This window comes from Lithobates pipiens, unplaced genomic scaffold, assembly GCF_037356315.1.
Source record: "Lithobates pipiens isolate NorthernLeopardFrog02 unplaced genomic scaffold, aLitPip1_a1.2 Scaffold_3, whole genome shotgun sequence".
Lineage (NCBI taxonomy): Eukaryota > Metazoa > Chordata > Amphibia > Anura > Ranidae > Lithobates > Lithobates pipiens.
Genome location: NW_027507790.1, coordinates 272,024,895 through 272,169,073, shown reverse-complemented (window position 1 = coordinate 272,169,073; position 144,179 = coordinate 272,024,895). Strand labels below are relative to the sequence as shown.

General features: G+C 43.4%; 1 protein-coding gene across 1 annotated transcript; it reads right to left on the bottom strand.

The window, feature by feature from the left end:
* Positions 1 to 43,135: 43,135 nt before the first annotated feature.
* LOC143940042 (vomeronasal type-2 receptor 116-like) lies at positions 43,136 to 91,967 on the bottom strand. The gene is made up of 4 exons (XM_077461090.1): positions 91,191 to 91,967; positions 60,548 to 60,769; positions 50,300 to 50,423; positions 43,136 to 44,154 (listed from the first exon to the last, which is right to left on the bottom strand). The coding sequence occupies exons 1-4, from the start codon at positions 91,932 to 91,934 to the stop codon at positions 43,262 to 43,264; spliced, it is 1,983 nt and encodes a 660-aa protein (XP_077317216.1). The 5' UTR covers positions 91,935 to 91,967; the 3' UTR covers positions 43,136 to 43,261.
* Positions 91,968 to 144,179: the final 52,212 nt, after the last annotated feature.

Sequence of the window (144,179 nt, the reverse complement as noted above, 5' to 3'; positions counted from 1 at the left end):
ACTGGTGGGCACTGATAGGCATAATTAAAGCGGCACTAATAGGCACAGATAAGGCAGCATTGATGGGCACAGATAAGGCGGCACTGATGGGCAAAGATGGGCACAGATAAGATGGCACGGATGGGTGGCACAGATGGGTGGCACGGATGGGTGGCACTAAGGGGCACTGATAGGTACCACTGATACAGTGGTGTGAAAAAGTGTTTGCCCCCTTCCTCATTTTCTGTTCCTTTGCATGTTTGTCACACTTAAGTGTTTCGGAACATCAAACCAATTTAAACAATAGTCAAGGACAACACAAGTAAACACAAAATGCAATTTGTAAATGAAGGTGTTTATTATTAAAGGTGAAAAAAAAATCCAAACCATCATGGCCCTGTGTGAAAAAGTGATTGCCCCCTTGTTAAAACATACTATAACTGTGGTTGTCCACACCTGAGTTCAATTTCTCTAGCCACACCCAGGCCTGATTATTGCCACACCTGTTCACAATCAAGGCATCACTTAAATAGGAGCTGCTTGACACAGTAAGGTCCACCAGAAGATCCTTAAAAGCTACACATCATGCCGAGACCCAAAGAAATTCAGGAACAACTGAGAAAGAAAGTAATTGAGATCTATCAGTCTGGAAAGGGTTATAAAGCCATTTCCAAAGCTTTGGGAATCCAGCGAACCACAGTGAGAGCCATTATCCACAAATGGCGAAGACATGGAACAGTGGTGAACCTTCCCAGGAGTGGGCGGCCGCCCAAAATTACCCCAAGAGCGCAGCGACGACTCATCCAAGAGGTCACAAAAGACCCCACAACAACGTCCAAGGAACTGCAGGCCTCACTTGCCTCAGTTAAGGTCAGCGTTCATGCCTCCACCATCAGGAAAAGACTGGGCAAAAATGGCCTGCATGGCAGAGTTCCAAGGAGAAAACCACTGCTGAGCAAAAAGAACATCAAAGCTCGTCTCAATTTCTCCACAACACATCTTGATGATCCCCAAGACTTTTGGGACAACATTCTGTGGACCGATGAGACAAAAGTGGAACTCTTTGGAAGGTGTGTGTCCAAGTATATCTGGCGTAGAAGGAACACTGCATTTCATAAAAAGAACATTATACCAACAGTAAAATATGGTGGTGGTAGTGTGATGGTCTGGGGCTGTTTTGCTGCTTCAGGACCTGGAAGACTTGCCGTGATAAAAGGAACTATGAATTCTGCTGTCTACCAAGAGATCCTGAAGGAGAATGTCCGACCATCTGTTCGTGTACTCAAGCTGAAACGAACTTGGGTTCTGCAGCAGGACAATGATCCTAAACACACCAGCAAGTCCACCACCGAATGGCTGAAGAAAAACAAAATGAAGACTTTGGAGTGGCCTAGCCAAAGTCCTGACCTGAATCCTGAGATGTTGTGGTATGACCTTAAAAAGGCCGTTCATGCTCGAAAACCCTCTAATGTAACTGAATTAGGACAATTCTGCAAAGATGAGTGGGCCAAAATTCCTCCAGGACGCTGTAAAAGCCTCATTGCACGATATCGCAAAAGCTTGGTTGCAGTTGTTGCTGCTAAGGGTGGCCCAACCAGTTATTAGGTTTAGGGGGCAATCACTTTTTCACACAGGGCCATGATGGTTTGGATTTTTTTCACCTTTAATAATAAACACCTTCATTTACAAACTGCATTTTGTGTTTACTTGTGTTGTCCTTGACTATTGTTTAAATTGGTTTGATGTTCCGAAACACTTAAGTGTGACAAACATGCAAAGGAACAGGAAATGAGGAAGGGGGCAAACACTTTTTCACACCACTGTAGATGGGACTGATGGGCACTGATAGGTGGCACTGATAGGTGGCTCTGATAGGTGGCACTGCTGGGCGGCACTGCTGGGCACTGGTAGATGACACTGATGGGCACGGATATGTGGCACTGGGGTGCAGCACCTTTGTTGAGGCAGATTGTGGGCACTTCTGGGTGGCACTGTGGGCACTGCTGGGTGGCACTGCTGGGTGGCACTGTGGGCACTGCTGGGTGGCACTATGAGCACTGCTGGGTGGCACTGACGGGGGGCACTTATTTTTTAATTGTGTTTAGTGATGAGGGAGCAGGTGGGCACTGGCAAGGGGCAGGTGGGCAGGGCTGGCCGTGATTGGGACTGATGTCCCGATCATGGCCGCCGGTGATCGGCTCTTTTTTTTTCTGCTCGCGCTGTCAGCGCGAGGAGGAATAATAGCCGATTACCGGCTCCGTTATATCACATGATCAGCTGTCATTGGCTGACAGCTGATCACGTGATAAGGGGTCGGGATCGATCCCTTGCTCGGATCGGTGATCAGGCGAGTCTCATAGATTCGCCGATCACAAAGAGCGCCGTGCGCGCCCCTCAGGGGGCGAGCAGGCCGCTCGTGCACGGGACTACGTCAATAGACGTAGTCCCGGCAAAGGAGATCCGCGTTGTAGCCGTCATTCGGCTATAGCGCGGGTCTCAAGTGGTTAAAGTCCCACTTGCCCACTTGTTTCTTTATACAATTTACCCGGGATGGAAGCATGCCATTGCTACTTGGTACTGCGGCAGGTCACTTCTCTCAACTCTATTGTTTCAACTAGTTGTCTACCAGTATATATGACAATGTAAAATGTTGTGTGTGCGATTTTTTTGATAGATTTTCTTTTATATTGATTGCATTTTAGGAGCAGCTCATGTGAAAATCCAGGCAGCTCCAAGGGGGTTATAACCTTCGTTTTTTCAACTGTATACAATAACTGTCAATTAATGAAATTGTGAAATTACTACACAGAATTAAATTTTTTATTTCTTTTTACAGTCAGGTGAATTTGAATTTTCGGTCCGACATCTTTTATGTTCTTCTGTGCATAGGAGTTGGGGTCCTTCTGTGAGCGTCTATGTCCCGGTCTGTGTGTTGAGGAGGGGGTTAGCTAGTAGTGGTCAGTCACATTAAACTAGACTTCTTCTGTAATGTAGAAGATATTTTGTAGTTTATCTACCTCTTCAGTTTTAATGCGTGATGGGAACATATCTCAACATTTATATCCACACAGCTAGCACTGACACATTATTTTTATTACCATGGAATGAGCCAGGGCAGATGTTAGCTGTCCAAGAGTAGGATGGTTAGAAGGGGTTAGGTTTTGTCATGAGATAATCTTTAGGCTTGAAACTAGAATGTTTATTGTTCTGAATCAGCTTCACCAGTGTAGCTCACCTTGTCACCTTTCCATGATATGTGCTCTGGTTTTAGTGAAAGTTGCTGATCCTCTGATAGGGACCCATCAAAGTGGCCCACATGCATCCAATAGGTGCCCTTTCTACCCCATGTTTGTATTACCCAATTTACAATTTCCAATGGACTGGGCAGTTCTCCTTTGTTATTAAAAGCCATTACTTGGCCATTCAGAGTCTTGTACTGTACTTCTTTTACATAGCGGGACAGCTTGAAAAACAAAATTACAGAAATGGTTATAGGTAACAAGTATATAGAACATTCATTTTATTGAATTTTCTGTTATTTAAACAAGTTTTTATCGCCAGTCACTGTCATGATATATAGCAAATACAGGATAATAAAGAAAAAATTGTTGACGAGAAGTGTCAATACATAAGATTCACACATAAGTTGAGTATAAGTAGACGTAAGTGACATAATAAACTTTAATATCAAAGTATCAAGGTACAGTTGGAGTATGGCAGCGTGTGTGATCTAGCAGCCTCTAATACCACCTCTCTTTCCAAATTATAGCCATTGTGTCCAGGGCTGCCAAAGGAAAGCTGCCTGAGCATATCAACCTGCACTGGAGGTCATCATAAGTTTTTAGGAATAATGAGTTTGGACAAGGTCTATGGTTTTTTAAAATGTTGGGGGGGAAGAGATGACCAATGTTTAGCTACATTAAGTCCTGCTGCTAGGAGGGGGTGGGGTCTAGCGCATGGAGCTGTAAGACGTGCATCGCAGCAGCTCCTGGTTCTGACGGCCCTAATGGGGTTCTATATCCTCTATTTCTACTCCCACCATCACCAAACTTCACCAATGGACAAGGGGGAGCCCAAGGGACCATCTAAACCTGCCGATGACTGTACACAGGGAGATTTAGGGAGATTTTTCACCTGAGCATCTGCAGCCTACATGAATCAGGAGAAATCCAAGATGGCACCAGCGCCTCCATCCCCAGCCTGCTCTGAGCCAGCAGACACCATGCAGGTATGTTCCAGGGGCCATTCTGCCTCCCTCACAGACATTTAGCCATCTATTCACAGTCCCCACAGCCTCTCACGATCTTCACTGTGCTCTGGCAATGGCTGGGATATGGAGTCACAGATGCGATCTCTGCATGCATATATGCGCTCCCTGCCTACAAAAGAATGACTTTATGTCTCCCGCATTGAGAACATGTATAGGCAGGACAACTAAACTTAAAAAAGACCTGGGGGTTCGCATGGAAGATATTGAGAACACTACTGATGGTGTTTGCAATACTTTACAGTCTCACGAGGAGACCCTGAACTCCCACACTGTTTTTCTGCAACAGCTCATGTATCAATAGGACGACATTGAGAACCCTAACAGTTGGAACAATATTAGAATCCGTGGCATCCCTGAAATTGTGGCGCATAAGGACCTGGCAGGGGAAGTCGCCACCTTTTTTAACCAGCTACTCCAGCAGCCTAAAGATGCTCCTTTTGAATTGGACAGAGTTTACAGGACCTCAGGCCTGAGGAATCCTGATTCTTCCTTTGTCCATGACATGCTATGTAGGGTCCACTTCTATAAGATTAAGGAGGAAATCATGCGAGCCACCAGCACTTAAGATTCCATCCGGCTGAATGATACTCCTGTCATGCTACTTCCAGAGCTCTCACACCAAACCCTAGCCAAGAGACGCTCTCTCAAACCACTTACATCTCTCCTCCAGGAGAAACACATCAAATACCAATGGAGGTTCCCATTCCAGCCGCAGGTCCACCATGAAGGCAAAACAGCTTTGTTTCACACCTTGGGAAACTTGCCCTGGATTTTATCTGTTGTTTCCAGAAGTCTAGAGGACTCCTACCGCAATGTGTCTGGCCTGTGTGATTACCTCAACTCCTACTACTGCTCAAATCTTATTCCCTGTAGTGTCTTCCAGATTCCCCTATACTTAGCCTATGATATTATGGAGGACTATCTGTCTTATTGTATGTTACTATGCCTCATAGTTCCTGTTGAGTTGTATGTACGCTATAATGTTTGTTCTCCCTTGTTTAGCATACATTTACTCTACCCCGTGGGCCCCCGGGGACAGGGAGGCACTCTGTGTGCTTACCATGACTACCCTCCTTAGGACCAACAGTGCATGAATATGCACTGTACTTTTTCTAGACAGTCATACATGTTATAAATGTTATTTTACCTATTCAATGGTTTATTGCTGCCGCCCAGTGGCTTGTTATTCTTAGTTCAATGGTGGATTCTTTCTTTGACTTTTCTTATTCTTATTTCTCTCCTGATCTGGAGATTGATCCCACCCACCTTTCTCACTCTCACTTCCTCATCTTTTTCTATTCTGCTCTCTCTGACTCCCCCATACCCCCTCCCCCCTTACATCTCTCCTATTCTTATTGAGCAAACCTTGTTGCAACTCCAGCCTGGTGTTAGTTGTTTTGTGGAAAATTTGTGTCACCCTCGCTTTTCACTATTACCATGATGTCCCATGATCATATAGTATTATAATCCTTTAACTGAAGGAGTTTTAATACTCCTGAGAAAAGAAGCCAGATATTATACCACTTCCACAAAGCCAGAACTCAAATTTTACTTTTTTAGGAGACCTACTTTGGGGTACAGCCATCCCTTCCCTAGACAACTGGGCACTTAAACCCCCCTCATGACCAGGCCAATTTTCAGCTTTCGGGGCTCTCACACTTTGAATGACAATTACTCAGTCATGTAATACTTCACCCAAATGATTTTTTGTCCTTTTTTTCGTGTAAATAGAGCTTTCTTTTGGTGATATTTTATCACCTCTGGGGGTTTTTATTTTTTGTGCAATAAATAAAAAAAGGAAAAAAAAAACAAATTTTTCTTTGTTTCTGTGATAACATTTTACAAATTATTCATTTTTCTTCATACATTTTGCCCACAATTTATACTGCTACATATCTTTTGTAAAAATAACCCAAATTAGTGGATATTATTTGGTCTTTGTGAAAGTTGTGCCGCGTACACATGAGCGAATTGTCCGGCGTACTTAGTCCGGCAAACGATCCGGCGGATAGTCCGGCGGACTTTCTACCGAACGGACTTGGCCAAACATGGACACACAGAAAGATGCATGGTGGGGTTTTTGATGTTGTGATTTTTTTCCCACAATTCTTTGCAAATTAAGATTTTTTTATTCCCACAAAATTGTCATTGTAATAGGTTATTTCTCTTACATGGCATGTGTATACCACAAATGACACCCCAAAATACATTCTGCTACTCCTCTTGAGTATTACGATACCACATGTGTGGGACTTTTTTCACAGCCTGGCCACATAGAGAGGACCAACATGCAAGGAGCACCATCAAGTGTTCTAGGAGCATAAATTACACATCTAACTTCTTGACTACCTATTACACTTTTGAAGGCCCTGGAGCACCAGGACAATGACACGTGACATTGACGTGGCACTGATGACAGATGGTACTGATATGTGGCACTGATGACACGTGACATTGATGAGGCACTCATGACAGATGGCACTAATATGTGGCACTGATGATACGTGGCACTGATGACAGATGGCACCATTATGTGGCACTGATGACACGTGGCACTAATACATGGCACTGATGACAGTTGACACTAATACGTGGCACTGATGACACGTGACACTGATGACAGATGGCACTGATATGTGGCACTGATGACACGTGACACTGATAACAGATGGCACGTGACACTGACAGGTGGCACTGATGACAGATGGCACTGATATGTGGCACTGATGACACATGACACTGATGACAGATGGCACTAATAGGTGGCACTGATGACACATGACACTGATGTGGCACTGATGACAGATGGCCCTAACATGTGGCACTGATGACAGGTAATGTGGGCACTTTAATTTCCCTTTTTTTTCTTACACTCACAAGCTGAAGCCGTTCTCTCTCCCTCCTCAGATGAGTTCTCTGTGTGAGGAGGGAGAGCAGCCAATGAGAGATGATCTCATATGTTTGCATATGAGATCATCTCTCATTGTACACTCAGATCGAGTGCTAAATGGCCGCTGTGATTGGCCATTTAGCCAATCCAATGAGCGCCCGCAGCGGCGCGCATTGGGGAAGTAAACAGGAGGATATCCAGGGACATCCTCCCGGAAATTGGAGTCCGCGCTGTAGCCGTCTTTTGGCTATAGCGCGGATGCCTAGTGGTTAATAACCGATACTACCATCAGTGGTATCATAGTACAAACCTGCACACCAAATCAAAAGGGGTCTCTATAGCCTTTTATTAATCTTTCCACCCGGATGTTCTAGACTCCCTCGTTGATCCCTTAAGCCATTTCCTTTTTCTCAAATTGAAATTGAGCTCCTCTATTTTTACAGTATATGGACCTAACCAAGACCAGGGGAGCTTCCTGTCCATGGTTCTTAACAAATTACTCCTTTTTGGCAGGCCCTGTTTCATTGTAGGTGGAGACCTCAATCTGACCCTTTCCCTGGCCATGGATACTTTGTCAGGTAAGTCCTCCATCCACCACTCCACACTCACACACGTCAAATCACTCCTGCAACAGGTGGATGTCTGGCGAGTGCAGCACCCATTTGAGAGAGACTACAGCTGTTACTCGGTAGCTCACAACTCCTATAGTTGTATCAACTATTCCTTTGTTACCCAATCCTTGTTAGATGTGCCACTTCGGGCTTCCATTGGTAATATACCATTATCTGACCATGTCCCCCTACACTTAAGCCTATCACACCCCCCTAAGGCTTGAATTAGAATTTACTGAAAGATACCCCCTGTGTAACAGCTATTGAACTGACGATCCATGATTTTAATCAGGATCATCGGTCTGACGAAACCAGCCCCCTCATTAAATGGGAAGCCTTAAAATGCGTGCTTCAGGGGACATTTATACAACACGGCTCCCGCTTAAAGAAGGCCAGATCCGCTGATATAGCTTGGCTTCTGTCCTCTATAGCTACACTCAAACTCCTCCATAAACGGGACCCAGATCCAATAACATATGCTGACCTCTCTAACGCCATCGGGAATTTCTCTGTATACTAGATTCCCATTCCCTCATAGCTAGAGACAGGGCACGTAACCACCATTACACTTTAGCCCACAAAATGTGGGCAGCACCTAGTGAGGGTCTTCCACCCACGCCCCCCATGCCGTCCCATCCAACACATCTGCACCGCCAAACAGCAAAAGATTAGCAACACTTAAAGTATATCAGATGCCTTTTGGCACTACTACTCTCAGCTGTATAACTTGCCCTCGTGGCCTAAACCCATACAGGGGACCCACATCTTTCTAGCATGGAGGATTACATGTTAGAGAAAGTCCTGCCACAGATAGATGCCAATGAGTCCACTGATCTGGATAACCCTTTATCAGATGGGGAAGGCTTAGAATCTGGAAAGTACCCAAACAGGTTTTCCACTAGGTTCTACAAATCATTTGCTCAGTCTTTTACCTCACTGCTCTCAGCAGCGTTCAATTCCATATATGACTCCCACCTACCATCTAATCACCTTTTAACTGCTAACATCTCTGTCCAAACCATGCAAGGATCCCTCTCAGTGTAGCCGTTATCAGCCGATTTCGCTCCTCAATTTAGACATTAAACTTTTTGCAGAAGTTTTAGCAAACCGCTTATACCCTCAGTCATTCATAAGGACCACGTGGGTTTTGTCCCTGGATTAGAGGCCAGGGACAACACCTCTAAAACCATTCACCTCATCTCTTACATTCAGAGACACAACTTAAAGGCATGCCTTCTATCCTTTGACTCGGTGAAGGCATTTGACTGGGTCAATTGGTAGTTCTTGCGTCTCTCCATGGAACATATAGGCCTCGGCAACACCTTTGTTTCCAAGGCTATGTCACTATACTCCCAGCCTTCTGCATCTATATTGGTTCATGGTTCCTCACCCACAACATTTAATATCTCTAACGGTACCTGCCAGGGATGCCCCCTGTCCCCATTACTCTTTGTTCTGGTAATAGAACACCTGACCAGGGCCATTAGACAAAACAGCTCCATGGTGGGAATTCAGACAACTTCCTCTGACCACAAAATTTCCCTTTATGGGGATGATCTCCCGGTCTACATGCAAAAATAACAAATCCCTGCCCTCCCTGATGCATGAATTCCACAGGTTTAGGGAATTTAGTAACTTCAAATTAAACTTGTCTAAGATGGAAGCCCTTAATATATCTCTACCGACCACTACCCTTGCTCCGAGTATGGGCTAACTTTTCATTCCAAAAGGGCTCCAGAGGCATCTCATATTTAGGGATAATGATTCCCTCCAACTTATCAGATCTCTATGCCCTTAATTATCTCCCCTTACTGACCTGTCTTATGAAAGAATTGGATACATTGAATTCCTCCTCACTACCTTGGTTTGGTTGCATCAATACACTTAAAATGGACATCCTCCTTAAGTTACTTTATTTATTTCAGATGGTACCTATAACTGTCCCCAAACTTTTTTTAGTTCTCCGTGCTCCATGTAAATATCTTTCATTTGGCATCAAGGTTTATCCCAAATCTGACACACGTACTCAAAAACTCAAGGGAGGTTGGACCTCCCAGACTTTTAACTATATCATAGGGTGGCTCTGTTGTCTAGAATATTGTAATGGTTCCCTTGCCTCTTCCCTAAAGCATCCGCCATAATAGAACAAGATCTCTCCACCTTCGACCTACGGGCCCTACTATGGGGATACAGGCAGAAGTCAAATATACTTTCCTCCTCCTCCCCATTGACCAATGCTGCCTTACATTTATGGTACAAAAAGGGGCTGTTATCACTTCTGTCCACAGACCCTTCACCCCTCAGGTCATTGTTTGACCACCCAATGATGCATGGGGTCCAATATGGTAGGCCCATACTCACATTCTACCTGGCCTGTAGCAGGCTCATTTGTAAATTTCACCTCTGGTGCCTCTGTTGTCCCAAGGGACCATTATAACTGGCTTATGGCCCTTCGCATATCTCCCTTCTGCTCTGATCTATTCTCCTACTCCCAATTACATAGAACCCTGGCAGGTTATGGACAGCTGTTCTCTCTCTCAAAAATACCCAGACACTTGCTTTCTACTATCTACAAATTACAGCACTAACTGCTGCATGATCAAACCCCCTCTTACACCGGGAGGTTTTCCAAAGACTTGGAAAGGAGCTTACATTAGTCGACTGGCAAAAGTCATTCCACTTCACACACAAATCTTCTATATCCTGCTATAACCAAGGAAAAAAAAACATTAAACTCATCTCCAGATTGTACAGGGACCCCTAATCACTACATAAAATATTCCAATCAGTCCCCCTTCATGTTGGAGGCCCCCTTCTGTCTTTGTGTGTCTCCATAGTCAATTACAGCATGCGTATGGAAGAGATGCTAGCCCTGGATAATGACACCTATGCAAAATGTAAGGTCCTATGGCTCATTTGGATTTACTTTTCTAACTCAGACTCTCTAAAAAATATGTTGTCTTTCCCTGGACAATGAGTAAACGGTTCCTGATTCCACCACACAGGTATGCTTCACCAAGGTTTGCTCAATTCCCCTCTGATTCTCTCTCCTCTTGCTCCACATCTGAACTCCCCCCTTTCCTCATTCTTTTTTTCTTCCTGTTTTTCCCCTTTTTCTTGTTTCCATTTTCATACCTCCTTACTCCACATCCAAATGTTTTATCCCCCAACTCCAACACGCTCTACGTCAAGCCATAAGGATTTTAGTCTCCTGATATTACAAGCTGCCGACATAATGGTACCTCACCTAGGCTTGTTTATCTGCACAGAATATTTGTTGTTTACATTGTGTTTCGACATGCATTGGATGCGTGAATTGCATTGTACAATTTTCTGTAATGAACATTTGGTCATTGTCTATGTTCTTCTATTTTTGTTACATATAATAAAAACATATTTGACTCTAATGCCACGTACACACGATCAGACTATCCGACGGACTTAGTCTGGCGGACAAACCGCCGGAAAATCCGTCAAATTTCCAAACGAGCGGACCTGCCCACACACCGGACTTTTCTGGTGGACTAGGCGGGAGTCCGCCGTACTTTTGAAATAAACAGACTTGCCCACACATGGAGGAAATTCCATTAATTTTGAACGCGGCTCCAGGTAGCCGGGACTAGCGAAGGAAATCAATGTTGCCACCTTCGGTGGCGAGATTGACACATCGATGGCCCCGTCACCTGGTATGGACTTAAAGGGGAAGCCCTACACGGTGTGGGGGTCCCCCAAGGTCCATATAAGACACATACCCAAGCATGCAGCCCGGACAGTCAGGAAAGGGGGTGGGACGAGCGAGCCATACCAGGCCGCGTGCCCTCAACATGGGGGAGTGCTTTGGGGAAGGGGGGCGCACCCATTTGATGAGGACAAGGGCCTCTTCCCGACAACCCTGGCCGTTGGTTGTCGGGGTCTGCGGGTGGGGGGCTTATCGGAATCCAGGAGCCCCCTTTAATAAGGGGGCCCCCGCATACCGCCCCCCACCCTATGTGAATAAGTATTGGGGTACAATGTACCCCTACCCATTCACCTGTGAAAAAAAAATGTAAATAAAGCACAACACACAAGGGTTAAAAATAATTTATTGCACAGCTCCGGGGGTCTTCTTCCATCTTGGGGGGTCTTCTCGCCGGACTCTTCCGCTATCTTCTGCTGGCTCTTTTACTAACTCTTTTACTAGCAGAGGACCCCCACGCCGTTTTTTTTGGCATAGGGCTTCCCCTTTAAGTCCATACCAGGTGACGGGGCCAAACATTGCCTTCCTTCAAGTCCCGTCTACCTGGAGCCACGCTCAAAATGAACGGACTTTTCTCCGTGCGGGAAAGTCCATTCATTTCAAAAGTACAGTGGACTAGCACACACACGGCCGTATTGTCCGCCAGACTCGCAGTCTGGCGGACAGTTTTTGAGTCAAAACTACTTTCTAAGTCCACCCGACTTTTGGGTAAAAAAAGTCAGCCGGAGCCCACACACGGGCGGATTGTTTGATCGTGTGTATGTGGCATAAGTCCTTGTGCCAGTAGGATATGTTCCAGATTCAATAAAGGTAATCCTGGTGCTGGAGCAATAGTTCTGTTGGAGAGTTTGGAAAAAAATTTGGCAGAATAGTTGCCAAAAGTGTTGCAGAATTGTACAACTCCATAATATATATAAAAAAATCTCCAATGGCACCGCACCCCCTCCAACATAAGGGAGAGGTTGTATGTCTGAATTTTTAATTTAGAGATCCTATCCTATACCAACATAGCAAGATCTTTTAAGGGAGTCCTCATAAAGAAAAACAGCAAGTCACCCTGTAGATGGATCAAAATGCTCTTGTCCATTGTGAGTCATTGTTAGAAGCTCCTAAATCAGTTTCCCATTGAACCAAGGGTTTCAAACCTTTTTTGTTGAAATAGAGAGCAAAAAAGTGTAATGTTTCTCTGGTTAGTAGGGTTTAAAAACATGTATGCCCATGCAGGGTAAGGTAAAGTGAACAGTGTTCTAGGATTTTGGGGGCGAGATAGTGAGCTATTCAGAGGTAGTTATACAGTCCTGAAGGGTGGTGATATGGAATTCATGTTGGAGGTGGGAAACAAGCTTAAAAGTGTTTTTGATAAATAAGTCTTCAATATTACATATCTCACTAGCTAACCAGTGAGTAATAAAAAAGTTGGGAATAAGGTGTTTCGGTAATGTAGTAGAGATACTGAGTTGAGCGTGGGAGGAAAACCACCCAGGCACAGGGAGAACATGCAAACTTCAGGCAGATGGTGTTGATGGTTAGGATTTGAACCAGCAACCCTAGGTTGGTAGGTGAGAGTGCTAACTGGGCTGTGGTACTGGGTTTAGCGCTTTTGCAAGCCTGTAATGAAGCAATCATAGGAGGGGAGAGGAACGAGGGGATATGTGCGCCTAACAGTACACCAAACAACCAAGTATTAAGATTAGAACCTCAGATGAGTGCGCATTCAATAGAACCCCTTAAAGTTAGAGGTTTCGGTGAAAAACAATCTTTCATTTGAAGACGTAGTAGTAAACCTGAAAGTAAATAAAGCCAGAGTCCCCTACTGAGCTATTTAATAAGACTTTACAGCTTAATACAGCAAAGTCCTTTGCTGTATTAAGAGAGGTATGGTCTCCAGAGAGAGATATCATTTTGCCCCTGTTCAAATCATTAGTAAGACCTCATCTGGAATATGCAGTTCAGTTTTGGGCTCCAGTTCTCAAAAAGGATATCGGTGAACTGGAGAAAGTGCAGAGAAGGGCAACCAAACTGATAAGAGGCATGGAGGAGCTCAGCTATGAGGAAAGATTAGAGCAGGGGTGGCGTACCAGACAAAGACCAAGAGCCACATTTTTTACCAAGTTACCGCAAAGAGCCACATCATACGCATGGGCACACATGAACATCACCCCATCCCTTCCTCATACACACATACGTTTGCTCAGCTGTATTTATTGTAAATGTCACACACTGTTTTAACACTACAAAGACCACAGGCCAGTCATTTTCAACAATGAACACTGTGTGCACTCTCACACAGACAAACTCTGTTTAACCAAATCCATAACAAGAATAATAGAACAATTTACAAAACATTTTTCCTTTTATTATGTGCATTAAATGTGTTATTTAGTGGGACTTCTGGCAATCCTTGTCTTGAACAATCCTGTTCAAATCTGGCTTGTACTCTGTTGTTGTAACTCGAAGCAATTCTTTCACATGGGTGTCGGTCAGAACAGACCGATGCTTCGATTTCACGTGTTTCAGGGTGGAAAACACAGACTCGCAGACATATGTTGACCCAAACATTGACAGTATCCTAAGTGCAGCTCGTTTGACATTGGGGTATTTTTCCATTGGCACAAGTTTCCAAAACTCAATGGTCCCTTCCTTTAAAGCAGGTTTCAGTTTGTCCTCTTCACGAAGATCAATCATCTCCATCTCAGCCGCACCCTCATCTATGACTAGCGGGGCTTTCAAACAGTCCGTCTCAGCGTTAAATGAGTCGACAAGGAACGTAATCTGTGGCCTTTTCAGTTGTAGATCACGGAACCGGGCCACAAAGCTTTCGTGCAGCTTTTCAACCAGTGTTGCATATCTCTTTACAGTGAAATACTAAATGCATAAATAAAAGTCCATATAGTGAATGATACAATATACAGTGATCAAGAAAGATCAAAAAAGAGTCCACTTGTGTAGTGTGTCTTTAATCAATATATCCAGTGACGATGTGATCCCTTCACCAATGAACTAGTTGGACTCTCACCTCATCGAATGGACCCCTGATAAATCAGATAGGTCAAAAACACATGTTCCCATCAAGGGTGAAGTATAAGGCTACAGCAAACCAAACGGAAGCTTTTCCAGATAGAATCTCCTCAATGTCATCAGGTCAGGATAATGTCATATATGAAAAAGACAAGCAAATCTAGTGCTCTCCGTTTGATAACAATTTATTAAAACAGATGAATAAAAACAAATTTCCACTCACATTTCTAAGCACTGATCTCCAGTGCTGAGTGCAAAGCAGGAAATAACATGCATGGATCAGTGTGTCAGCTGGCGGATGACGTCACGACGCGAGTCACGTGGTCCGTACGCGTTGCGTCCCAGGGATAGGGCGGGACTTCATCAGCGGTGACGGAATGACGTCGGACGGCCGCTTTATACTAACACACTAAATTTAAACCAATAAACAGCGGAGTTATGCGCAAGGCAAGTACCGCTACTAGCGTGACACCGGAACATACATCTGTAATCGTTCCATACACAGAAGGAAAGGAGAGGGCATATAGAAAACTTTATAAGCACCAAAAACAATATTTAAAACAAAATTAAAATCAAAACCAGAGAGAGGCGTACGTCAAGTCCGCTAATTAGGCAACAAAATATCGCCCACTAATAGTTCTCGCATAAAACATGCAGAGAAACGAACGAGACGTTGCCCAAACGGACAGTACGAAGCCTTAAACGAATCTCCCGGTAGGTCGCATGACCAATGATAAGAACTAACGAATATACCCGCAAATGCCGCTGACGTCATCAGAAAGCTACACTAATCCGTACATGAAGAATAAACAAACAAGCATACCTATAATTAAATTAAACACATACCATACAGGTAAGAAAGAAATCAAAAAATATGTACAAAAAATATGAAAATAAAAATAAAAATAAAAATAAAAATAAAAATAAAAATAAAAATAAAAATAAAAATAAAAATAAAAATAAAAATAAAAATAAAAATAAAAATAAAAATAAAAACAAACATAGAAATAAATAATAAAAAAATATAAAAATATATGAAAAATAAAAATAAAAATGAAAATAAAAATAAAAATAAAAATAAAAATAAAAATAAAAATATCACAATGACTATGAAAAGAATCAGATACTATAAAATAAAATAAAATAAAACAATTATCTGTCCGAAATGAAACAATTTAAATCAAATTCCACATTTAAACCACCCGGGGCAAGAACCCGTGTTTCATGTATCCAATAGGATTCACGTTTGCTTAATTGGCGTATGAAGTTACCTCCACGCCAATGTTTGGTGACCTTCTCAATCCCCCAAAAGCTCAAACTCCTGGGATTCTGGGAATGCACCAATTTAAAATGGCGAGACACATTATGAGTCTTCAGGCCCTTTTTAATATTATTTACGTGTTCACCCAACCTCACATGTAGAGGTCTGGAGGTTCTACCGATATATTGGAGACCACATCCGCATTGTAACATATATACCACCCCTATGGTGGAACAAGTAATGAGTTTATCGATCTTGTATTCCTTATTATTACTAGTGGCTATGAAGGATTTTCTCCTTTTCATATTGCATCTAGAGTGCCTACAGGCCGTGCATCTACCACACGCGTAAAAGCCGGATAGAAAAGAAAAAAGCCTGCTTTCAGTTTGTACAGGGGGATCAATAACACTCGGTGCTATTTGGTCACGCAATGATGGAGCCTTTTTATATATGAAAGAAGGCCGTGCGGGTAACAATGGACCCAACACTCGGTCTTGTTTCAGTATAAACCAATTTTTGGCCACAACTTTTTCAAATTTTTTAAAATGTACGTTATAATCAAGGACCATTCGGAAATTAACCCCTTCCACACCTGATTCTTTTGCCTTATCTTTAATCAGGAGGGACCTATCCATCTGCTGAACCCTGGATATTTCATGTTCAAGAGCAGATGGATCATAACCCTTTTCCCGAAACCTAAAGGACAATGTGTGGGCTTGATCCACAAAGTCATCCATGTAAGAACAATTCCGCCTTAGTCTAACGTACTGTCCCCTGGGGATATTGCATAACCAAGACTTATGGTGGCAACTCCCCAGAGGAATGTACGAATTCCGGTCAGTTGGCTTAAAGTGGTTTTTTAATACTAGCCCATCATTTGCTTTGGTGATCTCTAGGTCAAGAAACACCAACCCCGTAACAATTACGGAAAGAAAAGAGGTAGAGGTAATGGTAACCGTGACAGGAATTCTGACTCCAGGGCAGGCCCTGTTAATGAGTCTCAGTACTATTATGGTTACCATTCCCCTAGCAGACAGGGTGGGTATCAGTCTGATTATGGGTCCCATCAGAGGGTTCCGTATGGTGGTCAACCGGGATATACTCTTCCTGTGTCTAATAGGTATGCACCATTACAATATGGAGGAGCCGGTGAGGGAGGGGATTTTTTAGGCGCACAGAGTGGACCCGGAAGGGGCCCTTATGTGCAGCCCCCTATTCACCAGCCCATCCATCCACCATTTGCACCTCCACCTATCCATCAGGAGTGGTGGAGACAGCAACCGTACGGAACCCCCCAGTCGGGCAATCAGGTCCGAAAAAGAAAAGAGAGAGAGGAAGGAGAGGGGGCAGGAGAATTCAAAAAACAAAAACCCCAATAGGGGCAGGCATATACAACTTAAGTGGATGTCCATTAAGCGATAATGAGTTAAAAGTTCTAGATAGGGGTCTAAAATTCGCTCCGGTTAGGAATTTTAGTAAATTCCATACATATGTCAACATCCAAAAGTTTGTTAGGAATTTGAACATGAAAAAATATTTTCTATCCAACCCTGTCAGACAGGTGAAAATATTTGAAAATCATCACTCAAATCTCCGTAATAAATCCACGTTTAACCCCTTAAACACCGACAACAAGTTTTTGGAGGTTTTTAAGAATGTTGTTATAAATGATCTAGACAATCTTAAAGTGCGCAAAGTAAAGGATCCCCAGTTTATTAAATTGGGAATTGATTCCCTTAGGAGCAGGGATGACATAGTCATACGCCCCGCGGATAAAGGAGGGGGACTGGTAATTTTAAGTAGAACTAACTATATGTCCGAAATGAACAAACTTGTCAGTGATACTGACACATATCATATTTTGAACAAAGATCCTATGTTACAGTATAAGGATGAATTACATTGGCTAATAGAAGAAGGGAAACATAAAAACATTCTCAATAAAAAAGAGGGATCTTTTCTTGACCCATTATTTTGCCGTACCCCCATCATATACAGCCTGCCAAAAATCCATAAGGATTGTGTCAATCCGCCTGGCAGGCCTATTGTTAACGGTATTGACTCTATCTCCTCCAGAGTGGGTCAGTACATTGACACTTTTCTACAACCCCTGGTATTTAAAACCAAAGCATTCCTCAAAGACACTAAACATATTATTCAAATTCTTGAGTCATTGGATATTACGGCCTCCTGTTTTCTTGTGACAGCCGATGTCGGCTCATTGTACACTATTATAGGACACAGTGACGCGCGAGCTTCAGTCCAGTGGGCCATGTCCACTTACTCCGATTTATCAGAGTGTCATAAAAAATATATTCTCAAATGCTTGAATTTTTGTTTATCTAGGAATTATTTTTGGTTTAATCATCAGTTTTATTTACAAGTAAGGGGGGTTTCCATGGGGGCCAAGTTTGCTCCCAGTGTGGCCAATTTATTTATGGCCCACTGGGAGGAGGAAGTTGTTTTTCGGAATCGCCCCAAGGAATTAATCTGCTACAATAGATTCATTGATGATCTCATTCTAGTATGGGATGGTGATCGGCGAGGATTGGATGAATTTGTCAGTACTATGAATGTTAACGACAAAAACATCCAGTTATCGTGGAATATCAGCCAAGAACGGTTGGTGTTTCTTGACCTAGAGATCACCAAAGCAAATGATGGGCTAGTATTAAAAAACCACTTTAAGCCAACTGACCGGAATTCGTACATTCCTCTGGGGAGTTGCCACCATAAGTCTTGGTTATGCAATATCCCCAGGGGACAGTACGTTAGACTAAGGCGGAATTGTTCTTACATGGATGACTTTGTGGATCAAGCCCACACATTGTCCTTTAGGTTTCGGGAAAAGGGTTATGATCCATCTGCTCTTGAACATGAAATATCCAGGGTTCAGCAGATGGATAGGTCCCTCCTGATTAAAGATAAGGCAAAAGAATCAGGTGTGGAAGGGGTTAATTTCCGAATGGTCCTTGATTATAACGTACATTTTAAAAAATTTGAAAAAGTTGTGGCCAAAAATTGGTTTATACTGAAACAAGACCGAGTGTTGGGTCCATTGTTACCCGCACGGCCTTCTTTCATATATAAAAAGGCTCCATCATTGCGTGACCAAATAGCACCGAGTGTTATTGATCCCCCTGTACAAACTGAAAGCAGGCTTTTTTCTTTTCTATCCGGCTTTTACGCGTGTGGTAGATGCACGGCCTGTAGGCACTCTAGATGCAATATGAAAAGGAGAAAATCCTTCATAGCCACTAGTAATAATAAGGAATACAAGATCGATAAACTCATTACTTGTTCCACCATAGGGGTGGTATATATGTTACAATGCGGATGTGGTCTCCAATATATCGGTAGAACCTCCAGACCTCTACATGTGAGGTTGGGTGAACACGTAAATAATATTAAAAAGGGCCTGAAGACTCATAATGTGTCTCGCCATTTTAAATTGGTGCATTCCCAGAATCCCAGGAGTTTGAGCTTTTGGGGGATTGAGAAGGTCACCAAACATTGGCGTGGAGGTAACTTCATACGCCAATTAAGCAAACGTGAATCCTATTGGATACATGAAACACGGGTTCTTGCCCCGGGTGGTTTAAATGTGGAATTTGATTTAAATTGTTTCATTTCGGACAGATAATTGTTTTATTTTATTTTATTTTATAGTATCTGATTCTTTTCATAGTCATTGTGATATTTTTATTTTTATTTTTATTTTTATTTTTATTTTTATTTTCATTTTTATTTTTATTTTTCATATATTTTTATATTTTTTTATTATTTATTTCTATGTTTGTTTTTATTTTTATTTTTATTTTTATTTTTATTTTTATTTTTATTTTTATTTTTATTTTTATTTTTATCCTTATTTTTATTTTTATTTTTATTTTTATTTTTATTTTTATTTTTATTTTCATATTTTTTGTACATATTTTTTGATTTCTTTCTTACCTGTATGGTATGTGTTTAATTTAATTATAGGTATGCTTGTTTGTTTATTCTTCATGTACGGATTAGTGTAGCTTTCTGATGACGTCAGCGGCATTTGCGGGTATATTCGTTAGTTCTTATCATTGGTCATGCGACCTACCGGGAGATTCGTTTAAGGCTTCGTACTGTCCGTTTGGGCAACGTCTCGTTCGTTTCTCTGCATGTTTTATGCGAGAACTATTAGTGGGCGATATTTTGTTGCCTAATTAGCGGACTTGACGTACGCCTCTCTCTGGTTTTGATTTTAATTTTGTTTTAAATATTGTTTTTGGTGCTTATAAAGTTTTCTATATGCCCTCTCCTTTCCTTCTGTGTATGGAACGATTACAGATGTATGTTCCGGTGTCACGCTAGTAGCGGTACTTGCCTTGCGCATAACTCCGCTGTTTATTGGTTTAAATTTAGTGTGTTAGTATAAAGCGGCCGTCCGACGTCATTCCGTCACCGCTGATGAAGTCCCGCCCTATCCCTGGGACGCAACGCGTACGGACCACGTGACTCGCGTCGTGACGTCATCCGCCAGCTGACACACTGATCCATGCATGTTATTTCCTGCTTTGCACTCAGCACTGGAGATCAGTGCTTAGAAATGTGAGTGGAAATTTGTTTTTATTCATCTGTTTTAATAAATTGTTATCAAACGGAGAGCACTAGATTTGCTTGTCTTTTTCATATATGACATTATCCTGACCTGATGACATTGAGGAGATTCTATCTGGAAAAGCTTCCGTTTGGTTTGCTGTAGCCTTATACTTCACCCTTGATGGGAACATGTGTTTTTGACCTATCTGATTTATCAGGGGTCCATTCGATGAGGTGAGAGTCCAACTAGTTCATTGGTGAAGGGATCACATCGTCACTGGATATATTGATTAAAGACACACTACACAAGTGGACTCTTTTTTGATCTTTCTTGATCACTGTATATTGTATCATTCACTATATGGACTTTTATTTATGCATTTAGTATTTCACTGTAAAGAGTTTTATGTTTTTGCGCTGTACTGAGATATTTATATTTTGAAATGTGGGATTTGGTAATTTGACCTACAGTATTCTAGCTGCATTTTTTCCTTTATTTTCTTTCACTGTTTTAGTTTTTTTAGCGCTGGTTGACTTTCTCACTATCAGTGTTGCATATCTGGCTCTTTGCTTGTTCAGGACGGCGCTGGTGACCTGCCCGCTAGCTTTTAGTAGAGTGGGAAAATGTGTTAAATCTCCCTTTTGAATATGCGCCTTGAACAAATTCAGTTTGTTGACAAATGCAAACACACTTTGCACCAGATCAGGCAGCATTTTTAACTTACCCTGCAAGGTCAGGTTCAGTTTGTCCAAGTGACACAGCATGTCAACCAAAAAGGCCAGATCCATAACCCACTCGAGGTCCGAGAGCTGTGGATAGTCCTTGTTCTTCTCTTCCATGAACCGTTTCACAGCATCCAAAAGCTGGAAGAAGCGAGAGAGTACCTGGCCTTTTGACAGCCACCTTACAGTGCAGTGTTGCGGCAGGTCACCTGGAAGCCCTTGGTCCAGCTCAGCGATGAGATTCTTGAATTGCCGGTGGTGAAGCGCATGTGTACGGATGTAGTTGACGATTGCCATCACAGGCTTCATGACACTGTCCAAATTCAATGTTTTAGACACAAGTTGCTCGCTGTGTATGATGCAGTGGAAATTCCAAAACTCTGGAAATGTTTGGTCAGCTTTGCACAGCCCCACAAGCCCATTCACAGATCCAATCATGACTGGCGCTCCATCTGTGGCTATTGCAGTTAGTTTCGCTATGGGCAGATTTGCTTTCACAAATGCATCTATCATTGTATCTTTCACATCTATGCCACGGGTTCTGTCTTTTAAAGGCATAATATCGAGGAGTTCCTCTTTGATCAAACAATCGTTTGACACAGACCGTACATATATTGCCAATTGAGCCTTGTCTTGTATGTCACAACTCTCATCCAATGCGACACTAAAATACTCACAAGCTTGAAGATCAGAGTGCAACTTTGACTGAATAGACGTGTTAATGTCTGATATTCTGTGCTCAACAGTGTGGCGGGACAGTTGGAGGTCTGATACCTGTCAGGCTGGCACTTACCGGACCGATGAGTCCGCTTGGGCAGAGGGTGGTCTCCCGTACGTGTCCGACTTACAACCCCTGATAGAGCAGACAGGTGGCTGAGAGTGCGGAGTGGTAAGAGAGCCTGTGATCTGGCTCCAGGAGCAGGAACTTCCAGGAAGCTTCCGGCAGCAGGTGTGTAGGTAGGACACAGGCAAACTGGGTACAGAGCAGGAGCAGAGCAGGCAGGTCCGGGTGCAGGCAGGGTACGGCAACAGGCGGGCAGCAGAGGCACAGAAGGAGCAGGCAAAAGAGAGGTCAAACAGGCAGAGGTCAGATGCAGGCAGAGGTCAGCGGTGTCAAAGGAAAGCCGGGTCGTCAGGAGATAAGCAACCAGGAACACAGGATACCAACAACGGGACAGGAACCGAGAAGCTGTTGATCAGGCAGCACCTGGGAGATGTCAGTAGCAAACCTAAATAGGCCGATTGGCGCCAAGCACCGCGCACGTGCGCGCGCCGACGCCAGCAGGGGCACGTGAGGGCACACACTGACGCGCACCAGCGCCCACAGGAGCGCGCAACACCGCACGCACAGGAACACGCACCCCAGCACGCACCGCAGGACATCGGCGCGCACCAACACGGGCAGCACCGCGACCATCCAGGTAACGACCCTGACAGATACCATTCGTTTTAGTTTGTCGTTTTCAGGAGACAAGATTTCAACAATGTCACAGAGGCATTTTTTAATGAACTCCCCTTCATTGTATGGCTTTTTGGCCCGTGCAATGTTCCAAGCCAGTTGATACGATGCAAGCGTTACAGTCTCTGTGTGCTTTGTAAGTTTTTGGAAAAACTTTGCCTGCTTTTCTGTCTGACTTTTCAAAGTAACCAACTTGTGCTTGCGAAGTTCAGTCCCTTTTGGAAATTCCTGGTCGATGTTAGCATGGAGTGAGCTGAAGTGGCGCTGAAGGTTTGAAGCTTTGAAATGCGACAAGGACACCTGACATATAAGGCAGAATGGCTTTCCATTACGTTCAACAAAAAAATATAAACTCTCCCACTCTGTTAAAAACGTCCTGTGTTCTTCTTCATATTTTCGTTTTCCTGTGCATTTTTTCCCTGCCATTTTGCTCTTACTGAAAAACTGCCCACGTGTGCATTTGGCGTAAATACAGCGCAAGGGGGCGGGGTAGTGAGAGTGAGGGGTGAGCGGAGGTGTGTGTGAGAGCGGATGGCGAACGGCAGAGTTCTGGCCAAAAAATTTGAAGCGTGTTTTGCAATTCTGACGGACTTTCCGAATGAGCGGACTTGGCCACACACAATCACACCAAACTCCGACGGATTCGAACGTGATGACGTACGACTCGACTCGAATAAGGAAGTTCATAGCCAGGAGTAGCCAATAGCTGCACTAGCGTCGGTTTTAGTCCGTCGGAATAGCACACACACACGAGTGAATTTCTCGGTAGGAACTGGGTCCGGCAGAGTTCTGGCCGAAAAATTTGAAGCATGTTTTGCAATTCTGACGGACTTTCCGAATGAGCGGACTTGGCCACACACAATCACACCAAACTCCGACGGATTCGAACGTGATGACGTATGACTCGACTCGAATAAGGAAGTTCATAGCCAGTAGCGTAAGTAACGTAAGAGCCGCACGGAACCGGGCAAAGAGCCGCATGCGGCTCGGGAGCCGCGGGTTGGCCACCCCTGGATTAGAGGAACTGAATTTATTCACTCTTGATAAGAGGAAATTAAGGGAGGATATGATCAACATGTACAAATATATAAGGGGTCCATATAGTGAACTTGGTGTTGAGTTATTCACTTTACAGTCAACAAAGAGGACAAGGGGGCACTCTTTACGTCTAGAGGAAAAGAGATTTCATCTCCAAATATGGAAAGGTTTCTTCACAGTAAGAGCTGTGAAAATGTGGAATAGACTCCCTGCAGAGGTGGTTCTGGCCAGCTCAGTGGATTGCTTTAAGAAGGGCCTGGATTATTTCCTAAGTATACATAATATAACTGGGTACTAACATTTATAGGTAAAGTTGATCCGGGGAAAATCTGATTGCCTCTCGGGGGATCAGGAAGGAATTTTTTCCCCAGCTTTAGCAAATTGGATCATGCTCTGCTGTTTTTTTTTGCCTTCCTCTGGATCAACTGTGGTTATAGAATTGGGTATATGGGATTGTATGATATTGTTTTGTTCTTTTTTGTTTTTTTTGTGGTTGAACTTGATGGACTTGTGTCTTTTTTCAACCTGACTAACTATGTAACTATGTAACTTTTCCTCTGCCAAATTTAGTGGCAGAGTAAAGACTAAAGGGATTTATAGTAGCCGTGTGGTATGAGTATAGGGAGCATTGTAAAGAGATATAGCAGTCGCGGAAGGAGCATCATCTTAAAGGCTGCTAGCCTACCTGACCAAGAGAACTCATATTTTTTGCTAATTTGAGTAGATCCTGTTGCAAATTGTGGGAAAAGGGGAGATAGTTGCGTGAAAATAATTATTTAATTGTTTTGGTTAGTTGATTGCCCAGGTTATAAATGCTAGAATCTGTCCATACAAAAGGGAATTGGTGTTGCAGCTAATTTTTACTAGTGTATAAAAAACAGGTAAATATTCACGCTACTAAACAGCAATAATATTCCTAAAAAAAAACCCAGCCAGCACAATTGTTGATAAGTAAATTCAAATAAATAGTAGTCCACATGCGGTGCTAGCTAAAACTAAACAGTCTTTTCAAGAGGGTATGGATGAAAAAACCCTTCACCAGCTTCAGTGTGTTTGGGAGAGCACACCACACCACGTGTAAATCCAATCTTCTTACCAGAAATCTGTATAACGTAAACATGTGTTTATCATTGAGTAAAAAGGTGCAGCGCTCAAAGATATTGTCCTTAAGGTGATGATTCTTCAAAGGGGCTTCAAACTGAAACATATAACATCAAATAACCGCTTAGTCAGGAAAAGAGGGGCGAACCACCACTGACACCTGAACACACTGCCTCTTACCCTCCTCTGTGGATCCTTGTTACAAGGGTCAAATGGGCATTGGATATAATGAGATCCTTGATCACAGCACATCACGATCAATCAAACCAGGCAGGATAAACACAGATGATCAGGTTTCCACTGGCCATTCCCAACTTAAATAGCACTAGTTCCACACCAAGGTACATCCCATGAAACATAAATAAACAAACCTGATGGTGCAGTAATCCTTGGAACCATTTATTGTGTAAAACAAATGAAAATACACTCACATGATGATTAAAAAGTGCTTGTTTGCTGGATACAATTCACAGCTTACACTCCACCAACAAAATGACTGCCACTTCCCGACATACACTCACCCATGTCTTGCCACAAGCTCAACCCTACGCGTTTCGTCATGAATTGACGGTATCAGGGACGTGGCCAGACGTGCAATGAGGAGCATTATATACATGGCACAACAAATAAGTTGTGTTCCAACCAGCAGGAAGTTGCCTCAATCAATGAGACACAACTTCCACAGGCCGGACATCCGTTCCATTGCGTTCCATCCAGCAGGAAGTCAACCAAGTAAATAAAACCAGATGGGCATTCCGCTGGCCGGATATTCACTACACAGCAATAATAACACTGCCATGATGGAACAGAATAAGGTTATATTCAAACTGAAAAAGTAGTTATACATAACCACAATGCTAGATAAGTTTGGTAGTCCAGTAAATGAATCTAGACATACACATTCTAATTGAGATAGATCCTTGCATAGAGAACTCTGTATGCTGAGAGACGGCACCATCTAGTGGAGTACTCATGAGCAACATTTAATAGTAATATAAATAGAACCCTAGCCTATAGATTTAAAATCATAGTCCACCATGACCAATAGTTCAAACAAAAGTAAAAATGATGAATCTAATCATAAAATTCATATAATAATTATACCTCCTTAGCACTAATTCCTCTTATAAATGTACCCAATTAGTATATGTATACGTGATATTGACCTAGGATGATTGGATACAACATGTGGCTAAATACCAACATGATGGATCCATAACTAACATGAAAGAAGAATTTGTTTAAGCCAAATAACCATTATAGGTTAAATAAACAATTAATGAAAAATATCAACAATAATTAATTAAAGGTGCAAAAAAGTGCAAAATAGTAATTTTCTTTGTGCAAGAAGGTGCTATAGTGCTCCGTGTCCCAATGGAGTTAGTGATCCTCCTCCTGGGATGATATAAATTTCCAAACTTACCAGATGGGTTGGACTCCTCTGCCTTACAGCAAAACAGAGTCAAACGTGTCTGTAGGTCATTTACTGAGGACCAAACCTAATGCTGAAACCTATGGTTGCTCCCGGTATCTGTTCTGTGGTACATGTCCTCTGATTGTGGCTCCAGAACTTCAGAGGTAAGCCATGTGCAGCACGTGATAAAGGAAAGAGAAAGTGATGCCACCTGGCTCCGCCCAACGTGTTGCGCTACTGTTGACGTGAAATTACCAAGTGACAGTGACACAACGCGCCGGGAGAAGCCACGTGATGTCACTTCCGGTCGTGGCTGAGACCGGAAATACTATATGTGAAGCTGTTTGTCTTGATTTTTAAACTACAAGCCTATTGCTTTAATAAATATATTTTGGACTACTGCACCATGGAGATTACTTTGTATTACATGTGAGCATTATATAGAGGGAAGTGAGGACCTGTCTAAATTTTCCATTGGAAATCATGTCCAGTCTGATTGGATGTCACAGGAATAGGCATTTACTGTTTTGATTCTGAAGATATCCATTACACCTAAGATCAACTAGACCTGTAGGGGTCTTCGTGTGAGGTGAGAGGCTGGGGCAAACCACAAGTGCACTTTGGATGGTGGAAGTGGTTTATGATCTGTATTCATTGATCTATCTTTATACAAACACTTTAATTTATGAACTTTTCTCTAATTTAACACCTTTATCATTTGGATTCATTGATTTTTTCTTCACGCAAGCATTTTACTTATGAACGTTACTTATGAACTTCTTTCTGATTGAGCACTTTTATACTCATTGTATTACATTGTCACTTTATTAATATGGCACCTTATGGTGAGTGAAGTTCACGTTATTTGATGCACTGTCACTTTATGTATTAGCATATTATTAATAATAATTTTTTCCTTTTATCCTATTGTTCATTGAGTGAGCGGCACATTTACTTTTATCAAATTAGCACTGTGTGGGAAAACTTTTTCATGTTGGCAGCTACTCAGTTTGTGAATTAGTATTTTTCCACTTTATTTATTCAGAGTAAATTCATCAATTATATTATACCAAGAAAGTGTGTAATATATTACATTTGTATGCCCTAAAATTACGATATCTTTTACTGAAAACAAAAGATTGTGTTTGGTAAATCTTTGCGCTGGTATCATCTGATATAAAACATTGAAACTACAAGCATTTTTTCTCCAGGATCTCTGCTTTAAAAAATATATACTCTTTGAGGATTTTACATATTTTTAAGGCCTACAATAATTTTCGAACCCCTTAAGGACCGGAAGATTTTTTGCGATACAGCACTGCGTTACTTTAACTGACAATTGTGCGGTCGTGCAACGCTGTACCAAAATATATGTGTTTTTTTTTTCTCCCACAAGTAGAGCTTTCTTTTGGTGGTATTTGATCACCTCTACTGTTTTTATTTTTTTCGCTATGAACAAAAAAAGGCCGACAATTTTGAAAAAAATATAATTTTTTTTTTTACTTTTTGCTATAATAAATATCCCCAAAAAAAGTAAAAAAAAACTAATTTCTTCATTAGTTTAGGCCAATATGTATTCTTCTACATATTTTTGGTAAAAAAAAAAAAATCCCAATTAACGTATATTGATTGGTTTGTACAAAAGTTATCACTTCTACAAAACAGGGGGTAGATTTATGGCATTTTTATTTATTTGTATTTACTAGTAATGGTGGCAATCTACAATTTTTTGTGGGTCTGCAACATTGCGGCGGACAGGTCGGACACTTTTGACACTTTTTTGGGGACCAGTGACATGTATACAGCGATCAGTGCTATAAAAATGCACTGATTACTGTATAAATGACAGTGGCAGTGAAGGGGTTAACACTAGGGGGCGATCAAAGGGATACATGTTCCCTAGGGAGGTGTTTCTAACTGTGGGGGGAGGGGACTGACAGAGCTATGTCTTTAGGAGATTTGTGTGATAATGTGCAGGACTCATTCTGTCTGTTACACTGCATTTATATAAAATCAAAGCATATCCTTCATGGTGGTAATAAAAACCACATATGGCTCATTCATAGTTAAGCATTCTTTTGTTGTGTGTTAATGCACAATGAATATAGCTGCTAATGTACCACAATGGAGGAAAAAACATGTGTTTTGCAATGTATTATAATAATACAGCTGGGCAGGAGTTTCTGTATCCCGGATAAACATCGTATGACCTCCTGTTACTCTTTTGAGTGCCCCCGGTGAGGCATGCAGCGCCACAATCTGTAATATCCAATCACAGCCTATTACAAAATGTAAATAAATGCTGGGACTTGCTGTTACTGGTCCTCATACACAAACCACGTGTGAGAGGAAGGAGAGAGAGATCAGTACCAGATCTGTAAGCTCTGCCATTTCCACCATGAATACACACTGTTACACATACACAGAGCCACCTGTCAGTGCCCTAATTGTAGCCAGTGTACCTGTCACAACAATGCAGCCATCATCAATGTCCCGATTGCAGCAAGTGTACCTGTCACACCAGTGTAGCCATCATCAGCGCCCTGATCAGCAACACCAGTGCTGGCATCATCAGTGCCCTGATCAGCCAGTGTAACTGTCACACCAGTGCTGGCGTCATCAGTGCCCTGATCAGCCAGTGTACATGTCATACCAGTGCTGGCATCATCAGTGCCCTGATCAGCCAGTGTACATGTCATACCAGTGCTGGCATCATCAGTGCCCTGATCAGCCAGTGTACATGTCACACCAGTGCTGGCATCATCAGTGCCCTGATCAGCCAGTGTACATGTCACACCAGTGCTGGCATCATCAGTGCCCTGATCAGCCAGTGTACATGTCATACCAGTGCTGGCATCATCAGTGCCCTGATCAGCCAGTGTACATGTCATACCAGTGCTGGCATCATCAATGCCCTGATCAGCCAGTGTACATTTCATACCAGTGCTGGCATCATCAGTGCCCTGATCAGCCAGTGTACATGTCATACCAGTGCTGGCATCATCAGTGTCCTGATCAGCCAGTGTACATGTCATACCAGTGCTGGCATCATCAATGCCCTGATCAGCCAGTGTACATTTCATACCAGTGCTGGCATCATCAGTGCCCTGATCAGCCAGTGTACATGTCATACCAGTGCTGGCATCATCAGTGCCCTGATCAGCCAGTGTACATGTTATACCAGTGCTGGCATCATCAGTGCCCTGATCAGCCAGTGTACATGTCATACCAGTGCTGGCATCATCAGTGCCCTGATCAGCCAGTGTAACTGTCACACCAGTGCTGGCATCATCAGTGCCCTGATCAGCCAGTGTAACTGTCACACCAGTGCTGGCATCATCAGTGCCCTGATCAGCCAGTGTAACTGTCACACCAGTGCTGGCATCATCAGTTCACTGTTCAGCCAGTGTACATGTCATACCAATGCAGCCATCCACTGTGTCCCTGATTGCAGCCACACCTGTCCCAGTGTCATTAGAGCCAACCATAAATGTGAAAAACAGTGCAGCGCTTAATGTATAACACGTGACTGAATGTAATGAAACAATAAATCAGGAAAAAAACTTTCAAAGATAATGTTTCCAAAAAGTAAAACATCAATGATAAACAATACACATGTGCATATTGTGCAATAAACAAAAAATGGGTTATTAAACCAAAAGAAGGGTAAAAAAAAACACTTTTAGAAGGACAAATAATTATTTAAACTACAGCTTAATGCTGTGAAGCACAAACTTGTGATTAAGTGAAAAAAATAAACAACAAAATTGAAAAACAAATCAAAACAAATCCCATGCTTTGGATAAATAAAGTGATTTACAAGGCCCCATAAATGTGAAGATATAAGTTCATTAGGTGGAACGTGAATGGAACTTTATAGTTGAACATGAATGAAACTTTAAAATTGGTCCCAGGTATCACTGGTATAGGTGCTTGACCACGTAAATTCTTTCACTGTACAGTTTAAGTAAGTAGTAAAGGCTTACCAGAGCCACCTTTAGTGTGCGCAGATACGAACTCCCCAACTGTTGGGATCGGACAAGATCGTTCCTCCGACACTCCTCGTGTGAATGGATGACTCGAATCACCTTTCCGGATAGGAAGGTAAAGAATGACCCACACCTTCGGGTGTTCCTTGAACGTCGTCCGTTCCGGTCCGTTCGAAAAATGTTGGCGTGTCACCAAATGGATGAAAAAAGAAAAAAGCGCCCAATCGTGTGATAAAGTCTAAAACACGTGTACTTTATTTTCCAACCAAATAGACGTTGAAAGATACAGATGACTCAATGGAGTCGTATAAAATTGAACGAAAAGAATTGCTAGCAAAAATATAAAATAAAGCGGATAAAAATAGCACGAGATGTAGACGTATCTACCCGACGATCGTTTCGTCACAGATTGACGTCATCAGGGGTACGCCCACACCCTCGTGCTTAAGGTTTAAATAGCCTATGGGTGAGGTAGGGAGCCCTGCCATAGGTGCAGACCAAAACGTCCGTGCATAATGGGATTAACCCACAAATGACCAGTCCCTTCGGAATGGTTACCACACATGGAAAAGAAGAAAAAGGGAAAAAACGGTCAACGACCAGTTAATTCAAATAAAGTTTGAGTACCATCATAACTAAATGGTGGGACTCAAATATACAATAGACTAGTAAAAGTGACCACTGAAAAATACAAACAATGAGTCCTATGATAAATCACCTTTGTTTGACAGATGGCCAAATACAATAATGGTGGCTATCTAACTGTATGTATGTCCCACTGGTGATGGGCACGCCATCCTTTTTGAGAGATACCAAACATGTTATCAACATTCTGCAATTGATTGAATGGAAACCCACCTATCTCCTAGTTACCGCGGATGTAGCTTCACTGTACACCGCTTTCTCCCATCAACTGGGCTATGAAGCGGTCCATCACTTTCTGGCCCAGGATGGTAGTATTTCGGTGACTCAGTGCAACTATATTCTTGAATTACTTCTGTTTGCCATGACACACAATCACTTTTGGCATGATGGGACCCATTTTTTGCAAGTGAAGGGAGTGGCCATGGGAGCAAAATTTGCTCCCAGTATGGCCAATCTCTTCATGGCAAAGTGGGAGGAGGATATAGTCTTTAGTGACAAACCTCCGGAACTAGTCACCTGGAAAAGGTTTATCGATGACATCTTGTTTATCTGGGATGGTGACAGTTCATCGGCAGAGCTCTTCCTGTCCCATTTAAACAACAACAACCGTGGGATAGTTCTCAGCTATGTCTCAAGCCCCATTAATATCCAATTTTTGGATTTGAATATTTCCATCCGGGATAATAATATAACTACCACAACGTTTTTCAAGAAAACTGACAGGAATAGCTATATTCCACTCGACTCCTGCCATCATAGGTCATGGCTCTCAGCGGTCCCTAAGGGCCAGTTTCTTCGCTTAAAACGCAATTGCACTTTTAATGAGGATTTTCTTAAGGAGGCACTAATCTTAAAAGAGAGATTCCTAGCTAAAGGTTACAACAGTGAGTCCCTTGACTCCATTATAATGGAGGTCAACAGTAGGGAACGTCAAACATTGTTAGCTGAGAGACCACCCAGGACTGATAACATGGACAACTATGGAGTTTCTTTACTCACAACGTTTTCCAGCCAGCATTGGGCTGTGAAAAGAATTTTACAGAAACATTGGTCGGTCATCAAAAATGACCGAATCTTGGGCCCCGAACTTCCTGATAGACCAAATGTGATCTTTAGGGGTGCAACTAACTTGCGAAATATGATTGCTCCAAATGTCCCGGACCCCCCAACTAGACCCACTTTTTTTGGTGATTTGAAAGGCTTCTACCCCTGTGGGAAATGTAGAGCTTGTAAGCTAAATGCTCTACGAGGCAGGAGATTTACTGAGTTCACCTCGTCTAGCAATGGACTTACATACCCCATACGAACATTCATCACATGCACCACTAAGTGCGTTGTGTACTTACTTAGATGTCCATGTGGTTTGGAGTATGTGGGACACACAGTACGCATGCTACATGTGCGCCTGGGGGAACATATCACTAACATTTGTAAAGGATTTGACAAACATAACGTTAGTAAACATTACGATCTTAAACATAATCGGGACCCAAGAGGCACCACCTTTCTGGCTTTAGAAAAATATACCCCACATTGGCGCGGCAGTAACGCTAAGCGCACTATTTCCAGGGCAGAAACAAACTGGATCCATAAATTAGGGACACATATCCCTGGGGGGCTCAACGTCGAATGGGACATTAATTGTTTTATTAACAACAGTTGATTTAATATTCCCTTTTTCCTTTTTTTGTACTGATTTTGTATTCAGTCTGGGTCTCATACACTATTTTTACTATTATTATTTGTATTTTTGTAGCAATGTTTGCTAGGTAGTTTATATGATTTTTTATGTAAACTATATTTTATGATAATAGAGTGATTGTAATGTTCTTTCTAAACCTGTTGGTTATGTCTCATCCATGTATTTCTTTAACTGGACTATGGGTGATGGTGGGCAGCTAATGCTGTTTAAGCCCCCACCTCAATATTATGGTCATTTTCCTCTCTCTCTTTTTATGGTAATCTATACGCATGTATTGCATACATATACATTTCGTATATATTTTTTTGAACTAAGTTACCCTTTTTGGGACATACATACAGTTAGATAGCCACCATTATTGTATTTGGCCATCTGTCAAACAAAGGTGATTTATCATAGGACTCATTGTTTGTATTTTTCAGTGGTCACTTTTACTAGTCTATTGTATATTTGAGTCCCACCATTTAGTTATGATGGTACTCGAACTTTATTTGAATTAACTGGTCGTTGACCGTTTTTTCCCTTTTTCTTCTTTTCCATGTGTGGTAACCATTCCGAAGGGACTGGTCATTTGTGGGTTAATCCCATTATGCACGGACGTTTTGGTCTGCACCTATGGCAGGGCTCCCTACCTCACCCATAGGCTATTTAAACCTTAAGCACGAGGGTGTGGGCGTACCCCTGATGACGTCAATCTGTGACGAAACGATCGTCGGGTAGATACGTCTACATCTCGTGCTATTTTTATCCGCTTTATTTTATATTTTATATTTTTGCTAGCAATTCTTTTCGTTCAATTTTATACGACTCCATTGAGTCATCTGTATCTTTCAACGTCTATTTGGTTGGAAAATAAAGTACACGTGTTTTAGACTTTATCACACGATTGGGCGCTTTTTTCTTTTTTCATCCATTTGGTGACACGCCAACATTTTTCGAACGGACCGGAACAGACGACGTTCAAGGAACACCCGAAGGTGTGGGTCATTCTTTACCTTCCTATCCGGAAAGGTGATTCGAGTCATCCATTCACACGAGGAGTGTCGGAGGAACGATCTTGTCCGATCCCAACAGTTGGGGAGTTCGTATCTGCGCACACTAAAGGTGGCTCTGGTAAGCCTTTACTACTTACTTAAACTGTACAGTGAAAGAATTTACGTGGTCAAGCACCTATACCAGTGATACCTGGGACCAATTTTAAAGTTTCATTCACGTTCAACTATAAAGTTCCATTCACGTTCCACCTAATGAACTTATATCTTCACATTTATGGGGCCTTGTAAATCACTTCATTTATCCAAAGCATGGGATTTGTTTTGATTTGTTTTTCAATTTTGTTGTTTATTTTTTTCACTTAATCACAAGTTTGTGCTTCACAGCATTAAGCTGTAGTTTAAATAATTATTTGTCCTTCTAAAAGTGTTTTTTTTTACCCTTCTTTTGGTTTAATAACCCATTTTTTGTTTATTGCACAATATGCACATGTGTATTGTTTATCATTGATGTTTTACTTTTTGGAAACATTATCTTTGAAAGTTTTTTTCCTGATTTATTGTTTCATTACATTCAGTCACGTGTTATACATTAAGCGCTGCACTGTTTTTCACATTTCTGTTAGTTAGACCTAGTATCTGTTTTTTTGTGCTCAGCTGCTATTTTCTTAATTGATTTTTCCCATATCAACTAATTTTTTTACCAAGCGCAAGTTTCACTCCTTTTGTTTATTAGAGCCAACCATGTCCATTGTACACCAGCGAGGAGAAATTCAAATACTTAACATTAAGGATGAGAACAGTGGGGAGCTCTCATTGTCCAATTCAGACTCAAAGAACTAACCCATGGAGAGCAGTGAGTTAATAACTGAATCAGAGGAGGAAAGGATGCCTACAAAAAGGATGAAGCATTCTGAAGAGTAAGCAACCATCAGCAGCACTATACATCACCCTGGTGAAGTAGCAAACACCAGCAATGCAGTACCCCTAGATGAAAGGCCCAGTACTAGCAGCAGGGTGTCACAACAGCCACCAAGAATTAGAGCCCATACAAGTCTCCCAGAGACACCTGCAAATCTGTTATGTCTTCCCTCCAACTCAGAATCTGCACAGGCAGGTATTCAGGCCAACACAGAACATTTTACATTGATTGATCTTTAAAATTTATTTTTCACCAATGATTTATTCCAATTTATTTAGAACCAAATCAATATTTTTGCCCATCAATACCTCACCAATAACCCAAATTTATCTTATATGCATCCATTTAAATGATTTTTGGGCTTCACACATGTCCGCTGCTGACAATAGTGTTGTCATCAGCAATCTTTGCAGTCAACGCATTAGTCGCGGTAAGCCCAACACTCACCTAGGGACGACCGCCTTAAGAAGGCACATGGGCAGCCATCACCGAGCCCAGTGGGAGCAACGGAACACACAAAGCCACACTCCAGGCTCTCACCGTCCAGCCTCGTCTTCTACTTCTCCTTCTCCTCTCTCCTCACAATTGTCCTCCACTCCACCTTCCATCACGCCAAGCTCACGTTTTTCTGCAAAAAGGCAGGCTTCCGTGGGCCTAATGTTCGAGCGTAAAAAAATGATGTTGCCATGCCGTGCTGCGTCTGTTGGGCCTAGAAGCCAAGAGCCACACTGGCCCGGCACTCCTTTCAGCTTTGCGTTCACAGGCAGATCAGTGGCTAACACCGCTCAATTTGACAGTTGGTAAAGTGGTGTGTGACAACGGTGCCAATCTGCTTAGCGCATTGAAACAGGGCAAAATCACGCACGTGCCATGCATGGCACACGTCTTAAACTTGGTCGTGCAGCGATTCCTTGTCAAATACCCTGGGGTCCAGGACATCTTGCGGCAGGCAAGGAAAGTCTCGGCCCATTTCAGAAGATCTTACACGGCCATGGCTCGGCTTGCTGACATTCAGCGGCGACACAACCTTCTGGTCAGACGTCTTATTTGCGATTGCCCGATGCAATGGAACTCAACCTTCTATATGCTTGATAGGCTGCTCCAGCAGAAACGTGCAGTTAACGTGCAGTTAACGTCTACCTGTATGAACTCTGTGGCAGAACAGGTTCTGGGGAGCTGTTTTTTTTTCACCGTGCCAGTGGCTGCTCATACGCGACGCATGCAGACTTCTGTGGCCATTTGAGGAGATCACCAAACTGGTCAGTCGCAGCCATGGCGCCATCAGTGACATGGTACCTTATGCCTTCTTTATGGAGCGTGCATTGCGGCGTGTCATTAATCAAGCTGTGGAGGAGCAGGAGCAGGAAGATGAGGAAGTCGCAATGCTGGATGAATTTTCAGGGGGGCTACTCTTTCTGAGACAAGTCAACAACAGGAGTCTGAAGAGGAGTCAGAGGAGGATGGTGCCGGGGCGGATGAGGAGGAGCAAGAAGAGCATGCTTTAAACCTTTCTGGGATCCCTGTTGTGCGTGGATGGGGAGAGGAGAATGAAGAGGGCGACATTATCCTGGATGATGAGCAGGAGCCAGGCCACCACACCGCTTCCACTTTAGTGCAAATGGGGGCCTTCATGCTCCAGTGTTTTAATAGGGACCCCGTATAAAAAGCATAAGGGTCAAGGACAAGTACTGGGTGGCAACGTACTTAGACCCCCGGTACAAACACAAAATGGCGGAAATGTTACCTCCGTCACAGAGGGCTGGCAGAATGCAGCACTTCCAGGCTTCGAGAAATGCTGCATTCTTCTTTTGCGTCGCTGGCAGAGGTGCAATTCCCACTCCCAGAGAAGGATTTGCGGGTACCAATCCAACAGTGCCTGCAAGAAGAGGCCGGTTTGAAGATGTGTTGGTGACTTCGGATATGAGGTCATTCTTTTAGCCGACCCATCGACAGGTGTCATCCGGATCCAGCATCAGGGAACACCTAGACCGTCAGGTGTCTGACTACATCGGGTTAACGGCCGATGTGGACGCTCTGAGGAGTGATGAACCCCTGGACTACTGGGTGGGCAGGCTTGACCTCTGGCCAGAGCTTGTCCAATTTGCAATCGAACTGTTGGCTTGCCCCTCGTCCAGTGTCCTGTCCGAAAGGACGTTCAGTGCAGCAGGGGGGATCGTGACCGATAAGCGTACTCGCCTAGCTCACGACAGTGTTAACTACCTCACATTTCTAAAAATGAATGAGGCATGGATCTCGGAGGAATTCAACACATGTGACCAGTAGACCATGTATATGTCTATGAACAATTTTTTTAATCGAGCACACAGACCTTCTTTCTTCATTTGGCTCACTTCCTTGTCCAAAAAAAAGCACACCGTACTATATGCCCTCCTGTTTGAAGAGGTTGAGCGGTGTCATATTTCTACTGGGGCTGCTTATTATGAGGGGCTCCCATCATCCCTGTGCTGTGCTGACTTCCTCCTGGGGCTGCTTATTATGAGGGGTTCCCACCATCCCTGTGCTGTGCTGACTTCCTCATGGGGCTGTACCTCTGCTGTGCATATTATGAGGGGCTCCCACCATCCCTGTGCTATGCTCATTATGAGGGGCTCCCACCATCCCTGTGCTGTGCTGACTTCCTCCTGGGGCTGTACGTCTGCTGTGCATATTATGAGGGGCCCCCACCATCCCTGTGCTATGCTCATTATGAGGGGCTCCCACCATCCCTGTGCTGTGCTGACTTCCTCCTGGGGCTGTACCTCTGCTGTGCATATTATGAGGGGCTCCCACCATCCCTGTGCTGTGCTGACTTCCTCCTGGGGCTGCTTATTATGAGGGGCTCCCACCATCCCTGTGCTATACTGACATCCTTCTGGGGCTGCTTATTATGAGGGGCTCCCACCATCCCCGTGCTGTGCTGACTTCTTCCTGGGGCTGTACCTCTGCTGTGCATATTATGAGGGGCTCCCACCATCCCTGTGCTATGCTCATTATGAGGGGCTCCCACCATCCCTGTGCTGTGCTGACTTCCTCCTGGGGCTGCTTATTATGAGGGACTCCCACCATCCCTGTGCTATGCTCATTATGAGGGGCTCCCACCATCCCTGTGCTGTGCTGACTTCCTCCTTGGGCTGTACCTCTGCTGCACATATTATGAGGGGCTCCTACCATCCCTGTGCTATGCTCATTATGAGGGGCTCCCACCATCCCTGTGCTGTGCTGACTTCTTCCTGGGGCTGTACCTCTGCTGTGCATATTATGAGGGGCTCCCACCATCCCTGTGCTATGCTCATTATGAGGGGCTCCCACCATCCATGTGCTGTGCTGACTTCCTCCTGGGGCTGCTTATTATGAGGGGCTACCACCATCCCTGTGCTGTGCTGACTTCCTCCTGGGGCTGCTTATTATGAGGGGCTCCCACCATCCCTGTGCTGTGCTGACTTCCTCTTGGGGCTGTACCTCTGCTGTGCTTATTATGAGGGGCTCCCACCATCCCTGTGCTATGCTCATTATGAGGGGCTCCCACCATCCCTGTGCTGTGCTGACTTCCTCCTGGGGCTGTACCTCTGCTATGCATATTATGAGGGGCTCCCACCATCCCTGTGCTATGCTCATTATGAGGGGCTCCCACCATCCCTGTGCTATGTTGACTTCATCCTGGGGCTGCTTACGGTGCTGGTGTCAGTGCTGTATATCACGGTGCTGGTGTGAGTGCTTAATGTCACGCTGCTGATGTCAGTGCTCTCTATCACGGTGCTGGTGTCAGTGCTGTCTATCACGGTGCTGGTGTCAGTGCTTTATGTCACGCTGCTGATGTCAGTGCTCTCTATCACGGTGCTGGTGTCAGATCACTCTATCACGGTGCAGGTGTCATTGCTGTATGTCATGCTGCTGATGTCAGTGCTGTATATCACGGTGCTGGTGTCAGTGCTGTATATCACGGTGCTGGTGTCAGTGCTGTATATCACGGTGCTGGTGTCAGTGCTTTATGTCACGCTGCTTACTCCTGGGGTTGTACCTCTGCTGTGCATATTATGAGGGGCTCCCACCATCCCTGTGCTATGCTCATTATGAGGGGCTCCCACCATCCCTGTGCTATGCTGACTTACTCCTGGGGCTGCTTACGGTGCAGGCGTCAGTGCTGTATATCACGGTGCTTGTGTCAGATCACTCTATCACGGTGCAGGTGTCATTGCTGTATGTCACGCTGCTGATGTCAGTGCTCTCTATCACGTTGCTGGAGTCAGATCACTCCATCACGGTGCAGGTGTCATTGCTGTATGTCACGCTGCTGATGTCAGTGCTCTCTATCACGGTGCTGGTGCCAGATCACTCTATCACGGTGCAGGTGTCATTGCTGTATGTCACGCTGCTGGTGATCCTCTCCTGCACCCTCTTCTTTGCCTACCCTGACCTTCCCTCTCCTCCATTGCCTTCATGCGCTCCACAGTCCTGAATTGTCACAATTTCACATATAAAAAAAATAATGCTTGTAGTTGTTGATCCCAGATTCACCTCATACATGTGTTATGTCATTGGCCATGTGGTGGGACTATGTTTGCACAGCTAGTAATTATTTTGTGGCTGCAAATTTGACCTGTAGGTTTTCAAAGTTCGCCTCCCATTGAAGTCAATGGGGCCCGCCGCGAACGTTACGGTTCGCAAACTATCGCCCGCGTTCGCGGTCCGCGTTCGCGAAACATCCTGTCGGAAGTTCATCCATCACTACTATTGAATGCCTTTTGGGCATCCATCGATGCTATCACTCTAGGAGCTCTATCAGGGCCATATTTCATCCAATGCAGGATATGTAAAGCTTGTAAAGTATTATCCCTTCATAAAACCTGTTTGGTTAGGATGTACTATCTTTACTATATGGTCTTGTAGCCTCAGAGCTAGTATTTTTGCTAGAAGTTTGGTGTCTGAATTCAACAGGGATATTGGCCTATAGTTCGCACAATGTTGATGATCTTTTCCTAACTTAGGAAACACTGTGATATAAGCTAATAAGGCTTCTGGAGGGAATTTGACGCATTGATCGCTTTAAAATAGTTGCATATTGGGGTTCCCAGGTATGAGACAACTTTTTAATAATACGAGTTGGTAAAATCATCCAGCCCTGGTCTTTTTCCCATTGCCAGATTTGCTATTACTCCCTTCACTTCTTCTATCGGCAGCGATGGCATCTCCAAACTCCCTATATATTCTCTAATCTCTACCAATCGCTGTTCGTCCAATGCGGTAGATGGATCTGGGTGTATATTATACAGGGCTTCATAATAACTATGAAACTCTGCCGCTATGGCCTGGGTTTCCACTATCTTTTTATTTTTTTACTGCTAGTTTATGAACATGTCTGGAGTCCTGTTGTTTTTAAGTTGCCTTGCTAAAAGGCGGCCGCATTTATTTCCCTGTTCATAAAATCTATGAGCATAAAACCTAAATGTATTTCTAATATTGCAGTCCATGCACTGTGTTAATTTACCTTGTGCCATTTAAAGTCGCCTAGCATCGGCTGGGTCTAAATGTTTTTTTATATTTTTTCTCCAAATCGTTAATCTCCTCCAATAGATCTATTATTTCTTTTTGTTTCTCTTTTTTGATCCTTGACCCATGTGCTATCAGATCAGCCCTAATTACCGACTTGTGGGCCTTCCATATTGCTTGTTCAGAAGTTTCTCCAGGTTTGTTCATTTCAAAATACGTTTTTATCTTTAAGTTCACTGCCTCCACTATACAACTATCGTCTAACAATGACTTGTTTAACCGCCATGTTCTTTCCACATGTCCCATTGAAACTGGGTATATGGTCATGGTTATAAGAGCATGGTCCGAGATCGTTATTAATTCTATCGTACATGATTGAATCCTCTCCAGGTAGAACTGGTCCACCAGGAGAAGGTCCAAGCGTGAATGCATATTATGAATTTTAGAGTAATAGCTATAATCCTTTATACCATTATGCATTACCCACCATCCATCTACCAAATGGGAAGACCGTGCGCATTGATATGTTTTTGGTTAACAAATTATTGCTACAGAAAGTGTCCTCTTCCACCATTGCAGATATAACATGGTCTGACAATGCTGCTATTTTTATATCTTTGGCGGAGGTTGACACCAAAGTGTTTGTGTTGGGTTGCAACAATTCTATAATCCAAAACCTGGAGCTCCAATTACTAAACACATACAGGAGTTCAAACTGCACAATAACCTTCCTGAAACCAACCCATTTATTCTGTATTCCTTATATATGAGGCCTCCATATTCAATTAGGATCTAGGTTTAAAAAACAATGCAATGCCAAAGTCTATGCAATCATTTCTGAAATCCACTCCTTAGAAGCCTTGAACAAAACATCTACATCCACTGATACAGCAACATCTCTTTCACAATTAAGACACAATCTAAGAAGAGTATTGTGTGAATGCCATAACAAATATCCTTGCTAATAGATTGAAGCCCAGAGAACTAAGACATGGATTTCCTGTATTTTGCATCCCCTTCCCAATGAAAAATGTTTTAACAAACAGGCCATTGCATTTGCCTTTGCTGACTATTATGCATCCCTCTATGATTTGCACCATGATCCTAATATACCTCAACCCTCTGAAGCAGATATACAATGGTTTCTAGCCCAGCCTAATCTCCCAACCTTGAGTGACAATTAATGTCCCTGAATGCCCCAATCTCAGAACCAGAAAACATGAAAATGATTGACTTTCTCCCTCTAGGTAAATTACCAGGCCCAGATGGCCTCACCAATAAATACCTTAAAACGTTCAAAGATATACTAACCCTCTTCCTTCTTCTAGTCTTCATTAAAGCGACTGAAACTGCCTATTTTCCCTCTGAAATATTAATGGCACTTATTGTGACTCTTCCCAAAACCAGGGAAAGACCCAAATATGCCTTTAAATTTTTGTCTGATTTGCCTTTTAAACTCAGACATTAATTTGTATGCCAAACTTTTAGCCACTCACCTACTAAAAACATATTGCCATCCCTAATTAAGCCAGACCAACTAGGGTTTATCAGAGGTAGACAGGCGCCCAATGCCACTAGGCAACTAATCAACCTTATTTACCACACTGAGCTGACTAGAACACCTTCTCTACTACTCTCAATAGATACGGAAAAGGCAGTTGACCGGGTTCCTTGGGGCTACATGTCCACAGTGCTAAGTTGGGTTTTTAGGCCCAATCTTGTCTGCGATATTGGCTCTCTACTCTTCCCCCTTGGCTCAGGTTTTATGTCTGGCCTAAACAGCAGGGAGCAGCAGTCTGGAAGGACTAATGTTCGGCTGTAGGGGCTTGGACAAACCCTGCCAAGATAGAATAACACAGCAGAGTCTCTAACTCTCACTTTGGGCATACACTAGAAGCTGTGACCCGTGAAAGGGGGGTAGGCCACAACATGTACCTGAGACTCCGCCTCCTTCCTTAGCCTCCTTCCTAGACTGACTGCATTTGTCTATGTGGATCCGAGTTACCCGGCCGATTTTCTTTTATATAGAACAAGTGCTCTATGACCAACTTATTCATTGAAGAGGTCAGATGTACAAGGTGATTGGATGGGGGGAGGTTTATGAAGAGTTTATAATGGAGCAAGCTTCTTCCATGTCACTGGGGGGGGGGGGGGGGGGGTTATTGCACTTTTGGGGGGAATTGATTTTCACACGTTGAACATGATTTAAGGAGGACATTTGATCATTTTCAAAATTATTTGGCATTTTTATTGTGGGATGAGCTTTTGTATGTTAAATCTTTGATCTAGCTAATCATTTTGTACCGTTTGACACTTTAGTATTTGCACAATATTTTTATGTGAGAGTGATTGTATCTATGTGCAAATAAGGATTAATAGTATAAAATATAACATTTTTGTGGGGATATTTATTAATTGATTTTATTTTTATGCAGCATTGTTTTTAGTGTGTATGATATGAATACTTATGGGAAGGAACTGTGGGGATTGTTACTACTTCATTTTTTTCTTTAACACATCTGACAAAGAGATCTCAGAATTTGTAGACAGTCCTAATGAGTAAGAACATCTATTGTAAAGTGCATTAAGCTCTTTGATTGTTGTATTTCTGATGTTTAATGTCTTGTTGAGAATAAAACCTATGAATGATCAATGAGAACCTGGAAGTTGTTTTCTTATTTGGAAGTTTTCATTTTATGACCTGGCAAGGTGTGGGGTAGGTGTGTTGTCTCTGCAGCATTGTATGGAAAAGATGAATACTCCCTTTGGCAGCAGTTTTAAAATAAATTTATACAAGGAGAAAGTTTTTTTTTATGGGTCCCTATAAAGAATATATCTTTATTATCAGGTCAAATTATCACTTAAAATGTGAACTGCCTGAGAACGTGATCTCCTCAACTTTAACTAGTATTAAAAAGGATTTTAGAATACACCAAGCAAAATGTATTTATTAATAAGTCAGATACATCAGATACATCTACATACAATATAATTAAAGTGACCCTGACACAAAAAAATAAAAAATAAAATCAGCTTGTAAAAGAACATGTTTAATATTTATATTTATAGTTATATTTATATATGTGTTTATATATTTGTTTGTTATAAGGTGGTGAGTGAAATTTTCCCTCACTTGAAGAGTGATGGGTGTCTCTTTAGGATGTTTTGGATACTTTGTTCCCTTCTGGCCATTGTGGTTCCTCCTCACTAAGTGACTACATTGTTCTGTAGTGATATAATGTCTGGTGGGAGGAACCGATACATCCAGCAAGGGAAAACATTTCGAAAAAATGCTTTGATACCAGCGGCTTCCAGAGAAAAAAAATACACTCACCTTCCACTGGAGAGGTAAGTATTATATTAATCTCAATACAATAAAACAATACTAAAATTTACAATAATAGAGATAATGCTATAACTACTGGTAAAACAGAGTTGCTTCATACATATTAGCGGATAAGTGTTTTTGTATTCAGTTCAGATCTGAACAGAATTATGTAACATTTTGGGAAAAATATACAGCCAAGAAGTCCAGAACTTGATGCCATTATAGCAAAAACCTCCACAGCCACCATGTATTTCCCTCTGGTACTCAGATAGGCCGGGATCATGGCAATCCAGACACTGCAGAACACCAGCATGCTGAAGGTGATGTACTTGGCCTCATTAAAACTGTCCGGTAATGTCCTGGCTAAAAAAGCTATAATGAAACTCACAGCTGCCAGAAGCCCCATATATCCCAGGACAGAGTAGAAGCCGATAACTGAACCCTCATTACACTGAATGATGATCTTCCCCTGATAAGAGTGAGTGTCCCAATCCTGGAAGGGGGGAGAAATAGACATCCAAGTGACACAGATTAGTATTTGGATCAGTGAGAAGACACAAATGATAAAATTGGGCAGTTTGGCTCCCATCCATCTCCTCCAGAGGCTCCCAGGTTTGGTGGCTTTAAAAGCAATACACACCATGATACTTTTGGCAAGTAGAGAAGAGACGGCAACTGAGAAGATGACACCAAAAGAGGTCACACGCAGCATGCAGGTCACATCTACTGGATGGCTGAGGAACAAGAAGACACAGAGGAAGCTCAGCATGATGGAGACCAGGAGAAGATAGCTCAGGTTCCGGTTATTAGCTTTAACAATTGGGGTGTCCCAGTAATGTATAAATATCCATAATATGAAACCAGTCAGAAGACAACAGAGGATGGAGACAGCTGAAAATACTGCAACAATGGGATCATCAGTGTAGGAGAGAAATTCCACCAATTTAGGAAGACACCGATCCTTCTTCTCATTTGGCCATTCTTCATCAGGACATTTCATGCAGTTTTCACTGTCTGCAGGAAGAACAATACAAACACAATGAGCATCGGGGTCAGAGCTTCTGAGGAAACAAATTGTCTTTTGTTGTTTCACAGTTAACAATCAGATTTCCATCAGTGCATTGTGGGAGAGAAAAAAGAAAATATAATATAGACAGATATCTATCTATCTATCTATCTATCTATCTATCTATCTATCTATCTATCTATCTATCTATCTATCTATCTATCTATCTATCTATCTATCTATTTATCTGTCTATCATAGTTTAACTCCTATATGTAGAGACAGGCTATTGGCAAGTGATAAAATAAAATTAAATAAATGTTGGGTCCATAAGGATACAATAAAAAGTGAAGAGATAAAATAAAATGGACGCACACAAACTGTGTTATAGGCAGAAAGGTGATAATGAGGAGTTTCCATTTAAATTGTCTGAAACCCCTGATAATGATTTTTTTTTTTTTTGCTACATTTTTGGTAAGTTAAATATAAAATTGGAAACATTGTCTTATATTTGTTCAATAAGTGAAACAAATATTGATCAGAAATTCAGAGCTGTCCTGCGCACCCTTCTCCACACAGTCTACTTTGCCCTCCTACCTCTTATCTACAGAGCGATAGTTGTGGAGAATAGGATAGGGAGATGATTTTAGTAGTTTACTAAAAGAGAACTGGGCAGAGCCAACACCATTGAGTCCACAAAAAATCTTTGTGTTGTAAGAGCTGAGCGCATTTCTGGCAGGTCATTCACTATTAAATATTTTCTCTTCCATGTCCATACTGTGTATGGATCTACGACCATAAACTGATTGTAGCGGATGACATTTTGGACAAAGTGTCATTCATGTGTAAATTTAGTTTTTGCCTCAGAACAGTAGGGGGTCTGAGGGTTAATTACGTAGGTTGAACTTTGACATCAGTTTGGCTGGGCTGTGTTAGAAGTTCTGCTTGGTCATGTGTGCAGTGAGGTGCACATGACAGGCCAGAACCAAGCCTGGTTGGACGTTTTGGGTATCAGCCTTCTCAGAAAAAATCAATGGGTGTGAGGAGTCTGGGAAGAGGTACTTAAGATGTTGAGGTCACATGTTCAGAGGAGGAGTTTGTGAGTCCTGTGTGGTCTGGTCTTGTTTCCAGGACCGGGGTAGCCCTGCGAGGGGTCCCGGTCATGGGGTGTTCGACATCCCGCAACATGCTTCTGCTGGTTACCCCCAATAAACTGTCTTGTCTGGGGTAGGGATCCGTCTGTTCCCGAGTCCCGTAACCGGCTGGTCTGAGGCGCAGTAACTGAGGGAGGATTCAAGGTGTCCAGGTGTGCTCTCAGCTTGGAGGGGCACCACAGCTTGTGAAAGTGATCGGGGGAGGACTCCTCGGAGGAGAGCCAACAAGTGACAACCCGAGAAGTGTCTGGTTACTGAGTTGGGAAGGACATTTACGAATCCACGCTTTTTCCAGTACTATCAAGGAGACAGCGAACATTTCAGGTACTGAGGAAAAAGATTCTTGTTCATTTTCAGTTATAACTTGTACATCTTCGGAGGATTCTTCAAGTTCTGAATCAACGTGCTGATTGCCATGATCTCTGGCTAGAGATCTGTTCAGCCTTGAAGTGCCCAGCTGCGAGTGGCTGCTCTTTGGGTGGAATAAGAGACTTTGTTGTGTCTGCAGTTCAAGATGCCTGAGTTCTTTCGCCCCTGCTTTCTATTCCTATACAAGATTGTGTTATTGGATGTTACCCTTGCAAAATAAAACATTCCAAAAAAGGACTTTATTGGTGTCAGTGTCCAAGTTGTTGGGTACCAACCCTGGGAACCCCTAGACGTGGAAGAACAAGCCAAGCGGAGGTAACCGGTAAGCCCAATAATTCAAGGCTGCCCCACAAAGGGTTAAAGCCGCTACATGAGTATAGCCTCAAGTAGAACATAAACACAATACACATAAAAGTACCATCTTTCCAGTAGATAATTGTCAAAAAATGAGAATTCTAAGAGTACCAGGGCAGTTGTTGAGGCTGCTCCGTTGGTATCCAAACCCAAAAATGTTTGTTATATGGACCTACAGATCTGCAGAACCGCTTCCAGCTTGCCAGGCCAGTATACCAAATGGACAGGGAATTCCTCCTTCCGTGACCATGAACTTACAGCAAAACTGTTCAGCAGATGCACATAAACAGACCAATAGAAGTGATCATTGGCTGACAAGCCACTGATCAGAGCTATTCACTTAAAATGTGCCCACCCATCATTGCTGCCAATGCTCTGCCCTGTGTCTGCCCTGATATACATCCCCCACTGCTATCTTCTGTGCTCTAATCGCCCCTCTCCCCCACAATGCCAATTATCCCTGTAGCACTCATCCCCTGTGGCTCCTTTGCATTTCTCGTCTTCTACTCCTCTCCCATCCAGACAGCTTTGGGTTTTTCAGGGGAACCCTAGGCAGATCTAACTATTCAAATAGATCTGCCCTGAGCTCCAACTCCCCTGTACTATATCCCCACTCACTGAACATCAAGCACCCCTCCCCGCAGCATTCCCGGCTGGCTTCCCTCTTCTCCCTCCCACTGGGTGCTGCTGGGGAAGAGACCATAGCCGGATGGAATAAACATGTCATGTTTACCAGCCTCTTCCTAAAGGAACACAGTGAGCAATCGGTACTGATCATTCCTGTGTTCATTCATCACTGAAGCATGGTAAACTGCATTTACTATGCTTTCCATTTGTGAATGAACAGGATGCTTCTGTAAAAAGTGTTTCCCGAGGGTCCCGTACAGGCATCAGGTAGCAGTAACTGGTAGTATAGTCTGGATATTTTACAGTATGTCTTTATGGGGTGTTAATGTCCCATAATTCAGATCCCTAAAGAAGTTGATTTGATGTTAATTATTGACTATAAATTCCTGCACTTGAAGAAATTACTATTGGACTGTTGCAATTAGTTTTGTTACAAATTCGTTTTTTAACAAATTTCCACAAATTCGTTAATTCTGAAATATATGAATTAACGAAAACCTGTTTAATGAATTTTTGCAGAAAATTCGTACATTTGAATATTCGTAAATTTGGAAATTTGAAAATTTGGAAATTCGGAAATTCTAAATTCTAAATTCCGAAAACCCAAAAATTGGAAAAACTGAAATAATAACTAACTAATAATAACTTAACAATTACTAACTATTAAAATGATAGGTATTGGAATTTCCTTTTTAAATTTGGCTGTTAGTAAACGTAACAAATACAAATGTATCAATTATCTGAAATAACAAATGCTGTATGATTTAATAAATAACAATAATAATAAAAAAAATGTTTTATTATTATTATTTATTAATTAGTTCCATTCCATTTGTTTAGATGCGACATTCGTTTTTTGCGAATAATTCATAACTTTGCGTAAATTCATATTTGTTACATTCACTAACAGCCAAATTTGAAAAGAAATTACAATACCTATAGTTTAATAGTTATTATTTGTTAGTTAGTTATTCTTTAGAATTTTCAGATTTTCTTTCTTATTTTTGGATTTACAAATTTACGAATTTTGGAATTTCCAATTTTATGAATTTACGAATTGTGATTCTGAAAAATGAAAAACAAACAAAAACAAATGAAACGAAGATGAAAACAAACACATTTTTCGGCAGTGCACATAGTATAGAGGGCAGGGCTGTATGCTTGTATCCCCCTTTCCTATGCCACAAGGCTGCATGCTCAGATAAGGGTTTGATATGGATTTTGTGGGGGCACACAACTTTTTTTGCATGATGTGCCCTATCCATACCAAACCCAATGGAGGGGGGGGGGGGGGGGGCACACACTGTTTTTTCTTATAATGTTGGTTCTTTTGTTTATATTCTACTGACAGCAGGGATGAATCATGGTTGTTAGGACGCCAGCTCCTTAACAACCAAAGACTCCTGCCTGCTGCTGACAACATGGGTACAACTGTGGCTGAATTGGAGGTAAGACATTTTCTGATTCAAACGGGTTATCTTTTCTTCTGGAAGTACTATCTTCTGTTCTCTGGATTGGATGGTGTAACCCAAAAAGAGAATTGTTTGGGCTGGAAATGATAAATCTTGTCTCTGATCTGATATAGTAGGCAGAGAAATTCTTCCCTTAGAGGGATATGTAAATGGGAATCTTTTAGATCCAAAGTTGATGAAGACTTCTTTCTGTAGAAGGTTTCTTATTGAATAAATGGAACTTTAGGGTACTCCCTATTAACCCCCTAATAAAGGTTTAACCCCTTGATTGCCCCCCAAGTTAATCCTTTCACCCCCTATCACCAGTGTCACTAATATAGTGTACAGATCTCTTTTATGATCACTGTATTGTAGTTTATGTAGCTTGTTAGCCAATTAGCTAGTTACTGTCACCTTCAGGTTTTTATAACGTCAGGGTACCCGTCATATATTACCAAATAAAGGTTTAACCCCCTGGTCACCCCCCAGTACAGGTTGTAGGGTCAGCATCAGTCCCAGGCAACGTCAGATTAGTGACAGTAGCGCTAACACCCACGCACGCACCATACACCTCCCTTACTAGTATAGTATCTGAGCTGATCAATACATTTGATCTGATCAGAACTATATTAGTGTCCTCAGTGGTTTTGGTGTTCCCAAAAACGCGGCGTTAGCGGGATAGCCCAGATACCTGCTTTAGCACCCCGCCCCACGCCCAGCCCACCCAAGTGCAGTATCAATCGATCACCGTCACTTTCAAAACACAACACACAAAACTGCAGCGTTAGGCCTGATCCCTGAGAATGCTTATGCCCCGTACACACAAGCAGAAATTCCGCCAGCAAAAGTCCAATGAGAACTTTTGGTCCGAAAATGCAACCGTGTGTATGCTCAGACTTTTGCAGGCGGAATTCCCACCAGCAAAAGATTGAGAGCACGTTCACAATTTTTCAGTCAGAAAAAGTTCCGATCGGAAATTCCGATCATCTGTACCAATTCCGACGCTCAAAATTCCTATGCATGCTTGGAAACAATTCGACGCATGCTCGGAAGCATTGAACTTAATTTTCTTGGCTCGTCATAGTGTTGTACGTCACTGTGTTCTTGACAGTCGAAAGTTCAGCGAACTTCTGTGTGACCGTGTGCATGCAAGCCAAGCTTGAGCTGGATGGAAAATCCGCTCTTGTGTACGCGGCATAACAGTTCATTTTTTTTGGTAGCGATTGTCCATTTACAGCATTTTTCAATAATAACAAAAAAATATATCAAAACAGACATGAATATAAATGGATGATCATCGATCTACATCTTTTTGAAAATAGAAATACATTGCTGTCTGCTTTCCATCCATCAATGGTGAAATGGAACCATAGAAAAAATAATACTGTTTCTGTGAATTGTAGGAATTAATGCAGACTTGTGGGGCTATGACAGGTCATCTTTACATTTTAAAATGGAACTTTACCCATGACAACTTGATAAAACAATGTTCTTTAGCAAAAAACCTACATTACACATTAATAATTATGCCACCAAAATTAGTGTGTGCTGCAAATTGCCTCCAGCTTCGTTCCTGTCTCTTCTTGCAGAATGCCACCATTTTGCTGCAGCCCAAAGTCCTGAACAGCATTAAATGTCTAGACTGTCTGCAGATCAGCCTCACAAATTTTGCGCAGTGCCTAAAAAAAGAGAGCAACTGAGCATGTGCAGAGCAGAGTAGGAGTTATTACTGGATTTTAAACTTATTGGCACTTATTTTTAATGTTTTACATAGCTATACCTGCAAAAGGAGCCAGGCTGAAGTGATCCAGTAGGACTTAATTTGCTGATCAAAGATCCACTTTAAGTACAAAAAATACATTTTGATGCTGCCAGAAAAAAAAAAAAAAGCAGAGAAGAAGGATCCAGTAGTAATAATAATAGTAGTTGTGATAGCAGTAGGAGAATCTCACTGGGCAGGGCTGGTGCCATTTCTTGTGATTTCAGTCCTCAAACCTATGTGTTATATAATCATACAACAGGAATTATGAGCTGAGTACATTTCTGGCAGGATTAAAAAAAAAAATTCTGTACTTGCAGAGACCGTAAAATGACTAAACATGGGGAAATGCACACACATTGCAGAGATGGATTTTTGTATGTTTTTTTTTTTAAGTCTGCCCAGTCCAACAATAACTTACTAACAAATATAAACTCTACCGGAAATGTTGGATATCTCTCCTTCTGGACACATGATGCACTCATAGCAGCATTTATGAATTGAAGATCCAAACTTTTTTCTGCTGCCAGGTAAACAGAGATCTGAGCATCGAGATACCGGAATCTGAAATCAGATATTATTATTATTATTATTATTATTATTTTGTAAATATCCATCATATATTTTGAGGCTTTACAATCTAATTGTTACAAACAGGAATGAGATTTAGGTTTGCATTCACCATGGGTTCAAGGTGAATTATGCAGGTTTCATTTATGCAGATCCATTCAAGTGGTAGTATTTTTGGGTTTTTATTCATTTATTTATTATTTCTAGTAATAGTAGTCTAGTAGTTGATAGTTACTATTTTAGGTTATTTATTTATTTATTTTGGTGCAAGGCACCTCTTTAAAAATAGAGGACTTTGGTTTTAGGAGTGGTATTTGGGGGGAGGGTTTCATAATTTATTTTCTTAATTTAATATTTGTATTTAATGTTGATAGGGCTTTAACACTCACTTGTTACTGACCTGATCTGTTTTTGTCCTGATCTGTTGTTTGGGCTGCTTATGTTCATAGCACACTGCTACATTGTTTAACCAGTTTCGGACCGCTCCTGGTGAGGATGGGTGCTGCTACTGGTCTGACCCAGAGGGTCGAGTACCTGGCCTTCTGGCCAGTATTGGGGTAGTTTTAGCCCTGGACAGCCTTTCGGTTGGGAATACCGGCTCCTCTCTAGCTGTGGGGGTGGAGTGGTTAGTACTTCCCGAATGTAATTAGGTAGGAGTGATGAGTGAACGGTGGAGCCTGATGGCAAAGGGCTTGCACCAAGCTTCCTGATCTTCACACCTTCCTGCCTGGGGTGGGGGCTGCTGTGGTCCAAACCGTTGGTCAGGGCGGTCTTGAAAGCCTTTGGAGTATGTGCCCCTGGAGTGGCAGTCCAGGGGTGCCTAAACATCACCGTGAGTGAGGGTCACGTTGATTTTGGGCTCCATGGTCACTGCACCAAAGCACGCTTTTTTAGCACCTGCCTCTTGGGCCGGGCCTTTTGGCTGGGACCAGAGGAATTTTTGATTCCTGGCCAGAGGGCCTGGTCATTGTTTCACACAATGGCCACTTCTTTCACTCTCCTCTCCACTATCCCTTCCCCATTTTATTTATTTATTTTTGTGTGTTGCCACGTCTTGTTTTGTCACTTTGTAGGTTTGCTGTGATGAGTAGGGTCACAGGTCCCAGGGCCTGTCCTGAAAGTCTGGGGAGGGGGTGGACATGGACTTCTGTCTTAGCTCGCCCTCTCTCTTAGGGTTAGGGTCTCCCTTCAGGGGAGCCTCACCTAGTATTTGGGTGGGTCTGTTTCGGCAGACCTTCCAAAGAACGGGGCCTGCCTGGTTTCGGCCAGAAAGACCAAGTTTTACGTGTCTTTGTCCCTGTCTGGAGCTTAATGCCCGGGGGATTCAGCACAAGGCCCTCTGATTTTGGAGGGATTGTGTACCCGTCTGAACTTTTTTGTGTCACTCTTTATGTGTGTGCACATTTTTTATGCACTGGGTGAAGTTTTTGAGTGTGTTTTGCACGCCACAGGCTTTCAATAAAAAATAAAAAAAAAATAGCGTTCAGAGATGGTTCTATTACAAGATATTTTTCCAACTTGGTCAATATGGAATTCCCTGAACTACCCTCAGTCGTAGTCCTGTACTATATTACTGTCTAGCCATTCTCCTCTTCCCCATTCTCCCCTTTCGTACCCTCCCCTCTCATCATTCTACTGTTGCAATGTTTAACTGTCATCACTAAATTGTTGATTTATGTAGATGTTCCATAATTCTATGGTCTATAATCTTTCCATTTACATAAGCTATAATGTTCATTACACGTAATAATATGCAGTCAAATCTGAACTGCTTACAAATGAGAATAGAGGTACTCATAGAGAGTTCTCAGAGGTTCTGTTACATTCAGTTTTTTTTCTGTAAGTGCATTATTGAATAACAATTGTTACAACAAATGTACTTTTCTCTGTATGTCGACTTGTTCAATAAAAACTATTTCAACTAAAAATGTAGATGTATAAAACTACATTATATCTGATGGATAAATTATTTCATCAGTAGTCAAAAGTCAATTGTTTTTAGAAGTTTCTCTCTTATAAGAGGTCTTGAGCTTTTTTTTCTTATTATTCTTCCTCCTGCACTCTGTAAAGTTGGAAAAATGTTATTGAGCATATACAGACAACAATAATTATAACGAATGAATATTTTGTGTCAAATCTTCTCCCAAAACTGATATTCTTAAGCTTCAAGGGTTTGTTTTCATCTGGAAGGTCTAGAAATATAAAATTTCTCTTCTTTTGGTGACTTACAAGTCAGATCCTGAAACAGAATGCAGTATCATTATTCAGAATTTATTAATGCTAAATATACCTTCATTTACTTATTTATTTTACCACAATACTAATATTTTATTATGACATGAAAGACATATTTTAGTAATAACATGTCTAATTACCTTAATTTGCTCTATTTCTCTTAAACTGGCCTATACTTCTTATGCTATTATTCTGTGTATTTTAACTATAACAGGACACAATTTCTCCTTTTTGTCATGGTTCAAAACCTTGTTTTCACAAACAAAGAAAGGTTTCAAATCAACCCCAGAAGACTGAAGCAAAATGTATTCATTCACTTCTCCTCTTTAAGATTTAGAGTCATGCATGTTGTACTGTAATTTTTGGCATCTTCCAATTCAGTATTTTCTGTAGATTTTTTGCTGAATACCATAACCATTCTTTGGGTAACACATAGAAAGACCTGCTGAAGGACTCTTAATAGCATTAACAAATACTGGCTTAAAACCTCTCTCAGTACTTGTTCTAAAACTATCATTTACAGGCTTTCTGAATACATTTGTACAAACATCATTTTGTACATATTGGTGAGAAGGTTCTGTTACCAATTCTACCTGTAAAGATTTAAATTGTAAAGTTTAAAAAAAATGAGCAATATTTGTCATATGATTATACTGAATTAATTCTCTCTAGAAGAATTGTTAGTGATAGATCGGGGGTCTGTAATATGATCCTACTAGATCTCACAATATTTTCTGTTACTTTGACTGAAAAATAAACACCTAACAATTGCTTAATATGTGTGTCAAAGGTCTTTTCCATATTTGTCAAACCTCTGAAGAAAAAGCCTATTATTTTCTGATCACCTTTTTTTAATTGAGACAAAGTTACTGAAATCAATTTTCTCAGATACATCAGTATGCAATATAACAGGAATTGGCAAACCAACTTCAATTGTATAGTATAAGTGTACAGTATAAATGTATACTAATATATATTTTATCTATATTAGAACTCTGTTAGCAATTTTATCTGCTATGGGACGGCACACCAACACAGTGAGCCAGTTCTATTATGACTTTACTAAGTATATATTTATGCTGTGTCACTCTTTCAGAGGTCTTAATCCTTTTGGCTCTCAATTTTTTTTGTGCTGCCCATTTTCCTGTCCCTGTACATTTGGTTTCCACTTTAGTCTGATTAGATATGGGAGAAGTTTCTGGGGGTTGTCTATCCCCCAATTTGTTTTATTTCACTATAAATATTTTCAGTCTGATTATGGTCGTAGGCTATGATTAAGCATTCTATATTGTTGTGAAACACGTTAGCCTGTCTGTACCTTTCATCACCATGATGTAAGAGATTGTGGATCTTCTACACTGTTTTTTCACAAATAAAAGGTGTTATTTGGAGTGCGGCCGATCATCTATTTTCTTTAATTTTCTACAACATAGTTTAATTTTGGAGAAGTCAACACTTTTTTTAATCCCGATTTTGGCAATGGAACTAATCCATCTCTCTCATTGACAACATTGTTTGTCATTTTGATTGAACTGTCATTAACAGTCAGTGTACTGATCTGTTTGACTTCTGAGGCATAAGGCAAATCAAACAACCTATTGTTTGGACAAGGATGAATAAATTGCTCAGAAATTTCCTCATTTTCTATTTCCAAAGTTTTTCTTTGTGAATCTAATTTATATTTTAAACATTCTTTCTCTACATGGCCACATTTCTTACAATGTGTCAGTACTAGAATCCCTTTAAGAACCAGCACAACTCACCTGACACAGCCTTTGTCTGGGAAACAACAGTGATCGGCCAGCTCACCTTTAAGTCACCTGTGTCAGCATTCAGCCAGTGCTTGTGTTAGAGTTTACATTTGTGTTTGATCCAGCTGATATCTGCTCTGTGTCTTTCATGTATGACCCGGCTTGTTTGACTCTCCTTGCTCGCTTCTGATTCGGTACTGTTTGGACTTTGATCTACCTGTGTATGAACCAGCTTGCCTAGACTGCACTTTGCCTGATTCTACTGTAGTACCCTCATCTGCAGCAGTGAACTACAAGGTCCAGCAAACATCTACCTTCATCTGCAGTGGTGAACTACAAGCATCAGCTAACATCTATCCTCATCTGCAGCAGTAAACTACAACATCTACCTTCGTCTGCAGTGGTGAACTACAAGTCCTAGCTGACCTGCTCTGCTTAGACCTGCTCATGGTATGTGCTCTTGTTCTTTGAACTCTTTGTATAATCAGCACATCTGAACTGTTACCTTTTATCTGCTCCTAGCCTGACACAATGTAAGCAAGTGACATTTCCTTTCTGCTCTGAAACATTGGTTCTGCCTGTGAAGTGTATCTCACCATATCTGGGTGTGACCATACACCGTGCAACTCTCTGATCGCCATTTTGCCTGTATAAACTTTGTGTGCATACTGCATTTTTATTCATTAATTTAGTTTTAAGCAAAACTTCATGATCCTGGTCATCTATCTCTAAAGACCACATATCTGGTACGAAAGACTTCTGTTTATAGTCTGCACTATCATTAATCTCTAAACTTTTGCTTGACTGTGCTTTAGAATTTACACAAATCCTTTTTACATTATTCTGTAATTCAGACAACTGAATATCTTTTATTTGAATTGCACTTTGCAAATCATCTATTCACTCTGTCAATCTGACAATTAACACATACACTGTTATCCTGCTGAGTCTTTGTTTTCCCTTTTGTACAAACAACATTCCTTTTAGGAACTCTTAATATCATTGTGTCAAAAACTTTAACCAACTTTATCACATTTCTAACCTGTTTGCTGAATCTCTTAAAAGTACATTTAGATTTTTGTATCTTAATATTAGCCTGTAAGCATCCATTGAACATGCAACACCATAATTCATCATCTTTAACACATTTTGACAGGTCTTTTGAATTCTAAATTACGCTCACTAGATAATTCATCAATAAAATTCATTAGTTACCAATTTAGAAAAGACTTCCTTCTTGTAACATGTGTTCCATCTCTTGGCGGGACATTACATAATCAAAAAACAGAGTTTTCTTGCATGTGCGCAAACATCTCACCAATTTTGATGATTCTACGATTCCAGGTTTATTTAATAATGCTGATCATTCATTTGCTGTTTCTTTTTCTCCTGGAAGCTTAACTGCATAATCAATGCTTGCCCTGCTTATCTTCCCTCTCTTCAAGCGGAAGGAGAAATAATTCAAAAATGTTTGATATTCGGACAAAATGAAACTGGCTACGGCTTGCCACTGTTATAATACCATTATTATGGTATTATTACAGATATTCTGTAAATTATACTGATGAAAGTTCCAAGAAAGTCGATTCAGTTCTTGTGTAAAAACTCAAAAAATGATTTAATTATAAAATTGCAAAATATTACAAGAACAATATCAAAATTTAGAATGTAAAAAAGAACATAAATGTATTATATTCTTCAGAAGAAGATTGAATCACATGTGTATCTTTGTGTGTGTGTGAAGTTACTGTACCTTGTGGTGTGTCTGAAAATCTGACCTCTCCTTCCTAAAAAGGCTGCTTTAAGGTTCTTGATGGCCTTGCAGTTCAACAGAAAACTGCAGGCTTTAACCCCCTCACATAATGGTGGGAGTTGCTCAGTCTTTATGCATTGGCATTCCTGAGGAGTGGGCAAGAACTATGTGTGAAACTACTTAATGTACGATATAAGTTTCCTTTAACATAAAATCAAATACTAAATATATACTCTATGTATATGTATATATATATATATATATATATATATATATATATATATATATATATATATATATATATATATATATATATATATATATATATTCATTGATAACCCAATGTTCTTATTAATATCCTAATCAAGAAATAGTGTAGTATAAAGAATTTATAATCTTAAACAAAACATAAAGTTTTACATCTTAGGAAATATGAAACCTTTCTTCTCATGTAATAGGGAAGGTGAGGGAAACCAACGCAAGATTCCTAATTACTAAACATGTTTGGTCCTCCATAGGAATGCTTATGAAGCTTATAAAAATATGTATACCTTTACAAGTATAAAAGTCTATATAATTTCACTTTTTCCATAACAAAAAGGACCTAGTATGGATTTTAGGGGAGTCCCACACATTTTTTAAATTTTGGTGGACAATTTTATATCCAGCTCTCAAACTTTGTTGGTTGGACATTCAGATGGAAAAAGTCAGATGGAGCCCACACACGGTCGGATTATCCGACAGCATGGTCCGATCGGACCTTTTCCGTCGGAATTTCCGACCGTGTGTACAAGGGCTAACGGTGTAACATATTACACTTATCATTGAATTTATTATGTTCAAGCTATATGTACAAATGTTATTATGATTGTACAAATGCTACACTTTTGATTTTATAATAAAAATGTTTATTGAAAAAAATTAGATTGGTCAGAAAGTAGAAGCAGTGTAAATTCCAGTATACTGTACTGAGATTTTTTTAACCAAAGGCATTATTATTATATTATTATTATACAAGATTTATATAGCGCCAACAGTTTACGCAGCACTTTACAATGTAGAGGCGGAACAGCACAGTTACAGTACAGTTCAATACAGAAGGGACAGGAGAGCCCTACTCTTAGAGCTTACATTCTAAAGGGAGGGGGTGGTGGTACAAAAGGTAAAAGATGCAGGAAATGATTTGATGGGAGTTGACATGTAGCTAAATAAATTTTTGCCTAAATGTATAACAAAAAATGTAGTTTATTGGATTTTTTTATAACAAAAAGTGGAAAATTTCATTTTTTTTCCACATTTTTGATATTTTTTCGTTTATATCACAAACAAATTAAATCCCAGTGGTGATCAAATACCACCAAAAGAAAGCTCTATTTGTGGGAAAAAAGGACATACATTTTGTTTGGGTGCAGCAGTGCATGACCGTGCAGTGCTAAATTGCAAAAAAATGCTCTTGTCATTAAGGGGTAAAACCTTCTGGGGCTGAAGTGGTTATAAAAAATTAAGTGCAAGAACAGTGTACACATAAACCTCCTCACATTATATAACTCACATTCCCCACATCCCCATATCCCTATATATAAAATAAAAGTAAGGCATAAACCATTTAGGCCTATTATTCCTGTTGCTGGTCAAATTTAAACTGCTGTATCCTCCTCAGTATCTTAATTCTTGAGGTAAAGTTTGGCCTTTTTGTCTCTAGTAAATTTAAAATTGTTCTAATTGTTGCCTATTATATTTGCTATGCCGATGGAACCATTAACACAAGCAATGTGAACCCATTCATACACTGTAAATTTAGCATAAAATAGGGAACATAAAATGTTAGATTACATAAAGGGTTTGATTTGCTGTTGTTGTGATCCTCTTGCTATTTAATCACTTCAGTCCTGGAAGATTTAGCCGCTCAATGACCAGGCCATTTTTTGGTGATACAACACTTCATCACTTTAACTGACAATTGCATGGCCATGTGACGCTTTACCCAAACAAAATTGAAATTCTTTTTTTTCTCCACAAATCCAAAAATAATAAAATCCAAAATAATAACTAATTAACTAATAATAACTAACTTTTAAATTATAGGCATTGGAATTTCCTTTCAAATGTGACTGTTAGTGAATGTAGGGAATACAAATTTATCCGAAGTTAAGAATTATCCAAAATAATGAATGCCACATCTAAATGAATATAACGTAATACATGAATAATAATAATAATAAGTGTTTATTATTATTATTATCATTATTATTATTTATTATTATTAATTTGCTATGTTCCATTCATTTAAACGTGGCATTTATTATTAAGGATCATTCGTAACTTTGGATAACTTCATATTCATTAGGTTCACTAACAGCCAAGTTTGAAAGGAAATTGCAATACCTATAATTTAATAGTTATTATTATTATTAGTTAGTTATTATATCAGATTTTCAAATCTCCTGTTTTTTTTAATATTTGGAATTTCATACTTATTTTCGAATTTTCATTCTTTTGAGTATTTGGATTTTTGAATTTATAATTTCTGAATTTTCGAATTTTTATTATTGGAAAAATAAATTAAATGGGTTTTTGTTAATTTGAATATTTCAGAATGAATGAATTTGCTGAACTTCATCGACAAACTAATTTGGAACTAAACGAATTGCACATGTCTAATGTACAGTCCTCCCTTTTTAGTCTTGCCCAACACAAGCTTCTCTGCATGTGTTCTGTCACTGATCTTCTTATAACTCCATATTCTGCACATGACTATGTTGAGGTCCCCCACTGCTGGTGGCACTGGGTTCACGACAGGTTGGCTCTCACCAGTTGCTGTATCTATATCTATAACAGAATGACATCAATCACTGTTTAGAATCTCCCACCAACAGTCATAATGACTGATGTCACTGGATACAATGTATTATCAACTGTCACACCCAATAATATATCCCAACTGGCACACCTTCTAATGTCACTGTATATAATCTGTCACCAACTAGCAGATGTGTTCCTGTTTGGTCACATAAGATCGAGAAAGGAATTCCACCATCAAAGAAACCAGGTGTTGTGTTGCCAACATCCCAATAGTGTAAGAACCAAAGAAGATCCCACTTGGGAACGGGAACTTTAGAGGTGACAACAATACTAATAATATAAAAAGATGTATAATTTTATTACCAACGAAATCTTAAACACCACAATGACAGTAAAATATTTTGTCTGTGCAAAGACAAACAGCATAAATAACAGAAATAAGTATTGAATACCTGTACAGATACTTACTGAACTCCAAAGTACTCAACACGTTTCTGGCTATGCATGGCTTTCTTCTGGGGTAATAACAAGGAGAGCTGCATTTGTAAAATTACTCATTTAGTATAGCAAAGAACAGGACACATACCCACCAGGGTTTAAAGAGCGCTCTTGGGGTAATTATACCAATTATATGTACCCTATGTTACTCAAACATACTTATAGCGTGCATGATGAATAATTGTTATATACTTCCCCTACAGACATTTCCTCTGAAGAAGACCCCAGTGAGGGTTGAAACGCGTCAGTGTTCCCAATACTGTGCATCTTGGATATGTATTGTACAGCGTTGGTAGGACATAATTGACTGTTACATTGTATCCGCTTATGTCTTCTTCTTTTTTATTGTGTAATTCCTACTGGAGCTTATGTTTTAACTATTATGTTATGAAGCTTTTTTTCATCCTAAATAAATAATTACATTTATATAGATTGTTTACTTTATTTCTTTGTGTTTGCTTCCAAAAAAAACCACCTGGGGGAGTTTTTCTTCCTTTTTTCTACTCATTTAGTATATAGTATGATCTTATGCTAAAACCATAAGGGGTCAGTTACAAAAAGGGGAACCAGGCATAGGAAGATGGAGAATTGGCCTCCTGAGAGGTCAAAGTTGCCTCTACGTAGGTCCACCTCATGGAGGGCCAGAGATGTGAGGCACTACAGACAATACATCTGTTTGGGCTATAGTTCATGCAGCTATGTCCAAGGCCGGGATGGGCCACTAATAGACCTGTAGAAATTCCCTACTTGAAGGTCATTCCCCTGCTGTATTCAGGGTTGCAGTCCATATAGCTACTTGTCTTGTCATGGCTCTGGGTCACATTAGATCAGGCACCATTTATCAAGGGGACACCTCTAGGAGCTCTGCAATTTTTCAAAATAAATATCTTATGAGAAACGTTCCACATGCAAAAATTTGCCACAGTCAATAACCTTCACAGCCTCCAAGAATGACTCCTTTCATGAACGGCCACATTTGCTAGTATAACTTAAAATAGGACAAACCATTTTCTATAAATTCTAATTAAGAACCTACTCACAAAATGGTATAAAAAGAAAACAATCAAGTAATTTCTTACTTTGCCTTTTTTCCAGAAGTCAGGATCACTCATATTGGGAAATGTTTTAATCACAAAGTCTGGGCTTTGAATAGTGGAAATTTGGAAATGACCATTATAAGAATAGTTAATAAAAACCCATATTTGTAACATAAGATCGGTTGGAACTTCTCTTCTCTCATTAAAGTAGACCTCACCTTCAACTGGGTCGGTGTAATGAACATTCCTCACATATTTGTGCAGCTTTTCATGGAAGACAGAAATACACACATTACCATATACAGTTATAAGAGTTCCGAAATGAAAGTCTGCTCTAAATAATACAAAAAGGGACAGAGTTACATTCAAGTTACTAGGCGATCTTTCTATAAATGTATAAAAATTTATGAATCAGGAGGATCACGTATTCTTCACTTTTTGATTCTCCTGCAATGTTTTCATGTATAGATCTCTGATATGAAAATAATCCTCCAACCCATCCCAGAGAATCATTAATCATTCATTTTATTTTCAGATTCGACAAAATATGTATGTACAGTATATATTCAAGAGAATTAAAAACAACAAAAAAATCCTGTCTTTTACATTCAGGCTATTACTCTAAGAAAGATAAGCAGAGGGCACAGAAAGCTTCATATGGAGTGACTGGCATTGATTATTATTAAGAAATTTTCACAAACTCTCATGCTACCTTGATAGTCAACCTGTGACCCCCCCCCCCCCCCCCCAGTTGATGATTTGTGGCCTGTAAGTTTCAGTGGCATTGTTCCTCCACAGGGGGGGCCCTTCTCCTTCCTGCTTATCTCCCCCTATTTTTTTTCTCTCTTTCTTTTTCCCTTGAATTCCCTACCTCTTCCCTGCCCTTTCCCCCCTCCTCTCTCTAGTCTGTTCTACTTGCTTTTAGCCCTAATGTTCTCTACCTCCGCACCAATACAAATCTTTTCTCCACGTAGCACAGACAATTCTGAACACTATACTCTCCACCAGTGGCAGCCCATCCATAGAGGGCGCAAGGGTGCCACCTCCCCTATCCATGCGTCCTGCCCCCTGATCTACTTATCAGTGATGCCAGACCATGAATTCCAATGCAGGGTGGGTGTTTCTTTTGAAGCACCTAATTAGAGCCAGAGGCTCTAATATGCTTCAAAAAAGGGTGACCTCGGTAAGTGCAGAGCATTGCGCTCCGAGCCCACTCAGTTGTGTGACCATAGCGAATACATTTTCACTATTCTCACACTAAAGTTTCTCCCTGCCAGTCAGAAGACAGGTCTGTGAGACCTGTTTCCTGATTGGCCAAAGCCTCAGGTGATCCTATTGGATGCCTAGCGCTCTGGTGGAAGAGGAGACATGCGGCAGAGGAAGCTGGAGGAGCAGACACCGGAGCCGCTGCGGCCGCTGCCTGCACTCCAGGAGAGCAGGAGAGGACACCACAGCCCCGCCACACAAGCAGGTAAGCGCCAGACCACCCATATGGGGGGGGGGGGGTTCTGTTTTGGTGTCATGCCACACCACCAGGGGATGTCATTTGTTTTTTCCCCCCAAAAGAAGAACCCACTAGCTACAGTGCTACCCACTGGAGATATTAGTTTTAGCTGATCTTGATAGCGATCTACCAGTGCATTCTGGGGATATTTCTAGTAGAACATATGGGGTGTAAGACTGCACATTGATTTCAGCATCTATTACTGACCGTCCTTACAGCCCCCCTTATTAAGTAAGTCCTCCTTGTATAATTTACTGTTGGCATTGTCATCATCAATACGTTATATCCTTGCTATGGCTTGCTTCAACCAAGGTCTACCCTGTTTAGTCATAGTTATTCTGCTCTGTCTATTGTAGAATAGTTACCCAATGTGTTTTTTGTTATAACTTGCAATTAATTGAGGACTTGTATTTGAAAACATTTCCTAATTTTTCGCCCCATTCTGTTTTTTGATAAACCTTAAAATTATTGAACGACAAAGGTTGGGCATGTTGTCTTCCCCTCACGGTACAGTTTGTTCCCAGATGGGTGTCTGGGGGTGCCAGACAATACTCTGCACCTTACATTCTGCCACCGGAATGGCTTACAATGTTCACTCATGCCTGTTATTGTTGATTTGTCATTTGTACTCTTTCATGCAATACAATTTACTAGCTCCTATTGTATAGCAGATAATGTTCATCTTGTATGTTTTCTTTGATAAGCTTCAATAAAATAGTATAATATATTATTTAACAAGAAAGAATTTTCACAACCATCATTATGTATTGTTTAATGGTGTATCATCTATGTGTGCACTGTGTGGGGGGCATACAGGACCCCGAGGAAAGACCATAAACTGCCAACATGAAGTAAATAAAAGTACTGTATTTCCATTTGAAAATTTTGTTTCATTTAGTTTTGGATACATTTGTTAAGTTCATAATTTCATTTAGTTACTTTCGTTGTGCCGGGTCGCTTCGTTTTCAGGATTTTTCAAATATGAGCTTTATTAACCACTTGCTGACCACTGTCGGCAAATATAAGTCGGCAGAATGGCACAGATGGGCAAAGTAACGAAACCCGTAGGTTACTTTGAATTTCCCACCGTGCCCACGTGCGTGCCTGCTGCACGTTCCAAGACTGTGCTCCCGGGACCCACGGACTCGATCGCTGCAGGGATACCTACCCATGATCGTATCACAGAGCTGAAGATAGGGGAGATGCCAATGTAAACAGCATCTCCCCATTCTGCCTAATGACAGGACACTGATTGTCTGCTCCCTGTCATCAGGAGAAGCTATCAGTGTCATGGCACACACAGCGCCTCCCCCAGACAGTTAGAAACACTCCCCTAGGACACACTTAGCCCTGCCCCCTAGTGGCTAGTGAAATTTTTACAGTAATCAATGCAATTTTATAGTACTGATTGCTGTATTAATGCCAATGGTCACAAAAATGTGTCAAAATTGTCTGATATGTCTGCCATAATGTCGCAATCACAATAACAATCGCTGATTGCCACCATTACTAGTAAAAAAAAAAATATATATATTAATAAAAATGCCATAAAACTATCCCCTTTTTTGTAGACGCTATAACTTTTGCACAAACCAATCAATAAACACTTATTGCAATTTTTTTACCAAAAATATGTAGAATACGTATCGGCCTAAACTGAGGAAAAAAATGTTTTTTTTATATATTTTTGGGGGATATTTATTATAGCAAAAAGTAAAAAATAAAGTTTTTTTTCAAAATTGTCACTCTTTTTTTGTTCATAGCGCAAAAAATAAAAAACGCAGAGGTTATCAAATACCACCAAAAGAAAACTATTTGTGGGAAAAAAAGGACGTCAATTTTGTTTGGGAGCCACGTCGCATGACCACACAATTGACAGTTAAGACGACGCAGTGCCTAATCGCAAAAAGTGCTCTGGTCAGGAAGGGGGTAAATCCTTCCAGGGCTGAAGTGGTTAATGCCCAAAGGAAGGGGGGTCAATATAATCAACATCAACACATGGTGGGAGAATCAACACAGGGTTCATATACATTCCCAAAACTTTATAATATTTCCAGTAACAAGTACCTCTTAAATTGACTTTGTGGGGCCCAGGGCCCTCTCCATCAGTAAGTCTCTAGTCTGAGGTGGTAAAGTTGTAAAACCTTGGTCCTCTGTCTTCTCGTCTCCCTCCCCTCTCTCCCCTGTCGCCCCCCACCCCATCCGGATGGAACTCCCACTCCAGACGCAAGGGGGGAAGGGGGTGAGGGCCACCAAAGTACAGGGAAACCACATAGGTGGTTGGTGGAAGGGAATCGTGGTTGGGGGGAATAGGAGTGAGGAGGATAATGGGGTTGATTAATTTTTTTAGCAGGGGTTTCATTTATTTGTCATACCGGGTGGAATCAATTTTCTAAATTAATTTTGAAAGTTTTCAATATATCAATGGCCCCACATTTTTCAAACCAAATTTGATTTAAATCACCAATTTGTTTTATTATTTAATTGCACAAGCACCATTGGGCACTCTACAGGCATCACTAGAATGCATCACTCCTGTCCTATATATAGTTCCACCCTTCTCAGATATTTTTTGACAGGAGTATATTGTTGGGTCGTTTGAAGGGAGAATGTCTGCTATTTGAGACAGTAAATCTGTGGTGTGTGGTAGGGAGGATGCTTGTGAGTTAAACTTGTACTTGAAGGGGTGTGTGTTGGAGGTAGGGATTCTGAGCTTGTTGGTGATTTGGAGTGTGTGCATGTGTATGTTGATGAGCATGTTGGTCAGTTGTAGAGTGGCAGTGACAGGAAGCAGTGGCATGTTGTGGAGATCAGGGGTGGAGGGCAGTTGGAGTTGGAGAGTGGTGGTGAAGGAAGGCTTGAAGGGGAGAGGAGGCATGGAGTGGAGTTAGAGAGTGGGGGGTAAGGGAAGTTGTGGAGGGGAGAGGAGGTGTGCAGGGAATTTGGGGGGTGGGGGGTGAAGGGGGGTGTGGATAAGAGAGGAGGCATGCAGTGGAACAAGTAGATGAAAACCTTGTGAGCTGCCACACTCCTACCCTAAAATAAAATAAAAAACTAAAGAGATATAAAAAAACAATATAAATATAAACAAATAAATAAATATAAACAGCTGCCAGCACTACCCACACTTCACAAATGTGACAATACAAACTGATATACCAAATGTGCAGCTCTAAAAATGAATTAAATAAACAAAATATAAATTAGATAACTATTAAACTAATAACTAAATGCATATATCATATATTGTAAAGATAATAAAGTCAATCATAAATTATAATTAAAATGGTTGTGCTCCATGTGATGCATGTAAATCCTTAATAATATGAAAAGTCCATTATAAAAACATAAACATAGAACATGATGGTAATATCTTCTTGCAATGTCCAAAAATATATAAAGGGAAAGTACACGTGCACCGTGTATTGCACAAAAATCCTTAATATTTCAACAGTCCAAACATAAACTGTGATAGTGAGTGTACCCTCACCTTAAGGGATTTTTTAAAAAGGCCTGTGATAAATAATATTATCAGCTTGGGAAGATCCTCCTATGGTTCCTCTTTGATGTGCTGGCTAGTTATAGCTTAAATGCTGGATACAAAGGTCACTCCTTCCTCCTGATCCCAAGTCACTGCCTCCTCATATATTACACATGTGAAAGACAATAGAGACTTGCAATGGTGTGATAACATTTTAAAACAGGTTTATTGCAATTTAAATTCCACATAGATGTACACTCACATTTAGCACAATAAAAACAAGCCTTGATATGCTTATGGATAGGAAAGGGGGGTGATAATGTCACCTGTAGACTGAATCTCCAGCCACGGTTCCCAGAGTTCTCCCCATCCTAAGCCTGAAGTACAAAAGACTCACTTCCTTCCTCGTCAGCTGATCAAGCTTCTCCTACTGGTTTTGTCACAATCTTGTGACTTCCTCTGGGAATGCAGTGGAGTTGGAGAGGGGTGGTTGGGGGAGGCTTGGAGGAATGAGGAGGCGTGCAGTGGAGTTATAGAATCTCAAATATATAACATACATGCAAATCATTTTTTAACTTGTTAGCAAAAAATATTTGTTTTTAATATACAAAAAATTTGACATACAGACTAAATATTGTAACATACAGTTTTACACAGTTTTAGACCTTTTTTTCCAGCTATCCAGACTTTCCACCGGTATTCCCAGTTTCTGCTCTCAGCTGTCTGCAGGCTGTCTCTAAAGCAGGTGCCGGTATCCAATGTTAAGCTGTAGGATCATTACCGATTATTACTGGCAGACCCAGCATAGGCACATTTCCAGGCGGCCTTTTACTTTCTTCTAGGGATGAGCTTCGAGTTCGAGTCGAACATTGCCTGTTCGCCTGTTCAGCGAACAGTGAACAATTTGGGCTGTTCGCAGCAAATTCGAAAAGCCGGAACACCCTATACAAGTCTATGGGAGAAATCTAAAGTGCTCATTTTAAAGGGTAATATGCAGGTTACTGTCCTAAAAAGTGTTTGGGGACCCGGGTCCTGCCCCAGGGGACATGGATCAATGCAAAAAAAGTTTTAAAAACGGCAGTTTTTTCAGGAGCAGTGATTTTAATAATGATTAAAGTGAAACAATAAAAGTGTAATATTCCTTTAAATTTCGTAGCTGGGGGGTATCTATAGTATGCCTGTGAAGGGGCGCATGTTTCTGGTGCTTAGAACTGTCCCTGCACAAAGTGTAATTTCTGCAGGAAAAAAAGTCTTTTAAAATCACTTGCGGCAATATTGTCGGCTCCCCGTAATACAGAGAAAACTCAATGAGTGTTCTCTGTATTAGCCGACAATTCATTCATTCATTGATAAAAAATAAAAAAAAGCGTGGGGGTTCCCTTAAATTCAATTACCAGGCCCTTCAGGTCTGACATGGATATTAAGGGGAACCCGTGTCAAATTAAAAAAAAAATTGACGTGGGGGTCCCCCTAAATATCCATACCAGACCCTTCAGGTCTGATATGGATATTAAGGGGAACCCCGCATCAAATTTAAAAAAAAATTGACGTGGGGGTCCCCCTAAAAGTCCAAAAAGCCCCCTGCCTGCAGACCCTCGCAACCACCGGCCAGGGTTGTGAGGATGAGGCCCTTGTCCTCATCAACATGGGGACAAGGTGCTTTGAGGGGTCAAAGACCCCCAAAGCATCCTCCCAATGTTGAGGGTATATGGCCTGGTACGGTTCAGGAGGGGGGGCGCTCTCTCGTCCCCCCCTCTTTTCCTGCGGCCTGCCAGGTTGCGTGCTCGGATAAAGGGTCTGGTATGGATTTTTAGGGGGACCCCCACGTCAATTTTTTTCTTAATTTGATGCGGGGTTCCCCTTAATATCCATATCAGACCTGAAGGGCCTGGTAATTGAATTTAGGGGAACCCCCACTCTATTTTTTTTATCAATGAATGAATGAATTGTCGGCTAATACAGAGAACACTCATTGAATGTTCTCTGTATTACGGGGAGCCGACAATATAGCCGCAAGTGATTTTAAAAGACTTTTTTTCCTGCACAAATGACACTTTGTGCAGGGACAGTTCTAAGCACGGGAAACATGCGCCCCTTCACAGGCATACTATAGATACCCCCCAGCTACGAAATTTAAAGGAATATTACACTTTTATTGTTTCACTTTTATCATTATTAAAATCACTGCTCCTGAAAAAATGGTCGTTTTTAAAACTTTTTTTTGCATTGATCCATGTCCCCTGGGGCAGGACCCAGGTCCCCAAACACTTTTTAGGACAGTAACTTGCATATTACCCTTTAAAATTAGCACTTTAGATTGTGAACGTTCGAGTCCCATAGACTTTAATAGGGTTCTAAAGTTCACATGAAGTTTAGGTCTGTTCGCAGGTTCTGGTGCGAACCGAACAGGGGGGTGTTCAGCTCATCCCTACTCTCTTCACATTAGACTGCAAGAAGACTGACAGCTCGGCAGCTCGGCAGCTCGGCAGCATCAGCAGCATCGGCGCTTTGGGTTCTAAAGGCTGCAAGAAGTTTACTGGTGTTCCTACCACAACCTCCTTGCCACTGCCATGTTCAGGCCATGCCCCCTCCATATATGGGATTAAGTCCAAGTTATTTGTAAATTCCTTTTTTTTTTTTAAAGAAACCTCCGTTCTAATTTACTTAATTAATAATGCTGTTTTTTGTTCTGTTTTTCTTTATTTATTTATTTTTTGTGGGGGATACTATGATTGTAATGCCACTGTCCATAAGAAGATTGTTATGTATGGAAAGAGTCAGAAGAAGTTGTTCTGAAGTGATTGGTGATTAGTCAAGCCCAACATGAGAGAGCTGGTGAGTAAAATGAAATATATAATTTTATATTGAAATGATATGTTTTGTTTCAAGCTCCGTATTATTTTTATTATATATATATGTGTGGGTGTGTGTGTGTGTGTGTGTGTGTGTGTGTGTGTGTGTAGCACTAGTATAGTTAAGTTGGCTGAAGCCACAGTTGGGCTTCAGGATTATTTCTCTAAATTTCTGGTTTCAGTACCAGTCCAGCTGGGTTGCACTGGATTCTCCTTGACCGCAGGTGTCGCCGTCAATGCCGGCAAGAGCAGAAATGCAGTCTAGCTGGATGCATTGAATGCCAATTATCTCTCGGAACCAGCCCAGTGTGCATTCTGGGGGGTGGTATTTAAGGTACCAACGCCATGTTGGCGGGGGAAGTTAGTTTCTGGCGTTTGGTTCTGGTGGTCCTCCTGACCCAGCCCCCTGGCCCTCCTGGCCTGGGGTGTGGAACTATGCATCCTGTGTCTCATCTCGGGCTGGCCCGAGGAAATGTGACTGAAGAGATAGGCCCGAGCAAATTTTGGGGCCGATTAATCCAGGGATGGTCCAGTGCCATCTCATCAGAAGGGAAAGGCCCAGCAACCTAAGAACCTTAAGGGAGGACTCTTTCAGGAGAATACCATGCACAAGGCTGGTTTCTCTGAAGGAGACTTAGTTGAAGGACACAACCTGGATCAACACTCATATGGTATCGCCGGATCAGCTGAGAGAAACTGATACCATATGTCAGTTCTTTAAATTTATCCACATCCTTCAGTAATGCTCAAGTGTATCTTAAAAGTCTGTGGCAGAGACTTTACCGAGCATCCCACCGGCTGCTAGGCCATGTGAGAGAGGTCTATCCGGAGGTTGTTGAATCCAGTTGTGAAACCGTCTTATTCTCTGGATTCTCTTAATACCTTTCACCCTGCAATCTAAGTGCCTGAACTCACCCTAACCCTCTATCCTCTGTTAAGAGACTTTGTTTTTCTAAATAAATAACCCAAAAGAGGATTCAGTGTCAGTTTCAACATTCTTTGGGCCATCTATCACGGGATCCCCAAGACAGAGAAGCAAGCAGGTGAGGTAACGGTAAGCCCAAATAAAACCAGCAGCTCCTTTGGGGGTTAGTGCTACAGGTGGGGGCTGGAGTCTGGGATTTGCCAGGACCTCTCGCAAATAAAGAGAACTGTTTGTGTGGAATTTATACAGTAGAGGGTTTCTTTTTGGACTGCACCATTTTTACAAGGGGTTAATTGCGGGCCACTGCTTGGCACGTAGACTGTGGGCGGAGTTGAGAAAATCCCACGAGTTGCGTGACCAGAGGAACCAGTGGGAGAAGTCTTGCCTGTTCTTTTCCTGCATGAGGCACCACATGACTGTGTCGAAGGAGAAAGAAGGAATAGTCTGATTTCTTTCCTTTGCTAAAGAAAAATGTTCCGGATGCCAGGAACACCATCCATCATGGGATCCAGGATGTTCTCAGTGGGAAATGCCACAAGTGTGAGACTGCCTGGGACTCTGCTTACGGATACAGGAATTCGCCTGAGACCGCAGGGGCGTTTTGTACTGTATACGACGGGAGATGTTGAGGCCCCGGGAATGCTCTGCAACAAGTACGAGGGACTGGTCGCAAGTCTCTGTCCATTTGCACGATGCCTGCAAAGCGGAGAATACTTATTTACAGTGGAGAAACCCCCCGTGCCGCCTCATGCATATCGTATGAACTGGGCCACTGGCATCGCCACTGAGGAGTCTACTGCACATGCTCCTATGGCGAGGCCTGCATCTTGTAGACCGACTACTACAGCCTGTGTTCCGGAGGGAGATGCTGCTGCTACCGTCACCGGAGGAGCCATTCCGGAACATCATGGACACTGCTTCATCGACTACTACTAAAATCCCTACACCTGTTCACAAGAAAGTAGGGTACGTGAAGGCCTCCTGTGACCATGGGAGAGGCCTACCTCAGAACTTGCCTGGATTGGATCGGGGGAAAGTGATCGCTCTCAAGGAATCCGCTGCAGATACAGGTGAGAACTCTGGGGAGATTGTAATGAGTGGGACTGTGTATAGATATTTGCCAGCAGAAGAGTTGCGTGACTCAGAAATAGATTCCCTGTGTGATCTATCAGGGGATGATGAACTGTTCGAGACTATGTCCCAAGAAATGTCATGGGCCAATGCAGACGATGTGGCCGCAACATGCAATGTATATGGCAGGTTAGCTTTGAATCTGGGGAGTGCATCACCTTGGGCGGGAACCCCTACAACCATTAACAAGACTTTACCCAAAAATGTCAGTCTATCCGAACCTAATAGATTGCCTTTTACCACTTGCCTTTTAGATTAGATTGCCTTTTACCACCTGGTAAAGAAATCACTTAACTCTTGTGTGCCTCCCGGGGATGGAAGTGTCCGAGCTCTGCCTAAGCTTGCACGATCCCTGCAGCTGCAGAACAAGCGGGTGGCTACAGAGTACAGTTTGGAATTTCCCTATGTTCCCAGGGAACTCATGCAGGAGATTGAGCAAAACTGAGAGCATTGGTATGCCAGTGATGTGTGGGACTATCTGAAGGTGCCAAAGCCCTTTAGGAAACAAGGATGTTCCCCTAGTATGTACGAATGCTTCACCGGGTGTCTTCAGCACTGGAGCTTTGGGAGACATATATACTCCGACAAAGTTGTCATTTTCCGGCCACGAAAAGATGACGTAAATATATTGTGTTACCACTATGGATGCCAAGGGGAAAACGTTAACTTTGCCAGACCCCCGGTTTTATTGGTGAAGTAATCACAGAGACTGCTGTTTTTTTTTCTCTGATAACATTTTTTTATTTTTTTTTGCAAAAAGTATAAGGACTGTGGGGCTAGTTAGATAGTGTCAGGTTTACCAGAGGAAAGCTCCATGTCAAGGTCATCTACTGGCCACAGCACTTGTATTAAGGACTTGCATTTCGTCGCTTTTTCCACTAGATGGTGGGAGTTTGCACAAAAATTTGGACAATTGCACATAGACACGTAGCTCAAATACACTGGAGAGAGAGTCAAATTTTCTGCTGGAAATGGGATTTTGCCTCCTATAACTATACACTTACTATGCTTCTTTTGTTGTTTTTGTGTGTTTTGTTTCAGGAATCACAGAGATCACCTATCAAGCTGCCAGAGACTGGGTGGTGTAGATAGTCAGGTGTTGGGGTTTGTATGTTCATTATTTTTCCCTTTCCTTTCCATCCCTCATCCCAATTTCGAGTTCAGGTACCCGACTTTCAGAACTGAAAGTCTTTATTTTTATTTTTCTTCTAGCATCTCTGCCTAAAGATATAGGCCTGTACTATAACTGTTCTAACCTCTAGCAACTGGATGCAAACAGGCTTGAGTGTAATCGCAGCATTATGTGGGTTAAGAACCCTCTTACCTGGTTCCACAGCTCAACAGGGCGAAAAGTTGACCTTCCGTGTGGCGGAAGCCCCCTATGTTCTCCTCTGGATGGTTGGGAAGGTTGTGATGACCCGGTTCATCTGCCTGCAGGTTCCACTACCTGCCTCCTCAGGATGATAAGCTTCTCTAGTGGCTTTTGAAACTTCCCAACTCGGCCAGATGCGGCCTGGGCCTATGTGGATCCACTCTGCTCCCTTTCCCACCTTAGTACAAACAAATGGCCACTGCTCCCACCTATAACTGGCCTTTGCAGAAAGGAGCACATGGAAGGGTGACACATGTCAAACAAAGCCAAAAAAAATTCCCAGTTCAAATTACTGACCAGCTGGCAACCAACCAAATGATCCTTTCTAACAGTATGCCTTAAAACAGGGTGTAGTTTGCACACATTTGCAAATACATGCATAAGTTGCAGGGCCACTTCACGGCAACCCATTATTATCTGAAGTCCTAACACTATAGATTTTTGAGAACCTTTACAGTGGACCCACATGCATTATAATGGATAGATAGAGGGCAGGTGAGCCTGGAGGGAGCCGGGAATGTTGAGCTGGGAATTTTCTTTGGTTTTGTTTGACATTTTTCCCTCTCTCACATCCAGCCTCCAACACAGTCTCTCCCCTCTACCCCCGTGTTCCCAGGCTTTTCCTTTTTTTAAATGCTTCTACCACTTTGCTAGTCCTCATGGCTGGTGTAGTTAAGCTCCAGTTACCTCCACTTTTTACGCCCTTCCTAAAACACACAAAACTATCAGACAATAAGACAAGTATATTCAAAGTCTTACAAGGCAAGTATCTAAGTGAATGATTACTTGCATCCCAATGTGGAGAGGCTCTCCTCATATTTAAAAGACACAATTTATCTTTTGACAATTGTGGATAACTTATTTGTAGGAAAAAAAAAATACCCTTTTGGCTTCAATTGATGTTGAAGCGCTCTAATCAAGCATACCCCACTCTAAGGGTCTCAATGTAGAAAAGAAGAATAAAGGAGTACTGATTTTTCCAGGTATAATCTGTTATCTGTTTGTCCTGAATTTACTCCTCTTTATTTATCGCACTACCTCCAGGTGCAGCGGGTGGTGATGGGGACAAGTTGTGCCCCATTTTACACCAACCAGAACCTGGGGGAGTAAATAATTTTCTCTTCTGAAACTCTATCAATGTATCTCTTCCACATTTCACCTTGGCAGGGTGTCAGAAATCATGAACCAGACCGAGGTACAATTAAATCACACTTTTTTATTAATAAAAAATAAAAAGGTAAATAGAGTAAGTGTAGTCAAAGCATAACCAGAGTCCAGTAACCGGATCGAGTAGTCAGCCAGGCCAGAGTTCAGTAACCAAATCGGCTAGTTAGCCAGGCCAGAAGTCAGGGATCGTAATAGAGGAACAGCAAGCAGGATAAGGAGCCAGAAGGGATGTCAGCAAGCCAGTCTTTAAACAGGAACACAGGAGATGGTTTCTTGTGATGTGACCAAGGCAGAGATGAAGTGAGCTGGACAGCTTTAAGTAGGCAGGTCAAATGAGCAGGATTAGGAACAGCTCTGTAACTGTGGAGAGAGATGAGAGCTGGCAATTAACCGACAGCTGAGCAGCCAGCCCAGAGAAGGAAGGGCTAAACCAGCCCTGACACAGCATTACATCGTCATTATCTTGATTTTCTGGAGGGGCTCAGGTTTATTGACAGATGCAATATCAACAAATTTAATTTCAATTTCATTTTAATTCAATGGATGTCAGGATGACGTCAGTGAGTGACGAAACATGACGAATGAAGCAACGTGCTGACAAAGCAAAGCACGTTATGTACATCCTGGAAGGAAGGGCTGCTACAGAGAGCCAGCCGGCTTGTATACCATTGATGCGAGTTTTAAAGTGTTTTGTTGTAAGTGCAACCTTTTTTTAATATAAATAAAATGTTTAAGAATTCATTTTATGCTATGGCAATTTTTGGGGGATCTTCCGCGATCAAACCTTCTTGAGGGAGGATTTCTTTGTTTCAACATAACATTTCCCTGGATGGATAGAGGCACTGGCTGGGTTTAGGAGGTCCTTGCAAGCTGGTAAGCAAACACCCCTTGAAGTTGGAGGTGTTAACTAAGGATTATGCAATTTTTTGGTGATGGATGGTGTGCATATTTTCATCACACCTTGGACTTTTCATTTCATGTATTTTTTAATGTACATTTATTTTCACTTTCTTTTATTGGGATTTAGCACAACTCTATATGGGACTAAAATTGAGATTACTTGGAGGATTTCTTTGATAGTGAATGGAGCATTAAGAACCTCAAGGTGGTTGTAAGATAGTTTAGGCAGATGAAGGGACTCTAAACATTGTGCTATTATTGGATCTGAGGGCTGTTTCACTGGGGGGTCATCTTTTAAATTATAAAGTGTTTCACAGTATTTTTTAACCACTTGCAGACCAGCCGCCACAGTTATACTGCAGCAACATGGCTCGGCTGCGAAAATCGCTGTCATATTTTGTTGGCTCCTATTTTGTTGGCTCCTATTTTGTCCACTAGTACGCTTGCCCCCTGCTCGCCCACGGAGCCAATGTGAGTGCTTGGTGATCACAATCACTGCCAGGCTACCGCGCTCGCTTTGGGCACACGGAGATCCTTGTTCTCTGAGGGGAGAAGTGACAGATCGTCTGTTCATACAAAGTATAAACAGCAATCTATCTCTTCCCCTACACTGTCCACTCCCCACTGCAGTTAGAACACACACTAGGGAACCCATTAGCCCCTTTATCGCCCCCTAGTGGTAAACCCCTTCCCTACCAGTAACATTTTTACAGTAATCAATGCATTTTTATAGCACTGATCACTGTATAAATGCCAATGGTCCCAAAAATGTCTCAAAATTGTCTGACATGTCATCCATAATGTGGCAGTCCCCCCAAAAAAAATTGGAGATCTCCGCCATTCCTACTAAAACCAAAAATAATAATAAAAATGCCACAAAACTATCCCCTATTTTGTAGAAGCTATAACTTTTGTGCAAACCAACTCTATATACGCTTATTGGAATTATTTTTTCCAAAAATATAGAAGAATACATATCGCCCTAAACTGAGGGAAATTTTTTTTTATATATTTTTGGGGATATTTATTATAGCAAGAAGTAAAAAATATTGTGTTTTTTTTCAAAATTGTCACTCTTTTTTTGTTTATAACACAAAAAATAAAAACCACAGAGGTGATAAAATATCACCAAAAGAAAGCTCTATTTGCGGGGAAAAAAAGGACGTCAATTTTGTTTGGGTACAATGTTGCATGACCGTGCAATTGTCAGTTAAACCGGCGCAGTGCTGAGTCGCAAAAAGTGCTCTGGTGAGGAATAGGGTAGAATCTTGCGTGGCTGAAGTGGTTAAAGGCATTTGCAATGTCCCTAGGGTGAAACAATTTGTTGCCCTGAGTAGGGTGTAAAATATATGATATTTTTGGTCCTGCATTTTTTGATTAGCATTGCATTTATGTTGCCATGGGCACAGAAGTTGGCTCGTGTCTTTAGCATAAGTTTAGCATGGTTGACATTTAGCAGAGACCTAATGCCACTCCTGGCCTGAAATAATTTGTTGTTGGTTGACGGGTTTGGATCTTTTTTGTTAAAGGTTCTTAGTTTTTTAGAGTGTATAGAATTTCTGTCAGCTCCTGAGTTCTCTGAAGTTTCACCTGGAAGCTAAGTTTAATCAGAACAACTCTTAGCCCTTGTACACACGGTCGGAGAATCCGTCGGAATGTGTCCTATCGGACCGTGTTGTCGGATAATCCGACTATGTGTGGTATGCATCGGACTGTTTTCGTCGGAATATCCGTCGGACCAAATTTTCAAACTTGCTGGAAATATTTTCCGACAAACTGGTCCGATAGGACATACTCCGATCATGTGTAGAGAATTCCGATCGGACAAAGTGCCACGCATGCTCAGATCAAATTCCTACATCAAAGCTATTGGCTACTAGCCTGAACGTAGTCCCGTCATAATGAAATTACGTCATCACGTTCTGAAAGATCTGATTTTTCGACAACTTTGTCCGACCGTGTGTATGCAACAGTTTCGGACAAGATCCGACGGACAAAATCCGACGGATTTGGTTGTCGAAATGTCCGACCGTGTGTACAAGGGCTTATATAAGCTTTGTGAGAAGCACATATTGAAAATTGATTACTGACTGACTGTCCATTGAAAAAGTCTCTCAGTTGATTTTGGATCTGAATGTTGTTGACAGAGGTTGACATTAGATATGAATCATTGCACCAGTTATTGAAGGAAATGCCTTCTTGCTTTTCCCCTAGGGTTAGCGAGATGGGTGCATGGTTTGACTACGTTATTGAGTCAAGAGAATCTTGGAGTAGTTGTTTGTTTGTCTCCTAGGAACAGGTCTATTCTGGAGGATGGGTGATGTGGTTTTAAAAAAAAATGAAGTCTCTCCATGGAGTGCTGACACCTCCAGATATCGTATAAGGCATGCGTATGCAAAAATGGCAGTAGTGCTGATTTTTCTCGGAGAAGGACCTTTTATATCAATTGAGGTATCAAGGGAAAGCTTAAAATCTCCACAGATAACAACCCGGCCCTGCTGTAATTTTGACACATTTTTCCACAGTTTCCTCTGAAATGGCATTTGGCCCGAGTTTGGGGCATAGATGTTCATTAAAGCATATACGGTGTTATTTATTTCACAGACCAATATTATGTGTCTTCCTTCTGGATAGGTGAGGAGGTTTAAAAATTTGACGGCTATTGTATATTTGATTTCTACCTGTCTCGTGGGATAGTATCTGGTAGATGCAATGGTTTTGGTAGGCACTAGATGTGGTCTATAATAAGTTCTCCTATTGGAGAATCAGGGAGGAATGCCAGCAATAGATGTGTGAAGTATTCTCTTAAAGCAGATGGATGAATGGTTTCTGCAATCTCCCTTATTTTTACATTATTCCTTCTGGAATGGTCTTCTAGGTCTGCTAACTTGCATTTCATCCAGTCAATGTCATTTGATTCCTCATCCACCATGTAATTAAAGGAAGATGTAATTTCACCCATTTTAGTTTCTATGTTGGACACTCTCCCATTTAGGATATTTCAGATGAGAAGTGTTGCATCATATTCATTATTTCTGAATGAATTGAGCTTTGCATCAGCATCTCTCTTAGTGTAATATCCAGCACAGGCTGGTTTGTGGTATTTAACACTGCTATTGAGTTATGCAGTGTTTTGCTTGTGTGTGAGGGCTGCATAGAGAGGCCTATCTCAGTCCCTCGATCTTATGCCTGTGATAGCCGCAGCTTTGATTTGGCTGGTCTTGTAGATGGTGTGTATGTGGCTGAGGTGTTGTCTGTCCTTTGGAAGGAGCTTGCCAATTTTTGGGCAGTGGGTGCCCACAATGCTGAGGCAGACAAGCCGCCACTTGTGAAAGCTGCAGGTCCGCCGGCGCAATCTTAGAAAGTTGTTTTTTCAGGGGGCGGGTAAAATTCTGTCAGATGGCGTGGAGCTGACCTTTTCCTCCTTCTATTCAACATGTGCGGATATCTCCGGGTACTTGTGCTGTGTTTGCCCGCCATCTGGAGCTGATAACCTGGCTGTGTTTGCCCTGGGAAGCTGCCGTTGATCAGAGAGGCATTATATATATATATATATATATATATACATATATATATATATATATATATATATATATATATATATATATATATATATATACATATATATATATATATATATATATATATATATATACATATATATATATATATATATATATATATACACATACATATAAAACAATAATCACTTGGGACGTCTCTAGTCTTTACACTGTTATTCCACATGATCTGGGTATGGAAACCTGCTGGCTGCTGCTGGTACAGTCCCAGTTCTTTAATAATAAACAAATAGATTTTCTGCATGCATTACTTAACCACTTCAGCCTGGAAGGATTTGCCGCTTCCTGACAAGGCCATTTTTTGCAATGCGGCCCTGAGTCGCTTTAACTGATAATTATGCGGTCATTTGACGTTGTACTCAAACAAAATTGATGTCCTTTTTTCCCACAAATAGAGCTTTCTTTTGATGGCATTTGATCACCTCCGCGGTTTAAATTTTTTGCGCTATAAATAAAAAAAGAGTGTCAATTTTGAAAAAGAACGACAAAGTGTTGTACTTTTTGCTATTATAAATATCCAAAATTAAAAAAAACAAAACAATTTTTTCCCTCAGTTTAGGCCAATTCTTCTACATATGTTTGGTAAAAAAAAATCGCAATAAGCATATATTGATTGGTTTGCACAAAAGTTATAGCGTCTCTAAAATAGGAGATAGATTTATGGCATTTTTATTATTATTTTTATTTTTACTAGTAATGGCAGTGATCAGCAATTGTTATCAGGGCTGCGACATTGCGGCGGACATATTGGACACTTTTGACACCGGGACCATTGACATTTATACAGTGATCAGAGCTAAAAAATAGCCACTGAATACTGCATAAATTTCACTGGTAGGGATGGGGTTAACACTAGGGGGCGATCAATGGGTTAACTGTGTTCCTTAGGTGTGTTCTAACTGTGGCAGGGGGTGGGATTGACTAGGGGAGGAGACTGATCAGTGTTCCTACTTAGTAGAAGCAGACGATCTGTCTCCTCTCCCATGAGAGAACCAGGATATGTGTGTTTACACACACAGATCCCAGTTCTCACTCTGTCACGAGTGATCGCAGATGCCCCTCGGTCATCATGCCATGTCATCATCGGCTCCAGGGTGCCTGCTAAAGCATCTTAAAGAGCCAACATACAGCTATGACGGCTCGCAAAGGGGAGCCAACCTGCCTCAGTATAACTGCGGCGGCTGGTCGGGAAGCTGTTAAAATTGTTCTTGAAGAGGACTATTTTTTGTTTAAAGAGACCCATTATTTGCAGCTTAAAGGGGCAGTGATGGGTTCCAATGTTGCACCCACGTACGCAAAAATAAATTTCTGAATATGATTGAGACCTCATTTATTTATAATAATACATGTTTTACTGAACACTGTAAGGGGTGGTTCAGATTTATTGATGATATTTTTTCAGAGTGGGATAGCGACATTGGAACCCTTTTATTGTTTGATCAGTATATCAATTATTTAGTCCCAGGTCTGAAATGTAATGTCTTGTATAGCAATAGGGAGATTTCATTTTTGGACACATTGCTGAAAATAAATGGTACAAACATAGTGTCAGGGCTGGCTTAGCCCTTCCTTCTCTAGGCTGGCTGCTCAGCTGTCGGCTAATTGCCAGCTCTCATTTCTCTCCACAGTTACCAGCTTTTCCTGATCATGCTCGTCTGACCTGCCTACTTAAAGCTGTCCAGCTCACTTCCCCTCTGCCTTCGCCTTGGTCACATCACAAGAAGCCATCTCCTGCAGTTCTGTTTAATGACTGGCTTGCTGACATCCCTTCTGGCTCCTTATCCTGCTTGCTGTTGCTCTACATGGATCCCTGACTTCTGGCCTGGCTGATTACCCGATCTGGTTATTGAACTCTGGCCTGGCTGACTACTCGATCCGGTTACTGGACTCTGGCTATGCTTTAACTACGCTTTTTCTATTTACCTTTTTATTTTTATTTAATAAACAAGTGTGATTTAATTGTACTTCAGTCTTGGTCTGATTCATGGTTTCTGACACATAGAGAGTGATCTGTTTATAAAAAAGTACTGATTATAATCAATTATTGCATTATAAGAGTTTTCACCCCCATGGGGTTTTCAATTCGGTACTTAGGAGCCAGCTGTATAGAGTTAAAAGAATTGTTAGCGATCCGCAACAATGTGAAGAAAGACTAAATGAAATGGAAACCAGGCTTGTCAAGTGAGGCTATCCAGTTTCATTAGTTAAAAAGGTACGTATAAAGTATCATCCATATTCACTTTGTATCCATAATATCCTTAAGAAACATTGGGGTTTATTAAGAGAGAATTATCCGAATATTAGTGAATTTCAAGCTCCCCCTTATCCTCATGTAGAAAAGGTAGAACACTAAGGGATCAATTGGTCAGATCTGACCAATATACCCCTTCTAGCCCATTAGTAACTTTTTTTAGGACCCCGTAATACAGGGTCATACCCATGTCTTTCATGTATACAATGTAACTCCATGATAAAAGGCAAGAGTATATCCCATCCACATAAGGGGTATGATATTAAAATCAAAGGTTATTACATTTTCCAATCGTTATATGTAATATATGCAAAAAAAATGTCCATGTCAGTTACTTGACATAGGAGAGACCATTCAGAAAGTTAAAGATAGGATAGAGAGGCACAAATATTCAATCAGGAGGGCATGGCCTGGCGGGCAGCGGAGATGGCAGCACACTACCTGAGCTGCGGGGAGAGAGACAGCTGAAAGCCTGATTCCCTGTGCAGATAGAGTCTGAGATGGGCAAAAGAACACATCTAACCCCTCACTCCAGATCCCAGCGGAGTACAGTGAACGTCTCAGCCAGGAACATCACAGACATCTTTAGAGCATAGTCTATGAAGAGGAGAGGTGTGGCCAGAACAAGATGGCGTGGGCGCAAGGAGAGAAAGATGACTACAGTGAGGACTCCCAATCCATAATGGAAGATACAGGTAGGGGTCACTCACAAGCCTCTCAGCCCCTTACCTACGAGGACATGTCCCGCTTTGCGGCAGATATAAAATCCACAGTCTCTGCTGCTATTACCGATCTCAAATCCAACTTGCTGGTCCTCACAGAGAAGATTGCAGTGGTAGAAACAGCAAGGAAACACAGTGACAAAGCCCTTAAAAAACTGGAGAAAGTGGTGGTGGCTCATTCATCTGACTTCATCGAAATGAAAAGGCATTAGGAGGATTTGGACAATAGGGGGCGGCGGAACAATATTAGGGTAAGGGGGATCCCTGAGTCCGTGGAAGCAGACTAAATCATACCAGCTCTTCAGAGGTTATTTAATAGCCTGCTGGAAAGACAGGAAGATACAGAAATAGAATTTTTGCATGCACACAGAGTGCTCAGGGCCAGACACAGCCTGACAAGGCACCCTCCAGAGACATTATTTGTTGCCTCCAAAGCAGGGACAGAAGGAACAAGCGTATAATATTTAAGGGGGAAGCCATTATGCTTTTTCAGGATCTGTCACAGATAACATTAAAGAACCTCAGAGCCTTGCACCCTCTGCTGGATGTGCTCAGAGAGAAAGAAATTAGATACAAGTGGCGTTTCCCCTTTGCCTTGCTTGTTACCCAGGGAGGACAACAACACACTCTGCGTACTCCAATGGATCTCTCAGACTTCTGTGAAGCCCTGCACATTGATTTGATAACACTACCAGAGTGGTACCAAGAATTTTCACTACCAATGGGTGACAAAAGCCCTCCAAGATCGCCCCTCTCCACGCCCGAGAAGAGTTTTTCAAAACGAATGAAAAACAACAGAGGGAGCCACTTGAACATGGGTACACCCAATTCTAGACTGAAACCCTCCAGAGCCCGGTACGATTACCAAGGATGAAATACCCTTCTTCCTTTAAGTGTTCCCATCAACACATGGTTTTCTCGCCCACTTGCAGACTTTTTTCTGAAGGTTTTACTGTTGCATGTTTTTTAGTGTTTGTATGCATCACTAGAGGAGGCGGCCGGACTCACAGTCCCCTGAACAATTTTACATAATAGTGAACGCCGCTCTGACCAAAGAGACATTGCGTGAACCAGCTAAATTTGGCTACGGGACCTATAGTAGCCTCATTACCCCTTGGATATGGGACTGCATGCATTTAGCTTTTAGGGGGTTCAAAGGCCAACCGGGACATATGGTTGATTCCAGCCATTGATAATGACACAAGAACATGTCTGGAATAGGTCCCTCTGGCAAAGAAAATTGAGCTCCCATGAAGGAAGGAAAAAGAAAATAACTGCGCTAAGGTTAAAAATATGTGAATATGTGAATGTGTAAATATGTAAAGAAATTCCTGTGAGGATGTTCAGCTGCGGCTTCGCTATGTCACATGCATGCAAATAAGAAAACGAAAAATCATAAGGCCGCGTACACACGCGGGGACTGTTCGCTCAACTTTGTCCGTCAAACAGTTTCAGCGAACAGTCCGCTCAAAATTAGCATGGACGGACTTGCCCACACACGACGAACGAACAGTTTGCTGAAACCGTGCGCGATGACGTGAACGGCACGTACGACGGGACGGAAAATACGACGTCCCATACACTGCATTACAACTTTCGGCGTGTAAATCCTTTCTGAGCATGCGCGGAACTTAGTTTGACGAACAAGCCTACACACGAGGGGACTGTTCGCTGAAACCAAGTTTCAGCGGACAGTTTTTCGGAATTTCCGAAAAACTTTGTTCAGCAGACTGTTCGCTGAAACTGTCCGCTGAAAGCCCACACACGGGCGGACTGTCCGCCGAAACACTGTTCAGCGGACAAAGTTGGGCGAACAGTCCCCGCGTGTGTACGCGGCCTAAGCCGCGCTAAATAGATACCAAAGCAAATACAACCAACTATTTGTGCAATAATATAAAAGTAAATGTTGAAATAGATATTAGTAAATACAACCAACTGCTTGTGCAAAATATACAAGTAAATATTGAAATAGATATTATATAGGGTATAGCAACCTTATATGTGTATATACATATACGTGATACAAAACATATAAGTATTACAATTTCTGATCCCAAAAACCCACAAATGCTGATGGGCACATATAATAAGAGTCAGTGACATACACCTATAATAAAAATAAATATATAAAGTATAAACACCCAGTGTATGAACAATGAGTCTGTATAAAAAACAAGAAGGGGTTAACGTGAGACCAAATAAAAGTCCTCTGAGTAAAAACCACACTATTCCTGGAAATCCAAATATGGGAGCAGTTGTGTTCAATCCACCACCAACACACGATAAGATTTACTGCTTACCAGATATGAATGACCCCCCACTACAGAGGGTCACACGGGGCTTTATAGGAATGGACATCACTTCCACCCACAAGGTAAAAGGGGTTCCTCGATTTCTTCCTGGCTTCGCTGTTTTAGGAACTCTTGGAAAGAAAACTCACTCCCGGACACTCAACTCAGTAGTCCAAACAGACTCAGAGCCAGGGGCATCAAAACCATAGGGGAAAGATAAAACTCAAAATGGTGTAAAACCCTTTTTATTTTAAGATAAAAATATAAAAATACACTTACAAGTGTGTAAAAGAAAAAAGCGCCTTAAGTCCGTGGCGCCGGCCAGACGCACACGGACAGACTCGTTCTCCTGGAACCCATCACAAAACCGAGGTGATAAGTAGCGCACCGCTCAGCCCTATGCGTTTCGCAACAAAATTGCATCATCCAGGGGCACGAGCGGCATGCTGTGTCACCTCCATTTATATGTCTCTAATCATCTGAGCCTCACTCTGGGCGCCTGGCTTTTCCCGCCAAAACCAAGCCTCGTCTTGGAATCAGCGTCTGATTCGTCAGGCAGTGATTCCAAAGGTCAATCCACAAGGTTGGGCCCGCCCACACCCCGCCCTCATATGTAACCTGTCATGTCCGTTCTAATACTCAGCTGAATTAAATTAGGCACTACCAGTGTCTCACTATGTCATATGGGCCATGTATCCCAACTGTACAGATACATACCCTTATGCTGGCCAAAGGAATGACAGAAGGGGGGGGGGGGAAGGAGTGTGTATGGAACGCCAAGACCGTGTCATTAGCCCCACTTCCGGTTTGTAACCATCCCGGATATCCAAGCCTCACTATCGTTCTGACACGACTTACGGTCCTGCGTCGCCCAATAGTCCAACTTCTAATGTTTAATACATGAACTCCCCAAAATATCCCTCTTTTATTTATAGATACAGGACACCAGCCCTGTCCAGTGGTGCAGATCGAAAGAAGAAGAAAGAACGACCGGTACGTGTGCAGGGCGTCCCGTCGGGATCACCCATGCCTCACTTCCGGTCGTTGATTCTCGGACGTATGCCCCACTTCCGTTTTCGGTAACTTCCGGTCACCCGATCGGAAGCTGTACCTGCACCAACCAAGCCTCGTTCGCGTCACGTGAGGTCACTTCCAGTATGTGACTATGATGGTCCCGCCCTAATGGCTCCACGCTTCCTACGGCGCGGCGTAACAAGAGACCCGACGCTTTCCTACATCCGTCCGCATACCCCCTGCGCATGTGCAGGGTCATTTGACAGAATCAAAGACACAACCCATAGCTCGCAGTGGCAACAACCAGAACTGCGCCCCCAGTGAACTAATGACAACTACATCCACCACATACACCAAACTCACATAGCTGGTCTGTGTTGGTATCTAGACCATAACACTGGATGGGCGATCTAAAGTGTTCAATATTTCACTATAAGGTCACTCAATAGTGCATGGTGTGTTTCCTTTATAAATTATCGCAACAACATGTGTCTCCTACATCTTAACTGCAAACTCAGGATATGTCAAATATTTGTCAGATTGTGGCTATAGGAACCCCATCATAGATGGCCCCAAAATTGTCTTAGAGCCGCCGGCCCAGAGCGCAGGTCCAATGAGAAGAGCTCACAAAAGATATGGCAGAACAATAAACCAAATCGTTTAGTAACTGACAATGGTAAACAGATGGCAAAAAGAAATTCAACATTATTACAAACAAAAGCATTAAAGAACATGGTAAAATTATTTTTATAGGTATCGCGAATATATCTAGCACGATTGTACTGTATGAGACACCTAACTTCCTGAAGAGCATCCATAGAATGGACAGGAGAATGAGGCAAGGACGTGAGCGCCCTCACAAATTATTTATGAAGGCGTTCACGTCCGTGTCAACATTCATACCAAAAGGCACATAAGTTTTAAGCCTGTGGAGGAAGCCCCGGGGCAGCAGGGTTCACAGAGATGATAAAAAAGACTCTTGCACAGGGTTGATTCAATTTACTGGTTTTCAGATAAGACTATAATTATATTTTGGTTGCTGTTTGTTTCCCCTTACCCAGCGTAACCGAACTTAGTTGTTACTGATACTGTTGAGTTACTGTTGAGTTACTGGTTAACGCATTATCTTATTAGGTTCCGGGATTGCGCATTTCGCTGCTTTGACCAACCTACGTCCTCACCAAGCCCTTCTGAGCTTAGGTGACCTACCTGAGCTTGGATAAGGCTGCACAGACTCCCTGGTAGCTGGGCTCAGCTTTCTGTGGTTTAATAACTACACCTCATTATACTCTAAGAACAGCTATCTACTCTTTGCTGTTCCCTTTTCTTCTTCTTTCTCAATCTATTCTGTCTACTATCTCTGTACTTCCACTTACCAGCAGTAACTATAAGACACAAAACATCACAAAACTTCTCAAACACATCTAATTGCTAATTGTTGTTCTCATATTATTTTAGACTTATCCCTTACCGCATAACTTACAACAGGGACTGCTTTCTTCTGAAGTTCCCAGATGGCATACTCAATACTGGGGCACTCACTTTTGGTGATCTCACACAACGTGAGAGGTCTAAACACCCCTGAAAAGAGGTCCACCCTATTGAGGGAGCTGAAAAAATATAAGCCAAAATGTGTTTTCCTGCAGGAGACTCATTTTATTACTCGCCAGATGCCCAGACTGACAAACACTTTTTTTTACTACTGCCTTTCATGCCAAAAACAATTTAGCCAAGACAAAGGGAGTATCGATACTTTTGCGTAAAGATGCACCATTTTCCATTACAGACCATTTAACAGAACCAGAAGGATGCTTCATCTTTTTGAAAGGTACATATGGAGGCCTACCCATTACATTAGCAAATGTGTACTTTCCCAACAAGAAACACTTTTTGCCAAAAAATAGTCAGAGATTTGCAGGGATTCGGCACAGGCTGTATTATCATGGGCGGAGATTTTAACATCCCTTTAAATCCACTAACAGATACTTTGACGAGCAAATCGTGTGTTGCATATACAGTCCTGAAAGGAATTAAAAAACTCCTACAGTCACTTCAGCTAGTGGACTTGTGGCGTCTATTCCACTCAATGCCACACAACAAGTACTCCCATATCGACTACTTGTTCATCACCCAACGGGACCTATTATTGATTAGAGAAGCTAAAATTGGTATACAATCAATTTCGGATCATGCCCCAATAGACCTATCCATGGACTTACTCACACAGAGACCTAAATTCAACAGTTGGAGACTGAACTCGTATTTTCTGACTGACCCCGCGCTGCTACCCAAAATTGAAGCCACCCTTACAGAGTTTTCAAATGACTGACACCAGGATTAAGTTAGATGCAGCTTGCTGCCTTCTGCATATATCCAATACCCCACTCAAAAGTTACAAGAATTCACTGACTAAACACTTGCTCAACGATGCCAAAGCACTGGTGATGGTCCACTGGCATTCCTCTCGAGTTCCAACCGTAAATGATTGGCTAGATATGGTCTCAGAAACCTACACAATGGAAGAGACACTAGCACAAGCAAAAGAGAAAATTGTGAAGTTCCATAAAACTTGGTCCCATGGATTACATTCCGCTACTCCAAGGCATACAAGGACCTGAAAAATTCCGAGACTGACAAGCTTTGAGGATATAGAATCTTGACCTCAAGTGCTCACTGTTCATAGTAATACTGCCTCTCTTTCTTCTTTTCTTCTCTAGCTTTCCACTCTGTTTTTTTTTTACTAACCAAACATCTATAATAGCTATACAATTTCATACAAACTATATTAAATAACAGATGTGAAGTTTAATCCTTGTGATTTGAGATGAGACACTTGGGTCTAGACCCTGAACTCCAAGACATAGTTCTACTAATGAGTTTAATACTTTAGCACCGAAGTTCTAATGTTGTTAAGTTGGTGGTAACCCCTGACATATATACAGCTTTTTGTATTTTCCTCCCTCACCCTGGCAAGGATCAACACTTGATTGAAACGCAATATGGGTTTACCCTTGTTGTTCTCTGGAAATATACTATATATATATATATATATATATATATATATATATGTATATATTATAATCATACACATGTGTATTCTTGTTTACAAACTGATTTTGTAAACTATGCATTTAATTTCTAAATAAACTTGTTCTTGATGTAAAAAAAAAAAAAAATTCAATCAGAGACAATTTGGTACAGTTGCCTTTAGCGAGACATTTTTTGGAGGCAGGAAATTTGATTTCCCAACTAAAATGATGGTACTGGAGGGAATTAATAAACATAGGAGGGGTGGTGACCAAGAATCCATTCTAAAAAAGCGAAAAAGGTACATTGGACTAATTTGCTTGATACTATTACCCCTGAGGCCTCTTACACATGATCGGATTTTCGGCAGGGAATTGTGTGATGACAGACTGTCTAAAATCCGAACCGTTAGTATGCTCCATCGGACAATTGTTGTCCAATTTTCAACCAACAAATGTTGGATGGCAGGCTAGTAAATGTTCAGCAGACACCAGTCTGTTGTCAGATTTTTATATCCTCTGTACACAAGTCTGTCACACAAAAGTCCAAAGTACAAACACGCATGCTCGGAATTAATTCTCACCAAACATTACATTAGCAGAAGGTGCCTAAAGGGTGGCACTCAAGAGCTGAAATTCCACGTAGTACGTCTAGTACGTCACTACGTTCGTGTTTGTTGGCCGACAATTGTGTGCCGTTAGTATGCAAGACAAAATCTAGGCACACGCCCTTCGGACAAAAGTCTGACACTCTGTTTGCCAACAATCGGATCGTGTGTACAAGGCTTAAGGGGTTGAATACAGCTCTGGATTTATATTTGTTTATTTAGGGGATAATTAATTTGATGTAATAGCCAGAGAGTGATACATTGTGTACATGTTTCTTTTTGACAGATTACTTGCCAATTGATGTGAGCAAATATACATCGGCAGAATGGCGAGGCTGGGCAAAGTAATGTACTCGTACGTTACTTAGAATTTCCCATCGCCTGCCGCAAGCTCCGTGACCGTGCCCGCGGGACCTGCAGACTCAATCACTGTGGGGATACACACGATCATGTCACGGAGCTGAAAAATGGGGAGATGCTCATGTAAACAGCATCTCTCCGTTCTGCCTAGTGACAGGACTGATCGGGAGCAGCGATCAGTGTCACGTCACACAAGCCCATCCCCCAGACAGTTAGAAACACTCCCCTAGGACACACTTAACCCCTCCCCGCCCCTAGTGGTTAACCCCTTCACTGCTAGTCACATTTTTACTGTAATCAATGCAATTTTATAGCATTGATTGCTGTATTACTGCCAATGGTCCCAAAAATGTGTAAAAATTGTCCGATGTGTCCGCCATAATGTTGCAGTCATGATAAAAATCACTGATCGCCACCATTACTAGTAAAAAAAAAAAATATTAATAAAAATGCCATAAAACTATCCCCTATTTTGTAGACGCTATAACTTTTGCACAAACCAATCAATAAACACTTATTGTGATTTTTTTTACCAAACATATGTAGAAAAATACGTATCAGCCTAAACTGAGGGAAATATTTTTTTTATATATTTTTGGGGGATATTTATTATAGCAAAAAGTAATAAAATAATGCTTTTTTTTAATTAAAAATTGTTTATAGCGCAAAACATAAAAATCGCAGAGGTGATCAAATACCACCAAAAGTAATCTCTATTTGTGGGAGAAAAAGGATGTCAATTTGGTTTGGGAGCCACATTGCATGACCGCGCAATTGTCAGTTAAAACGACGCAGTGCTGAATCGCAAAAAGTGCTCTGGTCAGGAAGGGGTTAAATGCTTTTGAGGCTGAAGTGGTTAAACGAGTTGAAGGCTTCTGTTGAAATACGGGAGGGCTCTACGCTTTGCTAAACATTTCCCCACATGTGATATAAGGATGTATAAGAAAAGGATCTAATGTGTATTTGATCAATTACTACTCACATACTTGATTTTAAATGTGTAAAATGATGGTATTTAAGCCATGTGAGTAACTTTGACTTTAGTTGTGTGTTTGATCTGAAGAAGGGCGTAAGTTTGTGAGCCCGAAACGTAATGAACTTACACATCAGGTAATGTTTGTTAGAATGTTGGTTGGATAAATACATTTTAAGTGCAGCGATCCTCTGGACTTTTTCTTATATTTGGTCAGTGGGGTGACCAGATCGCATTGCACTAATTGAAGACTGGGTGCAGCTTTCCTCTACTTTTAAAAGTTATACATACAGTATCACACAAAAGTGAGTACACCACTCATATTTTTTGTAAATATTTTATTATATATTTTGATGTGAAAACACTGAAGAAATGCCACTTTTCTACAATGTAAAGTTGTGAATGTCCAGCTTGTATAACAGGGTAAATTTGCTGTCCCCTCAAAATAACTCAACACACAGCCATTAATGTCTAAAACACTGGCAACAAAAGTGAGTACACCCCTAAGTGAAAATGTCCAAATTGGGCCCAAAGTGTCAATATTTTGTGTGGCCACCATTATTTCTCAGCCATGTCTTAACCCTCTTGGGCATGGAGGTCACCAGAGCTTCACAGGCTGCCACTGGAGTCCTCTTCCCCTCCTCCATTATGACATCACAGAGCCGGTGGATGTTAGAGACCTTGCACTCCTCCACCTTTCGTTTGAGGATGCTCCACAGATGCCCAACAGGGTTAAGGTCTGGAGACATGCTTGGCGGGTCCATTACATTTACCCTCAGCTTCTTTAGTAAGGCAGTCATCATCTTGGAGGTGTGTTTGGGGTCATTATCATGTTGGAATACCGCCCTGTGGCCCAGTCTCCAAAGGGAGGAGATCATGCTCTGCTTCAGTATGTCACAGTACATTTTGGCATTCATGGTTCCCTCAATGATCTGTAGCTTCCCAGTTCCGGCAGCACTCATGCAGCTCCAGACCATGACACTCCCACCACCATGCTTGACTGTAGGCAAGGAGACACACTTGTCTTTGTACTCCTCACCTGGTTGCTGTGACACACGCTTTACACCATCTAAACCAAATAACTTTATCTTGGTCTCATAAGACCACAGGACATGGTTCCAGTAATCCATGTCCTTAGACTGCTTGTCTTCAGCAAACTGCATTCTTTCTTTTGCATCATCTTTAAAAGAGGTTTGCTTCTGGGATGACAGCCATGCTGACCAATTCTATGCAGTGTGCAGCGTATGGTCTGAGCACTGACAGGCTGACCTTCCACCCCTTCAACCTCTGCAGCAATGCTGGCAGCACTCATTCTCATCTAATGCCAAAAGACAACCTCTGGATATGACGCTGAGCATGTGCACTCATCTTCTTTGGTTGACCATGGCGAGGCCTGTTCTAAAAAGAATCTGTCCTGTTAAACAGCTATATGGTCTTGGCCACCGGGCTGCAGCTCAGTTTCAGGGTCTTGGCAAACTTCTTATAACCTAGGCCATCTTTATGTAGAGCAACAATTCTTTTTTTCAGATCCTCAGAGAGTTTTTTGCCATGAGGTGCCATGTTGAACTGCCAGTGACCAGTATGAGAGCGTGAGAGCGATAACACCAAACTTAACACACCTGCCCCCCGTTCACACCAGAGACCTTGTAACACTAATGAGTCACATGACACCGGGGAAGGAAATGGCTAATTGGGCCCAATTTGAACATTTTCACTTAGGGGTGTACTCACTTTTGTTGCCAACGGTTTAGACATTAATGGCTGTGTGTTGAGCTATTTTGAGGGGACAGCAAATTGACACTGTTATAGAAGCTGTACATTCACTACTTTACATTGTAGACAAGTGTCATTTCTTCAGTCTTGTCACATGAGAAGATAGAAATATTTACAAAAATGTGAGGGATGTACTCACTTTTGTGAGATACTGTAGTTATTATTAGTTAGTTAGTTACTATTTCAGATTTTAGAATTTTTGGATTTTCGTTCTTATTTTTTCGGATTTTTGTTCTTTCTAACGTTCGCATTTTCAAATTTTTGGTTTTTCATTAAAATTTTGGGATTTTCATTCTTTTTTTGGGGGGATTTTTGAATTTTCAGATTTTTTCATTTCGTATATTTACAAATTATTAAAATAACAAATCTAAATGAATGAAACATATTCCCATTTTTCCTAAATTCCAATTTTTTTTATTTCAAAATAACAAATTGTGATTATAATGAATGACCTAAAAAAAACAAAAAACGAATGAAACAAAAATGAACACATTTTTCAGCAGTGCACATGTCTGCATAATATAGGATAGGATCATAGTAATATAAATACTTATTATCCAATTTTTTATTTCAAAATAACAAATTGCAATCATAACGAATGACCTGAAAAAAACAAAAAACAAACCCCAAAATACGAATGAAACAAAAATGAACAGATTTTTTAGCAGTTCACATGTCTATATAATATAGGATAGGATATTATACATATATATAGTTTATATATAGTAATGTAAATGCTTATTATCCAACTTACTCTGTGCTGGAATTTATTTTGTTTAGATTTATCTTTCTTCATGTACATTCCATGTACAACATTGGCCAGAACATATACAGCCCTGTATGCATAGGAGATGAAAGCCGTATAACTGTCAAATATGATTGAAACATCTTTTAGATCTGTACAAATCTCTCCAGAAAATTGTTGGTACATTTGTAAAAGGTTATTTTTTAATATGTTTTTGGAAAGGCAGTGAAAGTGAAAAAGCCCAATATCTTCCATTATGGGGTCATTTAAGGAGCAGGAGAAGTTGACACCATCCTTAAAATTATTGATTTTTATTTCAATTTTTTGTGCCCAAATAAAAATGAAGCTGCAGTTGATTAATGCATAGCTACCCAGATCGAAGCTGGATAGTTTATTCCATGTCGGCGGGAAAATAAATGTGATCGTTTCGATAACAAAGGGTATACGAGAAATAAAATAAAAAAAGTGTGTTGTGTAGGTTCCACAAATTATGATAACTTTAGCCGATGATTCATTAATAATCCTAATTGTCTGAAAAGCATTTGCGTTATTATCAGTGAGTTGAGTGATGTAATCTATGCAGATCCCGTGTTGGCTCATCATCTTACTCAGTTCTCTGGACTCGTCATCACTGCTGCCATCATCTGATGTTATTATTCCAACCCAGTTCCACCCAAAATGCTGCAAAAGTTGTATAATAGCTGTAAAGCGGACCCGATCGTCTGGTGTCATACGGAATAAAGATGGATACATTTTTCCATCACTCAGGCGAGGGTCAGTGGATCGATAACCGATCTGGATAGAATGTTAGGAAATAGATAATTGCGATGTTAGTATTCAAATATTGAAAAATGTGTAGAATGGAATATACAAATGGCAACCAAACAGACAGGAAACATCTATGGCAGAGCACTATAATTGGATCCCTGTCCAAACATCTGACACCCACAGATCGTTATACATGGGCGCCGTCAATAAATTAGTTTTGTTCTGTTCCGTTACGGTTCATATTAAAATTAATTCGTACTCCGTATTTCCTGTCCGAAATTCAATTTCAATTCGTACGAAATACGAATTGTCGTTAGGTTCGTTAACTTGTACGAACGTTCGTTACGATGAATTTAAAGGCAAAAAATATACCTCAATATGACAGTCGATGCTGATGGAAGTTTGGTTTTTATCCGAAATACGAAATTCCGTTTAAGAATTTCCTATCCGAAATACGAATTTTCGTTAGATGAGGGGCTCACACCATCCCTGTGCTGTGCTGACTTCCGCTTTCGGATTCGTAAAACAAAAGTTCGTATTTCGTACAAAATTCGGACGCATGGCAATTCGTATTTCGGATCCTCCCGAACGTGTGAATTTAGGGAAATTTGTACGAATATGAGATTCGTACGAAACGAATCGCACATGTCTACAGATCATTAGACCAGACATGTGCGGTTAGTTTCCTTCTAAATTAATATTACTACGAACCTAATCATTCTCTTCATTCTTCTCAAGACCTCCTGCTCTCTATCTCTCTCGTCACCTCCTCCCATGCTCGCCTCCAGGACTTTTCCAGAGCTTCCCCAATCCTATGGAACTCCTTACCCCAATATGTTCGATTATCCCCCTACTCTGTTTTTAGATGATCCCTAAAAAACCCTCCTCTGCAGAGAAGCCTATCCTAACCACACCTAACAACTTTAATTTCACTTATCTCCATCTGATCATCCCCCACAGCTGTTACCTTTTGTTCAACTTGACTCTCCCTTCTAGATGGTAAGCTCTAATGAGCCGGGCCCTCTGATCCCTCCTCTATTGAATTGTATTGTACTGTACTGTTTGCCCTCAAATTGTAAAGTGCTGCACAAACTGTTGGCGCTATATAAACCCTGTATAATAATAATAATAATAATAATAATAATAATAAAAATAATAATAATAATAATAATATTTAGACACATTTTTCGTTATTTGGAGATTTGGATATGCCCGAATACCCATACTACAATATAAACAAATTTTACCGAATGCTTCGAATAACGTAATGAAATTAATCCAAATTTTGGAAATTAGGACTGAAATTCAAATCCAATTTTACATTGAACTCCATTCGAATTCTAACTACACATATTGCTGAAATCAAAGGCTGTGTGTATTATTAGAGTACCATTTGGAAATAATGCTCTTTTTGTTAAGCCAAAGGTGATTTAAAGTAAATGTAAACCCACTCTCATCCTTTCCAAACTACTGCCATAGTGTTTTTTTATAAGGATATACACGCCTCCTGCATTTATACTTAACTGTCTAATGTCTCCCCTCTGTCTGTTCTTAGACCTGAAAAACTGAAAAGATTCTGTGGGTGGGTCTGTTGCCCTGGGCCCGGTGGGTGGAGTCGTGATGTCAGTAGAATCCCCGCCCACCTCTACACTCCCCTTGCCAAACGTGCATTTTCTTCTGTGTATTTTTTACACTGAAGTTCTGCTATGATCACTAACATGACTTCAGCGTGCCCAATCACGCTGAGGTGTGGAGCAGCCAATCCTGGGAGAGCTGGAGAAGAAAGGAGGTGGGGATCTGAAGTACACAGAATGTCCCTCAGGCTCCTGCATGAGATATATAAATCACTTGTCACTCACAGCAAGGGGGGAGAACTGACTCCTATTTCTCTGTGTGTCAGTTTTTATCTTATTGAAAAAAGATAAGAGGATTGCTCAGCGCTTGATTACCTCTTTGTGGCAAGACTGGGCACAGGTGACATGAAATCCTATACTGTACAAGGTGCAAGCCTTAATTAAAAAAAAAAAACAAAAAAAAAATCAGGTTTACATCCACTTTCAAGAGTCATTGTATTCATTTGATGAAGAGATTTTTCTTTTGTTTGTTCAATTTGCTGCTTTCAAATCAAAAACAATAAAACATTTTCATTTTGACCTTTTCGAAAAATGTATTGATTTGATCATTTGGAATAATAAAAAAAAAAAAAAAAACGGTAAATTAACAAATCAAAGCGATGCGAAGCAAAACAAATGTTTTCGTCATGCACATCTCTAGATTAGTATAAAGAAAATACTGCGCTATCTTAAAAATGACAAGCTGCGGCTCAAAAATGTTATACACCAACAAAATATTAGACAAAAAAGCTGGGGTATCTTTTTGAATACCAACCTGATTACAAGTGTGGCTTTTTAACTGCGGATTACCCTTTCAAGTTGAGGAGTTTATTTTGGCATCATCACCATCCCTGGCTGTGGTTAAAGCCAAACATGCAGTGTGGCCCCTTATAATAAATTTGGGTGTCACATCGGTGGCACAAGACTTTTATGGACTATTATTAAATTATTATAATCCTTTGCATTATTTATACATGGATATTATTTACTTATATGTGGATATTATTTATTTCACTTTACTTTATTCAGTATTTGTTTATATTCATTGAGCTTATGTCATGCACTTCTAGCTATACACCTTATGGTTCCATTATTGGGTGTTGTTTTTGTTCCAATTAGGTACTTATATTTAATCTAATTAATTTCATCACTATATATATTTATTCACTTTTTATGTATTTTTTTTTGGCACTTTAACATCACTATGTGCACTTTATTGAGTTTTTGAGTGTTGTCACATGTCTAGATCAGTCATTATCTTTTAACCCCTTCACGCCTAAGGGTAAAACAAATCTTAATACCTAAGCACAATTTTGCAACCTTGACATGTGTTATAGAAACCTTACATGTCATCACAACTACTTTGTGCATCAATTGGGAGGAGGCCAAGCAAGTCTATATACTGGAAAGTTACAACTCAACACACCCCCCTCCACTCATTCCTCTCAGGATCGGCTTCTTCATAGATACCCTTGCACACTCCCTATAAGCAGCCATCACCTGAGGAGATTTTGTATGACTCCAGATATAACCACACATATACCCATCCAAAAACACTTCACCAACCCCCCCCCACCCCCCTTTTTTTCTCTTTTTTCTACCATACCTATCTTCCACCACCATGGGGACTAGGTTCCTCCGCTATGGTCCTTAGTCTTACTTGAGTGAATGAAAAATTAATAAGATATATTTGTTAGTTATAATTACTTATTTTGAATGGTTATTAAGCAAAATATGTTCTAATTGAGATGTTTCGCATCTCAGGAACCTCAATGGTTCTTATAGTTTATAATTCATTGTCCTTCCAGTACAAAAGTACTTCTTATTCTCTGATGAATGTACCAATGGGAGCATGGAAGGGATGGAAGAGTGGAAGCAAAATGGATATGCCCCCACCCATTCACAGTTTGTGCCAAATGGGGGTGTTCAGGTGGACTGGAGGCATATCCGGCATCTCCAGCCGATTGCCACAGAGCTCCACATATCCATTGTTACATAACTTTTTTGGTCCAACTCTAATTGTTCTTTAACCACTTCAGCCCCAGAAGGATTTACCTTCTTAATGACCAGAGCATTTTTTACGATATGGCACTGCATCGATTTAACTGACAATTGTGCGGTGGTGTGACAATGTACCCAAATAAAATTGACGTCCTTTTTTTCCCACAAATAGGGCTTTGTTTTGGTGGTATTTGATCACCTCTGCAGTTTTTATTTTTTGCACTATATACAAAAAAAGACAGACAATTTGAAAAATTTACTTTCTGCTATAGTAAATATCCCAAAAAATACATACAAAAAAGTATTCATCAGTTTAGGCCAATATATATTATTCTATATATTTTTGGAATAAAAAAAATTGCAATAGGCGTATATTGATTTGGTTTATGCAAAAGTTATCGTGTCTACAACCTATGGGATAGATTTAGGGGCTTTGATTTACTTATTTTTACTGTTTTTACTGGTAATGGCAGTGATTTGCGATTTTTTAGCAGGACTACAACATTGCGGCAGACAAATCTGACCCCAAATTACTCTTTTCATTGCCTCGTGTCCATCAGACAGAGTACGAGAACTGTTGCCGACTACGCCATTGAATTCTGTACTCTGGCATCAGAGGTTGCTCATGGTCGCTTGGATTCCATCAAGGATGAGATAGCAGCCCGAGATATACCTACTGTGCTGGAGAGCTTGATCTTGCTTGCCATCCTCATTGATTCCAGACTCAGAGAAAGACTTTCTCTTAAGCAGCGCTTGCGGAAGCCTCCTGTACATTTGCCTCCGAGCTTTGTAGTCTCACCCATACCTCCCTCACCTCCCATGCCTCCTGGTACCGAGTTGGCCAGTGAAGATGAACCCATGCACCTGGGCTTCACGCGTCTCTCTGCGGATGAGAGAGCCTTTAGGAGGAGGGAGAGATTGTGCCTTTATTGTGGCCAGGCAGGTCACTTTTTGAAGTCTTGTCCTATCCGTCCAGGGAACGCCCGAGCCTTGAGGTCCTGTCATGGACAGACCTTAGGTGGCATTATTTAGTCCCCAGTTATCCAGAAGGATAAGCCCCTGGTTTTGGTCACCCTTTCTTGGGCTGAGTCGTCCATCGAGATACAGGCTCTAATTGACTCTGCGGCTGCAGGCCGAGGCTTGTCGGAGACCTTTACAGCCTGCCCATGTGACTTATGAGACGGTTCTGTTGTCCATGACCGCAGGGGCTCTTCACCATGAGATAATCCAATTCCAAGTTATTTCCTCACCCAGGTTTCCGCAGGTTATTGGTTATCCTTGGTTACAGAGGCACAACCCCTCTTTTGATTGGCTCCATGCTGAGGTTCTCTCCTGGTCACCACAATGCAGTGAGACATGCTTCCTGAAGGTATCCAAGGTCCTGTGCACCTCTTCACTCCCCTCCCTGCCGGAGGAGTACCGTGATTTTAGCGATGTCTTTGATAAAGGTCAAGCTGGTAGTTTGCCTCCACACCGGTCTTATGATTGCGCAATTGACCTTCAACCTGGTGCCATACCCCCTCGTGGCAGGGTTTACCCTTTGTCGGTCTTGGAGGATAAGGCCTTGGAGGAGTATGTTGCTGACGCACTTTCTCGAGGTTTCATACGCAAATCCTTGTCTCCTGCTGGTGCTGGTTTCTTCTTTGTGAAAAAGAAGAGTGGTGAACTGAGATATAGATTATAGGGGTCTCAATCGTGTCACGATTAAGAATGCCTACCCGATTCCATTGATTACAGAGTTATTTGACCGGATTTCATGAAGCTTGACTTGAGAGGGGCATACAATCTCATGCTCATTAAGGAGGGCGACGAGTGAAAGTCTGCGTTTAATACCAGAACAGGCCATTATGAATACTTGGTAATGCCTTTTGGCCTTTGTAATGCCCCAGCAGTTTTCCAGGAATTTATTAACAATGTCCTCTGAGATTTGGCACAGTTGTGTGTGGTGGTGTATCTCGATGATATCCTCATATTTTCCAAGTCCCTGGAGAGCCACCACACAGATGTCTGTTGTGTGCTTCAGAAACGAAGAGAGAACAATCTCTATTGTAAACCGGAGAAGTGCGAGTTCCATCATGAACAGGTTACATTTCTGGGCTATGTCATTTCCATGCCTGGTTTTTCGATGGGCCCAGAGAAACTTTTGGCAGTCCTACAGTGGCCTCGACCCGTGGGTTTACGTCCTCTGCAGCATTTCCTGGGTTTTGCCAACTACTATCGGAAGTTTATTTGTAACTTCTCATCTCTGGTCAAGCCCCTGACTGATATGACCAGAAAGGACGGTAACCCACAGAGTTGGTCCATTAAGGCCTTTGAGACTCTCAAGGCTGCCTTTGTTTCTGCTCCTGTGTTGGCACATCCTGATCCTACGTTGCCTTTTATCCTAGAAGTTGATGCTCTTGAGACTGAAGTTGGCACCCTTCTGTCTCAACGTCCTAACTCTGAGAGCGCTATGCATCCGTGTGGCTACTTTTCCAAGAAATTGTCACCTGCTGAGTGCAATTATGAGATTGGTGACAGAGAGCTGTTGGCGTTCATTTTAGCCCTGAAAGAATGGAGACATCTCTTTGAAGGTACCACTGTGTCTGTTCTTACTCTTACTGACCATAAGAATCTTACATTCTTGTCTGAGGCTAAGCGACTCTCTCCCAGAAGGGCGCGATGGGCTCTTTTCTTGTCGAGCTTTAATTACATTGTTTCATTCTTACACGGTACTAAGAATGTAAGGGCTGATGCCTTGTCACGACAATTTTCCTCCACTTCCAAGTCGGAGTCGGTTCCGGTTCCTATGATTCCTCCTGATCAAATCTTGGCTATGATTCGCACCAGTCTTACTTCTCCTTTGGGTGACAAAATTCTTGCTGCTCAGGTCTATGCTACTCCTGATAAACCTTGTGACCGCTGCTTTGTCCCAGAGAGTCTCCGTACTGCCGTTCTCCAGACTTACCATTCTCCCAAGGCAGCTGGCCATCTTGGGAAGAATCAACTCTTTTGGGCCATTTCCCAACAATTCTGGTGGCCTAGTCTACGGGCTGATGTTACTGCCTTCGTAGCTGCCTGTCCCGTGTGTGCTCAGAGTAAGACTCCACGACACCTTCCAGTGGGCCTCCTACAACCCATACCCAATGGAGAGAGGCCCTGGACTCACCTGTCTATGGATTTCATTGTGGAGTTGCCCAACTTCCAAGGCAACACTGTTATCCTTATGGTGGTTGACCGGTTCTCAAAGATGTGTCATTGTATTCCACTTAAGAAGTTGCCCACCACTAAGGAACTGGCTTCCATTTTTGCTCAGGAGATCTTTCGCTTACATGGGCTACCCAAGGTGATTGTCTCGGACAGGGGCAGTCAGTTTATCTCCTGGTTCTGGCAAGCCTTTTGTGCACAGTTGGGAATCCAGCTTGCGTTCTCTTCTGCATATCACCCGCAGGCTAATGGGGCAGCAGAACGAGCCAATCAGTCCTTGGAGCAATTCCTACATTGCTATATTTCTGGCCATCATAACAACTGGTCTAACCTATTACCTTGGGCAGAGTTTTCTCACAACAGTGCCTTGATTTCTGCCTCCCGATTGTTCCCATTTATAGTTAATTATGGTTTCCAACCTTCCATGTTGCCTGACTCGTTTGTTCCGCAGAGTATTCCTGCATTAGAGGAGCATCTCCGTGGTCTTCATTCCACTTGGGTACAAGTCCAGGAGGCTTTGCGTCATGCTAATGATAGGTATAGACTCCATACAGACTGCAGATGCCTGCCTGCGCCTTCCTATCAGGTTGGGGACAGGGTCTGGCTGTGATCTCGCAACCTCCGGCTTCGTGTTCCCTCACTGAAGTTTGCACCTCGGTTTATTAGTGGCTAACGCATTGGCTCTTCCTCCTAGTATGCGCATCTCAAATGTGTTTCATGTCTCCTTATTGAAACCATTGGTCTGTAACCGATTTACCACCTCAGTGCCACATCCTCACCCTATTCAGGTTGAGAACCATGAGGAGTATGAGGTACAATCCATTGTTGACTGCCGTAGGTTTCCGTGGGCGCATACAGTACCTGGGGCTTTGGAAGGGGTACGGTCCGGAGGAACACTCCTGGGTTTCATCCTCTGACGTAAATGCCCCTATCCTCCTGTGCAAATTCCATAAATAGTTTCCCCTCAAGCCGGTGGCCCTCTGAGGGAGAGGGGTTATTGAGGAGGGGGTACTTTCAGGGCTGGCTTAGCCCTTCCTTCTCTGGGCTGGCCGCTCGGCTGTCGGCTAATTGCCATCTCTCTTCTCTCTCCACAGTTACCAGCTGTTCCTGATGATGCTCGCCTGACCTGCCTACTTAAAGCCTTCCAGCTCACTTCACCTCTGCCTTCACCTTGGTCACATCACTAGAAACCATCTCCTGCAGTTTGTTTAAAGACTAGTTTGCTGACATCCCTTCTGGCTCTTTATCCTGCTTGCTGTTGCTCTACTTGGATCCCTCACTTCTGGCCTGGCTGACTACACGATCTGGTTACTGGACTCTGACTATGCTTGACTACGCTTTTTCTATTTACCTTTTTATTTTTATCAATAAACAAGTGTGATTTAATTGTACTTCTGTCTCAGTCTGATTCATGGTTTCTGACACAAAAAGAAATAAAACACACACACACACACACACACACACACACACACACACACACACACACACACACACACACACACACACACACACATACACACACACACACACACAGTTTTTTAACAATTCCTTTATTAAAAAAAAACAAAAAAACAATGTCCCCCAATTTATCATCAATCACAATGCTTTGTTTCTGTTATAACATTTTGCAAATAAGTAAGCTTTCTCCTGCACAGATGAGCAATGATGGGGCAGCACTGATGGGCAATCATGAGGCGGCAGTGATGGGCACTGATGTTAAGGCGCTTATATACAGCACCGATGGGCACTGATAGGTGGCACTGATATGCAGCACTGATGGGCACTGATCGGTGGCACTGGTGGGCACTTATAGGTGGCACTGATGGCCACTGATAGGTGGCACTGATTGACATTTATACGCAGCATTGGTGGGCACTGATGGGCACTGATAGGTGGCACTGATAGGTGGCACTGAAGTGCATCACTGATGGGTACTGATGGGTGGTTGAAAGATGGGCACTGATAGATGGCACTGATAGGCAGAACTGATGAAGAGACTTTGATAGGCATCCCTAATTGGCGCTGATTGGCATCCTTTGTGGGCTCTAGTGGCCATCCCTGGTGGACATCCCTGGTGGGTCTGCACTGATAATCAATGTGCTGATTATCAGCTCAGACCCCCATGTCAGGAGAGCCACTGATTGGCTCTCCTCTACTCGTGCCTTGTCAGTGCGACTAGAGGAAAAATTGATAAATGGCACTTCCTGGTTACCATGTCATCAGCTGTGATTGCAAACAGCTGATCACATGGTAAAGAGCCTACATCATAGGCTCTTTATCAGGATGGTAGATGTGGTGTGTCAGAGTGACACACTGCACTACTGAGCACCGCTCATGCAGGGCTTATCCTGCTGGACGTTATATGATGCCCAGTTAGGATAACTTAACCACTTGGTGCTCACTATTCTGCTATAAGGTGGGTGGGGAATTGCTAAAAACTGTCTGATGGTGAAGTAGGCAGCACATGGCGGTTAGCCTTCGTAGTGGGCGGATCGTTTTTTTGATTGATGATGGAGTCACATCAGGAACATTTTATTATTATTTTTTTAATTAAGGAATTGTCAAAAACTGTGTGTGTTTTTATTTCTTTTTGACACTTTTTTGATGAATGAGTATGAGCAAAATGTACCCCATACTCAGTCACATGGGAGGGTTCCTGGATCTGTGGGCCCCCTTGTTAAAGGGGATTACAGATTCCGATAAGCCCCTTGCCCACAGAACCCCCACTACTACGGCCAAAGGTTTTGGGGAAAAGGTCAACATGGGGACAAGGTGCTTTGGGGTGAGGGTGGGGACCCCCCATGTTGAGGGTATGTAGCCTGGTATGATTCAGGAGGAAGGGGCGCTTGCTCATCCCCCTTTCCAGGCCTGCCAGGCTACATGTTTGGATAAATCTGATATGGATTTTGGGGATGCACGCCATTTTTTTTTTTCATTTGGCATGGGTATTTCCTTAAAATCCATACCAGAGCAAAGGGCCTGGTATGGATTTGGGGTGACCCCAATGTCATTATTGTTTCACATTTTTATATTGCCTGCAATATTTGTTTTTCATTCAGCTGTCAGCAAGGAAGCCCGTTGATAGCTGATGACTCATCCGTTGATGAAGCCAGCTTCCTTGCCAGCTCCTTAACAACCATTCCCTATGCCCTGATTGGGCAAAACTTTGCGCAATCAGGGCTTAGAATACATTGTGTAGCTCACAGTGCATTGTGGGGTGCTCAGCAGGCGAACATCCCGCCAATCCCCACGCAAAGTCGGGTGTTGGCTGAATGGCCAAACGGGTGATGTTTGGGCCAAACTTATGCTCAGTCCAAACCGCTCGCCCAACACTAACATTTGATATTTTCCACAAGTTACAATATTCTGAATACTCTAAACATATGAACAAGTTTCTGTTAATTTTCATCTGCACCCCTTCTAGATTAGTAAAGCTATAAAAAATTGACCTACACTGTACTAAGTCATCTTTCAAACACACCGTGTTACTTAAATAATATATTGCAGTGATCACTTACCTGTGTATACCGATACAGGCTGAGTAACTGGGTCAAAGCATGACTTGCATAGAAATTACTGTCACCAATAAAACCAGCCACTTCTCCATGTCCCTTACAGTAATAGTTGGGAGCTTCCTTTTCTCTAGACAATATCTTTATGGCATATCCCAAAGTTTTCTTTGGATCAGAACAAGTACTAAATATATGATAGCCCAGGGTAACATTCGGTAGAAGATCGGGGTCCTTATTAATCTCTTTGACAGCAAACATCATCACCAAGATGCTTTTGTATTCTTCAAGGTCAACACTGCAGGATATTGAGATATTTTTAAACAACATGAAATGGTTACTTCTGAGACTTCAGTTTGGGCGCAGCCATGGGCGTCCGCAGAACTTTTTCCAAGGGGGACGTCATTTCAAGGCCACTCATGCTCCGCCCCTTTTTGACAATCTCATGAAAATCTTTCCACTGGTAATACATATGTGTTCTATAACAGATAATTAATCTTCACTTTGCATTGGAAGTTACTCTGGCGGCTGTGTTCCATGCCCATATAGCCTAGAGAATGTACATCTTTTTACATTGCAATACATCTGTTGTGGCCATATTTTGATCTCACATTCTCACTGTATAGGCTGTTTTCATAAAGATAAAAATATGGCAACAACAGATGTATTGCAATGTAAAAAGATGTACATTCTCTAGGCTATATGGGCATGGTATGCAGCCACCTGAGTAATCTTGCGGACGCCCGGGTTTCAAATACCAGCCCTGGAAAAAATTTCATACCAGCCTTATTATACCAGCCCAACAGCATAACGTCATTATTTTCTTGTTCATGAAAGGGAAAACCATACATTTTAAAGCACATTTGATGAAGAGAGTATTAGATATAGATATGAAATCACATAGGGAGATAGATAGATAGATAGATAGATAGATAGATAGATAGATAGATAGATAGATAGATAGATAGATAGATTGATTCCGGGGCGTGGCTTGGTGCCGGACCTGAATGGCCGCTTAGTGCCTGAACTCCCGTCCGTGGAGGTTCTTCTGATAAGCCCAGCCGAGCCATCTGCCGCCGAATATGGGGAAAAACTCCGGGGATCCTTCCCCAACCAGGTCCCGCTCGCCGAGAGGATCCGGCACACAGAACAGCCGCAGAATCCCAGAACTCTTCTGGACCCAGGTACGCGAGGCTTCAGATCGGGCCTACTCCCACGCCGCACGTTCCTCCAGCCTCAGCCCCTCAGGCAGGAACGCTGCCCAACCCCAGCCTATGGCTGCAGAAGCAAGTGCCCCTCAGCCTCTCTCCATGCAAGATCTGAGATCTGTTGCAGAAGACATTAAAGCCACACTTGCTTCTGCTATCACTGATCTCAGGAGAGATATCCAGGCGATGGCTGTGCGGATGGATGATCTAGAGGAAACAACAACCCTCCATGCCAATGCCATTCAGCACTTACAGACATCATCCCACTCCCAAACTACACAGATCAGGGATATCCAAAGGCAAATGGAAGGTTTAGACAACCGTGGCCGCAGCCACAATATTCGGCTAAGAGGAATCCCTGAATCCGTTGAAAATGCGCAAATCGCAAAAGCCACTATCGCCATATTTAACGATCTTCTGGGCAGACCACCTGAAACACCCATTGACTTTGAACGCTTGCATAGAGCTCTAAGACCCAGAGGCAGAGACACAGATCCACCTAGAGACGTCATATGCTGTCTGATCAACTTTAAACTGAAGGAGGAAATCCTTCACAGGGCCAGAGACCGTCGCTCCCTAACCTATCAAGGAGCGGACATTAAATTGTTCCAAGACTTCTCGCCGATCACCCTGCAAAATAGAAGGGACCTACGCCCTCTCCTTGACCTCCTACGCACCAAGGGGATCCAATATCGATGGAAGTTCCCCTTCTGCCTCTCTGCTTCCTTTCAAGGCCGTACAGCAAATCTACGCGTACCAGAAGACCTACCCGCCTTCTGCGAGACACTGAATCTTCCACACGTCGTCATCCCAGATTGGTATAACACCCTTCGTCTGCCACGTATGAGAAGATCAACTTCCACTGATGCCATCCCAGTATGTGATGACTTTCACATCAGACGCCGCAGAATCACTCCACCAAGAGAATCCGACATTTCAGACTCCCGGAATGTGGTGCCCAAAAGCCCAACTGCCTCCCCAGCTCATAGAAGAGCCCGTCATGACAGATCCGACTGAAAGGCCTCTCCCCTACTCTTCTATGCATCTGAACACCAAATGCACCTCATCATGACAAGAGCCTTTCTGCAACTCCCTTCGGTGACACCCAAGAGGACAGGATCTTGCCACATACGGCTACAGATAAGTTTTATTTTCTCCCCAGTTTCTGCCTACACTAGATTCCTGATTGATATTTAATATACCCCCAGGTTACTTGACTTTTAACAAATGGCTACAATGTATGTTTGATGCCCCCGCTTGAGAACCCTCTTGCTTGATAAATCCTTTCGAGACCAACCAACGGTCTCCAAGGAGAAAGATGTCCCCCTAAGACTAGCCATAGACCCCCCAGCAAAACACCTCAGTCTGAACTGAGAGACTGGTCAGTTCTGACAGATGTATATCTGACCTTAGGATTGGAACTATAGCACCAAATACTTCCCCTCGCCCTGCCCAGGGCCTCCCCCTTCGCCGCTTCTCACCCTTCCCCGTGCTTCCTCTACTTGCCTCTTTCCTTCCCTAGTCCCCCTTCCCTCCCACACCCCTCAACGAGTGCTTTCATATGTGAACCTTTTTAGCCTCTCCACTCCAAGAATTACCCTTAACTACAGTTCAATAATTGTAACGCATTTCTCATGGGCTGTTTGGGGGTGGTTTTGGGGGGGGGGGTGAGGTCGCATGGAGGCCTACTCCATCATCGCAAAGAACCACGGACCTACTTTACATACCTCCTCTGGATGCCCTGTGAGAGAAAGGGGATACACGAGTATTTCGGGATTGGTCTGTACCAGAGGGTTCCGTCCCACATATTAGCTTTTACCTCAAACACTCAGTCGCTCGACTGATCTTAAAATTCCCAATTCACACACACGCACCATCTGGGCATAATCATCCCCGCCTCCAGATGTCTCTAGTCTATTTCGCCTTGCACCTTCTGGAACGATAGACACACGTTTGGGTTCGTGCCACCCACATTCCAACACAGTCATACTCAGACTAGATCCTGGCCAAAGCTGATTGCAAATTAATCGTTACTCATCCAAACTTAAGTGTGAGGAAGAGGGCCCTCTGATACAACCTTGACCAAAGTTATCCTTTTATACGTTGACATAACTTGTTATATACAATGTTGATCTGTTCTGTTATTAGAGACTCTTTACATCTCCCCCTTATTGGAGATGTAAGAAAAGTTATTTTTGGGTAAAGAAAAATTTGTATTCTTGTTATGGTTATTCTAATCATATGTGATGTCTTGCATTTTAGAACTGTTTATGCATATTCAAAATACATTTGCTCAACGACCTTAAGAACATACCGTTTGTTTTGCCTCCCTGAGTTTAGCCCTATAGCTACTCCATCAGACACCAGTAACAAGGGCTCCCCTTTTACAATCAGCAGAATAAATCTTGGCGGATGGAAGACATTGAGTCGTGACTTCCTCCACCTCCTCACAAGACGGGAACTTTAGTGTTCCTGTCACACTTTACCGGATACTATCTTAACCTCAGGGTAGGTTAAGTACAACCTCCCTGAATCCGGAATACTGATTGCCCCATGGTCTTCTAAGACCTAGGTTCCTTCCCCTTCCTCCCAGACTCCCTCTTCTCCTCCCATTCTTTTTCCCCCTCCTCCCCTTCCCTTTCTTTTTCTCCCTTGCCCCTCCCTCCCTTTTGCCCGTTCCCTTCTTCCCCTCCCTCTTGTCTCCCTTTCAAACTCACAGCCTCCCCCATCACTACACCCCTCTCAGGACAAAAACTACTTTAGACCCCGCCTCTCCCCGGATCCCTTCAGTTTATTCGTGAAGAGGTAACTACCCGACATCCTACAAATCCCTGTGAATTCTCAGGTCGCACAATAACGCACTATGAAACGCATACACACAACCCAAAAACTCTCCATTCTTAAAATAATTTCACTGAATGCAAAGGGCCTCAACATACCCAAAAAACGTAGCCAAGTGCTTGACATGATGTATAAACTAAAAGCAAATGTAGTATTTCTACAAGAAATGCACTTTCGCACAAACAAAATCCCCAAACTTACGAACCATATGTTTCCAACTGTGTATCATGCGACCAACCCACTCGCAAAAACCAAAGGGCGGACTTCTGGTGCTGTTCGCGCGGTGGACATGCGTTTACATTGTGAAAGAACTTTGACCCATGATGACACATCCATCATGGGGTACAGGACAGCCAATTGAGACATTTCAGCACATGGACAATTGGACATCCCCCTACCTTATAAATAGACCTGATCTGGTGGCCGTTTTACATTCTGTCTTTTGTCAGTGTAGGGACAGGACGCTGTGTGGAGCAAGGACAGTCAGTTTAATCACTAGCTATTACTATTAGGTCTAGTGATGGACGAACGTTTCGCCCGGCGGTCGTTTCGCGGCGAATTTCCGACATTCGCGGTCCGCACGTTCGAACGCCTTTTTCCGTCGTTCGCCGCGGCGGACTTACGTGTTTAATGTATACAAGAACTTTAACCTTTGGTGACACGTTTATCATGTGATACAGGACAGCCAATTGAGACATGACAGCACATGGACACTTGGACATTCCCCCTAACCTATAAATACACCCGATCCGGTGGCCATTTTACATTCTTTCTTCTGTTACGATAGGGACAGGTTCCTGTGTGGAGTAGGGAGAGATAAACCACTAGCTATTTGGTACACAAAAGTTCTTTTCAGGACTGGTATAGGTGTTAGGTGTTGATAGGTTTGCTGTGCTGCTGATTCTTGCAGCAGCCTGAGTGTCTTTTGTTAGTTTAGAGAAAGGGAAAGGACGGTGTATGCTACAGGGACAGCCAGATTAGTCTTTCATCATCATCATCATCATCATCATCATTAGCTGTTACTATCAAGGTCCACAAAAGAGCTGTTCCAGTAACCACTAATCGTTCTCTTTTTTTGCCAATTTGTATAGGGACAGGAAGGAAGCAGTGTTGTCAGGCAGTGAGGGTAATTTTAAAGACTTGCTGTTATTATTAGTTCCACAAAGGTTCTTTTCAGGACTGGTATCAGTGGTACAGTAATAGGCTTGTACATGTATAATATTCTTTCTTCCAAATATAGAAAGGATATTATACTTGACTGCTGCCCTTCTGCTGCAGTCTGCTAAACATTCACAACTCACTTGTTCCACAAAAGTTCTTATAAGGACTGGTAACTTGGTATAGGGTGCTACGGTACATAGGCTTGAGTGCGGTACAGTCTGCTGTTCTGTAAGGACCGCTATCGGTCCACAATAGATAGGGTTGACGTGTACCACTGCTGACCGCTGCCCTATACTGCAGCAGTCCTTCAGCGGTATAGGGACTGACGTACAGTCTGCTAATCACTAACACACAACCTGCTTGTTCCACAAAAGTTCTTATAAGGACTGGTAACTTGGTATAGGGTGCTACGGTACATAGGCTTGAGTGCGGTACAGTCTGCTGTTCTGTAAGGACCGCTATCGGTCCACAATAGATAGGGTTGACGTGCACCACTGCTGACCGCTGCCCTATACTGCAGCAGTCCTTCAGCGGTATAGGGACTGACGTACAGTCTGCTAAACACTAATACACAACCTGCTTGGTCCACAAAAGTTCTTATAAGGACTGGTAACTTGGTATAGGGTGCTACGGTACATAGGCTTGAGTGCGGTACAGTCTGCTGTTCTGTAAGGACCGCTATCGGTCCACAATAGATAGGGTTGACGTGCACCACTGCTGACCGCTGCCCTATACTGCAGCAGTCCTTCAGCGGTATAGGGACTGACGTACAGTCTGCTAAACACTAATACACAACCTGCTTGGTCCACAAAAGTTCTTATAAGGACTGGTAACTTGGTATAGGGTGCTACGGTACATAGGCTTGAGTGCGGTACAGTCTGCTGTTCTGTAAGGACCGCTATCGGTCCACAATAGATAGGGTTGACGTGCACCACTGCTGACCGCTGCCCTATACTGCAGCAGTCCTTCAGCGGTATAGGGACTGACGTACAGTCTGCTAAACACTAATACACAACCTGCTTGGTCCACAAAAGTTCTTATAAGGACTGGTAACTTGGTATAGGGTGCTACGGTACATAGGCTTGAGTGCGGTACAGTCTGCTGTTCTGTAAGGACCGCTATCGGTCCACAATAGATAGGGTTGACGTGCACCACTGCTGACCGCTCACCTATACTGCAGCAGTCCTTCAGCGGTATAGGGACTGACGTACAGTCTGCTAATCACTAACACACAACCTGCTTGTTCCACAAAAGTTCTTATAAGGACTGGTAACTTGGTATAGGGTGCTACGGTACATAGGCTTGAGTGCGGTACAGTCTGCTGTTCTGTAAGGACCGCTATCGGTCCACAATAGATAGGGTTGACGTGCACCACTGCTGACCGCTGCCCTATACTGCAGCAGTCCTTCAGCGGTATAGGGACTGACGTACAGTCTGCTAATCACTAACACACAACCTGCTTGTTCCACAAAAGTTCTTATAAGGACTGGTAACTTGGTATAGGGTGCTACGGTACATAGGCTTGAGTGCGGTACAGTCTGCTGTTCTGTAAGGACCGCTATCGGTCCACAATAGATAGGGTTGACGTGCACCACTGCTGACCGCTGCCCTATACTGCAGCAGTCCTTCAGCGGTATAGGGACTGACGTACAGTCTGCTAAACACTAATACACAACCTGCTTGGTCCACAAAAGTTCTTATAAGGACTGGTAACTTGGTATAGGGTGCTACGGTACATAGGCTTGAGTGCGGTACAGTCTGCTGTTCTGTAAGGACCGCTATAGGTCCACAATAGATAGGGTTGACGTGCACCACTGCTGACCGCTCACCTATACTGCAGCAGTCCTTCAGCGGTATAGGGACTGACGTACAGTCTGCTAATCACTAACACACAACCTGCTTGTTCCACAAAAGTTCTTATAAGGACTGGTAACTTGGTATAGGGTGCTACGGTACATAGGCTTGAGTGCGGTACAGTCTGCTGTTCTGTAAGGACCGCTATCGGTCCACAATAGATAGGGTTGACGTGCACCACTGCTGACCGCTGCCCTATACTGCAGCAGTCCTTCAGCGGTATATTGACTGACGTACAGTCTGCTAAACACTAATACACAACCTGCTTGGTCCACAAAAGTTCTTATAAGGACTGGTAACTTGGTATAGGGTGCTACGGTACATAGGCTTGAGTGCGGTACAGTCTGCTGTTCTGTAAGGACCGCTATCGGTCCACAATAGATAGGGTTGACGTGCACCACTGCTGACCGCTGCCCTATACTGCAGCAGTCCTTCAGCGGTATAGGGACTGACGTACAGTCTGCTAAACACTAATACACAACCTGCTTGGTCCACAAAAGTTCTTATAAGGACTGGTAACTTGGTATAGGGTGCTACGGTACATAGGCTTGAGTGCGGTACAGTCTGCTGTTCTGTAAGGACCGCTATAGGTCCACAATAGATAGGGTTGACGTGCACCACTGCTGACCGCTGCCCTATACTGCAGCAGTCCTTCAGCGGTATAGGGACTGACGTACAGTCTGCTAAACACTAATACACAACCTGCTTGGTCCACAAAAGTTCTTATAAGGACTGGTAACTTGGTATAGGGTGCTACGGTACATAGGCTTGAGTGCGGTACAGTCTGCTGTTCTGTAAGGACCGCTATCGGTCCACAATAGATAGGGTTGACGTGCACCACTGCTGACCGCTGCCCTATACTGCAGCAGTCCTTCAGCGGTATAGGGACTGACGTACAGTCTGCTAAACACTAATACACAACCTGCTTGGTCCACAAAAGTTCTTATAAGGACTGGTAACTTGGTATAGGGTGCTACGGTACATAGGCTTGAGTGCGGTACAGTCTGCTGTTCTGTAAGGACCGCTATCGGTCCACAATAGATAGGGTTGACGTGCACCACTGCTGACCGCTGCCCTATACTGCAGCAGTCCTTCAGCGGTATAGGGACTGACGTACAGTCTGCTAAACACTAATACACAACCTGCTTGGTCCACAAAAGTTCTTATAAGGACTGGTAACTTGGTATAGGGTGCTACGGTACATAGGCTTGAGTGCGGTACAGTCTGCTGTTCTGTAAGGACCGCTATAGGTCCACAATAGATAGGGTTGACGTGCACCACTGCTGACCGCTCACCTATACTGCAGCAGTCCTTCAGCGGTATAGGGACTAAGAGTTTTGTCACAGGGTCATTTAAAAAATGACAGGCAGAGGAAGAGGCAGGCCCTTCCGCAGGGGTGGTAGGGGTAGGGCAGGAGCAACAGGCTTGAGCCAAAGTGGGAAGTTGCAGAAGGTGCGTTCAATTACTTTAAAGGATGCACCAGACTTGGTTGAGTGGCTCGCTCAGCCTTACTCTTCTGCACCCTCCTCATCCTCTCGATCTGCACCCTCTTCTTCACTCTCTGCTATGTGCACCCCCAAAGACACTACCACCAACAACACGACCACCACCACCACCACCACATACCTTCCGCTTGAGTCACTGGAATTATTTTCCGATCCATATCAAGAGGACATTTCTGATGCGCAGCCACTCTTGGTATTGGATCAGGAAGAGGAGGTAGCAACAAGCGCTACTCAGCAGTCTGACGCCAGTACCCAGATCAGCCCAAGGAGGAGGTTGGTCCCCGGTGTTGCTGCCTACTCCGAGATCTCTACTTATAGCGGTGGGGAAGGTGACGTTGATGATGACGTGTCTAGTGATGTCACGTGGGTGCCCACAAGAGAGGAAGAGGAGGGGAGTTCAGAGGGAGATATGGACCAGCAGATAGGGAGGAGAAGCAGCAATGACTTACATTGCACAGCAGGGACAAAGCAGACTGCAAATGTATCAGGAGCGAGTCATCGACCATGTACGGTCACATCTGGCGCTCCCAGGACACCGGCACATGGCTCCGCAGTGTGGGCTTTTTTTAACGTGTCCGCTGCTGACAATAGCGTTGCCATCTGCAATCTTTGCAGTCAACGCGTTAGTCGCGGTAAGCCCAATACTCACCTAGGGACGACCGCCTTAAGAAGGCACATGAGCAGCCATCACCGAGCCCAGTGGGAGCAACGGAACACACAAAGCCACACTGCAGGCTCTCACCGTCCAGCCTCGTCTTCTACTTCTCCTTCTCCTCTCTCCTCACAATTGTCCTCCACTCCACCTTCCATCACGCCAAGCTCACATTTTTCTGCAAAAAGGCAGGCTTCCGTGGGCCTAATGTTTGAGCGTAAAAAAATGATGATGCCGGATAACCCTCTTGCCCAACGGTTGGCGGCTGGCTTGTCAGAACTCATAGCCCGCCAACTACTGCCATATAAACTGGTGGACTCGGAGGCCTTTCGCAAATTTGTGGCCATTGGAACACCACAATGGAAGGTCCCAGGAAGGAAGTATTTCTCAGAGAAGGGCATCCCAGAGCTATATGGCCATGTTCAGCGGCAAGTGAATGTATCTCTGGCACACAGTGTCGGTGCCAAGATACATCTGACCACAGACACGTGGTCTAGCAAACACGGGCAGGGAAGGTATATCAGTTTTACTGCCCACTGGGTGAACCTTCTGACGGCCGTCAAGCATGTAACCCGTGGCACCCGTGTAGATTTGGTTTTACCGCCACGGATTGCATGCAGGCCTGACTCTTCTTCTCCTCCTCCTACTCCATCCTCCTCCCTCTCCTCCTCAGCTGCCTCCTCCTTTTCCGCTGCTAGCGTCTCTTCCACTGCACCGCCCAAGCTCCCCAGAACCTATTCCACATGCCAGGTGAGACGTTGCCATGCCGTGCTGCGTCTGTTGTGCCTGGAAGCAAAGAGCCACACTGGCCCGGCACTCCTTTCAGCTTTGCGTTCACAGGCAGATGAGTGGCTAACACCGCTCAATTTGACAGTTGGTAAAGTGGTGTGTGACAACGGTGCCAATCTGCTTAGCGCATTGAAACAGGGCAAAATCACGCACGTGCCGTGCATGGCACACGTCTTAAACTTGGTCGTGCAGCGATTCCTTGTCAAATACCCTGGGGTCCAGGACATCTTGCGGCAGGCAAGGAAAATCTCGGCCCATTTCAGAAGATCTTACACGGCCATGGCTCGCCTTGCTGACATTCAGCGGCGACACCATCTGCCGGTCAGACGTCTTATTTGCGATTGCCCGACGCGATGGAACTCAACCTTCTATATGCTTGATAGGCTGCTCCAGCAGAAACGTGCAGTTAACGTCTACCTGTATGAACTCTGCGAAAGAAACGGTTCTGGGGAGCTGGGTTTTTTTTCACCGCGCCAGTGGCTGCTCATGCGCGACACATGCAGACTTCTGCGGCCATTTGAGGAGATCACCAAACTGGTCAGTCGCAGCCATGGCGCCATCAGTGACATGGTACCTTATGCCTTCTTTCTGGAGCGTGCATTGCGTCGTGTCATTGATCAGGCTGTGGAGGAGCAGGAGCGGGAAGATGAGGAAGTCGCAATGCTGGATGAATTCCCAGGGGGGGCTACTCTATCTGAGACAAGTCAACAACAGGAGTCTGATGAGGAGTCAGAGGAGGATGGTGCCGGGGCGGATGAGCAGGAGCAAGAAGAGCATGCTTTAAACCTTTCTGGGATCCCTGTTGTGCGAGGATGGGGAGAGGAGAATGAAGAGGACGACATTATCCTGGATGATGAGCAGGAGCCAGGCCACCACACCGCTTCCACTTTAGTGCAAATGGGGGCCTTCATGCTCCAGTGTTTTAATAGGGACCCCCGTATAAAAAGCATGAGGGTCAAGGACCAGTACTGGGTGGCAACGTACTTAGACCCCCGGTACAAACACAAAATGGCGGAAATGTTACCGCCGTCGCAGAGGGCTGTCAGAATGCAGCACTTCCAGGCCTTGCTTCGAGAAATGCTGCATTCTGCTTTTGCGTGCGCTGGCAGAGGAGCAATTCCCACTCCCAGAGAAGGATTTGCGGGTACCAATCCAACAGCGCCTGCAAGAAGAGGCCGGTTTGAAGATGTGTTGGTGACTTCGGATATGAGGTCATTCTTTCAGCCGACCCATCGACAGGTGTCATCCGGATCCAGCATCAGGGAACGCCTAGACCGTCAGGTGTCCGACTACATTGGGTTAACGGCCGATGTGGACGCTCTGAGGAGTGATGAACCCCTAGACTACTGGGTGGGCAGGCTTGACCTCTGGCCAGAGCTTGCCCAATTTGCAATCGAACTGTTGGCTTGCCCCTCATCCAGTGTCCTGTCCGAAAGGACGTTCAGCGCAGCAGGGGGGATTGTGACCGATAAGCGTACTCGCCTAGCTCACCACAGTGTTAACTACCTCACATTTCTAAAAATGAATGAGGCATGGATCTCGGAGGAATTCAACACATGTGACCAGTAGACCATGTATATGTCTATAAACTATTTTTTTAATCAAGCACACAGACCTTCTTAATTCATTTGGCTCACTTCCTTGACCCAAAAAAGCACACCGTACTATATGCCCCTACCCTCCTCTTTGAAGAGGTTGAGCGGTGTCATATTTCTACTGGGGCTGCTTATGATATCCCTGTGCTGTGCTGACTTCCTCCTGGGGGTTCTTATTATGAAGGGATCACACTATCCCTGTGCTGTGCTGACTTCCTCCTGGGGGTTCTTATTATGAGGGGATCACACCATCCCTGTGCTGTGCTGACTTCCTCCTGGGGCTGCTTACGGTGCTGCTGTCAGTGCTGTATGTCACGGTGCTGCTGTCAGCGCTGTATGTCACGGTGCTGCTGTCAGCGCTGTATGTCACGGTGCTGCTGTCAGCGCTGTATGTCACGGTGCTGCTGTCAGCGCTGTATGTCACGGTGCTGCTGTCAGCGCTGTATGTCACGGTGCTGCTGTCAGCGCTGTATGTCACGGTGCTGCTGTCAGCGCTGTATGTCACGGTGCTGCTGTCAGCGCTGTATGTCACGGTGCTGCTGTCAGCGCTGTATGTCACGGTGCTGCTGTCAGCGCTGTATGTCACGGTGCTGCTGTCAGTGCTCTGTATTACGGTGCTGCTGTCAGATGCCTCTATCACGGTGCATGTGTCATTCCGGTATGTCACGCTGCTGGTGATCATCTCCTGCACCCTCTTCTTTGCCTACCCTGGTCCCTGACCTTCCCTCTCCTCCATTGCCTTCATTAGCTCCATAGTCCTGAATTGTTAGAACAATTTCCCAAATAAAATAAAAATGCTTGTAGTTATCGATCCCAAATTCACCTCATACATGTATTATGTCATTGTCCAGATGGTGGGACTACGTTTTACCCCCTAATAATTACCACGTGGCCGCAAATTCGACATGAAGGTTTGCAAAGTTCGCCTCCCATTGAAGTCAATGGGGCCCGCGGCGAACGTTCGGTTTCGCGAACGTTTGGGTCCGTTCGCATTTCGCTTTCGCGAAACGTCCCGTCGGAAGTTCGTCCATCACTAATTAGGTCCACAAAAGTCCTTTTAAGGACTGGTATAGGTGTACAGTATATAGGGTTGTAATGCACTTAGAATATACTTTCTTTCAAAGATACAAAGTATATTCTGGTGCACTGCTGCTGACTGCTGTGCTGCTGAGTGCACTGCTGACCGATTCTGTAGCTGTCTTTTGTCAGTGTAGGGAAAGGAAGCTGTGTGGAGCAGGGAGGTCAGTTTAATCACTAACTATTACTATTAGGTCCACAAAGGTCCTTTTAAGGACTGGTATAGGTGTACAGTATATAGGGTTGTAATACACTTAGAATATACTTTCTTTCAAGTATATTATGGTGCACTGCTGACTGCTGTGCTGCTGAGTGCTTGCTGACCAATTCTGCAGCTGTCTTTTATCAGTGTAGGGAGGGACAGTTTGGTGTTTGGAGCTGAATGCTGCCCTATTCTGCAGCAGTCCTTTATCAGTGTAGGGACTGAGGTACAGTCTGCAAATCACTAGCTACTATGTCCACAAAGGTCCTTTTAAGGACTGGTATAGGTGTACAGTATATAGGGTTGTACACGTATAATATACTTTCTTTCAAATATAGAATGCATATTATACTTGACTGCTGTGCTGCTGAGCTGAGTGCTGACCGATTCTGCAGCTGTCTTTTAACAGTGTAGGGACTGAGGGACAGTTCGGTGTTTGGAGCAGGGACAGTCTACAAATCACTAGCTACTAAGTCCACAAAGGTCCTTTTATAGGTGTACAGTATATAGGGTTGTAATACATGTATAATATACTTTCTTTCAAATATAGAAAGCATATTATAGTGCACTGCATGCAGTGCTGCTGACCAATTCTGCAGCTGTCGTTTCTCAGTGTAGGGAGGGACAGTTTGGTTTTTGGAGCAAGGACAGTCTGCAATTCACTAGCTACTAGCTAGCTACTATTAGGTCCACAAAGGTCCTTTTAAGGACTGGTATAGGTGTACTATTTGGTGTGCAGTATATAGGGGTGTAATACACGTATTAAAAACTTGCACATATAGAAAGCATAGTATAGTGCATTTCCACTGTGCAGCATTGTGACTGCTGAGCGGTTCTGCAGCGATACTACAAAGAGTGACAAACGCAATTTAAAAAAAAGTATTATAACTGGTGTGATAGACCAGTGGCCCCCAAAAATGACAGATTGAAGCGGGGTGTTATATACCTTCTTCCACATACATACTGCACTTCTCTAGAGACTTTTGTCACAGGGACATTTAAAAAATGACAGGCAGAGGAAGAGGCAGGCTCTTCCGCAGGGGTGATAGGGGTAGGGCAGGAGCAACAGGCTTGAGCCAAAGTGGCAAATTGCAGAAGGTGCATGCGATTACATCAAAGGACGCACCAGACTTGGTTGAGTGACTCACTCAGCCTTACTCTTCTGCACCCTCCTCATCCTCTCGATCTGCACCCTCTTCTTCACTCTCTGCTGTGTGCACCCCCAAAGACACTACTACCAACACCACCACCACATACCCTCCGCTTGAGTCACAGGAATTATTTTCCAATCCATCACAAGACATTGCCAAAGCGCAGCCACTCTTGGCATTGGATCAGGAAGAGGAGGTAGCAACAACCGGCACTCAGCAGTCTGACGACAGTACCCAGATCAGCCCAAGGAGGAGGTTGGTCCCCGGTGTTGCTGCCTACTCCGAGATCTCTAATTATAGCGGTGGGGAAGATGACGTCGATGATGACGTGTCTAGTGATGTCACATGGGTGCCCACAAGAGAGGAAGAGGAGGGGAGTTCAGAGGGAGATATGGACCAGCAGATAGGGAGGAGAAGCAGGCGGAACTTAGATTGCACAGGAGGGACAAACCAGACTGCTAATGTATCAGGAGTGAGGCATCAACCATGTACGGTTACATCTGGCGCTCCCAGGATGCCGGCACATGGCTTTGCAGTGTGGGCTTTTTTTAACGTGTCCGCTGCTGACAATAGTGTTGCCATCTGCAGCCTTTGCAGTCAACGCATAAGTCACCGTAAGCCCAACACTTTCCTAGGGACGACCGCCTTAAGAAGGCACATGAGCTGCCATCACCGAGCCCAGTGGGAGCAACGGAACCCACAAAGCCACACTCCAGGCTCTCACCATCCAGCCTCGTCTTCTACTTCTCCTCTCTCCTCACAATTGTCCTCCACTCCACCTTCCATCATGCCGTCCTCACATTTTTCTGGAAAAAGGCAGGCTTCCGTGGGCCAAATGTTCGAGCGTAAAAAAATGATGACGCCGGATAACCCTCTTGCCCAAGGGTTGATGGCTGGCTTGTCAGAACTGATAGCCCGCCAACTACTGCTATATAAACTGGTGGACTCGGAGGCCTTTCGAAAATTTGTGGCCATTGGAACACCACAATGGAAGGTCCCAGGAAGGAAGTATTTCTCACAGAAGGGCATCCCAGAGCTATATGGCCATGTTAAGCTTCAAGTGAATGTATATCTGGCACACAGTGTCGGTGCCAAGATACATCTAACCACAGACACGTGGTCTAGCAAACACGGGCAGGGAAGGTATATAACTTTTACTGCCCACTGGGTGAACCTTCTGACAGCCGTCAAGCGTGTACCGTAACCCGTGGCATTCATGTAGATTTGGTTTTACCGCCACGGATTTCATGCAGGCCTGCCTCTTCTCCTCCTCCTACTCCATCCTCCCTCTCCTCCTCGGCTGACTCCTCCTTTTCTGCTGCGCCGCCCAAGATCCCCAGAACCTATTCGACATGCCAGGTGAGACGGTGCCATGCTGTGCTGCGTCTGTTGTGCCTGGAAGCCAAGAGCCACACTGGCCCTGCACTCCTTTAGCCAGTGATCAGGCAGATCAGTGGCTAACACCGCTCAATTTGACAGTTGGTAAAGTGGTGTGGGACAACAGTGCCAATCTGCTTAGCGCATTGAAACAGGGCAAAATTACACACATGAGTCAAGAAGGATGTTCTGATCACCCGGCTGTTCCCGGAAGTCTTACCTGCGGAATCCCCAGCAGAAGAGCCACTCTGGTGCACGCTAACGCTGTCGGGCGCACGTGGGTGCACGCTAACGCTGTCGGGCCCACGCGGGTGCGCGCTAAATCTGTCGGGCGCACGCGGGTGCGCGATAACGCTGTCGGGCGCACGTGGGTGCACGCTAACGCTGATGGGTGCACGGGGGTGCGCGGTAAAGTTAATGTATGCGGATGCGCAGTATGGCAAATCTTGGCGCCAAAGGGGTTATTTAAAGGGACCTGTCACCTTGCCTCCCTGCTGTCCGGTCTACAGCGTTCCTGAGAGACCCCCTGTTACTATCTTGTTTGCTACCTGATTCCTGTTACCCGGCTTACCTCTGACTAATCCCTGTTTGCTGCCTGCCACCAACCCCGGCTTGTCTGACTATTCTTCTGCCTGCTGTCTTGGTACCATACCTGCCCACCCATGTTTGACTTGGCTTGACTACGCCTTGCCTGCCGACTTGGTGTTGTTCCTGCCCACCAGTGTCCAACCCAGCCTGCTTGAAGATCCGCTGAGTTTCCTGATCTACAAGACACCTTCCTTTTTGATCCGGTGTGAGTGTTCCTGCTGCTCCTGCTCACCGCTGACCCCAGTTCCAGCCTGCATCCAGTTACCCGTCTGCTTCTTGGAGTCCAGACCAGCGCTTGTATCTGTGACCTGCCAGGCACTTGTGCCCCTTCTGTGCTCCTGAACATCTGTCTGCTCTACCAGGAGTTCTTGAGCCAGAGGAATACGAGAAGCCGCTCCCAGCATTCGTGGGCTCAACCACCAGGTACGTGACAGTACCGGACAGGGATGTCCAAGCCCACACAGGGAGCCTCTCCAATGGACGAACTTTGCCGCCATCTTGCTGGACTTACCCAAGCTGTGAAAAGCCTGCAAGAAGGTTACAACCAACTGGAGGAGCAAGTTCAGGCCCTGTTTGCACCTTCACCTTCTTCATCAGGAACTGCCTCCGCTCCCTTAGTAGTAATGCTGCCAACCGAGCCAAGGGTCCCCACACCCGAGAAGTTCACAGGGGACCAAAGTAAATTCAGTACTTTTGGTAATGCCTGTGAACTATTCTTTGCCCTGCACCCCCGGACTTTTTCACTTAAATCTACTAAAGTGGGATTTGTCATCTCGTTGCTGCTGGGAGAACCACAGTCTTGGGCCTACCGCCTTCTGGAGCAGAAGCACGCTTCACTTAACGATCTGGACTCCTTTTTCCAAGCCATGTCTCAGCTCTACGAAGACCCACAACTGAGAGCCACTGCAGAGGCGGCTCTGCACTCCTTACAGCAGGGCCACAGACCAGTGGAGGACTATGTATCAGAATTTAGATGTTGGATTTCCGATACCAACTGGAACAACGCCGCCCTGCGCTACCAATTTCGCATGGGTCTTTCTGATCCCTGAAGGACGAACTAGCCCGAGTGGGTATTCCAGAGACTTTAGATGCCCTCATTAATCTATCCATCCAGATAGATAGGCGACTAAGGGAGCGAAGATCAGAACGTTCTGCTGGTCCTTCTCGCCCAGTCTGGATGCTTCCCCGTGTAACCAGTTACCCTCAGTCGGCTTCTCCTGCTCCAGTGACTTCAACTCCTGACTCTTCCGAGCCTATGCAGCTAGGCCTTCTGCGTCCTTCTCTCACATCAGAGGAACGGCACCGTAGGAGAACTAACAATCTGGGCACTATGTGAGGACCTGCCCCACCAAGCTCTGTAAGTGCCTCGCCACTACCTCTGTTCCTGTTTCCGCTTTGTCTAACAATGCTTCTCACCTGGCTCTCTCCGCTCTCTTACAGCTCCCAGGAGGAAATATCCAGGTCACTGCATTTATTGACTCCGGAGCCTGCAGCGGTTTTATGGACTTGACTTTTGCCACCAGACACCATATTCCTTTGCGGCCCAGAGCGAGAGGTCTTTCAGTTCACTTAGCAGACGGTTCCGCTCTTAAATCTGGACCAGTCACGCAGGAAACAATGCCTCTGTTAACCACCATCTCCAAGAACCATCAGGAACTGTTATGCCTGGACATTATTGAATCCCCTTTATTTCCCATCATCCTTGGCATGCCCTGGCTGAGGGCCCATAACCCACAGATTGACTGGTCTACTGGGAGAATCAGCTTCCCTTCCCCCTACTGTAACCAACACTGCCTGTTAAAGACTGTGGAAGACCCCCGTCTTTGTTGTGCTTGGAAGCAGACAAGGAGATCCACCAATCTGTTCCCGAAGTTTATCACGGTTTCCTGGATGTCTTCAACAAGAAGGGTGCAGATACCTTCCCTCCTCACAGGCCATGCGACTGCCCGATTGAGCTCCTCCCTGGAGCCGAAATTCCCTTTGGGAGAATCTTCCCCTTAACAGAGCTGGAGTTGGGGACCCTAAGGACTTATATCGAGGAAAACCTAGAGAAGGGATTCATCCGGCCTTCTACTTCCGCTGCAGGAGCCGGAATCTTTTTTGTAGAGAAGAAGGACCACTCGCTGCGTCCCTGCATAGATTATCGGGAGCTCAACAAAATTACAATCAAGAATCGGTATCTTCTACCCTTGGTACCCAAACTATTCCAAAGACTGGGGACGGCAGCGGTGTTCACCAAATTGGATCTTCACGGGCCTACAACCTAGTCCGCATCCGGAGTGGTGACGAGTGGAAGACTGCCTTTCGCACCCAGTTCGGGCATTTCGAGTACCTGGTCATGCCCTTTGGACTGTGCAATGCCCCTGCTACATTCCAGCACTTTGTGAACGGTATTTTCAGAGACTACCTCGATCTGTTCGTTATCGTTTACCCAGATGATATTCTGATTTTCTCCCCTTCTCTGAACACGAAAAATGTGTGTTCGAGCAGCAAAGCATTCAGTTCCTGGGATTAATCATCTCTGTGGAAGGCATCCAGATGGACTCTCAGAAAGATTCTGTCTTTTTGGACTGGCCTGCCCCTATGGATAAGAAGGGCGTTCAGCATTTCGTTGGTTTTGCAAACTTTTACCGGAAGTTTATTAAGGGATTTTCCACTATCATCTCTCCCATTACGGAACTCACGAAAGCAAGGCAGTCGTTTCCGTTGATCATCTGAAGCCTAGAAAGCCTTTGTAACCCTCCAGAACCTGTTTACGTCTGCATTGGTCCTGAAGCATCCTGACCCGGTGTTACCTTACATTCTAGAGGTGGAAGCTTCCGAAATTGCAGTAGGGGCAGTACTTTCTCAGAGACAGGGATCCAAGGCTCTCTTACATCCAGTTGCGTTCTTTTCCCGTAAACTATCTGAAGCTGAGAGGAACTACGATGTGGGAGACCGGGAATTATTGGCCATCAAGTCAGCACTTGAGGAATGGAGGTACCTTCTGGAGGGAGCAGCACATCCAATCCTTGTCTACACTGACCACAAGAATCTTGAGTATTTGAAAGTCACAAAGAGATTGAAACCACGTCAGGCCAGATGGGCACTCTTCTTTACTCGCTTTTCTTTTCACATAACTTACAGACCGGGGTCAAAGAACATCAAGCCAGATGCCCTCTCAAGGATGTTCAGCGAGTCTGAAGCCTCTTCATCCCCAGACACCATCCTGTCTCCAGGAAACTTCCTTTTGCTCCAGGAAGACTTGCTGGCCCAGATCAAACGAGCTTCTGTTCGTGCCTCTCCCCCATCTGATGTCACACTGCAAGCGAGGGACGATCTGTTGTGGCATCAGGATAATATTTTTGTACCCCAGGAGGTACGAGTTGCTGTTCTCAGTGCCTGCCATGACCACAAGTTTGCCGGCCATTTCTGGGTGCCCAAGACATCTGAACTTCTCCAGCGTACGTTTTGGTGGCCGTGGTTAGCGAAGGACTGCAAGAATTACGTGGAGTCTTGCACTTTCTGCACTCAGAACAAGGGCAGCAGATCCAAGGCCTGGGGTCTGCTGAAGCCTCTGCCCGTTCCTGACAAACCATGGAGGATGATCTCCATGTATCTTATTTATCGTCGAGCTGCCTCCTTCTGAAAACCACTCTACCATCTTTGTGGTTGTGGACACACTCTCGAAGATGGCGCATTTTCTCCCTATGAAGGGTACCCCTTCTGCTGCCGAGACGGCCAAGGTCTTCATCAGAGAGATTGTGAGACTTCATGGGATCCCTGTAGATATTGTTTCCGATCGAGGGGTGCAGTTTACCTCAAAATTCTGGAGGGCGTTATGTGGTTCCCTGGAGATTAACCTCTCCTTTTCTTCAGCCTACCATCCACAGACTAATGGCCAGACAGAGAGGACGAACCAAACACTGGAACAGTACTTGCGATGTTTTTCCTCTTTCTCCCAGTATGATTGGGTTTCTCTCCTACCTCTCGCTGAGTTTGCGTATAATAATTCTGTCCACTCTGCCACCAAGCAAACTCCATTCTTTTCAAACTATGGATTTCATCCCTTGTTCCTGTCGAATAACCTTCCGGAATGCTCGGTACCTGCTGCTCAAGAGACTTTAGCCTTTTTCAGTGCCAACAATAAACTTCTCCAGGAAACAATGTCCAGAACTCAGGAATACTATAAGGAAATCTTCGACAAGAAGAGGAGAGGGGAACTTAACTTGGAGCCTGGAGATCAAGTGTGGCTATCAACTCTGAACCTAAAGCTGGTGTGTCCTTCCAGGAAGTTGGGCCCTAAGTTTGTTGGTCCTTTTCCTGTGATGAGGAAGATCAACAGTGTGACTTATGAACTGCAGTTGCCGGAGTCATTCCGAATTTACACGGTTTTCCACGTGGCTCTACTCAAGCCCACTGTCCCAGATCCCTTCATTGGCAGAAATACTGGTCCGCCCGAGCCTGTTCTGATTGATGGAGAGGTTGAGTTTGAGGTGGAATCAATTCTGGACTGTAGGAAGAGACGTGGTCAGGTTCAGTGCCTTATGAAGGGGAAGGGGTACGGCCCGGAAATTAAATCATGGAAGCCGGAATCCAACTTTCGTGCTGAAAGACTGATCTTGGTATTCAGGAGAGCACACCCAACTAAGATGGCTCAATTGGGCAAGAAGGACGTTCTGATCACCCGGCTGTTCCTGGAAGTCTTACGTGCGGAATCCCCAGCAGAAGAGCCAACCAGCGCACGCGGGTGCGCGCTAACGCTGATGGGTGCACATGGATGCACGCTAACACTGGTGGGCGCACGTGGGTGTGCGCTAACGCTGTCGGGCGTACGCGGATGCAAGCTAATGCTGATGAGTGCACGCGGGTGTGCGGTAAAGTTAATGTATGCGCGCGAACACGCGCGACTATTCGCGCTTGCACACAGGCGTGCACGTGAACGCACGCGGACACGCAGCATGGCAAATCTTGGCGCCAAAGGGGTTATTTAAAGGGACCTGTCACCTTGCCTCCCTGCTGTCCGGTCTACAGCGTTCCTAAGAGACCCCCTGTTACTACCTTGTTTGCTACCTGATTCCTGTTACCCGGCTTACCTCTGACTACTCCCTGTTTGCTGCCTGCCACACCCCCCGGCTTGTCTGACTATTCTTCTGCCTGCTGTTTTGGTACCATACCTGCCCGCCCGTGTTTGACCCGGCTTGACTACGACTACGCCTTGCCTGCTGTCTTGGTGTTGTTCCTGCCTACCAGTGTCCAACCCAGCCCGCTTGAAGATCCGCTGAGTTTCCTGATCTACAAGACACCTTCCTCTTTGATCCGGTGTGAGTGTTCCTGCTACTCCTGCTCACCGCTGACCCCAGTTCCAGCCTGCATCCGGTTACCCGTCTGCTTCTTGGAGTCCGGACCAGCCCTTGTATCTGTGACCTGCCAGGCACTTGTGCCCCTTCTGTGCTCCTGAACATCTGTCTGCTCTACCAGGAGTTCTTGAGCCAGAGGAATACGAGAAGCCGCTCCCAGCATCCGTGGGCTCAACCACCAGGTACGTGACAACATGCCATGCATGGCACACGTCTTAAACTTAGTCGTGCAATGATTCGTTGTCAAATACCCTGGGGTCCAGGACATCTTGCGGCAGGCAAGGAAAATCTCGGCCCATTTCAGAAGATCTTACATGGCCATGGATCGCCTTGCTGATATTCAGCGGCGACACAATCTGCCGGTCAGATGTCTTATTTGCTATTGCCCGACGCAATGGAACTCAACCTTCTATATGCTTGACAGGCTGCTTCAGTAGAAACGTGCAGTTAACCACTACCTGTACGAACTCTGCGGCAGAACAGGTTCTGGGGAGCTTGTTTTTTTTTCATCGCGCCAGTGGCTGCTCATGTGCGAGATCACCAAACTGGTCAGTCAGTCACAGACATGGCGCCATCAGTGACATGGTACCTTATGCCTTCTTTATGGAGCGTGCAATGCGTCCTGTCATTGATCAAGCCATGGAGGAGCAGGAGCAGGAAGGTGAGGAAGTCGCAATGCTGGATGAATTCCCAGGGGGGGGCTACTCTATCTGAGACAAGTCAACAACAGGAGTCTGAAGAGGAGTCAGAGGAGGATGGTGCCGGGGTGGATGAGGAGAAGCAAGAAGAGCATGCTTTAAACCTTTCTGGGATCCCTGTTGTTGTGCGTGGATGGGGAGAGGAGAATGAAGAGGATGACATTATCCTGGATGATGAGCAGGAGCCAGGCCACCACACCGTTCCAGTTTAGTGCAAATGGGGGACTTCATGCTCCAGTGTTTTAACAGGGACCACCGTATAAAAAGCATAAAGGTCAAGGACCAGTACTGGGTGGCAACGTACTTAGACCCCGGTACAAACACAAAATGGTGGAAATGTTACCACCATCACAGAGGGCTGTCAGAATGGAGCACTTCCATGCCTTGCTTCAAGAAATGCTGCATTCTGCTTTTGCGTGCGCTGGCAGAGGAGGAATTCCCACTCCCAGAGAAAGAGTTGCGGGTACCAATCCAACAGCGCCTGCAAGAAGAGGGCGGTTTGAAGATGTGTTGGTGACTTCTGATATGAGGTCATTCTTTCAGCTGACCCATCGACAGGTCTCATCCGGATCCAGCATCAGGGAATGCCTAGACCGACAGGTGTCCCACTACATTGGGTTAACGGCCGATGTGGATGCTCTGAGAAGTGATGAACCCCTGGACTACTGAGTGGGCAGACTTGACCTCTGGTCAGATCTTGCCCAGTTTGCAATGGAACTGTTGGCTTGCCCCTTGTCCAGTGTCCTGTCTGAAAGGACGTTCAGCGCAGCAGGGGAGATCATGACCGATAAGCGCACTCACCTAGCTCACGACAGTGTTGACTACCTCACATTTATAAAAATGAATGAGGCATGGATCTCGGAGGAATTCAACACATGTGAACAGTAGACCATGTATATGCATAACTCTATAAATGATTTATTTAATCGAGCACACAGCCCTTTTTTCTACCTTTGGCTCACTTCCTTGTACAAAAAAAGCACACCCGACTATATGTCCGTACCCTCCTGTTTGAAGAGGTTGAGCGGTGTCATATTTTTGGGTCCCGCAGCGAGTTGCTGGTATCAGTGCTGCTGTCAGTGCTCTCTATCTCAGTGCTGGTGTCAGTGCTCTCTTTATATCTCAGTGCTGGTGTGGTGTCAGTGCTCACTATCTCGGTGATGGTGTGGTCTCAGTGCTCTCTATCACAGTGCTGGTGCCAGTGCTCTCTATCACGGTGCTGATGTGGTGTCAGTGCTCTCTCTCTATTTCGGTGCTGGTGTCAGTGCTCTCTATCTTGGTGCTGGTGTCAAGGCTCTCTCTCTCTATCTCGGTGATGGTGTGGTGTCGGTGCTCTCTATCACAGTGCTGGTGCCAGTGCTCTCTATCACGGTGCTGATGTGGTGTCAGTGCTCTCTCTCTATCTCGGTGCTGGTGTCAGTGCTCTCTATCTTGGTGCTGGTGTCAAGGCTCTCTCTCTATCTCAGTGATGGTGTGGTGTCGGTGCTCTCTATCACTGTGCTGGTGTGGTGTCAGTGCTGTCTATCTCGGTGCTGGTGTCAGTGCTCTCTATTACGGTGCTGGTGTCAGTGCTCTCTATCACGGTGCTGGTGTGGTGTCAGTGCTCTGTATCTCGGTGCTGGTGTCAGTGCTCTCTATCACGGTGCTGGTGTCAGTGCTCTCTATCACGGTGCTGGTGTGGTCTCAGTGCTCTCTATCACGGTGCTGGAGTGGTGCCGGTGCTCTCTATCTCGGTGCTGGAGTGGTCTCAGTGCTCTCTATCACAGTGCTGGTGTCAGTGCTCTCTATCATGGTGCTGGTGTGGTGTCAGTGCTCTATATCTTGGTGCTGGTGTCAGTGCTATCTATCTCGGTGATGGTGTTAGTGCTCTCTATCATGGTGCTGGTGTCAGTGCTCTCTATCACGGTGCCGGTGTCAGTGCTCTCTATCACAGTGCTGGTGTGGTGTCGGTGCTCTCTATATCAGTGCTGGTGTCAGTGCTCTCTATCTCAGTGCTGGTGTCAGTGCTCTCTATCACGGTGCTGGTGTCAGTGCTCTCTATCACTGTGCTGGTGTGGTGTCAGTGCTGTCTACCTCGGTGCTGGTGTCAGTGCTCTCTATCACGGTGCTGGTGTCAGTGCTCTCTATCACGGTGCTGGTGTGGTGTCAGTGCTCTCTATCTCGGTGCTGGTGTCAGTGCTCTCTATCTCAGTGCTGGTGTCAGTGCTCTCTATAATGGTGCTGGTGTCAGTGCTCTCTATCACGGTGCTGGTGTCAGTGCTCTCTATCACGGTGCTGGTGTGGTGTCAGTGCTCTCTATCTCGGTGCTGGTGCCAGTGCTCTCTATAATGGTGCTGGTGTCAGTGCTCTCTATCACGGTGCTGGTGCCAGTGCTCTCTATCACGGTGCTGGTGCCAGTGCTCTCTATCACGTTGATGGTGTCAGTGCTCTCTATCACAGTGCTGGTGTCAGTGCTCTCTATCACGGTGTTGGTGTCAGTGCTCTCTATCATGGTGCTGGTGTCAGTGCTCTCTATCAAGGTGCTGGTGTGGTGTCAGTGCTCTCTATCTCTGTACTGGTGTCAGTGCTCTCTATCTCGGTGCTGCTGTCAGTGCTCTCTATTACGGTACTGCTGTCAGTGCTCTCTATCTCGGTGCTGGTGTGGTGTCAGTGCTATCTATCTTGTGCTGGTGTCAGTGCTCTCTATCTCATGCTGGTGTCAGTGCTCTCTATCACAGTGCTGGTGTCAGTGCTCTCTATCACGGTGTTGGTGTCAGTGCTCGCTATCACGGTGCTGGTGTCAGTGCTCTCTATCTTGGTGCTGGTGTCAGTGCTCTCTATCACTGTGCTGGTGTCAGTGCTCTCTATCACTGTGCTGGTGTCAGTGCTATCTATCTTGTGCTGGTGTCAGTGCTCTCTATCTCGGTGCTGGTGTCAGTGCTCTCTATCACTGTGCTGGTGTCAGTGCTCTCTATCTCGGTGCTGGTGTCAGTGCTCTCTATCACGGTGCTGGTGTCAGTGCTCTCTATCACGGTGCTGGTGTGGTGTCAGTGCTCTCTAACTCAGTGTTGGTGTCAGTGCTCTCTATCACTGTGCTGGTGTCAGTGCTCTCTATCACTGTGCTGGTGTCAGTGCTATCTATCTCGTGCTGGTGTCAGTGCTCTATATCTCGATGCTGGTGTCAGTGCTCTCTATCACGGTGCTGGTGTCAGTGCTCTCTATCTCGGTGCTGGTGTCAGTGCTCTCTATTACGGTGCTAGTCTCAGTGCTCTCTATCACAGTGCTGGTGTCAGTGCTCAGTCTCTATCGCGGTGCTGGTTTCAGACAGTGAGGGAGATAGGAGCTGAGAAGCCAATCAGCAGGCAGTGCCAGCACCATGGCTGAGGATCAGCACTGGACTGGCACCTTCAGACCACCTCAGTGGAGCCCTGCGTAGGTGGGGGTAAGGGCCGGGCAGAGGGAGGGGCTCAAGCACAGGTTGGCACTCTGGGTCACTGGCACAGGACTGCACTGATCATCTCCTGCACCCCCTTCATAGCCTTCCCTGACCTTGCCTCTCCTCCATGGTCTTCATGCGCTCCTGAATTGTCAAAATTTCACAGATAAAAAATGTATGCTTGTCGAGGTTGATCCCAGATTCACTTAATACTTTTGTTATGTCAGTGTCCATTTTGTGGGACTATGTGTGCACAGCTAGTAAGTATTTTGTGGCTGAAAATATGACCTGGAGGTTTTTAAGGTTCACCTGCCATTAAAGTCAATGGGGTCTGCAGCAAACTTTGTGGTTCGCAAACTTTTGCCCGCGTTCGCTGTTCGCAAAACGTCCCGTCGGAAGTTCGTCCATCACTAATGAGGATGTCAAAGAAAAGTAATAAAAAACTTAATTGCCTGATTGCATTTGCATAGTATGTGGGCCACTATACATCCGTATGGTTTAATTTACACAACCTTGTCTTTGCACTTTAACCACTTTCGGACCACTGCACGCCGATGTACGCCCCTACTTGGAGGACGGATATGGCTGTTATAGCAGCAGCTAGCTTCCATAACCCCAGTATCCCTGTGTTATCGGCAGTGGGAGAGGCCCTCCTCCCACCATGATCTGGTGCCATCTGCCGCTTACCGGAGCCGTCAGTAGTGGCAAAGGTGATTGGGTCCGTTCCCGAGCTGTATATGGAGACAAGTGAAGGGAAGATGGCCCCACATATCTCCATGACGCTGTAGAGTGGAAGCAACATCAAAACGTCACTTCCACCCATAGCTCTTAAAAGGCCATTTTTTTATGACATTTTTTTATTTATTATTGCATTTTAGTGTAAATATGAGATCTGAGGTCTTTTTGACCCCAGATCTCATATTTAAGAGGTCCTTTCATGCTTTTTTTCTATTACAAGGGATGTTCCCTTTGTTAAAGGGGGCGTCCAGATTCTGATAAGCCCCCCGCCCGCAGACCCCCCCAACCACCAGGCAAGAGTTGTGGGGATGAGGCCCTTCTCCCCATCAACATGGGGACAAGGTGCTTTTGGGCTACCCCAAAGCACCCTCCCAATGTTGAGGGCTTGTGGCCTGGTACGGTTCAGGGGGGGCACTATCTCGTCCCCCCGTCTTTTCCTGAGGCTTTCCAGGTTGCGTGCTTGAATAAAGGTCTATTATGGATTTTGAGGGGGACCCCCGGTCCATTTTTTTTAAATTTTGGCGGGGGTTGCCCTTAATATCCATACCAGACCTGAAGAGCCTGGTATGGAATTTAGGAGGACCCCGCCCATTTTTTTTAAATTTGGGTTCAGGGTTCCCCTGTGGAAAAATCCCCATGACGTTTTTTATCAATTAACTTTATGTGTATTGCGGACCAACAATTCATTATAGCCACGAGTAGTTTTAAATGACTTTTTTTCCTTTAGAAATGTCATTTTGCTGTCAGACTGTTCTAAACATGGGAAACATGTGCCCCTTTACAGGCATACTATAGACACCCTCCAGGTATGAAAAGGAAAAGGAATATTACACTTTTATTGTTTCACTTTAAGCATTATTAAAATCACTGCTCCCAAAAAAACTGGCGTTTTTAAAACTTTTTTTGCATTGATACATGTCCCCTGGGGCAGGACCCAGGTCCCCAAACACTTTTTATGACAATACCATGCATATAAGCCTTTAAAATTATCACTTCTGATTTTTCTCATAGACTTTTACAGGGTGTTCCTCGGCTTTCAAATTTGCTGTGAACACCCAAAATTGTTAGCTGTTCGGCGAATTGGCGAACAGCCAAAGTTCGACTCGAACTCATGCTCGACTCGAACATAAAGCTCATCCCGGCTGACCACAAATTCAAGTTGAATTATTTATTTATTTTTACCAATTACCAATATAGTTTCTATACTGGCCACCCATGTAATGAGGATTTACACTGACCACTAATGTAATAGGAGCATTCACAGTAAACACTAATGTAAGGAGGGACTTACACTGACCACCAATGTAAGGGGAATCTTCACACTGGCCACTAATGTAAATGAAAGGATTGTAAAAGATTGTACACAAGCCCCAATGTAATGAGAAGTTTTACACTGACCACCAAAGTAACTGAAACATTTAGCCTGCGTTTGTATTTTTGTGTATTGGGAATGCATGTAAAATCACTTTCCTGGTGATGCTGTGTTTTTTAAAAAGGGTTCCACCTCCAATTTGCTTATCTTTGCAGAACAGACTGATGTTAGGCTTAATGACCACAGTTGTAGGCAAAACTTTCCAGCATGCTTCTTTAAGTGATGGTGAACATGACCTCAGGGGGGCATGATATACATATGAATGCCGACTCTATTAAACTATCAATGCCACTGGTCAGCGGCTATTTAAATATTAATGTTGGCACTATTTACATATCAATACACGTTATTTACATGTAAACACAGGGTCTACAGGTCAGTCATCTCTACACAACAATAGGGGAGAGCTGGACAGCATTAGTAATAGAAATTCACACTGAGATATCGGGACAAAGCATGGGACTAAAACTTCAATAGACAAGGGAATTTAAACTAGGATAGTTGGCAAGTATGAGGCAGCTGCTTTGGGACCCACAACAATGATGAGGCCCAGGGCAGCTGCCTTGAAGGCAGTCCTGGGTAACCGGGGGAGGGGATGAAGCTAGTTTCATTCTGACTGAAGCCAGAGGCAGCGCTGCTTTGTTGTTTTTAAATTTAATTTTAAGATGAGGACTCCCAAGAACCATCACAGTAACAATATTTCCTGGTTGAAGCTAAGCCAGGACACGGTATAATTGGAAGGTCAGGTAAATTCCCTGTGGGTTTTTTTTTTAGCAGCAATGAGAAACAAAATAATTTGTAAAAATTCCTTGATTTTATTATCCAAAACACAAGTTAAACATCATTGGGTGCAAAATATGTTTAAAATATGAGCTCTGGTATACAAAGTGCTGAACAGTTTCAGATAAAGGAAAGTGCATACATAATTTACAATTCCTTTTATAAAGTGATTATACTATATTCAAATAGATTTCCATAACATTTAATTCATATGACCATATGATATACACAATACCCCAATGCATTTCAACCTTGGAAAAAATGATTGTGGTCTTCTTCAGGGAGGTTCTTTTCACATTTCTGCAAGTATATCGAAAAGTGCAAATTTTAACATTTCATTATATTGATTTATATGAGTTGCTTTCCCTTTAACCCCTGTAATATTTACCCTTTCCACCAACAGGTATTTTCTGCTCAAACCAGAGACTTTCCTTAAAAGCAAAAAAACCCTTTCTTGCAGATCTTTCCCAGGGCTCACCACAGACGCTGCCCACACCCCATTAGAGAAGGTGGATGAAATAACCCATCCCCTGGAGCCACGGACTTGCAAGAGGTGACAGTATAGTAGAGTCCTCCCCCCCCCCCCCGCACGCAAACACAATAGAGGGGACACCTTTAGTGGGAAAGTAGCGGCACCTAAAAATAATAATTAGAAAGCTAATAATTTATTTAAAATTATTGTATATGCATTATATACTAGAATTAGGGAGAGGGCAGACTTGAACAATTCTTTGAATATGTACATATCCGTGTGGGAGTTTGTATCATTATTATTTATTATTTTTTATTTTAAATTTGGTTTATGTCTAACTTTGTTTTATAATTAAAGATGATATATATAATCCATTTATTTCTGTATACTTAAATAGAATTAAAAATAGATTATATATCAAATTATTATTGGGGGTTAAAAAGACCCTTTCTTTTCAAAATGGTGATTGGTGGTATTGGTAATACGATTACATGTGTGTATGTTAAACATATGCTGCGTGATAAATCAGGTGGTGTGATCTGAGTGGTAACTAATGAATGTGTGGTGAATAGGGATGAGCTTCGTGTTCGAGTCGAACATACGTTCGACTCGAACATCGGCTGTTCGTCCGTTCGGCGAAGTCCGAACATTTTGGTCCGTTCGCGCCACATTTGTGTGGTGCTCACGGGCCACAATGCACTGCAATGACGCAGTGCATTGCTGGCTCATGATTGGCCAAGCATGCACTGTGACCCCGCATGCTTGGCCAATCGCAGCGCCAGCAGCGAGGAGAGCCATGATTGGCCACAGGCAGGATGCCTGTGGCCAATCATAGCTCAGGCTGTATAGTGCACGCCCCACACTATATAAGGCCGCCAGCGCGGCGGCCTTGTGTAGTGTGTTGGCGTTTGAAGCAGTGGGTGTTCTGTGTACCTTCAACACAGTATACACCAATCGTTTTCGGCCAATTTTCGATCTTGCTGTTGTGTAGTGGTTGTTGTCTGCGTGCCCTGACCGCAGTATACACTGCTATATTCACCTCACCTATATAGCTAGTGATCTATCTTTTATAATAGAGCTTGCAGTCAGTAGTGTTAGGAGCTTGTGCGTGCTGTCTGTGTGCTCTGTACCCAGTACATACCGCTATATCCACCTACATAGCTGTTCTCTATTTGAGCCCACTTGCCATCTGCAGGAGTTATTGGAAGTTGTGTGTGCCTCCAGCACAGCACAGTATACATCTGTATATACCCCTTTATCTCTGGTGTTCTATAATAAAGGCATCTGCAGGAGTTAGTGGGTGTTCTGTGTACCTTCAACACAGTACACACCGATCATTTTCGGACGATTTTCGATCTTGCTGTTGTGTAGTGGTTGTTGTCTGCGTGCCCTGACCGCAGTATACACCGCTATATTCACCTCACCTATATAGCTAGTGATCTATCTTTTATAATAGAGCTTGCAGTCAGTAGTGTTAGGAGCTTGTGCGTGCTGTCTGTGTGCTCTGTACCCAGTACATACCGCTATATCCACCTACATAGCTCTTCTCTATTTGAGACCACTTGCCATCTGCAGGAGTTATTGGAAGTTGTGTGTGCCTCCAGCACAGCACAGTATACATCTGTATATACCCCTTTATCTCTGGTGTTCTATAATAAAGGCATCTGCAGGAGTGGGTGTTGTGTGCCTCTAGCACAATATACACTACCCAACTGCTTTTTTACCCAACTCCCTTCAGGCCGTTACCATGTCTGGAAGGCCAGCAAGGAGAAGCAGACAGGCGCGAGCCAATAAAAGAGGGCAAGCAGGCTCTGTGTCTAGAGACAACAGTGCTGGTCGTGGACGCGGTGCATTGTCATCAGCACGTGGCCATGGGACACGCTTGTCCTTCTTATCGGCAGCTGGACATGTTGAGCCGCAACATGCCAACGACTTGGTGGAGTGGATGACCAAGCCCTCTTCATCCTCCTCATCCTCTCTCACCCAGTCTCAGGGTACTAGCAAAGCAGCTGCCAACACTTTGTCTTCCCTCCTCTCAATGTCATCATCAGTGACTCCTTCCCTAGACCCATCACGTCCTCCTGAGGAGTCTCCTGAACTCTTTGAGCACAGTGTTGGGTACATGCTCCAGGAGGATGCCCAGTGTTTTGTGGGCTCTGATGATGACACTCAGCTAGAGGAAGGCAGTAGCGTGAGCGCAGAGAGAGGGGATGCTCAAGAAGGACAGCAATCTGGCAGTCATGTTCCACAAGCTGCAGCATACTTCCAGGTTTGCTACAGCGATGAAGAGGGAGGGGATGATGAGGGCACTGACTCCACGTGGGTGCCTGGAAGGAGAGAGGAGGAGGAGGAGGAGGAGGAGGCACATGTCCAATGAGGCAGGATGCCCTCCGGGGGCCAGCTTAGGGGCAGCACACCGACTGAATCACACTGCAGAGCTCCGCCTGTGCAGGGCGCTGCCTCTGCGCGTTATTTTAAAAGTTCTTTGGTGTGGGCCTTTTTTGAGACGAGTGCATCAGATCGCACCGCTGCTATTTGCAACATATGTCTCAAGCGTATCTCGCGTGGCCAAAACATCAGCAGCTTGGGCACCACATGCTTGACCAGACATATGTTGACCTGCCATGCAGCTCGTTGGCAAGCGTACCTCAAAGACCCACACCAAAGAACAAAGCGGACCTCTCCTTGCTCCTCATCAGCTGGCATCTCCAACCCCACTAGACCTTCAGTCCTCTCTGAAACCTGCTCTGAGAGGAATAAAGGTGTAGAATTAGGTGTGTCACAGCCAAGTGCTTCCGGGAACTCTGCTAGCGGTACACCCACGTCCGATTATAGCAGGCAAATGTCCCTGCCCCAGCTGCTGGACCGGCGAAAGAAGTTCACTCCCAGCCATCCACATGCCCAGCGGTTGAATGCTAGCTTGGCTAAATTGCTAGCACTTCAACTGCTGCCTTTCAGTTGGTAGACTCGGCCCCCTTCCGTGAGTTTGTACAATGTGCGGTTCCTCAGTGGCAGGTCCCCAAACGCCACTTTTTCTCACGGAAGGCGATTCCGGCTCTCTACCGGCATGTGGGAGGCAATGACCTTGCCTCGCTGGACAGGGCGGTCAGTGGTAAGGTGCATATTACCGCTGACTCATGGTCCAGCAGGCATGGACAGGGACGTTACCTGTCTTTCACGGCCCATTGGGTCACTCTTCTGGCAGCTGGGAAGGATGCAGGACAAGGTGCAGTAGTGTTGGAGGTTGTTCCGCCACCACGCCTCCAAAATGCTACTATTGGTTGTGACACACCTCTCTCCTCCACCCCCTCCTCTTCTTCTTCCTCCATGGCCTCTTCCAGTGCTCTGTCCTCAGAACCAGCGGTGCTTCATAGGCGTTCCAGGGGCTACGCAAGTACGCAGGCAAAACGATGCCATGCCGTGCTTGCGCTGGTTTGTTTGGGGGACAGGAGCCACACTGGGGCGGATGTTTTGTCAGCTCTGCAGGGGCAGGCCGAGAGGTGGTTGACGCCACGCCAGCTTAAGCCAGGAATGGTGGTTTGTGACAATGGCACCAACCTCCTCTCCGCCCTCCGACAGGGACAACTGACCCATGTGCCCTGTGTAGCTCACGTCCTTAACCTGGTGGTGCAGCGGTTCTTGGGCAGGTACCCCGGCTTACAGGATGTCCTGAAGCAGGCCAGGAAAGTCTGTGTGCATTTCCGCCGATCATTTAATGCCTGTGCTCGGCTGGCTGAGCTCCAAAAGGAGTTGAACCTGCCCAAGAACCGCCTTATATGTGACATGCCCACCAGATGGAACTCAATGTTGGCCATGCTGCAGCGGCTGCACACGCAGCAGAGGGCCATCAATGAGTACCTGTGCGACTACGGCACCAGGACAGGGTCAGGGGAGCTCGGTTTTTTCTCACCACGCCAGTGGGGCATGATCAGGGATGCATGCACTGTCCTGTCACCGTTTGAGGAGGCCACAAGGATGGTGAGCAGTGACAGTGCATGCATCAGTGACACTGTACCTCTTGTCCACCTCTTGGAGCATACGCTGCATGGAATAATGGACAGGGCACTTGAGGCAGAACAGAGGCAGGAAGAGGAGGACTTCCTTGCCTCTCAAGGCCCCCTTTATCCAGACAGTGTTCCTGCTGTGCCACCCATCACACAGGAAGAGGATGAGGAGGAGGAAGAGGAGGAGGAGGATGATTGTGTCAGCATGGAGGTGGAGGCTGGCACTCAGCATCAGCAGCAGCAGCAGCAGCAGTCTTGTAGGGATGATTTACAGTCCCAAGAAACACGTGGACTCGTACGTGGCTGGGAGGAGGTAGCTGTGGATTATGTTGTTCTTAGTGACTCAGAGGACTCTGGACCGAATGCCTCAGCTAACCTACGCTGCATGGCCTCCCTGATCCTGCAAAGCCTGCGGAAGGATCCTCGTATTCTCCGGATCAAGGAGAGGGACCATTACTGGCTGGCCACTCTCCTTGATCCACGGTACAAGGGTAAGGTTGCCGACCTTATCTTGCCATCGCAGAGGGAGCAGAGGATGAGACATCTCTGGGAGGCCTTGCAGAAAGGTCTGTGCAACGCGTTCCCAGAGACTGGGAGGTTACAAACTCCTGGTCCTGGACAACAATTGAGCTACTGGCCTGTCCTGCATCCAGCGTTCTTTCGGAACGCACCTTCAGTGCTGCTGGTGGCTTTGTTACCGATCACAGGGTGCGCCTGTCCACCGAATCAGTTGATCGACTGACCTTCATCAAGATGAATCAGTCTTGGATCACCCACAGCTACCAAGCACCTGAAGCTGATGTAACCGAATATTTTTTTTTGAAATATCACATCCCTTCAAGATTGCCTATGCTGATGCTGAGTGACTGTCCTGTTATGTTGATTGTCTATCCTCTTCCTCCTCCGCTGATATGTTGGAAGAACATTTCTGGTTCTGGTTGATGCCATCAGCCCAATTTTTCTGCCCCTGTTTAACAGGGGCATTTAAGTACAATTTTTGATGCAATGCTTTGCAGCAGGGCTAATTCCTGCAATCAAACAAGAGTATATGGGAGAGGTTGCAGTGTGGTGGCACCAGCACCAGTGCCTAAGGCCCAATTTTTCTGCCCCTGTTTAACAGGGGCGTTTAATTACAGTTTTTGATGCAATGCTTTGCAGCAGGGCTAATTCCTGCAATAAAACTAGAGTATATGGCAGAGGTTGCAGTGTGGTGGCACCAGCACCAGTGCCTAAGGCCCAATTGTTCTGCCCCTGTTTAACAGGGGCGTTTAAGTACAATTTTTGATGCAATGCTTTGCAGCAGGGCTAATTCCTGCAATAAAAGTAGAGTATATGGGAGAGGTTGCAGTGTGGTGGCACCAGCACCAGTGCCTAAGGCCCAATTTTTCTGCCCCTGTTTAACAGGGGCGTTTAATTACAATTTTTGATGCAATGCTTTGCAGCAGGGCTAATTCCTGCAATAAAACTAGAGTATATGGCAGAGGTTGCAGTGTGGTGGCACCAGCACCAGTGCCTAAGGCCCAATTTTTCTGCCCCTGTTTAACAGGGACATGTAATTACAATTCTTGATATAATATTTCACAGGAGGGCCCCTTCCTGTGCCCACCCAGAGTAACGGTGAGGACTTATAGTGTTGTGGCACCAGCACCACAACCACCAAAGGTCAATTTTTCTACCACTGTTCAACAATGGCATGTAATTACAATTCTTGATATAATCGTTCACAGCAGGGCGCTCCAGCACCCACCAAGAGTCACTTTGAGGGCTTACAATGTTGTGGCAAAACCAACACCTTGTTCCGCCATTTCTGCAGAGCATATAGGGCAGGCCCCTACTTTCAAACATCCAATTTACAAACATCTCCTACTTGCAAACGGAAGGAGACAACAGCAAGTGAGATGAAAAAAGATGGACGACAAAACAAATTATACAGGGGTGATAACCCTTCCCTATGTTTTCCAAAAAGCTTAAAAATAGTTTTTTTGACTGGAGCTACACTTTAAAAATGTACCAGTTGAAAATTACAAACAGATTCAACTTAACACAACAAACCAACACAGTCCCTGTCTTGTTTGCCTGTATACTGCTGTTCTGAGTATATAGGGCCTGGGGGCCACACGCATTTCCTTTTTTTAATATGGGTACAGGGTTCCCCTTAATATGCGTACAAGACCCAAATAGGCTGGTAATGGGCAGGGAGGGCTACCCATGCCATTTTTCTGAATGATTTTCAACCATATTGCAGGAACCAGATATAACATGAAAACCGCAAGCAGTTTTAAATGGTGTTATTTCCGTTTAATGTAATTTTGTGCAGGGACTGTTCTAAACACGGGAAACACATGGCACTTCACAGGCATACTACAGACACCCCCCAGGCACCATATTTAAAGGAATTTTTCACTTTTTTTTCACTTTAATCGTCATTAAAATCAGTGCTCCCGCCAAAACGGACATTTTTAAAAACATTTTAGGCATTGACCCATGTCCCCTGGGGCAGGAGCCAGGTCCCCAAACCCTTTTTAGGACAGTATCTTGCATATTAGCCGTTAAAATTAGCACTTTTAATTTCGAACGTAGACTTCAATGGGGTTCTAAAGTTCGTTCGAATTTGCGGTCCGTTCGAAAGTTCTGGTGCGAACTGAACCGGGGGGTGTTCGGCTCATCCCTAGTGGTGAAGATAATCAATACTCAAATGAATTAAATAAATGTGCAAATAAAAATAAATAAATAAAATGAGATGAAGTGAAATAAAATAAAAGTGAACTGGCAGTGATAGTGACAGAGAAATCCATAAAATAGTGATGAGTGCGTATGAGCGTGCTAGGAATAACAAACACCGAATAGGTGAATAAATGATATGTGCTCATGTAAAACTTTATAGTGCATAAGCGATTACTGTGTGCTCATAGGAAGCACTAGCAATAAAAGACTTGGTATATGTTTCACAAATGTAGCAATGGTGCTATTATTCAAAAGTATCTAAACTGATAAATTAAATATTGACTTTTATATTTGCCATTTGAATGACCTTTTATTGTAACTTGCTGTGCAAGCAAAAGCAGCCCAGAGAGAAGGTACATGGCCTCTATGATAGTGCAAGAGTGTCAGTCAATCTAGATTGCAACAAAATTATTTAATCAAAATAAAATAATAAACCAAAGATGAATGAAGAAAACCTCTTCTGTAGTGTCCTCTCTTACCTTTCCTTACTGCATGTTTGCAACAATCAGCACACGCCGAGGATCAGCTGATCCAACCCGGCGTGTGATCTATTTTATATGCTTACGTGATTGTTGATTGTGTGCAGCTGCCGAACATTGCTCCACCCACTGGTAATCCCATGGGGGGGCATCTGAGCCACTGAGCGCGGTTCTCCTGTCATCCCCTCAGCGTTCTGGAAGACATTCTGTGTCCCAGAACCATCTGTTGCCTCCGCCACATAATGTGTGACGTATTGGAGGAAATAGCCCCACACATGCGCACCGCGATCCCCACGCCAACAGTGTAGAGGCACCGCATTGCGCACAGGGCATCCAAGGGGGTATCCCCACACTTGCGCACCACGATTCCCACGCAGGCAGTGCAGGAGTCCTAGCGCGCCTGCGCACTGCGATTCCCACGACAACAGTGCAGAGGCACAGAAATGTGCGCAGCGCATCCAAGGGGACATCCCCGAACATGCGCACCACAAATCCCACACAGGCAGCGCAGAGGTCCCAGTGCGCCTACACGCCACTCCCATCTCCCGTCCGGAGACAATCACGGAATGCCGCCGGCACGGGTACTGCTCCCTGCTCCTTCCGTAGGAGGATAGGTGTTATTTTGGGAACTAAAAAGGGAGACAGCCACAATGTGTGTGCCCCCCCCCCCCCATGCCGAGAAGTCCGCGACACCCAGGGCGGCACCTCCAATCAGACAGGGGTGGACAGGCCGCAAGCTCCATGAGATCTGCAAGGAAAAGATAAACACCCAAAAGGAAGCATTATAATAATCATGATTGAATACATTTAAGTAACATTATTAGTATCCATTTTTATAATTTAAGTTATTTATTTAGACATGGGATTGGAGCAAGTTTTTTAGCAGCATGCTTCATCCTCCTAATCCACCATAATTATTTTATGATGCTGTTTACTCATTATGGCTAAGGAAAAAAATGGAAAAACAAGGAACAAATTATTTCCAAAAACTGTGAGAATATACATACATAGTTGTTTTTTAAAGTATTAAAATAAAGTTTTTTTATCCGTTTCCTAGTGTGTATCTATTCGAGGGGCTCAACGTGGGCAAAAGAGTGTGTAGCATAATGTGGCTCCAACTGATATTTTATTTTGCTTGCTTCATTATGTAGTTAAAAAAGGGACCTTTTAGCCAATTTGGAGAAAAATGCTGCCGGCCAAGTCGGTCCTCCCTTTGTCATATTTATTAAGAAAATATTACATTTTGCATGAGGAAGAAGTACTTAAATCTTAGCCTTTCCTCATTTCCCCGTCCACCATCCCACACACTTACAACCTAGCTGACATGTTAAAATGTTAAAATTTAGCCTTTTCGATATACTTGCAGAAATGTGAAAAGAACCCTCCCTGAAGAAGACCGCAATAATTTTTTCCAAGGTTGAAATGCATTGGGGTATTGTGTATATCATATGGTCATATGAATTAAATGTTATGAAAATCCATTTGAATATAGTATAATCACTTTACAAAAGGAATTGTAAATTATGTATGCACCTTCCTCTACCTGAGACTGTTCCGCACTTTGTATACCAGAGCTCTTATTTTAAACATATTTTGCACCCAATGATGTTTAACTTGTGTTTTGGATAATAAAATCAAGGAATTTTTACAAATTATTTTGTTTCTCATTGCTGCTAAAAAAAAACACAGGGAATTTACCTGACCTTCCAATTTGATAACGGGGTGTGCAGCTAGCTCAGGTTCCCCATGCACCCCCCTTTCGCTAGGACAGGGTATAATATGGCAGAAACATCCTTCATGAGCAGAGCTCTAAGCTGGCATGTCCGCTCAGTCAGGCTCCACCCATGAGCCTCCTATTTGTTACTATTTCATTCAGAAATCCAGATGTATCTGAATAACCAGAAATTTGTCCGAATTGCACATGTCTAGATCAGAGGACACAGGGGAATCAAGCTTTGCAGGGGACACAGCAATTAATACTTTGCCTGTGCCCATCAGGGAGGATCTGCGTCGGTAGAGTCACTGGTCTAGGAGGTTGGTGGTAGTGGCGGAGGAGACAGGGGTTACTTTGAGAATAAATTGCTATGATCAGTGGCTTGTCTGCTGCTAGTCACAGTTTATTCAGCAGTCAGGAGAAGCTTATTGATATAAGTTAATTGTTGCTTAAGTGATCATGAGCTTATAACAGAGTGAGAAATGCAGCCGATGTAAGACATACTTACCAGGCCAATTGGAAGCAGTTCTGTGCCACCATATGCCTTATGTCACTGGCAGCCAAATGGTTAAAGAAAACAATTAAATGTATCTGCATTTTACCATTTAATATTTAACCGTGGCAAGCATATGATGAGTGTGAGGAAACAACACCAAGGATTTATAATGCAGTGGTTTTGAATTTTGCCAAACTTTCACTAGTGGTGAATCAACCATTGTCATTTAAAATCCACATAACTTGTGGATTCAGCTGCAGTGAATGTTTGGTCAATGTAAGATTTACTGCATTACAAATGTGCCTTTAAATTCTCATCCGAGTGATTTACTGCTATGCTTTGAATCACCTTTATTGTAAATAGACCCGAATAGTAGGATATCAAACAATCAAGCTATTGCATGACAGCACACCTCCCTCCCTTTTCTTGTGACATATGTTGGACCATTTGGATTTTCAGGTATTGTCTATAAGGACATGACATGACTATTTATTAGAAATACCATCACAGCAGTATGAAGACAAAAAAATAACCGAAGCCCCATGTAATAAATGTACTATACTGGTGAAACAAATACTGTAATCAAATAATGAGGAAAAATCAATCATCAGAACATACGTTTGTAAAATTTCATAAAATATTACAGCAAAATTGAAGAAATATATTTTCTGTTTGTTGACTTATACAGAGAGAGAGAGAGAAAAAGAGACTTACAACTCACAAAAGTCAAAGCTTACAGGTGCACCATCCAAACCAATACTTCCATCTTCTACATATTTCTGAGATACGGTCCTCATGTGAGCAGAGATTAATCCTCCGATAATAACATCTCCCTCTCGGTAATATTCATGCTCACACGCAGGCTTTAGCATTTCAAGTCTACAACAAGGTGCTGATCTTCGGGTCATCTCTACTCCATAGTATGTGATGGGAAAGATGAGTATCAGCAGGTAACAGACACGGAACACCGGAGAGCGATTCATGTTGTACAGCAGATCTTCTCAGTCATCAGCAGCTCTGCTCAGTAGGAGACAAAATCACAAGAACTTTATACACATTGACTGAGACCGATTTACACTACAGAAAAAAGAACCGAATTATAGTAACAGCAGCCTGACAATATTAAATTTGTATCTGAAAGTGAACTGGCCTAATAAAGTTACTTTATTCTTTATTTCACACTCAGTATACTTTCCCGTAGTTTTTAGTTTCCTAAAAATCATATTCTGGTAAAATTGTATTTTTACATCACAGGATGGAAAGTGAATGTACAATAGGGGTGAACGAGTCACTTAAAATTCACTCTGAGTTGTTGGGTTTTTGGACGCAAAACTGACTCTAAGCCCTTGTACACACGGTTGGACATTCTGACAACCAAATCCGTTGTATTTTGTCCGGCGGATTTTGTCCGAAACTGTTGCATACACATGGTCAGACAAAGTTGTCGGAAAATCCGATTGTACATAACGTGATGACGTTATTTCGTTAAGACAGGACTACGTTCAGGCTAGTAGCCAATAGCTTTGGTCTAGGAATTTGATCTGAGCATGCGTGGCACTTTGTCCATCGGAGTAGGCTACACATGATCGGAATATGTCCGATCGGAGCATTTTGTCTGAAAATTTTACGGACAAGTTGGAAAACTTGGTCCGTCAGATATTCCGACAGAAACAGTCCGATGGAGACCACACACAGTCGGATTATCCGACAAAACGGTCCGATAGGACACATTCCTTCGGAATCTCCAACCGTGTGTACAAGGGCTAATAGGGAAAATCCACAATAAATAAATGGTAAATCAGTCAAATTTGTTTTTATGGTGTTAAAAGAGTTTATGGGGTTGCGTATGACAAGCTAATTAAACATCTGTATTTGCACAGAATTACTGATCCCCATAGCACCCCATTGTATAGGATTGGTAGATCTTTCTGCCATCTTTGTAGCTGTTGCCTCTAATTTAGTTATAATTACTAATATACTCTCAAACGTAATTTAAAAAAAATGCTTATTGGAATTTGGAGTAGGATGTAGTGTTACATCTCCCTTTATTTACCAATAAACATTATCAAAAGTTCAAGACAAAAAAATAAAGAAAATTTTCCCCAACTGGGGCACAAACAGCATTAAGGTCTGATGAAGTTCTAACCCCTTCTGCTCAGCCTGGAACAGAGACATATTAGAGGTGACCTATTTAATTTCAATACATTTTTATTGAGATTATAAAAGTAAAAAAATTAACAAAAATCCAGACAGTGCACCAACTGGTGCATGAACATTACAAAGCTATGCATGGGTGTCATGGAGAGAGACCTGCATACTGTATATGTGGCATAACGTTATCGATCAAAACATTGAGTATAACAGAATAACAGAATAAAAATGAGTACACAGTCATTGTATTAGTCAATGATATCAATATTGTGCCTTTAAAATAAGAAAAGATTAAGGGCACTGGGATAGGTTATACCATTCATTCCATTTCTCCCATATGGATTTAACAACCTGGTATTTACCAATAGATAAGACAATTCATATGTGGCATGGTTGTGGGTTAGTTATATCAATTAATTAATGGATGAAGGGTGGGTGTCTTTCCAATGTCTGTCCAATGATAAAAGAGTCGCCAATAGTATATGGATTATTGGGCCCCTCATTTTTGGAGGGACTTTGTTTAATCCTAGGGAAAATAGAGCTGTTTTATTGATCAAACAAAACACTGCAATCCAAAGAGCTGTGAGTTTTGGGCAAGACCACAGTATGTGGTACAATGTGCCTGTGTTGCCGCAGTTCTGCCAACATAAGGGGGATGAGACTGTGACGAGAACTTGGACAATTTATCTGGGGCAAATACCATTTCAATAGTATCTTTTGGGTTAGCTCCCATATGTTAATACATTTAGTAGCAAAGTTGGTGGATTTGAGTGCAACCTGCCATTGTCCAGGTAAGTATACTGATCCCAGTTCTTGTCCCCAGGCTATGATATGTGACGTTTTACTGATGTTATCCTTATTATTAAACGTGTTGTATAGTAAGGAGATGCCTTTGACTTTGGAATTATGTGAGGTGAAGAATTGGACAATTCTCCAGGGCAGTAAGACAATGGGTGACTGAATTGAACGTAGGAAATGTGATAGTTGCCAGTATGTGAAATAGTCAGAGGGAGATATCCCCTATTCTAGTTGTAAGGCTCTGAATGTTTTAATGGTTGGGCCTACCATAATGTCATCCAGTAAACAAATCCCTTTAGATTCCCATTGTGTCACTGCCAAGTTGGGAATGATGTTTGGAATGCTCATAATGGGTAGTGGAATAGTAGTAGTGAGCGAGTCATCTAAAGGATTATGTAATAAAAAGTGCCATGCCTGTGTCGTAGCTTTGATGGTAGGAGATAATTTGTTATCGACTTTTTGGCAGAAGCAACTGGTCAATAGGTAGTAGTATAGACCAGTGTTTCTCCACTCTAGTCCTCAAGGCGACTCAACAAGTCATGTTTACAGGATTTCCCTCGGATAAAATTGCTGTGATAATTACTAAAGCAGTGAAAACGATCAAATCACCTGTGAAAAATAATGGTAATCCTGAAAACATGACCCGTTGGGGCGCCTTGAGGACTGGAGTTGAGAAACATTGGTATAAATCAGTGATGGCAAACCTTGGCACCCCAGATGTTTTGGAACTACATTTCCCAT

Excerpts from the sequence above, each read along its gene's own strand:
- LOC143940042 (XM_077461090.1), bottom strand. The coding sequence starts at position 91,934 with ATGTATCCATCTTTATTCCGTATGACACCAGACGATCGGGTCCGCTTT. Across the intron at positions 60,770-91,190 it reads AAAATAAATTCCAGCACAGA|CTGCACAAATATGTGAGGAA; the intron begins GTAAGTTGGATA and ends TTCCATGAAAAG. Across the intron at positions 44,155-50,299 it reads AGAGATATCCAACATTTCCG|ACAGTGAAAACTGCATGAAA; the intron begins GTAGAGTTTATA and ends TTCTTCCTGCAG.